The following is a 141841-nucleotide window of genomic DNA, read 5'->3' as shown; positions in this document are numbered from 1 at the left end:
AAATTGGAAAAGTACCATTTGTAAAATTATCAAGCATAAATCTGAGAAAAATGTGCCAAATCTAAATATCAAAAATTATAAAACACTGATGATCTGTGACCCAATTAAATAAAAGATTATATTATACTTATGGATATATTAATATTGTTAAGCTGTCAGTTTTATTCTAAGAGATCTATGGAATCAACACAATCTCAGTAAAAAATCCAGCAAAACTTTTTGTAGAAATTGACAAGATCACTGTAAGAGTTTACATAGAAAATCAAAGGAGATAGCCTAAGAAATTTTGAGTAAGAACAAAGTTGGAGGAGTCACATAACCTGATTGTAAAACTTACTATAAAACTACAATAATAAGAAAGTGCAAATGTTGGTGAAAGATGGACATAAAGATCAGTGGGACAGAATATAATCCAGAAATAGACCCACAAATATAGGATCAGTTGACGTTTGCATAATATTAATAGCGATTCAGTGCAGAACAGATTGTCATTTTAGCAGTGATGGAACATTCCTATGCAAAATAGCTAACTCCAACCCATAGCTTATGCAAAAATTAACTCAAAATGGATCATAGATCAAAATGCAAAAATCTAAAACTATAAACTTTGGGGAAAAAAACAAAATCTTTTTGACTGGGTTAGGCAAAGATATCATAGTTATGACAGCTAATACATGATACAAATTGAAAAGCGATAAATTAGACTTTAATAAAATTGCAAAACTCTTATTCTGCAGAAGACTGTTAAAGAATGAAAAGGCAATCCACAGACCGGTAGGAAAATCTTTGCAACTAGGTATATCCGGTTAAAAAAAAAAATTGTATCCAAAATATAAAATATAATTCAAAACTCAACAGGAAACAAATCAATTGGGAAAAAAAAGCAGGAGACTTGAATAGGTATTTCACTGATGAAGATAAACTGATGCCATATAAAGAGATGAAAAGATGCCCAACATAAATCATTAGAGAGATGCAAGTGAAAACCACAATGTGATACCACTGTAGTCCTATTAGAATAGCTAAAATAAATACCAAATTTTAGTGCGGATGTGGACCGGCTAGAATGCTCCACTACTAGTGGGAATGCAGACTGGTGTAGCCAGTTTATACAGTAACCAAAACCGTCCGGCACTGGCACAAAACACATACAGACCAATGGGACAGAAAAGAGCCCATAAAAAGCTCACACACCTGCAGTCAATTAATCTTGGACGTGGAAAGGTTGGTACAGTACTCCCAAAGTTATTTTTCTCCTCTATCTGCTCTCCCCTCCTCTTCCCATCTTTTGGAGAGGCACCATGCTGCTTGTTAAAAGTGTGAACTACGGAGCCAAACTTCCCAGATTCAAATCTCAGCCCCACTACTAAGTAGCTATTTAACTCGATTTTTTTTTTCTTTTTTTGACCATACTGCACAGCTTGCAGGAACTTATTTCTCTGACCAGAGGTGAAACCCACACCCCTTGCAGTAGAAGCATGGAGTCTTAACCACTGGACATTTTAAATCTCTGCTTGTCTGAGTGTTCTCATGTCTAAAATGGATATAATAGTGTTTACCATATAGGGTTATTGTACAGATGATATAAGAATAATTGTAAAAGGCTTAGGTCAATGCCTATGTGTGCCAACTGAATTGAGTTTCTATTTCCTGTGTCTGTGAAGCACTGTGATGTTAATATTCCTGATATAAGTTTATCTCTCAAATAGAGGTGGGGAAGAGTCCTTTAAAGAATAGGTCTTGTCTCTCTTCCTCCTTTCAATCTCTGCAACTTTTTCTCTGGCTCCCTCTCATTTTCTCAACAAATATTTACTGAGCACCTTCTATGTACCAGGCACTGTTTTAGGCTGATGATTATATTTTGAATCAAAAAAAGCATTTACCCTCTCTTTTTGCAACATTTTAAAACAAATCCGTACTTATTGCAGTGCTATAAGGTGGAAAGGGGCTTCCCTGGTGAGTCAGACGGTAAAGTGTCTGCCTGCAATGTGGGAGACCCTGGTTCAATCCCTGGGTGAGGGAGCGTGCATGTGTGCTAAGTCATTTCTGTCGTGTACGACTCTTTGTGAGTCTATGGACTGTAGCCCACCAGGCTCCTCTGTCCGTGGGGTTCTCCAAGCAGGAATACTGGAGTGGGTTGCCATGCCCTCCTCCAGGGGATCTTCTCGACCCAGGGATCGAACACCTACCTACCTCTTATTGTATCTCCTGCATTGGCAGGTGGGTTCTTCACCAGTAGCGCCACCTGGGAAGTGGAAAGAAGGAGGGGAAGGCAGAAATGCAAGGTATATTTTGTCGATCTATTCTGTCTGTGTTTCTGTCTGACTCTGTCCCTCTCTTATTCTCTTTCTCTGTCTCTGTGTGTATGCCTCTTGAAAGAAACGAACTAAGAAATTTCCCGAAGTACAGGAAGAACTTGCTGCAATTGAACTGAACTGAACCGTTTGAGTACAGTTTAATCTGGGTTAGTCTGGTTGTAGCCAATTTTAACCAGCAGGGGGCAGGAGTGTCCAGCTGTATAAATCCTTGCAGCTAGATCTTTCAAGACCTCCATTTAAAAACTGCTTTTAATTTGCTCTGTGGATTCCTTTCCATTATTAAGCTGTCTAATTGCAGTTGCAGTTCAGTAACTCAGTCGTGTTCAACTTTGTGACCCCATGGACTGCAGCATGCCAGGCTTCCCTGTCCGTCACTCAAACTCTCGACCATTGAGTCTGTGATGCCATCCAACCATCTCATCCTCTGTCATCCCCTTCTGCCTTCAATCTTTCCCAGCATCAGGGTCTTTTCCAGTGAGTCAGTTCTTCCCATCAGGGGGCCAAAGTATTGGAGTTTCAGCTTCCGCACGAGTCCTTCCAGTGAATAGTCGGGACTGATTAACTTTAGGATGGACTGTTTGGATCTCCTTGCAGTCCAAGGGACTCTCAAGAGTCTTCTCCAACACCAGTTCAAAAGCATCAGTTCTTCAGCACTCAGCTTTCTTTACAGCCCAACTCTCATACCCATACTTGACTACTGGAAAAACCATAGCCTTGACTAGATGGACCTTTGTCAGCAAAGTAATGTCTCTGCTTTTTAATATGTTGTCTAGGATGGTCATAGTTTTTTTTCCCAAGGAGCAAGCATCTTTTTTATGGCTGCAGTCACCATCTGAAGTGATTTTGAAGCAAAAGAAAATAAAGTCTCTCACTGTTTCCATTGTTTCCCCATCTATTTGCTGTGAAGTGATGGCAAGTCTAGCTGTGTAATTGGTGCATAGCAAAAATGACTACTGGTATTGTCATAATAAAACAAATCTAATTTGGCAAATTGAATAAGTTTTTACTGATCTTGACTGTTGATTTTGTTTTCCCACAAGGATTTAGCCTCTCTTTAGACCTCCAAATAACAAAATTTTCTATGTCTTTATATTCAGTAAACAATTTCAACTGAAGATAGGATGGATGGAAAAACTAACACTCTCAAGACATCAGGCCTCATCAGCAATGCTGGGCTCCTCATTTAAGTTCTTTGAGTTTTTGCTTAAGAAGTTTATAAAGACCAGGCTGAAGGCTATATTGGCCTAACCCAGGGAACCACACCCTTTAGGGTCTGTGGACATTATGAAGACATGTCCAACTGACATTGAAGGAGCAAGGGCCACGTGTATGACCTCGCTTTCTGATCTCTTGGCTTTCTGCACTTAACAGCTGTCACCACCAAGGGTCTTCCCAAAAGTCAGACCCACCTCAACACTATTAAAAACTTATTTTTTAAAAAATGTTTCCAAGGAATTTATTTTTATCCCTTTGTTTGATTTTCTTTTTTTTTTTTTTTACAAAAGATACGTTTTGAATTTCTATTCAACATACAACTTATCCTATAGTGCTCATTGTGTGCTTTCTCTAGCCTTTATCAATGCTTTCTAAATGCTCCTTAAAACAACAGATGGGGTACAGAATATTGCATTAATCTGGTTGGTAAAGCAGTGGCAGGGATTGAGAGGACTGACTCCAATTTTGAAAGAATTTCTATTGTGGGCAAAATGCTATAGCATTGCATGCTATAGATAAATCATTTGTGAAAAAGTTAATTGATTTTGCTAACTTCATTTTTGGTTTATTTTAAGAAATTGCCTCAGAATTCCCTCATGGCCTAGTGGTTAGAATTTAGCGCTATCACTGCCATGGCCTGGGTTCAATCCCTGACTAGGGAAGTCAGATCCCACAAGCTGTACTCCATGACCAAAATATTGAAAGAAAAAAAAAGAAAAAAGAAATTACCAGCCTCCCCAATCTTCAGCACCTACCCCCGATCAGTCAGCATCCATTAGCATTGAGGCAAGACCCTCCAACAGCAAAAAAGATTATAATTTGCTGAAGGCTCAGATGATGGTTAGCATGTTTTAGCAATAAAGCATTTTTTAATTAAGGTATGTACATTGTTGTTTTAGACATGATGCTATTACATACTTCATAGTATAGTGTAAGCATGAGTTTTATATGCATTGGGAAACCAATAAAAAATTGTATGCCTGGCCTTATTTCAATATTTGCTTTACTGTGCTCCAGAACTGAAATCGCCATATCTTCAAGTGTGACAGTACAAAGTTTAGGTAAAAGAGAGAAAGAGTGAGCACAAGAGCTGTACTCACCTGTTTTCATTTTGCGGTCCTGGAGCCATTTCATTCCATTATTTATCACCCAGAGATAGGGTGGCACCAGTCTTAATTTCCTATTACTGCTGTAACACAGTACATTTAATTGCTTAAATTTAGACAAATTTATGATCTTAAGGTTCTGTCAATATAAAGTCAGAAATGAGTCTTACGGGCTAAAGTCAAGATTCTAGCAGAACTGTATTCCTTCTGGAGATTCTAGGTGAGAATTTGTTTCCTGGTCTGTTCAAGCTTCTACAAGTAGTCTACATCCCTTAGCCTATGGTCCCTTTCTCCATTTGCAAGGCCAGCAACACGGCATCTAATTTTTCTCTTTCTCCATGTTACTCACATACCTATGCTGCTGTTGCCACAGCTCCTTCTGTGACTCTGACCTTCCTTCTTGTTGTTGATGTTTAGTCACTAAGTCGTGTCTGACTCTTGTGGCCCGTTGGACTATAGCCCACCAGGCTCCTCCGTCCATGGGATTTCCCAGTCAGGCATACTGGAGCGGGATGCCATTTCCTTCTCCAGGGGATCTTCCCGACCCAGGGATCAAACCTGTGTCTCTTGTTTTTCTGCATTGGCAGGTAGATTCTCTACCACTGAGCCACCAGGGAAGACCTTAAGTAGAGAATAAAGAAGACTATTAATTCTCTCTCGGCTACCAGTGTCCTCTATCATAGAGACTGAAAGGGAAAAGTACATTAGGTACTCATACACTCCGTAAATGGGTGGACTGTGGTTAAAATAAGGTCTTAATCCAGGGAGACATCATGCTACCTATAGTTGCTGCTGACAACAGGTGGAGACTGTAGGTTGTGGATGGAGATACTGAGTGTGCTAAAGTGCAGGAGACCCGGGTAGAGATGCTGATGGGTAGGAGGCAACCTGATGAAAATAATCAGGATCATGAACAGCTGCCTTTCCGAAATGTATCAGTTGGGGTTTGGGCAGTGGCAGGAAAGAGTTTTCTAGAAAGAAAAGTTACAGATTGCATAACAGACCAAAGTATTATTACCACTTGGGCAGAAAATTTTCCTTTTTCTCTTCTATGTCCAACTCTGCATGTTACCTCCTTTCCCAGTAATCGAGGAAATTGGATTTAACAGACTGCATCAGTGAAGTTCCATACCCTCAAGGTTCCTGTTGGGTTTGGGAGGCACTGGGAGGAGGGCAGAAGGAGGGAAGAGGGTGAGGGTCAGGAATTCCTCAGCTCCCTGACTTGGAGGCTCAGTGTGGGCTAGCCTTATCTAAACACGGACTGCAACTGCTACAGTTACAGCTACTCTAGTCAGGTTCCAGTGACTGGCCTTCTGTCTCTTCAGTGGGGAAGCAGAGGGCAGGTTTGGGAGTGGATACAGCTCTTCATGGCTTTTAGTCCAGGGTGTTTTACCTTCCCTTAGGTGGCACTGTGGTAAAGAATCTGCCTGCCAATGCAGGAGACGCAAGAGATGCAGGTTCAATCCCTGGGTTGGAAGATCCCTGGAGGAGGATATGGCAACCTACTCCAGTATTCTTGCCTAAAAAATTCCATGGACAGAGGAGTCTGGTGGGCTACAGCCAATGGGGTCACAAAGTCAGACACGACTGAGCACACACACACAAACACACACACCTTTGTAAATAGCCTCTTTATTAAGCAATCTTCAAATACCCCTTTTAAGAGCTTCATCTCTCTTTTGCTTGTCTCCTGACTTGATACATCTCTCAAACTAAGGAATAGATCCTTCTGTATGGGAGTTCCTCATGAGCCTGAGCAGTTCAGGGGTGGTTTACGGTACTGAGAGGTGCTTGTGAAAAATACAGTTTAGTTTTTCTTTATTTAAAGGAATGCAGCAACCCCTGCCATAGGGAGGTGTCTATTTAACATCTTTGAATTCATTTATTCAATAAATAATTATTGAGCATATGGCATGTGCCAGGTGCTGGTGATAGAACAGTGAAGGAAAAAAAACACCCCTGTGCTTATGGACCTCTGTGCAGTTGAAGGAGACAGATGATGAGCAGAACACATAAATGAAATAGATACCATATGTTAGATGCTCTGAAGGAAAAATAAAAGCAGGGAAAAAAGATGGGGAGTTGGGAGATGTGCAGTTTTAAATTGGATGTTCAGGGAGAAAGTAATGTTTGAGTGATGACTTCAAAGAAAGTTGGCAAAATAGTTGCTGGACTGTACAAATGGGATTCAGAATATGAAGTAGGTGTCTGAAACCTTACCTATCAGATATTTACAGGCTGAGAGATTTCGCTGTTTTTGTGACATTGCATGAAACGAGCTATTTTCCAAGGATACTCCAGCCAAATTTTCAATATAGCAGCTGTCAGCAGGAGCGCTGATGGTGGTGAGAATGCGCTGAAGGAATCTGGCCATGCCTGGCATCTTTTACAAAATTATGCTGCAAAATCACCCTCTCCCTTTCTAATCCTTAGAACAAGTATATTACAGTGTAAGGAAACTGTCCTCTTCTCATGCTGCTGCGTTAAAAAAAAAAAAAAATGAAAACAGTCTTTGAAGAGTCACCTGAAGAAGTGGCGAGGAAAAGGAAATGATTGACAGCCAGGCAACTTCTGCCCTGGGGACTCATCCCTATTTTCTCCCTTCCCATCCCCCAGCTTAGCTTCCTAGGGAAGAATTAAACCTAGGGCAGGGCTTTGGCCCCTCCTGCAATACAGTCAGTCCAGGTAACTGATACATCTCAAGAAATGAGCTCAGAAGGCCTGAGTAATAAGATATCTGAATCAGTTAGGATGGATGTTCTGCTATTCTAACAGACAGGTCTAAAGTGATATGTAAGGATACATGTTTCCCATATAGTAGAAGTCTAGGGAACTAGGCAATCACAGGCTAAGAAGCAGCTCTACAAAGACACAAAGGTACCAGGCTTTCTTCTCTACCATTCTTGGCATGAGGTTTCCACCCTTAAATCACAAAGTGGTTGCTTGAAAGTTCAGCCATAGAATTTTCCAGGTAGGGATTAGCAGGAAAAACAGGAGGGCCAAGACTACTAAACCTCAGCTGATTTCCCCAAAGCCCTTCCTACCAACTTCCACTTAGTTTTTTTTTTTTTAATTGAAATTTTATTTTGTTTTAATTTGACATATTTTATTTTTTCAGCATTTAAACCTTAATATAAGCAAAGTTATATAAACAATGAGTAAAAAGATAAGCTAGAGACTCAGAGAAAATACCAACAAATGTTAAATGTTTTAAGTTGATCAAGAAGTGGTTAAGCATTTTATAGTCTTACAGTAGTGTTTGATAACAGACTTTTTACAAGTTTTCCTACATTTAAAAAAATTTATATGAGGTTTTGAGTTGCTATGAAATGTATTATAACTTCCACTGGCTACTGAGTTCCCTCAGGACATCTCATTTTCAAAAATAGATTGATGACATTAAGCAGGAAATGCCTATATTAGCAAACTAAATCCAATAGTGTCATAGAATATTCATTACAATCAAGTTTATCCTAAGAATGTAAGCATAATCTATATCAGAAAAGTCTGGAATATAATTCCTCCGTAATAGTCTAAACAAGAATATTATATGATAAACTCAGAAGACTTTAAGAGTGATCACCATTTATGCTAATTTAAAAAATCTTTTTAAAATGAACTAGAAGGAAACTCCTTTATCTTGATAAAGGTTTAATATGAAAAACTTAGAGCAAACTTTTTACTTAATGGAAAAAATTTAGATGCATTTGCTTTAAGATTAGGAAACCCAAATTTGCTCACATTCATCAGTACTGTTTTACATGGTTCTGCAGTATCTAGTAATCTGTGTGAGAAAAGAAAAAAGGAATATTAGAATTGGCCCTCCATATCCACAGTTCCTCTGTACCCACAGTCCTGCATCCATGGAGTCAACCAACCTTGGATAGTGTAGCACTGTAGTATTTACTATGGAAAAAATCCGCTCGTAAGTGGACCCACGCTCTTCAAACTCATGTTGTTGGATGGTCAGCTGTATGGTTGTGGTATTCTGTGATACTGGGGGTTAGGACTTAAACATACGAATTTTGAAGGGACACAATTCAGCCTAATAACATACAGGGATAAGTCACAACTCCTAATCCAGTCATTCAGACATTTGTCTGTTGCAACACAGTGAGGAGCTACTTTAGTTCTATTTAATGGGGCTCTGATTCTTTTCTGTTTGAGAAAGAATCTTCCTGGAAAAAAGTTATCTTGACTCTTTAGCAATTTTTTAAAATTTTTGAGAAAATAGAGATCCCTTGGAGGAGGGTATGGCAACCCACTCCAGTATTCTTGCTTGGAGAATCCCATGGACAGAGGAGCCTGATGGGCTATAGTCCATAGGGTCACACAGAATTGGACATGACTGAAGTGACTTAGCACAGCACAAAGTATACATAGCATAAACTTTACCATCTTTACCATTTTAAGTGAATAGTTCAGCAGTGTTAAGTGCATTTGTATTTTGTGCATGTAATCTTCAGAACTTTTTTATCTGGAAAAACTGAAATTTTAGTCCCATTAACTCCTCACTTTACCTCCCCACCAGCCCCTGCCAACCACCATTATACTTTCTGTTTCTGTGAGTTTGACCATTCTGGATGCCTCATATAAGTGAAGCCATCTAGCATTTTTCTTTTACGATTGGCTTATTTCACTTAATGCAATGTCCTCAAGATTCATCCATGTTGTCACATGTGTCAGATATTTTTTAAGGCTAATACTACTCCATCATATGTATAAACTCCTTTTCGTTTATTCCTTCACCCTTGAATCCAATCATGCATTTTTTTTAAATTCCAAATGTCAATGGATAGTTTGGGTTTCTGCTACCATTTTGTCTATTATAAATAATGCTTCTTATGAACATGATGAGTGCACAGATATCTCTGTGAGACCCTGCTTTCTATTCTTTTGGATATATTCCCAGAAGTGGTATTGCTAGGTTATATGGTAATTCTATTTTCAATTTTTGAAGAACTACTATACTATTTTTCTATAGCAGCATCTTGGCACTTTTGGAGTGGGGATTTAACCATTGAGAGGAACTCTTTCTGGCCCTTTTCTATCTGGATGAGAATTATTCTGGATGGAAATCTTAGTTTTTTTAATTGAGTGAGGATTCAATTCCTGACTCTGTTAGGTGGAATTCCTCCTGGCTCTTTTCTTCTGAGTGGAATACTCCTAGAGATCTTTCATGAGGTCTTATTTTGTTTATTTGAGTACCAGCCTAATCACATGAGTAGTTCTCACTCCACCAGGCTCCTTTCCTCCTGACTATATGCTCTATCACTGTGGCACTAATGCAGTCTATGATCTCCAAAAATGTAAAAATTTTTATGAAGGATATTTTGGAGCTATCAATGTCCCCTCTCTGGGGTTCTTTGGGATCTCCCCAAGCTGGTTCATTTATGGGAGGCCCATGCATCTTAAGGGCCAAAAACTGCTTCTAAAATGGTCTTATTTCTCTTGGTATGAAGAAACTGAAAAGTAACTTCCTCAATATCACTTTAATCAGGCCATCCAACAATCTCAATCAGCTTTATCTGAAGCCATTTAACCTCTCAAGGGTCACCTGTGCTCCTCAACCATTACTCCCTCTTCTATTCCAACCCCTAACACTCTCACACCCGCCTTTTTCTTTCCTTATCTATCTGCTCCTTCAGACTCCTTCATATCTCCTCCACCATGCTCTGACCCTCCTTGTATCTACCCACCTTCCCCAAACATTGCCCACTTTGCTGGCTCCCCAGTTCCCTGGTACATGGACTTCAAGGAAGGAAAGATGAAGGATTTCAATTGTTCCTTCTCAACAAGTCTTTTTTTTTTTTTGTCACATTGCGCAGCTTGCAAGATCTTAGTTCCCTGACCAGGGTTCAAACCTGGGTCCCTAGAAGTGGAAGCATGGAATCCTAACCACTGGGATGCCGGGGAATTCCCAGCAAGTCATTTTTATGCATTGGTCTCAATCTGCCTTAAATGAAGTATGAAAGGACTTTCCTGAACCATGAGAAAACTGAAAATTTCTACATAATTCAAATTAGTATTGGAAACATATTTTTCACCGCTTCTAGACCTTTATTAATTAGCTAAACTTCTTGTGGTTCCCAGAGATGCCAGGACCCACTTACAGTTTTAAAAAGCTAATAAAGACTTGTAATTAAATGAAAATTCAACCTAGATCAAACATAGGGCTAAGAACAGTGGAAAATAGCCCAGATTCTATCCCTACAGAATAGACTGCTCAAAGATTCAAGGGTATAGATAATAAGCAGGCAAATCAGTCTCTAACTATAGGCTGCTGCTGCTGCTAAGTCACTTCAGTCGTGTCCGACTCTGTGCGACCCCATAGATGGCAGCCCATGAGGTTCCCCCATCCCTGGGATTCTCCAGGCAAGAACACTGGAGTGGGTTGCCATTTCCTTCTCCAATGCATGAAAGTGAAAAGTGAAAGTGAAGTCGTTCAATCATGTCTGACTCTTAGCGACCCCATGTACTGTGGCCCACCAGGCTCCTCTGTCCATGGGATTTTCCAGCAAGAGTGCTGGAGTGGGGTGCCATTGCAATTATATTATTAGAAAACATTGGGAAGGATTATTTAGGTCTAACCCTGAAGACCTCATGGTATCAGGGTTTAGATATCAGTTTGTTAATGGGGTCTGTGCAGAACTTAGGCTGTTCAAATCGTATTAATTGGTAGAATGTTCCTCATTCCAAAATCCATGCACAGGCTGATAAAATTAAATCCACAGTATGCAAGCTCCTGGCTTATACAGCTTGAATAAAATCAGAGGTTTGAAAGGACTACCAAAAAGCACAGTCCTGAAGATGAAGAAATTATGAGAAAAAATAATGAAATCCCCTGGACAGTGTGACTTCATCAAAATTATAGATTTCTTTTCAATGAAAGACATTGTGAACAAAGTTAATAAACATCTAGCAAGTTAGGGGAAAGCATTAAATATTATCTGATACAGATGAGGTGCTGATATGTCAAATACATGAGAAACACCTCCAAGTCAATATTGACAGAGAAACCCAATGGAAACAGGGGCAAACTCTCAGAAAAGGAAACCTCATGTCTGACATGCACACGAAGAGATACATGAAGTCATTAGTAAGTAGATACATACAAAATTCAGTGAAATAAAACTTTCTATCAGATTGGTTAAAAGTAAATGTAAAATGAGTCATGTATGGATGTGAGAGTTGGACTATAAAGAAAGCTGAGCACTGAAGAATTGATGCTTTTGAACTGTGGTGTTGGAGAATACTCTTGAGAGTCCCTTGGACTGCCAGGAGATCCAACCAGTCCATCCTAAAGGAGATCAGTCCTGAATATTCATTGGAAGGACTGTGCTGAAGCTGAAACTCCATTACTTTGGCCACCTGATGCGAAGAACTGACTCATTGGAAAAGACCCTGATGCTGGGAAAGACTGAAGGCAGGAGGAGAAGGGGACGACAGAATATGAGACGGTTGGATGGCATCACCTGCTCGATGGACATGGGTTTGAGTAAGCTCCAAGAGTTGGTGATGGACAGGGAAGCCTGGCGTGCTGCAGTCCATGGGGTCACAAAGTGTTGGATATGACTGAACAACTGTACTGACTGAAAATGGTAGTAGGAAAGTGGAGGTACAGGAACCCTCATATGCTGCTAGAGACAAATGGAGTTTGTTCACCCATTCTGTAAAGCAGTCTGGCAGTCCATGGTCTAAATATACATATTCATAAATATATGAATATACATTGCTTATATATGTAAATTACATTTAAATAATTGTATATTATATATACTATGTGTATAATTTATATATATTTGCATATAAAGAGATGCATAGACATTTAGACTATATTTATATGTTGAGAGATATTCCTAAGTTTGTTCATTTGCCTTTCAATGTTTTCAAAGATTGCCATCCCTTAGCTGTATTTCTGCCCAGAGAAAGCTCCAGGTCAGGAGCAAAAGAGGCAATTGTATCCTGTCAATTCAGTTCAGTTCAGTTCAGTTGCTCAGTTGTGTCCGACTCTTTGAGACACGAAAGAGGCCTCCCTATCCATCACCAACTGCCGGAGTCTACGCAAACCCATGTCCATTGAGTCAGTGATGCCATCTAACCATCTCATCCTGTCCTCCCCTTTTCCTCCTGCCCTCAATCTTTCCCAGTATCAGGGTCTTTTCAAATGAGTCAGCTCTTCCCATCAGGTGGCCAAAGTATTGGAGTTTCAGCTACAAGACCAGTCCTTCCAATGAACACCTAGGACTGATCTCCTTTAGGATGAACTGGCTAGATCTCCTTGCAGTCCAAGGGCCTCTCAGGAGTCTTCTCCAACACCACAGTTCAAAAGCAGCAATTCTTCTGCACTCAGATGTCTTCAGAGTCCAACTCTCACATCCATATATGACTACTGGAAAAACCATAGCCTTGACTAGACGGACTTTTGTTGGCCAAGTAATGTCTCTGCTTTTTAATATGCTGTCTGGACGGTTTCCAAATAGGAAAAGTAGCATGTCAAGGCTGTATATTGTTACCCTGCTTATTTAACTTATATGCAGAGTACATCATGAAAAACACTGGGCTGGAAGCACAAGCTGGAATCAAGATTGCTGGGAGAAATATCAATAACCTCAGATATGCAGATGACAACACCCTTATGGCAGAAAGTGAAGAGGAACTGAAAAGCCTCTTGATGAAAGTGAAAGAGGATGAAAGTGAAAGAGGATGTTGAGGCTTAAAGCTCAACATTCAGAAAACTAAGATCATAGCATCAGGTCCCATTACTTAATGGCAAATGGGGTGGAAACAATGGAAACAGTGTCAGACTTTATTTTGGGGTCTATAAAATCACTAAAGATGGTGACTGCAGCCATGAAATTAAAAGACACTTACTCCTTGGAAGGAAAGTTATGACCAACCTAGATAGCATATTCAAAAGCAGAAATATTACTTTGCCAACAAAGATCCATCTAGTGAAAACTATGGCTTTTCCAGTGGTTATGTATGGATGTGAGAGTTGGACTGTGAAGAAAGCTGAGCACCAAAGAACTGATGCTTTTGGACTGTGGTGCTGGAGAAGACTCTTGCAAGTCCCTTGGACTGCAAGGAGATCCAACCAGTCCATCCTAAAGGAGATCCTGTGTGTTCATTGGAAGGACTGATGCTGAGGCTGAAACTTCAGTACTTTGGCCACCTTGTGCAAAGAGTTGACTCATTGGAAAAGACCCTGATTCTGGGAGGGATTGGGGGCAGGAGAAGAAGGGGACGACGGAGGATGAGATGGCTGGATCGCATCACCGATGTGATGCACATGAGTCTGAGTGAACTCCGGGAGTTGGTGATGGACAGGGAGGCCTGGCGTGCTGCGATTCATGGGATCACAAAGAGTCGGACATGACTGAGCGACTGAACTGAACTGAGGTTGGTCATAACTTTCCTTCCAAAGAGTAAACGTCTTTTAATTTCATGGCTGCAATCACCATCTGCAGTGATTTTGGAACCCAAAAAAATAAAGTCAGCCACTGTTTCCACTGTTTCCCCATCTAGTTGCCGTGAAGTGATGGGACCAGATGCCATAATCTTAGTTTTCTGAATGTTGAGCTTTAAGCCAACTTTTTCATTCTCCTCTTTCACTTTCATCTTTAGTTCTACTTCACTTTCTCCCATAAGGGTGATGTCATCTGCATATCTGAGGTTATTGATATCTCTCCCAGCAATCTTGATTCCAGCTTGTGCTTCCTCCAGCCCAGCGTTTCTCATGATGTACTCTGCATAGAAGTTAAATAAGCAGGGTGACAATATACAGCCTTGATGTACTCCTTTTCCTATTTGGAACCAGTCTGTTGTTCAGTCCTTCAGAAAACCCCCCGACAGATCATAGACAAACACAATTCCTTGGGAAACAAGTTTCCCTAAATCACTCCAGAAAAAGGAACCCACACCAAGAACACTAACTGCCATCCAGAAAGTGTTGGGGTGGAGAGGAGGCATGGGACAAATCTAAGTTAAAACACAACAGACACATTTTTCTTGACTAAGTGCTCTCTTGGTTGCAGTAAATCTTTGACTGCTTTCCAGAGTTCTGATAAAGTTGATTCTGACAGTTTTTGTCATTTTTTTGGTGTTTCTATGAAGGGACAATTCCTTCAAGCTACCTACTTCACCATTTTGACCACCTCTGGCCTCACCAATAATTAAAAAAAGAAAAGAAATCAGCTGCCCCTGAATCTGTCATTGCTTCCCTGGTGACTCAGATTGTAAAGAATCTTCCTGTAATGCAAGAGACCTGGGTTTGATTCCTGGGTTGGGACGATCCCCTGGAGAAGGGAATGGTAACCCACTCTAGTATTCCTGACTGGAGAATTCCATGAACAGAGGAGCCTGGAAGGCCTACAGTCCATGGGGTCATAAAGAGTCAGACACGACTGAGCAATACACACATATGTCTCTAAATACCATATAGTGAAGATTTGCTCACTATTCTAGGCTATGTATTAAGAGGACATGGAGCACGTACTTTTTGAGCACCAGTCATGTTGCAGGCACTTTGCTAGAATTTTTTCATTTATTAAATCATCACTGACTAGCTTGGGTTATCTGTGGTCTTGTGCGTTTCTGTAAAACAAGTGGATTAAATGATCTCCAACCTCCTTTTAGACCTTTTAGAACTAACACCCAAAAAGATGCCCTTTTCATTATAGGGGACTGGAATGAAAAAGTAGGAAGTCAAGAAACACCTGGAGCAACAGGAAAATTTGGCCTTGGAATACAGAATGAAGCAGGGCAAAGGCTAATAGAGTTTTGTAAAAGAACGCACTGGTCATAGCAAACACCCTCTTCCAACAACACAGGAGAAGACTCTACACATGGACATCACCAGATGGTCAACACCAAAATCAGATTGATTATATTCTTTGCAGCCAAAGATGGAGAAGCTTATACAGTCAGCAAAAACAAGACCAGGAGCTGACTATGGCTCAGATCATGAACTCCTTATTGCCAAATTCAGATTTTAATTGAAGAAAGTAGGGAAAACCACTAGACCATTTGGGTATGACCTAAATCAAATCCCTTATGATTATCCAGTGGAAGTGAGAAATAGATTTAAGGGACTAGGTCTGATAGATAGAGTGCCTGATGAACTATAGACGGAGGTTCATGACATTGTACAGGAGACGGATCAAGACCATCCCCATGGAAAAGGGGGGGATGGTGTACAAAAAATGCAAAATGGCTGTCTGGGGAGGTGTTACAAATAGCTGCGAAAAGAAGAGAAGCAAAAAGCAAAGGAGAAAAGGAAAGATATAAGCACCTGAATCCAGAGTTCCAAAGAATAGCAAGGAGAGATAAGAAAGCCTTCCTCAGTGATCAGTGTAAAGAAAGAGTGGAAAACAACAGAATGGGAAAGACTAGAGATCTCTTCAAGAAAATTAGAGATACCAAGGGAACATTTCACACAAAGATGGGCTTGATAAAGGACGGAAATTGTATGGACCTAACAGAAGCAGAAGATATTAAGAAGAGGTGGCAAGAATACACAGAAGAACTGTACAAAAAAGATCTTCACGACCAAGATAACCATGATGGTGTGATCACTCACCTAGAGCCAGACATCCTGGAATGCAAAGTCAAGTGGGCCTTAGAAAGCATCACTATGAACAAAGTTAGCGGAGGCGATGGAATTCCAGTGGAGCTATTTCAAATCCTGAAAGATGATGCTGTGAAAGTCCTGCACTCAATATGCCAGCAAATTTGTAAAACTCAACAGTGGCCACAGGACTGGAAAAGGTCAGTTTTCATTCCAATCCCAAAGAAAGGCAATGCCAAAGAATGCTCAAACTACTGCACAATTGCACTCATCTCACATGCTAGTAAAGTAATGCTCAAAATTCTCCAAGCCAGGCTTCAGCAGTACGTGAACAATGAACTTCCAGATATTCAAGCTGGTTTTAGAAAAGGCAGAGGAACCAGAGATCAAATTGCCAACATCTGCTGGATCATGGAAAAAGCAAGAGAGTTCCAGAAAAACATCTATTTCTGCTTTATTGACTATGCCAAAGCCTTTGACTGTGTGGATCACAAGAAACTGTGGAAAATTCTGAAAGAGATGGGAATACCAGAGCACCTGACCTGCCTCTTGAGAAACCTATATGCAGGTCAGGAAGCAACAGTTAGAACTCGACATGGACCAACAGACTGGTTCCAAATAGGAAAAGGAGTACGTCAAGGCTGTATATTGTCACCCTGCTTATTTAACTTCTATGCAGAGTACATCATGAGAAACACTGGACTGGAAGAAGCACAAGCTGGAATCAAGATTGCTGGGAGAAATATCAGTCACCTCAGATATGCAGATGACACCACCCTTATGGCAGAAAGTGAAGAGGACCTAAAAAGCCTCTTGATGAAAGTGAAAGAGGAGAGTGAAAAAGTTGGCTTAAAGCTCAACACTCAGAAAACGAAGATCATGGCATCTGGTCCCACCACTTCATGGGAAATAGATGGGGAAACAGTGGAAATAGTGTCAGACTTTATTTTGGGGGCTCCCAAATTACTGCAGATGGTGACTGCAGCCATGAAATTAAAAGACACTTACTCCTTGGAAGGAAAGTTATGACCAACCTAGGTAGCATATTCAAAAGCAGAGACATTACTTTGCCAGCAAAGGTCTGTTTAGTCAAGGCTATGGTTTTTCCAGTAGTCATGTATGGATGTGAGATTTGGACTGTGAAGAAAGCTGAGCGCCAAAGAATTGATGCTTTTGAACTGTGGTGTTGGAGAAGAGTCTTGAAAGGCCCTTGGACTGCAAAGAGATCCAACCAGTCCATTCTAAAGGAAATCAGTCCTGTTGGAAGGACTGATGCTAAGGCTGAAACTCCAATACTTTGGCTACCTCATGTGAAGAGCTGACTCATTGGAAAAGACTCTGATGCTGGGAGGGATTGGGGGCAGGAGGAGAAGCGGACGACAGAGGATGAGATGGCTGGATGGCATCACCGACTCGATGGACGTGAGTTTGACTGAACTCCGGGAGTTGGTGATGGACAGGGAGGCCTGGCAAAGAGTCAGACCCAATTGAGTGACTGAACTGAACCTCCTTTCTAGCTCTAAGCCCATATGATCCAAAAAGATTTTGCTTTGTCTTTCGGAAAGAAGCAGAGTATACTTACCATTGAAATGGAAACATGTTAGAAAAAAGAAGAGATCAATCGCTGAAAAATAAACTCAGTGTTCTACCTGATGTAATACTGGTGATTCATGGGGCTTCTAGATGTCAGTCTGGCTAATGGTATAGTGAGGCAAAGAGCAGGCAACTGGGAAACAGGAAGGTTGGAGGAAGGGAACCAAAAAAATTAAATTCCTGTCTTTAAAACCTTTTATTTTTCTGTTGCTCTTTTTGACTGCAGAGAAGATAACATGCTCTGGTGTTCCAAGGGCTGGAAATGGGAAAGTTGGCAGAAGATAGAGAGAGAAGGGAGTTAGAACTGTCAGGGAAAAGTGCAGATGACAGACATAGTTTCTTAAATATACTTATGGATTCAAGAACTGTTGAATTACCCCATCTCTCTCTCTCTCTCTCTCTCTCTCTTTTTTTTTTTTTTTTGTAGTTCTGAAATTAAATGAAAAGAGACAAGTAAGAAAAATAAATAAAAAGCTACAGAACTGAAACTGGAATGATTTAATTACTCTACCACAAAATAGCATGATCTTCAGATCCTAGTTTATGGAATATATGACTTTCTCAGCAAACAGATACAGTTTATTATCAAAAGTACACAAAGGATTCCTCTGTTCACCTACCTGGTGCTCTGTCAGGTAAAATTAGTCCTATCATAGACAGGAACTATAAAAAATATATGAAGACCAAAAACTTAATCAGAGGGTAGGAATGTGAAATTGGTTTGTTTTCATATTCCTACTGTTGGTATAATTTTAATTCTAACACTGATTTTAAAAATGCAAAGTCATCAATCCTATAACAGTAATTTATGAGATTTACCAAGTGTCAGATATATATTACCAGAACCACAAAAGTCATCTTTGACTGTAGAGTAACTAAATCTTGATCAAGAACCTACATTGTTTTCACTGATCCTAAGAAGTCTTGGTTGTTATTCAAGTTTTATTTCAAAGAGTTGAGACATTTATGTCTGGCACATACCATATGCCATATACAGTTGTTTCTACAATGGCCAAGTATTTTTACAGGTCAGGTCTTAAAATTTGAAGAAAGAAATCTCATCCTAGTAGCAGCATTCATTTACTCACTCAATTGCTCATTCATTCAGTAACTCAATGAATATTTCTTGAGGGGAGGAAGCAGCTGTTTGGGAGAAGATGTACAGTGGCAGGTGTAATACATGGCAGCCCTCACTTCCACAAGATTTATCCCAGTTCTCTCTGTGGGAGCTGGAGGTTGCCTACAGTGTATACTCTAGTCACTTATTTTGTTTTCCTTTGCTTGAACTCTTATTTTGAAAAGTTTCTCAGTACTTTGTTCCTCTGTTATAGAGGACAAGAATCCCAGTAACCAGAATGAATGTTTATTGAAGATTAGTATATATATGCCAGTTGCCAGGAGCATAGCAATGACTAATACAGGGGCCTTTCCATCAAAGACCTTGTAGTATAGCAGGGAGACAGAAAAATAAGCTTATAGTTAGATGGAACTATGTTATTCTCTGGGCTTCGCTGGTGGTGCAGGGGTAAAAAATTCGCCTGCCAATGAAAGAGACGCAAGAGATATGGGTTTGACCTCTGGGTTGGGAAGATCCCCTAGAGAAGGAAATAGAAACCCACTCCAGTATTTTTGCCTGGAAAATCCTATGGACAGAGGAGCCTGGCGGGCTACAGTCCAGGGCGTCCCAAAGATTCGAACACGACTAAGCAACCGAGCACATCTACACAGTAACTGAACTGGGCTTCCTTGAGTCTGCTTTCCTCATCTGTGAAATAGAAACAGTAATTCTTAATCACAGGATTCTTCTGCAAAGTTCAAATTAAATAGATAGTAAATACATGTATTTATTTTACAAGTTAGACTTACTGTTATGGACCCAAGAGATTTAATTCTCTCATCAGTTTATATTCACATCATAAAAAATAAATTCATTTGGTTGTTTTCATTTATTTATTTCATTGTTTTGGGGGCTGAATATGCATAACATGCCATATGTTAGACCACACAGCCAATTTATTGCTGTTGAGCGCTTCAAAGACTTCAAGAGAAAGTTTGTTGTTTACTTTGACATTAAAGTGAGCAAAAGTAGTGGGTCTGAAAGTAAATGCATTTGTTATAGAGCTTCCCACACATTTCCTCTAGATATGGTAACTGTTATTTCTCTTCAAACTCAGAGGAAGACTTTTAAAGACAAACAATCTGGATGCTGCTTTGCATGGACCACCTCTCTCCTGATTTTCCCAATTAGAAAATATTGACCTAAACCAACACAGTCTCCTATGGGACATGTCTTCTAATGCTAAAACACATTTTCAGCTTGACACAGATGTGTTAACTGGAATGAGTTAGGGCTAATCAGGAAGGATGGGAGTGTGAAACCATATGTGCCCATTTGATGAAAAAGTAGTAGGTTGAGAAGTGGGAAGAATGGGCTAGTGAAGAGGCCATAGGAAGAAGTCTAGACAGAGAGGTGGCATTTGATATTCAAGAACAGATTAACAAACAAGAGACGACGTTACTATTCAGGGGAGACAATGGACTTCAGGAAGTTCCCGTCAGTGGAACTGGTTGTTCACCCATGTGGGCAGACAAAGCTCCTACATACAGGGACTGACAATCGGGCACTATTCTAAGATGCCTATATTTTAAGTTTCTATATAATATATTCTATAATTATTAATTCTGAAAATTAAAGGTTAAAGGATTCTTTGAGAATATACATTAAGAAATACATGGACAGTATGTACCAAGAGGCGTCAAAGACAAATTATTTCTGGACTAAGTAAAATTCTTTAAAAAGAACTGTGAAAGTGAATTGATTTTAGGAAAAATAATTCAGAGAGAATTAATGATGACAAGGAAAAATAATAGAGGGAAGCTAAAATAAATTTAAAGTTAAAATCATAACAGCTGTTAAATGCATAAACTAAACTTATGAGTTTAACAAAGTTTAAATCTCCAAACACTTTAGATTATAAATAATAATTAATATATAATTACTGATAAAAATGAGTAAGAAAGCACTGTTTGTTGTTCAATTGCTAAGTCACGTGTGACCCTTTACAACCCCATCGACGGCAGCATGCCAGTCCTTCACTATCTCCTGAAGTTTGCTCAAAGTCATGTCCATTAAGTTGGTGATGTCATCCAACCATCTCATCCTCTGTTGCCTCCTACTCCTCCTGTGCTGAATCTTTCCCAGCATCAGGGTCTTTTCCAGTGAGTTGGCTCTTTGTATCAGGTCCCAAAGTATTGGTGTGTCGGAAAGCACTTACACATTTGCAAATAAAATTTCTTGTTAATCCATTCAACTAACAGATCTCTCATACATTTTATTCAACACAGATGTCCATGTTGTGTACCACATGAGCCCCTTACTCTGACTGCATAAATCAATCACCCTTGACCACAGGTGCATGTGTGAACCAGGTGCATCTCCTGCTCCAAAAACAGTGACTCTGTATTCTTTTCAGTGACTTAGGAGGTGGTCCAGCAAAAAGCACAGCAGAATCAGAATATACCATGCATATATGCTTTGCAGAACAATGTAGATTCTTTCTCTAAAGAAATATGACTGTGACATACAAAAAGAAAGTATGTATTTGATGATAGTGTATAGTGAGAAAGAAGCTAAAGAGACACAGAGAATAAGAAAAGCAGCAGAAGTCATGAGACAGCAGAAGATGCAAGGAAGCAGAAGCTGTAAGAAAACAAAATCTTACTGATGTGTAGAATTGGAGTGAGGTAATTGGGCGAAAGAGGCAGGAGAAATATTAGCAGAAACATAGAGTAGATGTGTCCGGGTAATACTTAAGCATTCTAGAAAAACGAAACAAAATACATCTGCTGCTGAGATTAATCAAGCAGTTGCAGATGCCAAAAGTGTTATGTGTTTTCAAGTGACATTCTAGGCTCTGTGAAGCTAAGCCTTTCCTCTATTCCCATAGCCTGGCTTTGTGGTTGAAACTCCTTTCTCTCTTATTTTCTCATGCATTGTTCTTTGAACCCCCACTGCCTGAAGTATCTAAGAATAATCTAACCTAGTAAACCATGGAAAGGAGTTTGGATTTTAACCTAAAACAATAATCATAAAAGGGACTGACATTTTCATTTCAGAGAGAAGCCCCTGGGATCAATGTGGAAATATGCTGAAAATGCACAAGAGACAGGATTACATTTTGGAAACTGTTTTGAATCATTGAAAGATTATGATGGGGTGATCGATGAACTGGGAGGTTATAAAGGGGGATGAATGAACAGAATTTAACTCAGCTTAGGTGTAGTAAGTGAGGGAGCAGGATTAGGCAAGTTTGATTCTTAGTTTCCTAGTCTGGGTAACCAGATGGATGGTATTGCCTTTCATTGAGAATGGTGATGTATAAAAAGGATCGATGCCTTTCTGGGGCAGAGTATTAGGTGCCAATGAAACTCCCAGGTAAAGATGTCAAGTAGGAGGTGGGGTGTTCATATCTAGATCTCACGCAAGAGCTCTGGAGTTATAAATTTGGAAAATAAGGGCTTGATATCATGAGTTTCAGAGAGATCTAAATAACAATTTCTTGGTTTATTTCCATAGCACCAACTTTAGGAACACACTGGGACTAGACTGTGTTACCCCAGGGAAGCTGAGACTATCAGTTCAGTTCAGTCACTCAGTTGTGTCCGACTTTGTGATCCCATGGACTGCAGCACGCCAGGCCTTCCTGTTCATCACCAACTCCCAGAGTTTACTCAGATTCATGTCCATTGAGTCGGTGATGCCATCCAACCATCTCATACTCTGTCATCCCCTTCTCTTCCCGCCTTCAATCTTTCCCAGCATCAGGATCTTTTCAAATGAGTCAGTTCTTCACATCAGGTAGCCAAAGTATTGGGAGTTTCAGCTTCAACATCAGTCCTTCCATTGAATGTTCAGGACTGATTTCCTTTAGGATGGACTGGTTGGATCTCTTTGCAGTCCAAGGCACTCTCAGAGAGTTCAGAAGCATCAATTCTTTGGCGCTCAACTTTCTTTATGGTCCAATCTCACATCCATACATGACTACTGGAAAAACCGTAGCTTCGACTAGAGAGGCCTTTGTTGGTAAAGTAATGTCTCTGCTTTTTAATCTGCTGTCTAGGTTGGTCATAACTTTTCTACCAAGGAAACACCATATTTCAATTTCATGGCTGCAGTCAACATCTGCAGTGATTTGGGAGCTCCCAAAATAAAGTCTGCCACTGTTTCCACTGTTTCCCGATCTATTTGCCATGAGTGATGGGACCAGACACCATGATCTTAGTTTTCTGAATGTTGAGTTTTAAGCCAACTTATTCACTCTCCTCTTTCACTTTCATCAAAAGGCTCTTTAGTTCTTCGCTTTCTGCTATAAGGGTGGTGTCATCTGCCTATCTGAGGTTATTGATATTTCTCCCAGCAATCTTGATTCCAGCTTGTGCTTCATCCAGCCCAGCATTTCTCATCATGTATTCTGCATATAAGTTAAATAAGCAGGGTGACAATATACAGTCTTCACGTACTTCTTTCCTTATTTGGAACCAATCTGTTGTTCCATGTCCAGTTCTAATTGTTGCTTCTTGACCTGCATACAGATTATTCAGGAGGCAGGTTAGGTGGTCTGGTATTCCCATATTTTAAGAATTTTCCACAGTTTGTGCTGATCCACACATTCGAAAGCTTTGGCATAGTCAATAAAGCAGAAATAGATGTTTTTCTGGAACTCTCTTGCTTTTTCAGTAATCCAACAGATGTTGGCAATTTGACCTCTGCTTCCTCTGTTTTTTCTAAATCCAATTTGAACATCTGGGAGTTCACAGTTCATGTAATGTTGAAGCCTGGCTCGGAGAATTTTGAGTATTACTTTGCTAGCATGTGAGATGAGTGCAATTGTGCAGTAGTTAGAGCATTCTTTGGCATTGCCTTTCTTTGGGATTGGAATGAAAACTGACCTTTTCCAGTCTTGTGGCCACTGTTGAGTTTTCCAAATTTGCTGGCATATTGAGTGCAGCACTTTCACAGCATCATCTTTCAGCATTTGAAATAGCTCCACTGGAATTCCATCACCTCCGCTAACTTTGTTCATAGTGATGCTTTCTAAGGCCCACTTGACTTTGCATTCCAGGATGTCTGGCTCTAGGTGAATGATCACACCATCGTGGTTATCTTGGTCGTGAAGATCTTTTTTGTACAGTTCTTCTGTGTATTCTTGCCACCTCTTCTTAATATCTTCTCCTTCTGTTAGGTCCATACCATTTCTGCCCTTTGTTGAGTCCATCTTCGTATGAAATATTCCCTTGGTGTCTCTAATTTTCTTGAAGAGATCTCTAGTCGTTCGCATTCTATTGTTTTCCTCTATTTCTTTGCACTGATCACTGAGGAAGACTTTCTTATCTCTTCTTGCTATTCTTTGGAACTCTGTATACAAATAGGTATATCTTTCCTTTTCTCATTTATGTCTGAATATCCTTTGTATTGCATCTTAGCTGTCATGTTTTACACTGTATAATTCTGAGACTAATGACTTACCTTGTCTCAATGAGGTGGTCTCCACATAAGGCTATGTATAGGACCATCTAGTTTTATGTATATAAAGCTAGGACTAGAAGGGAAAGTAAAATTTCCAGGAGTTCTGTTGTTGTATATTCCAGAAGGTCTGAGTTGGAAAGTTTAGAAGGTTTCATGTTCATATCTTAGCTGATATTACAACTATATTCCTTTCTGTATCCTGTAGATAAGTAAATTTAACCGGTGTGTCTATTATAGTATTTCTATTAATCTGAACGTTCTACTGATATTTGTCAAAATGTAGGTTATACAGGGTGATACCAATGGATTGGTAGTAATTGAAGTCACTGGTGTGCATAAGATCACTCTGAGAGGAAAAATTAAGAAAAGAGTGAAGGGAATAGAATCCTTGGAGAAATTAATATTTAAGCAGTAGGTGAAGAAAGTGAAAGCCGCTCACTCATGTCTGACTCTTTGTAACCCCATGAACTATACAGTCCATAGAATTCTCTAGGCCAGAATACTGGAGTATGGAAGCCTTTCCCTTCTCCAGGGGATCTTCCCAACCCAGGGATCAAACCCAGGTTTCCCTCGTTGCAGGCAGATTCTTTACCAGCTGAGCCACAAGGGAAAGAAAAGTCCAAGAGGAGGATAAATGAATGATGGCAAAATCTCAGGGATTAAACAACTAGATAACCTCAGATATGCAGATGACACCACCCTTATGGCAGAAAGTGAAGAGGAACTAAAAAGCCTCTTGATGAAAGTGAAAGAGGAGAGTGAAAAAGCTGGCTTAAAGCTCAACATTCAGAAAACAAAGATCATGGCATCTGGTCCCATCACTTCATGGGAAATAGATGGGGAAACAGTGGAAACTGTGGCAGACTTTATTTTGGGGGGCTCCAAAATCACTGCAGATGGTGACTGCAGCCATGAAATTAAAAGACACTTACTCCTTGGAAGGAAAGTTATGACCAACCTAGATAGCATATTGAAAAGCAGAGACATTATTTTGCCAACAAAGGTCCTTCTATTCAAGGCTATGGTTTTTCCAGTGGTCATGTATGGATGTGAGAGTTGGACTGTGAAGAAAGCTGATCACCAAAGAACTGATGCTTTTGAACTGTGGTGTTGGAGAAAATTCTTGAGAGTCCCTTGGACTGCAAGGAAATCCAACCAGTCAATCCTAAAAGAGATCAGTCCTGGGTATTCATTGGAAGGACTGATGCTGAGGCTGAAACTCCAATACTTTGGCCACCTCATGCGAAGAGTTGACTCATTGGAAAAGACCATGATGCTGGGAGGGATTGAGGGCAGGAGGAGAAGGGGATGACAGAGGATGAGATGGCTGGACGGTCACTGACTCGATGGACATGAGTTTTGGTAAACTCCGGGAGTTGGTGATGGACAGGGAGGCCTGGCGTGCTCTGATTCAAGGGGTCGCAAAGAGTTGGACATGACTGAGTGACTGAACTGAACTGAACTGAGGTTACTTTTCTAGAAGATTCATAATAAATGTTCAAAAAAAGATGGGTTTCCCAATTTTCATCTGGTAGGTTAGAACTAGCTCATATTCATTTCTATTTAGAAACTAATAAAAGACAGCATTAATAATAATCTCAAGGTTACCTTTTTCTACTATTTAAAACATTTAAAGAGTACTGGGTATTGTACGTTACCTGCATGTCTCATTTAGATATTAGAACTACTCAATGAGGAAAGTGCTTGTATTTTCTTTGTTTGAAGGAGTGGAAACTGAAAATTAGAGAGGTTAAGTAATTTGCTGAAGTTATCCAAGTAGTAAGTGACAGGGCAGAGATTCAAACAGAAGGCTTTTTGACTTGAGAGCCTGAGGCTTAACAACTAGTTGATAATGCTATGAAAGCATTATTTATGTAATAAAAGTTTAAATTTATCAAGAATTTATTAGTGTAATTTTCAATGAAGACAGATTTTGTAGGCACATTACACTCATTCCTACATTACAGGTATGCTTCAATTTTAAAAGTACTACTTGAGATGGTGATTGCAGCATGAAATTAAAAGATGCTTATTCCTTGGAAGGAAAGTTATAACCAACCTAAACAGCATATTAAAAAGCAGAGACATTACTTTGTCAACAAAGGTCCATCTATCAAGGCTATGGTTTTTCCTGTGGTCATGTATGGATGTGAGAGCTGGACCATAAAGAAAGCTGAGCACCGAACAATTGATGGTTTTGAACTGAGGTGTTGGAGAAGACTCTTGAGAGTCCCTTGGACTGCAAGAACATCCAACCAGTCCGTCCTAAAGGAGATCAGTCCTGGCTCTTCATTGGAAGGACTGATGTTGAAGCTGAAACTCTAATACTTTGGCCACTTGATGTGAAGAGCTGACTCATTTGAAAAGACCCTGATGCTGGGAAAGATTGAGGACAGGAGGAGAAGGAGATGAAAGAGGATGAGATGGTTGGATGGCATCACCGACTCAATGGACATGAGTTTGGGTGAACTCCAGGATTGGTGATGGACGGGTAGGCCTGGCGTGCTGCGGTTCACAGGGTCGCAAAGAGTCGGCCACGACTGAGCGACTGAACTGAACTTGAGATACTTGAAAACGATAATACATATTTGAAATATTTTGGCACTAAAAGAGAAATAATTCTGTTTTTGCAATGCTAACTACTGAGTTTATCTGATTTCTTAACTTGTGAAATCAAAAGCTATTTTTAGCTCTGCTAAATTGGCTGGTTTTGGCATAATGCTATTAATTGTTCCCAGGGCAGCACAACTTCTCTGGGCATATGTATGTGTAAAACGTTTTTCATTTTTTTAATTATAAAAGAAATTTACAGAAGACTAGCTTACTAGGTTTACCTACTCAGCAGGTAATTGTTACACAGTAAGAAAATTTTGGCATATGAAATCATTATGGGTTGCTTTAATGAATAAATTCCAATTGCATTCCCCAACATTAATAGATATAAAAGACTCTAAGAAGATTGATTTTGAGTCAGTCATGTCAAAGTAACTAACAATGAAAAAATTAAATTTCAATAGAAAATTGACTACATAGGGAAAGGCACTGGACAGGATCTTGATTCTAGATTACTAGCCAGTTTTTAGAGGCTCATTTTTAAAACCTCCCTAGAACCTCAAAAATAATGTCTGCTACATAGTCCCATATTCTGCCAAAGTTTTTGTTTTTATTTGCTAAACTCATATCTTTTAGTACAGCTGTCAAGTTTCCCAGAAGTGATGTAATAGACACAAATGATTAAATTGCTTTTACCACATCTGCCACCTTCATCTACACTTGCTTTGGTTCATCTTAGAAAGGAAAAAAAAAAAGAAAAAAATATTTGGTTTATGAATTACTTGTGGTACAAGATCTTATTTTACAACCAGCATTGCCTAACCAACATTGCTACCCACTGACAATTTCATAAGTCCCTGTGTCCTGTGCTATAAAGGTGTCATCAGCTCAGTTGTCTGAAGGTGTTCGTTTCTTCATCTACCTTTATCCTCTCTCAAGCTTCCCTCTAACCTTTCTTTGAGGCCTACTCAGCAGCTGTGAAATGTCTTGGGCAAAAATATACTGACCTGCAGAGTTGACTGTTCTGTTTCTACATGGCAACCCCTCCCTCTGCCTATACCCACCTAGAAATTTCCCTTTGAAAGCATTTGGCCACTGGTTGTCAGAGAAGCAAAGCAAACTTCCCTACACACACACACACACACCTGGATCTTCAGAGAAGACCCCTCCCTCTCCCGCCAGGGTTACCATTTCCTTCTCCAGGGGATCTTCCCGACCCAGGGATCGAACCTGGGTCTCCCGCATTGGAGGCAGATGCTTTAACCTCTGAGCCACCAGGGAAGCCCCTCTCTGCCTATACCAACCTAGACACTTCCCTTTAAAAGCACTTCCCGTCAGAGAAGTAAAGCAAACTTCCCTACACACACACACACACACACACACACACACACACACACACGCACGCACACACGCACACACACGCACACACAGACTCTACTGGATCTTCAGAGAAGCAAAGCAAGCTTTCCTACACACACAACTGGATCTTCAGAGAAGCACAGCTTCCTTTTCTGTTTGTCTTTCCCTCACATGCACTTCAAACCTAACTGAAGGCTTTTATGTGGGTTCATTATTTGAGCATCAAAACACTGTTTTTAGTAGAGTATCCGTTCATTCAATAAATATTGATCATTTAGTGTGTGCGAAGCACTGGAGATACAGCAGGGAACAAAACTGGAAAAAAAAATTCAACGCTTCTGTATTTTCATTTTAACAAGGAGACAGACATGCGGTAAAGGAGGCGAGACAGATCGCAGAGCGTTAAATAGGTGAAGGGCTTCCTTGGTGGCTCAGACGGTAAAGCATTTGCTCGCAGTGCGGGAGACCCGGGTTCGATCCCGTGGAGAAGGAAATGGCAACCCACTCCAGGACTCTTGCCTGGAAAATTCCATGGACTGAGGAGCCTGGTGGGCTACAGTCCATGGGGTTGCAAAGAGTCAGACACTACTGAGCGACTTCACTCACACTAGGTAGGTGAACAGAGGAATTTGGGCTTTTAGTTTGGGTAAAATGGAAAACGAGCAAAGGGTTTGGAATAGAGGGCAGTTTAATGCTCCATTTTACAGATTAGGAAGGTAAGTGACTGGTTCGCAGTAAGCGTATGTAAGGGAATGCTTTGTACAATTCTATGGATGAATTGCAATTTAGGTCGGGGGTTGGGGGGGAGGATTAACAAGAAAGTAGGCGTTGATTTGGGGTCACTTGTTCCGAGATTTGAAGGGGCAGAAATGAGGGACAGGACAAATGAGGATGAATCCAAAAGGAAGCAAACTGTTTACACCGAAATACAATTTAATAGAAACATAAACACAGACGCAACAAGGAGTACCAGGGGCACTATTCAAACACCTGCCACCAAAAGCAAGCGAAGTTCGAGGCAAACTGTGCCCTAAGCAGACTCCGAGGCTGGGAATTGGGCCCATGTAAGCGCCCCAGCCCTGATCTGGGCCCGCCCCAAGCGTGACCACGCCCTTGGCCACGCCCTACCCTACGGCTCGACGCTCGGATTGGCCACGGCGGAGGCGGTGGCCGCTGTGCCCGGAAGTGTAGCTGACGTGTCCGGGCCGCGCGCGGAATTGTGGGCGAGTCGGCTAATGGCGTCGGCGAGTCTGGGGGTCTTGGGCAGACGGCGCTGAAGCTTCTCTCCAGCTTGGCTGGTGACAACCGGTGTAAGCCGAGCCTGCGTCAGCGGAAGGGACCTGCTCACCTGGTGGGCTCCTCCGCCAGTCGGCGGAGCGTAGCAGGGCGGGGCGACTGCGGGGGCCCCTAGGATAAGAGCGGGGGCAGTTGCGAGGAGGCCGCGGGGGGCTCTCGGGCTCGCTGCCCAGGCCGGGCCGAGCCCCCGTGGAGCCCTAGGGGCCAACAGCCCTAGGGCCGGAGACACCTGAAGGGAGCTGTCTGTCGCCTCAAGGAACTGACAAGTGCCAGAGTTGGTTTGCGCCTCTCAGAAATTGGCACGGGGCTTGGTGGATCATGTCTGGCACCAGCAGCCCCGAGGCGGTTAAGAAGCTGCTGGAGAATATGCAGAGCGACTTGCGGGCCCTGTCCCTGGAATGCAAGAAGAAATTCCCACCGGTCAAGGAGGTAAGCTCCGGGCGACTTCGGGAGAAAGCACGGTGAGCGTAGCCGATCCTGTTTAGACCCAGTCCTTCAGTCCCATCCTCCTGTCCTGTCTAATTCTCCTTTGGCCCTCACCTTTCCAGATTTGCGAACCGGTGGGTTGTTTCACGAGCGGTTTTATAGTTTTCTTTTGGCAAGTCTGAGGCGCTTTGATTTTCGCTGCAGTGTTCTGTCCAGATTTAGCACCGAAGTTCGCGCAGTGAGCCGATTCAGCGAATTCAGCTAAGTGTATGGTACCCTTCTCTTTTCTGGCCTTTTTCAAACACGAAATTGGTTAAGCCAGATTCAGAAATTTAGGTTCGTTGCTTCTAAAAACTAATCATCATGGTTGTGATACAGCGTATGCTCCTCAGCTTTCTGGTATATGTCACTCAATTGAAAGTAGCTTTTTTTCCTTCTTGGTAAGTGTCATGCAGTTTTACTCTTTATTAGTATCATGAAGTACTAATGAATTATCCAGAAACACTTGACTTAGGACAGACAGTGAAGAGCCACAATGACCATGTTAAGCCTTGTTATGAGCAACGATGTGCTGAGAAGTTTGGGCTTAGAGTCAGATAGAATACACCTGAATTTAAGTGCTCGCAAGACATCTTACTTAACGATTTTCAGTTTCAGTTTTCTTTCAGATGTAAAATAGAGTTAAAGAATGGGTTTATTAGATTATGATAAAGCTTTCGGGGGGGGAAGCATATTATTTAAAAGGCTCAAGTTAATAATATATGAAATTATTAACTTTTAGTCACTATTAGCTTTTTCTCTTAAGATGCCATTTTGGCTCTTAAACTTTTTAAAGATGCTACTCAATTTCTTTTCCCATTTCTGAAATAAGATAGTTAAAGCAGTTAACTGTTAAAGCAGTTATTTTACACTTATTCCTATTTAATGTAGTTTGGTATATACCTACAATTTCATGATTAGAACTTGCCCAATAAAGTTTGAATTTTAGGCTTCTGAGGAACCTTAATTTTTCTGTACTTTGGTCTCATTATTCTCCAACAAACTCCATTTAGTAATTTTTTTAATAAGGTAAGAAAATATTACCTACCCAATGATGAAAACCAGATGTTCCACTTTTGGAAAGATGAATATTATGACAAGTTTTATTTCAGATAGTCAATAGTTTGTTTTAATATCGATTTTCATTATTTTCTCTATGTGATCTGTTGAAAGTTATAAATATGAGTTTTAAAGAATATGGCTGTTTTAAGTATTTTTAAAGAAATAGGCTATTCTGATTACAAGGAAATGCTCTCATTTAAAAATGTCAAATCCTATTTTGTAATTTTAACAATAATTTATAGAACTGGCCATTCCCAGTTCTTATAATAACTTATAGAAGTAGTGATTCCTCTGTAATCATAAGCCTTTGTGGGCTAGCTTGGAGATTGAATTGCCATTTATTACATTATTTCTATTGGAAAAAGCATTCAGAGCTCCACACGGTAATTTACAAAGTTCTGAAACTCAGTGCATTTCTAACCTAGGAACTTTCAATAAATCTCATTATTTTTTTTTACTTGAAACTTGACTAAAAAGGTATTTAGTAATTACACCTACTCTGTGAGGTTATCACAAAAATAATTTTTGATGTGATTATCTCTGCTACATAATTTTGTATATAGTACATGCTTCATGGATGCAAGAACTTTGACTCCTTAACCTGTGGCACTTCCAATGAGCTTCAGTCAGTTCAGTCCAGTCGCTCAGTCGTGTCCTTAGGACAGTTCTTTCGGAATTGAAAAATAACCTTAATTGTGTCACAGGTGTGAAACAAGACTGAAGTAATTAGCCTAATGGTGATGGTTTTTAGGAGCGAGGCTTGACTTTCCAGAGATATTTTGGTTGAATTAATTTTTCCCTGGTAATTTGATACGGATGCATAATTTGGCTTTTGTTCTTAAAGAGAACTAGTGAGTTTTTAGTGTTATTTATTTTGGGGGGCGAGCAGTAGGGGGAGGTGTGTTTGGTGGACCCTAATGCAAAGCCTTTCTAGGTATAAGAAGCTTTTCTATCTGTATACTGGTTTGCTGGTTAACATTCTCCTGGTGTCTTCAAACATTACCTGAAAAATTGTCATTTTGACCTACGTGGAAGCCTATTAAGGAACTTAATACGATACAGATATGACTGCATATGTACTTTGGAAGGGTTGTCTCCTTTCGCATTACTTTTTAAACAAGGTAGAATGAAGTGAGACATTCTTTGTTTAGTCTTTAATAATTTCTAGCTTTTTAGCCATAGTGATTGGCTCTACTTTTTTAATAATGAGCTGCATTTTTGTAAGATTTCAAATCTGTTAGAAAAACAGAAGAAAAGAGTGTTGATAAAGGATAATGTCTTACTTACTGATACTTTTTTCTTTGGAGTTTCTACATAGTTTTTTCCATATTAATTGGTTTCATTTATAAAGCAATTTGCATATTAAGTTATTTTTATAAGGGCTATGATTTCATTGTCATTTTATAGTAATTAGATAATAACAGCAATAGTCCTTTTTCCCTCATTTTTCTTAAATATGAATTTTCATGTTTCAGCAGTGTAACTTTTTTTTAAACATAAGTGTACTCGCTAATTTGTTCAGGAATATTTGTGTAAATTTTTCTACTCTGTCTTAAAAACTACTTTAAAGGTTTGTAAAATCACTTCTATGTAATTGATATTCAGTGGCCCTCAGAAGCTATAAACTGAGGTTTTATGTTTTTAATGAATAAAACCTTTTTGGTCATTTCTGTTTGCACTACTCTGTGGAAACAAATAAGGGGAGTCTAACTGAACCTAGAAGTGTGGTCAGAGTGAGTTTGTAATTCTTAAGCTGAGTCTTTATAGGATAAGTAGAAGGCAGTCAACAGAAGAAGGAGGTCATGCTAGGCAGAGGAAAATAGCATGTTTGTATCCCATGTAAAAGAAATTTCATACCGAAGGTGATTGGGAGCCATTAAAGCTTTTTAAGATAGTAATATGATCAAATTTATATTTACATTACTGGAGGGAAAAATTAGAGGGGATTGAGATTGAAGTAAAGAGAGCAGATATTTTAGGGATGATTGTCTGCATTGAGGTAACAGTAGGGGTTGACAGAAAGTTGCTTGCATTGTGGTAGATGTAGGTGAAAGACTGGGTATGGATTAGAGAGCTTTAGCAAGTAAAATTAACAGGTCATAGTGACATTTTTTATGAGGTAGAAAGAGAAATCTGTGATGCCTCCCAGATTTCTGGCTTAGGAAACTGTAAATCATTAAGAGGAGGAAATGTTTTTGGGAAAAAGGAGTAGTGATGAATATTATTTTAAGCTGATGTGTGACATCCAGGTGGAACTGATCAGTAGGTGTTTGAAAATGATGGTTTGGCACTTAACAAGGAGGTCTCAATTTTAGATTTAGGAGTATTGGTTATACATGTTAGTAGAAACCATAAGAATAGAAAAAATGGTACAGGAAAAGTGTACAGAATGAGCATATCAGGGCTAAGGAAGGAACTCTGAAAGTAAGAGCATTAAAAGGGAAAGAGCCAGCTGGGATGACTAAGGTTACGGGTATGGGAGAGAAAGGAAGTACTTGGTGAGAGCAAGGTCCCCGAGAAAGCTGGAGTGTCAAGTGCTTAAGTGTATGAACTGGCTTTCAGTCTGAGAAGGGACGCATTATTTTCTGGTAGAGGAAGGTAAGGAGGAAAAAATGGATTTGAACGTGATAAATTTGAATGAGGGACGTAGTGGAGGGATAGAAAGGTGTGGACAGTTTGGCCTATGGCCTCTGTTTTCTTGGCAAGATAGGAAACAAGCTTGTTGCTAGGAGGAGTTAGTGGTGAAAGAAGTGGGGTAGGAAGTTTGAGGGGAGTAGAGGATCATAGTGTAGAAGTGGAGGAGGAATCGCCTTGGAGCACTTAAGAGTCTTGGCAGGAAAAGTCGTTGAAATGATGATGGATCGTGAAATGTAGGTGGATTCCCAAAGAAGGCAATCCAAGAGAACTTGGATTGGAAGATGGAAAGGTTAAGGAACTAGCAGCTGTTTAATTGAATTGGTCCAATTTAATTCAAGAGCAATGGCGTTGGGGAGTGAGAGAACTAGAAAGATAAAGACAGATGGGACAAAAGGGGGCTATTGGATTTCAGATTGCTAAGTAGTGCTGCACTAAAGGGTAATGATATCCCGGAAGTGGGTGACAGAAGAGGAAAGGGAGTGAAGGTCATTGACTTGAGATGGTCACAATTAGGATTTGGATGGATTTTTGTCTCTTTCTTTTTAAATGAAGTGGAATCAGTGAAGGTGTATATAATAAAATACAAGTAGTCTTCCCAGGTTATGTACTTTGTGCTTCTTATACATTTAAATTTTGTTTGGTAGGGGATTTTTGCCTAAAACAGCAAAGGTTGTTGTGGCAGAGTTCCTCAGTGTCTGGTGTTTACATGCATTAATTGGCTGAGTGGGGCCCTATGGTGAAAGAGATGCCCTCTACTTAACCATGACAGGATTCTCTTTTTAACCAGCTGTTTGGGGACTGAGGCCCAAGTCAGTTGGCTCTTCTGATAGGGTGAAGATCTTATTTTCAGGACCTTATGACAGTGAATAATGAGGGCTAGATCATGCTTACATGCTTAATTGGGAACTGTTTTCCTTTAATATCTTATATCATGCTATAGTTTTTTTTTCTGTTGACAAAGTCAGAGAAATTTGTTTATGGTGCAACCAATTGTGTTCTTCTCATTAACATGAATAAGTCCATGTTTTGTTTAGTTTTCATAATTTATTTTCAAAAGTGTCAACACTAAGAACAGTGTGACAAGTGTGGTAGGGAGTTATAAATCGTTTAGTCAAGACTTCCTTTATAATACAATTCTGTATAGTTGTGCAGACATGCTAGTGAGCTTTGATTTTTGACTCTGCTCTTTTCTTTTTATGCTCCTATTGACTTTACTCCAGGAAAGGCACATTAAATTCCTCTGCTGCTGCTAAGTCGCTTCAGTCGAGTCCGACTCTGTGCGACCCCATAGACGGCAGCCCACCAGGCTCCCCCGGCCCTGGGATTCTCCAGGCAAGAACACTGGAGTGGGTTGCCATTTCCTTCTCCAGTGCAGGAAAGTGAAAAGTGAAAGGGAAGTCGCTCAGTCATGTCCGACTCTTCGCGACCCCATGGACTGCAGCCTACCAGGCTCCTCTGTCCATAGGATTTTCCAGGCAAGAGTACTAGAGTGGGGTGCCATCGCCTTCTCCAATTAAACTCCTAGGGTCTATTAAATTATTTTTTTTCTGATAAATATTTTAGATGCTAACTTTGAGAGTAGTATAAGCAGTAACATTTTCACTAAGACATCTAGGAAAATTTTACAAGCTTATTACAATATTCTAAGAGTGTTTTATAGTGAAAGCTTTTTAAAAAACTTTTGATTAGTCCATGACATTTTATTTATTTATGAAAGTTAGTACCATAACCAATGAAATTTATTGTTAAAGTGTAAAGTGTATAGCTTATTTTTTTTAACTAAGATTTTGACAATTGTATTTTTGCTTTCATGAAATTGAATAGAGTGTCAAGGTCAATGAAAACATAGTTTAGTCAAAAAACAATGTATTGTTAGCACTAGGCTTTGGTGATGTGGAAGACACAAAAGACAGTGTTTGAGGCTAATAAACCAAAAAGGAAGACAGTCTCCAAAAATGGAAATTTTTTTTTTTCTTTTATATAGTAGTAGTATTTGGGGGCTTCCCTTGTGGCTAAGTTGGTGAAGAATACACCTGCAGTGTGGGAGACCTGGGTTCGATCCCTGGGTTGGGAAGTTCCCCTGGGGAAGGGAAAGGCTACCCAGTCCAATATTCTGGCCTAGAGAATTCCATGGTCCATGGGGTTGCAAAGAGTCGGACAGAACTGAGCGATTTTCACTTACTTACTTAGTAGTAGTTAGACTACTAAGTCGGAGAAGGCAATGGCACCCCACTCCAGTAATCTTGCCTGGAAAATCCCATGGACATAGGGGGCTGGTAGGCTACAGTCATGGGGTCGCTAAGAGTCAGACATGACTGAGCGACTTCACTTTCACTTTTCACTTTCATGCATCAGAGAAGGAAATGGCAACCCACTCCAGTGTTCTTGCCTGGAGAATCCCAGGGACGGCAGAGCCTGTTGGGCTGCCGTCTATGGGGTCACACAGAGTCGGACACGACTGACGTGACTTAGCAACAGCAGTAGTAGTAAGACTCTTTGCGACCCCATGGACTGGAGTCTGCCAGGCTCCTCTGTTCATGGAATTCTCCAGGCAAGAATACTGGAATGGGTTGCCATGCCCTTCTCCAGGGATCTTTCCTACCCAGGGATTGAACCTGGAACTCCTGCATTGCAGGCATATTTATTACCATATGAGCCACCAGGGAAATTTATTTTCAACCATGTACAAAATAGAAGGTTTTGGTATTACTCTTAAAATTTAATAGAAGTTTGTTTCTAAAGTGTAAAGCATGGCAGGAAGTACAAAAATCAATGAGAAGCCGCCTTTATCTTCCTTAAGTTAACTCAGAGTTGAGTAAAATACTGTCTTTCTAGTAGTGTTGCATCCATGGACTGTATTGCAACATGGCATTTCAGTTTTACAGGTATAAGGAAACTATGGCTTGGAAAGGTCAGTAACTTGCAAAAGGTATGCGTGCATATCAGTCACTCAGTTGTGTCCAACTCCTTGCGACGCTATGGACTGTAGCCCACCAGGCTCCTCTGTCCATGGAATTCTCCAGGCAAGAACATTGGAGTGGGTTGCCATTTCCTTTTCCAAGGGATCTTCCTGACCCAGGGATTGATCCATGGTCTCCTGCATTGCAGGCAGATTCTTAAATGTCTGAGCCACCAGAGAAGCCCTACAAAGGGTAGTGAAGCTAGAAAGTGAAAGAACTGGGACGTGAATCCATGTGCGTCCATTTCTTACGTCTTCATCTCGTCCTGTTGCAGTCTTTAAAGCATACTTGTTTTTATCATCTTTCCCATGTATCTGTCTTGCTTCATCGTTTGTTACTGTTTGTCATTCTTGTTTTGAGTTTTGTAACACTCTACTTTCCTATTTCTCCTTCCTCTCTCAGTATTCCTTCTCTTTTTCTTTACATGTAAGTGGATCCCAAGTTCTGTCGGGAGACCTCTTCTTTATCTGTGTTCATCTCTTTTGCACTTGCATCTACTCCCGTTGTTTCTGGCCTTACTTCAGAGCTGATGACTCCTAAATCTGCTTTGTTACCTCTGCTCTCTTTACTGAACTTAGATCTGTGCTTCCAACTGTCTGTTAACGCATTATTGATCAGGGGATTTTTGCAGAACCTAATACCTGTAACTGGCAGTTTGTTATGTAAGTGAATATTGAAACACTTGGTCAATAACGGTAGCAAAAGACTATTAATAATGTCTCTGGCCAATAAGTTGTTAAACATATCTACCGGAGTATCTTTCACATACTTCAGATAGAACTTCTGGTAAAACTTGTCCTATCCCCACATTTCACTTGTTTTGTTAGTGGAATTTTTTATTCTTGCTTACTCTAGTTGTATTTGGCTGTCTTCTCTTCCTCAGCTCTCTTTATGCTGTATCCGTTGTCAGATGTTTCTTCCACTTTTGTGATTTCTAATGTATCTCTCCTCTTTTCTGTTGTTTTAGCTATTATTCTAGCTCCCAGCTATTCAGTCTTATGCCTGGCCTTTGGTATTCATTAATGGCACAAAAGACCATCCTTTATGTTACCACCAGATTAATGTACAACTCAGAAATTCTTAATGGCTACTTTGTACATACGCAATTCCTCAGTATAACATTTAAGACCTTGATCTTCCCATCCTTCCTTCATCACCCTCAACTTTCCCTCAAATCCCTTTAATACTTAGGCCAAACTCTGTTGCTTGCTCTTCATTTTCCAAATATGCCCTACTCCTTCCCTCTTCCATGATGTGGCTTTGGTAGCTTTTTTTCCCTTTTGCTGGCCTGAAATCATCTCCTTCCATCTTTTAAAAGTTAAAATCCTACCCTTAATTTAACCCATGTTGCTTGTTCATTTGTTACATGAATGAACCAGCTTTAGAGATAATGTTCTCATTTCATCCCTCATTTACTCATTCCTTCATTCTTTCATTTGTTCATAAAGTAATTTTTGAAGACCTGCTGTGTGCCATGTACTAGCTAGTTGCTGGTCAGGAATAGTTGCAGCTCCTGCCCAGGCTTTTCAAGCTGACATGTTTTCTTAACCTTCACTGAAACTTATTTTATGTCATTTCCCTATAACTCTTACGTTTTTACCTTTTGCTATGGTATTTTCTTTTCTAAATAACTCCTTAAGGAGTGTCAGTTTTGCATCTTGTTTATTCTTCTGTCTGTCATGCTGCTGCTGCTGCTAAGTCACTTCAGTCTTGTCCAACTCGTCGCAACTCCGTGGGCAGCAGCCTACCAGACTCCTCCATCCATGGAATTTTCCAGGCAAGAGTACTGGAATGGGATGCTGTTGCCTTCTCCTCTGTCTGTCATAGTTCAAAGCATTTGTATATCTGAGAAGTACTGATTAGATACTTGTTGGAGATTAAATTTTTAAAGAAGAAGAAAGGGATACTGTATATATAGGCATACCATGTATATCAGTTCAGTTCAGTTGCTCAGTCGTGTCCGATTCTTTGCAACCCCATGGACTGCAGCATGCCAGGCCTCCCTGTCCATCACCAACTCCCGGAGCCTACTCAAACTCATGTCCATTGAGTCAGTGATGCCATCCAGCCATCTCATCCTCTGTCGTCCTCTTCTCCTCCCGCCTTCAGTTTTTCCCAGCATCAGGGTCTTTTCCAATGAGTTGATTCTTCACATCAGGTGGCCAAAGTATTGGAGTTTCAGCTTCAGCATCAGTCCTTCCAATGAGTATTCAGGACTGATTTCCTTTGGGATGGACTGGTTGGATGTCCTTGCAGTCCAAGAGACTCTCAAGAGTCTTCTCCAACACCATAGTTCAGAAGCATCAATTCTTTGGCACTCAGCTTTCTTTATAGTCCAACTCTCACATCCACACATAACTACTGGAAAAATCATAGCTTTGGCTAGACGGACCTTTTTTGGCAAAGTAATGTCTCTGCTTTTTAATATGCTGTCTAGGTTGGTCATAGCTTTTCTTCCAAGGAGCAAGCATCTTTTAATTTCATGGCTGCAGTCACCATCTGCAGTGGTTTTGGCCCCCCAAAATAAAGTCTCTCACTGTTTCCATTGTTTCCCCATCTATTTGCCATGTGATGGGACTATGATGGGACCAGATGCCGTGATCTTAGTTTTCTGAATGTTGAGTTTTAAGCCAACTTTTTCACTCTCCTCTTTGACTTTCATCAAGAGGCCCTTTAGTTGTTCTTTGCTTTCTGCCATAAGGGTGGTGTCATCTGCATATCTGAGATTATTGATATTTCTCCCAGCAATCTTGATGTCAGCTTGTGTTTCATCCAGTCCAGCGTTTCTCATGATGTACTCTGCATAGAAGTTAAATAAGCAGGGTGACAATATACAACCTTGATGTACTCCTTTCCCTATTTGGAACTAGTCTGTTGTTCCGTGTCTGGTTCTAACTGTTGCTTCTTGACCTGCATACAGATGTCTCAGGAGGCAGGTCAGGTGGTCTGGTGTTCCCATCTCTTTAAGAATTTTCCACAGTTTGTTGTGATCCACACAGTCAAAGGCTTTGGCACAGTCAATAAAGCAAAAGTAGATGTTTTTCTGAAACTCTTGCTTTTTCGATGATCCAGCAGATGTTGGCAATCTGATCTCTGGTTCCTCTGCCTTTTCTAAAACCAGCTTGAACATCTGGAAGTTCATGGTTCATGTACTGTTAGCTTTCCACATATAATCTGCATTTCGGTCTTTTATTTGATATGTTAAGGAAAATTTGTTTGCTAGAAGCTAGAGGGTTTTTTTGTTTTGTTTTGTCTTTATTTTTTAGCCCAGAGGTTACGAATAGGATTCCATATAGGTATATATTTTTCAGAGCTTTGAGATTTTAGACTAATTACATATTACAGAAGAAAATCTTATTGATTTCAGTGTAGTACTTGAGGGTCCCTTGGACTGCAAGGAGATCCAACCAGTCCATTCTGAAGGAGATCAGCCCTGGGATTTCTTTGGAAGAAATGATGCTAAAGCTGAAGCTCCAGTACTTTGGCCACCTCATGCGAAGAGTTGACTCATTGGAAAAGACTCTGATGCTGGGAGGGATTGGGGGCAGGAGAAGAAGGGGACGACCAAGGATGAGATGGCTGGATGGCATCAGTGACTCGATGGACGTGAGTCTGAGTGAACTCCAGGAGTTGGTGATGGACAGGGAGGCCTGGCGTGCTGCGATTCATGGGGTCCCAAAGAGTCGGACACGACTGAGCGACTGAACTGAACTGAATTGTTTTATAAGCATATTGTCCTTTAGGGACTGTTCTAGATCTATTAGGTATTCGCAAGTATTAGGACTTGACTTTAGGTCTTTTGATTTTACCTGAGTTCTGAAATCCTAAGTTTGCAAGGCAACGTCATACCTCCCTAGTCTCTTGAGTGCATTATTCTCCTTAAGTTGCGATTAACTTGAATTTCACATTTCTCCTTTAACTCTTATTTCATGCTATATTCTGTGAATAATTAATTTGGGGCTTTGGTGAATTTGTTCTAATTTCGAGACTCTTCTTCCATAAATGTTTAAAAAAAATAAGTACGGTTTTTGTTTTGTTTTTTAAAATACAACATAGAGGATTTGGTGAAGAGAAGCAGTATTATTGTTACTGTTATTGTAAACTTGTCTGGAGTTCTAGAAGTGGACATTTGCTGATTCCCTTCTAGTGTTCATTCCCTCTTGCTTTCTTCAGTGATAGGCTGCACTTTTCCTTCATTTTCAACTCTCTGGATTTAGATGAATTAATCCCATCCCGTGCTCCAGTATACCTTGTTTAGTTTGATCTGATTTAATCTCCATATCCACACTTCTGTTTCTACCCACACACAGTGCCAGTGTGTGCTCCTGGGAAGGGAAAGCTTCCTCTCTGTTCTCAAGTGCTGCTTGAAGAGATCTTTTCTCTTTCTGGATAGTGTCATATGAAGTGAGGTATAGAATGGCTGGAACTGATTTTATTGCCAAGTTTTGGAGCTCCCTGAGGATGAACCTACTCATGGAACAAGACAGAACCAAGAGGATGGCAGAGAAGTGAAGCTATAGTTGTGATGGTGATGTGACTCTCTGGATCAAATTTCCTCTGCATTTTTCAATGAGAGGACAGTAAAGTCCCTCCCTCTGTTTAGAACTTTTCCTTTGCTTATTTATAAATGTTTATATATATCCTCAGGACTTCCCTCGTGGCTCAGTTGGTAAAGCATCTGCCTACAATGCGGGAGACCTGGGTTCAATCCCTGGGTCAGGAAGATCCCCTGGAGAAGGCAGTGGCACCCCACTCCAGTACTCTTGCCTGGAAAATCCCATGGATGGAGGATCCTGGTAGGCTGCAGTCCGTGGGGTCGCAAAGAGTCAGACACGACTGGGCAACTTCACTTAGCTTAGCTTATATATATATTCTCTGTTTGCATAATGATAGGCATAGTCATATGGGGAGAGGAATGAAATGCGTTTTTTATCCTCACAGGGCTTACAGCTAGATTGGAGAAACAGACATGTCATAGGAGAAACAGAATAAACCATAGGTACAAACCATAGATGGCTCACAGAGATGGAAGGACTTTTTGATACTTGCCATAGAAGAACAAGTTATGGAGGAAATGATTTCTGTCACTGCTCCTGGTGCCAGAGTGAGAGACACCTGCACCATCTTCATGTTGTTAGCAGTGGTTTAATTTCAACAAAGCATTATTTGTCACATTAAGTTAGTGTTCACTTTTTTTGTGAATTTGTTGGCTTTATAATTTTAAGAGTTATAAAAATAGGGAGTTTATTTACAATTTATTACTATTTATACCTACTTAAATTTGTCAGCAACTGGGTAGGTCCATGGGACTTATGTTTTTTTCCTTTTGAAAGATGTCCTTACACTACTCAGTTTTCAGAGACACCACCAGTCATGGATTTGGTGGGCCACTGAAGAGTGAGACAATTGAGGATGGATGGAGGACAAGGTTTTAAGTGGAGAAATTTCTTACTTTAGATTGATAGCAAGAAGTTTGAACTGAGGTGTAGAAATGACGTTTGAGAAGAAAAAAAGCACAAGATGTGTTCACTGTGCAGGCTTTGTGGCTGATTATATTTGTGGAATCAAGGATAAACCTCAGATACCTGGTCAGTGACTGCATGGTTGCTGCTGCTGTTCACAAAAACAGATTATAGGGAGAAGAAACCGGCTTTTCTGAGGCTAGGGTGGAAGTTGGAGGTGTGCGTGTGAGGTGATAACATCTTTGAATATCTTGAATTTAAGGTGTCTTTTAAAAATATAGGGTAATAAATCCTATAGTTTAGGAGACAGTTAAGGAAAAGGAATATAATATAGGATTCTTGAGTATTTAGAAAGTAACTGAAACCGTGGGATTGAGATTGCCCAGGAAGAGTTTATTGAGAAGTTAGGCCAAGGATATTCTGTGTTGTCTTGAAAGAGGAGTCAGCATTTTAGCATTCTATCTTATCTTTTCTGTAATGCTGGCTTCTATATTCAGAGTCCTTGGTGAGCGTGTCTATTTGGGTCAGCAAAGAATTTTGTGAAAGAGAAAAAAATATTTCTTGAGAGACATTAATTTTAAGATTAACAAATATTAAATGCTGCAGTGTATTTAATACTTTTGGCTTTGTTACCCAATTCATAGATTGCCCTTGGGGATTAGAGATTTTAGACTACCCACCATAACCTGTATCATCCCTATTAAATTCTACAGAACTGGGACTTTGTATTTTTTTTTGTTTGTTTGTTTTAATGAGGCCCAATTCAGGAAAATAACTATTTACAGTTGAGTAGTTCCCCTATGGATATATAAGTATCTAATCTGTAAGTGTCTAATCAGAGTAGGGGTTGCTTTTAAAGCAAGAAGTTAAAGATTTTCTTCACACAGACAATCTTTGATAAATAGAAGGAAATCTGAGTCTGAATACTTCCATTTATACAGGGCACTCTTGAAGATGTCTGCTAGGCTGAGGTATGGAGTAGCAGTGCATGAGGTGAGGGGGCCGTGATGTACAGGTGTTGTCAATAAACATTGGTAATGAAACTTTCCAGCAACACAGGGTGCCAATGAGAATAGGGTGGTGGTACAGTTTCAAAGTTTCACAATAGAAAGTTGGATGAAAAAAATTAGGAGCTGTAATATAGGTCCAGTTACATCTGAGTTAATAAACAGTCCTTTTGATGATTTCTTGAGTTTATATACCTTTTAAAACACTTGTTACTTTGGAACTAAAGGATAAACATTCATTGCTTTCCTTATGGTGTGGATGTATAAAAATATTTGTTAAACATATATTATACTTATAATTTCGTTATTTATACTTGTTTATGATTCATACATGGGTCAGTTCTTATTTATTTGAGGAGATCAAAATAGCATCTGGCAAATCTGAAATCCTGATTTTGGAAACTGACTAGAATTCAGAAAGTTAGAACAGATTACATTGGATTTATGATGATTTATTTTGATATCTGTTGACTGAAATAGAATGAAATATTGAATTTGAGCATAGGCACAGTACAGAGGGCCATAGTAAGGAGGGAGAGAGTTTGAACATTTGAAATGTTGATGGAAGAAAGTTCAGTGACCATAGATTAATTTCAGTAGACTTAGTAAGAAAATTACTTAAGACATTTAAAGTGGAGTGTATGAATATAACAGTATACGTAATAATTTCAGTGTTACTGAATTTTTATAGTAGTAGGTTTGTTTTGGCTTGTACATCTTCATACTAGATCCAGAATCTGACCACTCCTTACCATCTCAGTCATTATCACCTCAGGCCTATCCACCATCATCTTTTGCTTACATTATTACAGTAGCCTCTTAAATTTTGCTCCATGTTGGAATCACCTGAAAATTTTTAAAAATGCCAATGCATGACTCCCACTGTTAGTCATTCTGATGTAGTTTTTGGAATGGTTTGCAACCTGGAGAAGGCAATGGCACCCCACTCCAGTACTCTTGCCTGGAGAATTCCATGGATGGAGGAGCCTGGTAGGCTGCAGTCCATGGGGTCACTAAGAGTCAGACACGACTGAGCGACTTCACTTTCACTTTTCACTTTCATGCATTGGAGAAGGTAGTGGCAACCCACTTCAGTGTTCTTGCCTGGAGAATCCCAGGGATAGGGGAGCCTGGTGGGCTGCCGTCCATGGGGTCGCACAGAGTCGGACATGACTGAAGCAACTTAGCAGCAGCAGCAGCAGCAATCTGGGCATCATGATTTTTTTTTAAAGCATCTGGTGTTCTAATATACATTGCCCCTAGAAATCAGAAAATCAATAATCTTTCCATGAAGAAATTTATTTTGACTACATTTTTCTGCTAGTAGCCATGTGCATTTAATTCGAAACATTTCCATTTCTTAAAGTTTCTTAAAGTCCTAGATATCCATTAGGCTTCTTAGTTGTAAGCAATGGAAACTAACTTGGGCTGATGTAAGTGGAAATGAAGTTTACTGACAGAACATTGAGGGGCTCGTAGAATTGGTAGAAGACTGGATGAAGCCAACCTTAGAAAGTACAGGAATGAGAGGAGGCTGAACAGCTAAGAACCACTGCAAAACTCATTGCCACTGAGACCATTACTACTGTCTCTGCTGAACTGTGAAGTTGGAAATTCTCTAATCACAGACAAGGGCTTCACATGCTTGGAATTCCACAAAATGACAAAGGTATACATTGTATAGCCTACAATGGGTCATTCATTTTATGCATTAACCCACTGCTCCTCAGCCTAATAACCTATAGGATGCTGAGTTCTTCCATAATTATTTTAAAAACTTTAGTGCCTTCTACTACTTGTCCTTTAGTAAATGTTAAGAGATAACAGAAGAAATGAACAAGTAGCAAGCAAGTTAATAGGAAAACTTGAATATAGTATATGAATACTTGTGTATTATTTTTGGAGGTATAGTCACCAGTTTAAGTATGAAATAGGCATGTTTCTTAATAGTAAAAATGTCCTGAGTTTCTATAATGGAAGTTATATATCAATATTGTATGTTAACAGTGTCCAGTAGAAGTATAATGTGGGCAACATATGCAGTCCATGTGTGTAATTTTAAATTGCATTTAAAAAGTAAAAAGAAACATTTAGTTTTAATGATATATAATATTTAACACAACTCAGTTTGAGTAGCCACATATAAAGTGCTTAGTAATCGTATGTGCATGTTTAATTGCTAAGTCATGTCTGACTCTTGGCGACCCCGTGGACTGTAGCCTGCCAGGGTCCCCTGTCCTGTGGATTTTCCAGGCAAGAGTACTCGACTGGGTCACCATTTCCTTCTCCAGGGGATCCTTCCAACCCTGAGATCGAACTCTCGTCTCCTGCATTGGCAGGTGGATTCTTTACCACTGGACCACTGGGGAAGCCTAGTCCCATGTAGCCAGTGGCTACCATATTGGACAGCACAGTCATGTGGCATAGTGTAAAATGCCATATGACTGTCAAATACTGCCAGCTCAATTATGCTGAAATGATGTAGACACCTTATGAAAACTGAATGTTTTAAAAAAGCACAGTCTAAAAGTAATGACAGGGTTCTTGGTTATTCATTCTCTTCTAATTCAAAGCTATTTTACTTGAGTTTGCAGTGTTTTTCAATTTTTTTTTTATTGTTGAGAGAGAAGTGTGAAATGGGAAAGAGAAAATCTATTTTTTTCATTAGTCTGTGTTGACTATTTTTTATTTTCTGAAGACTTAAGTGTGAGGATTTAGGGTATTTCAGATATAGTTGAAGGCATAGAAAGGCAATATGCTTTCGCAATGCAGAGTTTGCGTGAGAATAATCAAGTTAATCATACTTTATTACATTTAGTGTATGTTTCACTACTAGACTATAGTATCTGAAGTTTGTAAAATAAAAAAGATAGTAGTGACTGACTCTGTGCTTGAGATTGTATCATACATGATTTCTTTCCCCTAGATAATTCATGTCATTAGTAAGTTTTATGTTCTAATTATTTTTATTCTTGCAGGCTGCTGAATCAGGAATAATAAAAGTTAAAACAATAGCTGCACGAAACACCGAAATTTTGGCAGGTAATTTTTTGCATTAAAAATTCAACAATTAATGAAAGTTTGACTAATGGTAAAAGTAGAATCTTAAAACCCATCAGTTTTTTTTTAATAGCATCTCTTCCTTATGCTCCTCTTCTGTTATGCTATCCATAATGATAAAGAACATGCAAAAGTCCCTAATTTATGATCTAATTGGGTGTCCCAGAGATGAATGCTATACTGTTCTCTGAAATCAGAAAGCTTAAAACTACTAACTCCTTAAAGGCAAAGATTTTTCATACTCATCTTTGAATTCTCTTCCGCCTCTTGTCAATCACCTAAGATACACCTTACCCATAAAAGGCATTCAATTAATATTTGTTGTATTGAAAGAAAAATTGGTTCTCAGACCACCTTCCCAGATCTCTTTTATCTTTGAAATAAGCAGGGCATTATATAGATGTAACATTTTTTTTGATTGATCCTAGTTTTGGGGGAGAAATTTTCAAAAGTTTCTCTCTGGCACCCTTTTGATACTCAGTCCACCGCCTCTTTTTCTTCCTGCCTTTCTGTTCTTGCCTCTATCATGCAAAGGAAGGAAACTGGCACATGTGAGCATGTGAGGCATTTGTGCCACTTGATCTTATATAGGACAACCTTGTGAAGAAATATTCTTTTTTTAATAGTAGAGCAAATTGAGATGCAGAGAGATTTAGTGGCCTAAGGTTGGTCACTTGGTGAGTGGTGGAATCAAAGTCACGTCCCGGGCTGTTCAGAGCCCATGTTCTTCCTGCTGCAGTGTGCTGCCGTGGTACTGTGAGGTTTCCACACCGGCTGCTCTCTTCCAAGTGCTTGTGCTCAACTGCTGCTTGCTTCGCTGATCCTTCACGTGCATTTCCAATTCCAGTGGTGCTGTAGTTCTCAGCTAGTTACAGGAGGAAAGCAGCCCTATTAACCTGACTTACACCAAGTCCAAATAGTGAAGAACCAATACAACTCTTAAGTCTCTTTACACTTTTTAAAGAAGCATACCAGTAAATTCCTAAAGGGCAAAATTTTAAAGAATGTTTCAAAATGCAATGAAGATGTTTGGGGCTAGTTTAAGGGTGACAGGTAAGAGTGGATTTCATTTGCCACCTTAGGGTTAGCCCTGCTAAGTTGCATGTGTTTCTCACAGCTCCTCTGATTTTGAACATTCTGATGAAACACCAAAGAGTTATATAACATTATTCACAGCGTTGAATCATGCTCTGTGTGCTTACTGTGTAAAGGGGTAGAGTGAAGTGGTGGGTAAAGGCAAAGGTATGTGTGGTTGGACTGGGAGGATGGGCAAGTGGGTCTGGGAGACGCATGTTGGGCAGATTAGCTACCATGAGGAAATTGTTTCAAGATAAATTATGGACATGGGTGTTTTTAAGTTGGAGATGTCATAGGCCAATTATATTAGAATGTCATTGCAAATATTTACTTTTGTTTCTGTCATTGCTGATATTATGGTAAGTCCTTAATTCTTCTTCAGTAATAGAAATTTTCATTGAGTCTGTAGTTGATAAAGACTGTTTTCTTCAGAGGATCACTGTCTGTTACAGTTCTGTACCACATAAAATGTCTAATTCATACTAAGGACAAATAAAAAAATTTTTTTCTCAGTTACTATGAATTTAATATTTAAGTGAACTGTTAATTTCATTTTAATTCAGTTAGCTTTATTACAATCAGGTTAGAACAAATCCTTATGCACATACAATTAATAATTCTTGCTTTAATATCCATAGTATCCAGAACCATGTACTCGAGGAGTTATATTAGCATTTAAACTTTTTCCTAGTGTTCTGGCCAAGTATTTACAGCAGTTGATTGATCGGTAAAAATTTATGATTTTAGACCACTGTCATCTTGAAAAATCATGGGCTCCAAAGAGAAAGGGAAGAGTTTAAATTAGTCAGTGTGTCATTTCTCAAGTACTTAATTCAGGGTATAGTTAATATTGAGAAAATTTTTTTGGTAACTTTTTTTTAAATTTCCTGAGAAATGTTTACTTCTCTAAAGACTATAGGTTACCACTTTCATGCTTTAATGGATGTTAAAGATACCAAACAACTGAAGAGTCTCAGATGATATGGGAAATATTCAGAAAATAAGAAAGGTTGCTATAAAAATTAGAACCCTTAGTTAGGGTCGCTTGTCAGAGGAAACAGTACTTAGCATAGATTTTAACCAACTTGAGTTTTCTTAGATTTATTTTCCAAGGGAAGGTTATTTACATTGTAGAATAAATCTTTGCTTTACATCTCCACTTCTTTTAAGCATCCTCCTTTAATGTTTATTTTTCTTTGTTTTCACTGCTGTCATGAATGCTGACATAAGTGGAATGCTATGCCAGGTAATGTCAGCATCAATGCACATATACAGATCATTATCTCAACATTGCCTTTTTCTTTAAAACTGCAAGTGAGAGATAGCAACATGAAGTTTTTCATTTACAAGGCCAAATGCCTTAATCTTACATTTGACTATCATATATTATAAATTGTTTTTGTTATCCTAGCTTACAATAAATATACTTGAACTTGACTGAGAAGATGGGTGTTACACAGAAATTATATAAACAGAGAATCTGCTATTTGAATAAATATTGGAAATAAGGAAATCAATGAAGTTGTGCAATCTTTTAAAATTGTATATTTAACCCCTGACTCAAAACTGTAACAATTACATCCACCTAACACCGCTTTCAACTACTGTCAGTATATAGAGAACATTTTTACACAGATAATCAGTATGTATGACTTTTGTTCTTCTGTCCTCACAGTTTCCCTCATTCTTTTCATATCTATACAGTCTTATTGCTAAAAATTCTCTAATTTCAGTAGCAATGAGTAAATATACTTTGGAATTTTTTTCTGACATTGAAGTGTTATTTATCTGCTGATTTTATTCAATATATTCTGTTTTATCAGTCTATATATCTGTGATATTTAACAAACATCCATAGAATATCCCATATAACATATTCTTAATAAATAATTATGTAAGAATCACTGGTAGAAAGATGGGTAATATAATTCACCTACAATCTGTGTTAATGCAAGAACTATATTTGAAAAGTATGTTTGTACCATTTATTCTATTTAGCTTACCTGCTCCTTCATTTACTTTTTGGAGCTCTTTGTCAGAAATTTTCCCTTCCTAAAGACATACTTCTTGAGGTCAGGATCAATATCTTATTCTTCCTTACATTGCTGCTAGATGGCACATTACATGGGAAATAATAGTGAAGTCCCTCAGTTGTGTCTAACTCTTTGCGACCCCATGGACTGTAGCCCACCAGGCTTCTCCATCCATGGAATTTTCCAGGTATGAGTACTGGAGTGGGTTGCCAAGCCCTCCTTAAATGTAGGCTACTAAATGAGTCATTCCAGAATGCAAATAAGACTCTTTGAGTGTTGCCACTAGTATACTTTCAACCTCTCTTTCATTTTACATGTTATGATTGAGTACATGAATTTTTTCATATTTGGATCATGTCAGCCAGTTAACAGAGTAATGAAGGAGACAGATTCTAAACAGAAAATTCTGAGGCTTATATGGTAAATGTCAGGTGGAAGTATAGATGGGCCTGTTACAAGAATGTCAGGAAGACTCCTAATCCAACCTGAGACTATGAAGCTGAGTCTTGATGCTTGAAAAGGAGTTATCCAGGCAAATAAGGTGTAGGAGTAATAAGTAAGGGAAGTTACTTAAATGCATGAGGTATAAAACAGTTTGGTCTATTTGGGTACCTGTCCAACTACTGCCATTGTGTGACTTCCTGAGTAGCTTGATGGAAAGAGTTTGAATTAGGGAGGTGACACTTTCATATAAGTATTTTTATACTCTGTACATTACTCTGACAGCAGTGTGAAAGGCATATTTCAGTGCATCATCAGTACAGAAGGGGTCTGTTGGTAGACTGCTACTGTAACCCAGGATAGAAGATACGGGGGGCTGTACTTTATTGCTTGCTAACAAATTGACCTAATGAATCGGAGAGCTTTCTCTGCTACATAATGTTTTTCTTTATTCTTTTCCCCCCTTTTAAAAAAAGCAAATTTTAATTTTTATCCTGCCTTTATTATATAATACTTTTTTGATACCATATTTTCTAATTTTTAAAATTGTTCCAAAATATTTCAGCAAGTGATTGTAACTTAGCTTTGTTTCAGTATTTAGAATTATTTCTTTAAGATACATTTCTAGGAATAAAATTATTAAAGGATATGAACCTGTTCTTGAAATTTTTCATCACTGCTTTCTAAAAAGATAAAAGTTTATGCCTTTACCAACTATATGTGAATATATTTTTATAGCATCCTTGTAAGATTACTATTTTAAAAAATCTTTTCAGTCCTTGAACAAGCAAATGACTTCTCATTTTAATTGACATTTCTTTTTAATGTTGAACATTTTTCTCTGAATATATTATTTTTTAGGTTTTTTTTGGAATTTTTGTGTTTTCTTTATCAAATATTTGAGCTATTTATATAGCAAAATATGAATTTCTCATGTTTATATCATATTATCTGCATTGTTTACTTCTTAATTTTTTATCTGCTGCTGCTAAGTTGCTTCAGTCGTGTCTGACTCTGTGTGACCCCATAGACGGCAGCCCACCAGGCTCCCCCGGCCCTGGGATTCTCCAGGCAAGAACGCTGGAGTGGGTTGCCATTTCCTTTGCCAAGGCACGAAAGTGAAAAGTGAAAGTGAAGTCACTTAGTTGTATTTGACTCTTAGTGACCTTGTGGACTGAAGCCTGCCATGCTCCTCCGTCCATGGGATTTTCCAGGCAAAAGAGTACTGGAGTGGGGTGCCATTGCCTTCTCCATAGTTTTTTATCTAGATGCTTTTTATTTTTACATAATCTAACTTTTTTGATTTCTTGCTCTATACTTAAGTAGTCTTTCTCCTTCCATGTAGTTGATAGTCGCTTTTACTTTCTTCTTGTTTTTCTACGGTTTTCTTAATAATACAGAGTTACACGAGGACCTAGGTGTTTTTCCTTTTGCTGAATTACTGACTGTAGCAACATCATTTGTTGAATAATCCTTCATTTACCTGTAATGTACTTTTATGATGACACTGTTCATAATTTTATTTGTTCTCATATTGAATCATTTAAAATATTTTCAGATATTTTGAACCATTAAACTTTTTTTAGTGTTTGAAGTATCAGTTTTTCCCATAATTAGATTTTAAAGGTTTTGAGGATAGCAGTTATGTGTCCATCACATTTTATTTCTTTCACAAGAGCTATAGTTTGTCATTTAATGACTGGTAACATTTTAAAAACCTTTTATTAACCCCTGTTAGTGTGATTCATAGTGGGGTACCCTAGTTTAATTCTTTCTTTCCAGGATAAAACCTGCAATTTTGCAGTGAAACTGCTCAGAGCAAGGAAACCCCTAGGATATGGGGACCTGCTGGATCTCTTTCAGGTGTGTGAAAGTACATCATTTGATCTCACAGTTACACAATTTGGAAATAAACACAGAGTTTCAGTCTATTAAAGGAGTTGTGCTTCTGAAGGGACTTACGTAGAAACTAAACTTTTTCTTTTTTCCCTTCTCTCCACACACTCCTCCTCACCTCACCCCCCCCCCCACACACACAGATTTTGATTAAAAACCATTGACCTTTTCCTCTTTTTTCCCCTAGATTTTTAAAAAAGTGATTAAAGCATCATACATGTTGCTTTATATTTTTGCACAGCCTTTTCCTCAATGTGATCTCTAAACTCTAAACCTATAGGAAGGTTTTTATGTGAAGCCACCCTTAAGATGCATATAATTAAAATAACTGTTTATAAAGAGAAAGCAGCAATTGCCCAGTTAGAAGACTAGGATTAATTTCTGATTCTTAGGATCATTATGACATTTAGAAGAAGAGAAAAATAATTAGCAACTTTTAAAAAAGAATCTTTATCTTCATGGTGATCTAGATCTGGTAGATATGTTTCTGTTTTTCACATTATGCTTCAAAAAACAGAATAGATCAATAGGTTTTCCATTTTGATTATTGTTGATCATCTATTTTGGATAATACAGAAATTTCCTTTGATCATTATATTCTCACATAAACTGGGAGAAAAAAGTAGGAAGGATGGATACCTTTGAGTTACATTAAAATATCATTAAAAATTATTTTCATTACTACATTAATTTTAACTCAGCTTGATAGAGCTGAATAGCTGTGACTGAATGTATAATTCACCTTATTTTATTCATTCTAAGATAAGACAGTTTTTTTCACATGTTAATATTCCCCAAATTAGCATGCATTTTACAGCTGATGGTTTCTTAGAATCACTGTGGGCCAGATACTTTTGTAGTTGTCTTTTTCAGTGAACTTGTTCATAGTTGTTGATACTATCACATCAGTTGAGTTGCATGCATTGTTGATATCATGTAAGTTTTGTTATTTGAAATGTTACCCTTGTTGTGCAGAAACTTCCTGTTAACATCTTATGGTAAGATCAGAAAACTCCAGCATCAAAGCATGCGGAATGGGTGTCATTAGCTTAGAAGAATATCTCAGAGACAGTAGTGAAGTGCTCTCAAGCAATGAGGCATTGCAAACAATCCAATTAAAAAATGGATAGAAGTTCTAAATAGACATTTTTTTCAAAGAATACATACAGATGGCCAACAGGTACATGAAAAGATGCTCAACATCATTAATCATTAGTGCCATGCAAATCAAAGGCAAATGAGGGTATCACCTTACACCTGTTAGAAGGACTGTTACCAAAAAAAATAAGAACAATGGCCTTCTTGACCTAAAGGATGAAATTATGAGGAAAAATTGTGATTAGAAAGTATTGTATCATTGTTTAATTAGCATAGGTAATTGGCCCTGATTTTCTTTTTGGTGATATACGTGTGTCTTAAAATAATTGTCATCAGAGATTCTGTAGAAGTACACTGTGTTTCCTTCTATGGAGACAGATTCCCTTTCCTTCATTCTTCTGATGACTTTAGGCAGACAGCTTTGAAATGTTTCATTGGTTTCTTTTGAACACTTTTAACTCTTTTAATTTCCATTTGCATCATATGCTGTTTGCCTTAAAGAGTGGCAGCATAATGTTGTGGAAAGAGTAGTGAACCAGGGATTAGAAGACATATTTTTGGATTCTGGTTTTGCCACCTACTTATTGTGTCACTGGGTTCAGATCATGCCCTATAAACTCTGCATGAGTATTATGATACTCAAATGAGAAACACGTGTTAATGTCATAAAAGTTTTAAATGCAACTTATTAGTATTGAAAACTTATATTTGTCTGAACAAGATTTAATAATTTGGAATGTTCCGCAGATTTGGGGTGGCATCAGACTTCAGTGATTTTGGCAGAATTGAATATAGCAGGATATTTACTTTTTCAGAATAGTATTTTTTGAGCTTTATTGTCATCTTTTAATCACTCATAAAAATGTTTTGTGACATTGTTATGGAAATTTTATGTCTCTGGTTTTGAAGCAGAACCTTGATGCACAAGAAAGCAAGGAAATAACACAAGGGAGCTGCTTTTTGGAAACACTGTTCATTGCCAGTAATATTTGCTATCTTTTAGCTGTGATTTATGCTGGCATACTGAAGGATTTTACAGAGCATGCTGTAGGGAACAGTAGTCTTTATTTGCCATACCATGAAGAAGCTTTGGGAGAAGAAAGAAGAGACTTTAAGTGATAAAGTTAATGTTAACACTAGCTTTACACTTTTAAAGGTGACTCTGGGTGACTTTCCCACAATTTTTTGAAAAACATGTTAAAACTCAAGTTTTGTGTGACTTTTTTACAGGTTTTAACCTATTAAAATAATTGATGTATGCAGTACATTTGAAAACAAATACCAAACATATAAGTTTAATGTTCTTGTGACTTGGAATTTTATGTTATTTATTCAAATTCCTTGAGGATGACAAATGTGAAATGTGTCTTATTCATCTTTGTGTAGCTACCCACTAAGTGTGTGTGTACTGATTTAACTTCCTTTTGTAAATTTAAATTGTGTATAATTCAGTTTGTGCATTTTCTAATCTTTTACATTTTTGTTGCTATTTGAAAACTTCTGAAATAACTGGCTTGGTAGAAGGAGTTATTTAAGATTTGGAATTATAGCATGTTCATCCAATTAATTTAAAGTAATACTTAAGTAATAAGAGTAGTAATGTTATTGTTTTTAATGTGTTTACTTCTTGAAGAAGAAATTAGAGCCAGTGAATTAAAGGCATGTAATAAAATTCTAGGGAGTTCTGAATATTCATTCAGAAATGTGGTAGGGTTGATGTATTACTATTTTTAATTACTTTTCTGCTCTAGAATTTGAGTCCTTATTTCTATTTTCCCTTCTACACTATTGAAGAAATAGTCTTACTCTGAGGCAAGATACAACTTCTGAGAAGTTGCCCTTAAAGAGTTTATAGAAGATGGAGGAGAACCAAAGGACAGAGTGTCAGGAGAAAGGCATGGGAAAACTGTACTTAAGGAGGGTAGTTTAGGTATAGAGTCTGAAGTATTTTAACTCCTACTGCTTGATTTTTATTTTCATATTTATTTTATATTAAGTGATTTTTATTAAGATTGTCATTACTGGTTGTAATTATGTGAAAATGTTCTTATTTTTGAATTATGTTTAAATTTTTATTTTATATGTGTTCTAAATAAAGCATTGAAGGAGAACAGCTCAGAGGTTGTTCAGCCTTTTCTAATGGGTTGTGGAACCAAGGAACCAAAGATCACTCAACTATGTTTGGCTGCCATTCAGAGACTCATGTCCCATGAAGTGGTATCTGAGGTAATGTGAAGATTTTATCTGAACCGTGCACCTACAAATCAGATCAGGAGTTTTCTCAAGGAGAGAATAAAACATACCTGGTGTTTAATATAAATCAGTGCTTGAAGGTCATGGCTTCATTTTCAAAGGTTGCCAAATTGTCTCATTATTAAACACTCAGTATAGATGGGGCTACGTTCTGTCAAATCTTTTGGAATCTAAGAAGTCATGTGTGCTTAGTTGCTTAGTCGTATCTGACTCTTCATGGCCCCATGGACTGTAGCCTGCCAGGCTTCTCTGCCCATGGAATTTTCCAGGCAAGAATACTTGAGTGGGTTGCCATTTTCTACTCTAGGGGATATTCCCAAACCCTCATCTCTTGCGTCTCCTGCATTGGCAGGAGGATTCTTTACCACTAGTGCCACCATAGTTGATTAATATAGATAATTTTGAGAACCAAGCAAATTTTCAATATCAGTGATGAAGAATATCATTCATGAATTACTTTTTTAAAGGTAGGAGAGAAAATCATGACTATTTCCTAGATTGTCTGAAGTGTTGCTCATTAAGGGTATTCATATCTAACCTCATGATGGTAAAACAGGAAAAACATTATATTACTATGAATCCACATCCTGCTTGTCTGCTTAACTTTGTACTTCGTAGGGTACTTTTTAATAGAAATTGTAAATTCTTTTGCCTTTGGTATAACATTCTAAACAGTATCAGATTTAATTGAGTTCGTAAATGTGTTGTTAATTTGAGTTGTATTTTTTCTATAACTCATTTTCCCTCTTGTCAATGAAATAATATGTAAGAAACAGTAACAGACCCATAATTTGTATATGTTTATATTCATAAGTGTCCAAATGAAATATACCCCTATTATTTTAGAAATGAACCTTGATTTTGGCAAGGTATCAGAACTGCATGTTGCTGTTTGCCTATATTCAAATGGTACCTTTTAAATCTTAAAGCATTTTTTTTTTAGAATAAAATTTATTGGTTGCAGTTCTTGAATTAGTTGAGAGACATGTATTTGGATCTATAGATTTAGAAACATGGGTTTTTGTTAATATGATTAAGAAATTCTCTCCAGGTAAGATTATATTTGCATACTTTTTCTTGCTTAGGGACCCAACATATCTATATTTATTTCTTGACAATAATTAAAATACTTGTTTTACAGACTGCAGCTGGAAATATAATTAACATGCTTTGGCAGCTAATGGAAAATAGTCTTGAAGAACTTAAGCTGCTTCAGACAGTTCTTGTTCTTTTAACAACCAATACAGTAGTTCATGATGAGGCACTCTCTAAGGTAGGAACCTGTTTGTCCAAGTTCATTAAGTGCTTTGGGACAGTATTTGGATAAGCTGACCGAAAGAGGAAAGCCTAGTGCTGTTTGAACTAGAAGCAACTTTCCTGTAGCTATTGTGATAATGCACATTGCCTGTTAAAAGCCTTCAGTGCCTTATTTTCAGACTGATTAAACAGGTGATTAAACAGACTCCCTTGGATATAGCTGACAGGCTTGGTTATGAATACAATATGGAAAAAGAAAAGTAGCAGAAGAAAAGGAATAGAGAAAGAAGAAAAGAAAACAGTATTTGTTTCCAGGTATCAGTGTTGTCCACAATTACCTTGGGTGTTCCTGACAGCTCTCTCTTTCCCCCTTTCAAAATAATTTCACATGTAAAATGTATGTAAGCCAAATAAGTCTGCCCCTGAAGCAGCTGGAGAAGTGTCATTTTGGCATTAATACTAGATATGGCTGGATGAATGAAAGCTCTTTCTCATTCCTACTCTCTTTGAAACATATAACAACTGTTATATTGTTTCATCTTTAAATTTTTTTTTAAATTGTAAAATATTTCCAAAGAACAGAAAGTACAGAGAGTAATGTAAAAATAGCCTCAATTAATAGTTTATTATATAGGGTAAAAGGTGCATTTCACATTACCTTTGCTAATCTTATGTGTCTTTATATTTACTGAGAGTTTGAATTATTTAAAACTACTGAAATTTTTGTAGCTTTATTGTATAAAAGAGTGGGACTTTTAACGTAGGTGATTGAAACAGCAAAACATAAATTATTTGTGGTTACATCAGATAAAGATAATAACCATATTCATCAACTTATTTCACGCTAAATGAAACTTGTTTTTTTAGGCAATTGTTCTTTGTTTTCGGCTACATTTCACGAAAGATAATATTACAAACAATACAGCTGCTGCTACAGTGCGACAAGTTGTTACTGTTGTTTTTGAGAGGATGGTTGCCGAAGATGAACGACACCGAGGTAGAGTGATGAAAGCTTTTGCCTGTGGGAGGCTCTGATGTCCATGATTATTCATTTAACGATTGTCTGCCATTGCCCTATAGGCTACCTAATAATGAAAATACTTTAGAAAGTGTATCAGCGTCTTTATTACTGATAATGGAACCAAAAGGTAAATCTCTCACAGTTTTGTCACCCTAAGAAGTGGACCCTGCTTTCTGTATTTATTTCTAATATATTCAAAATTTTATGTTGAAGATGGTAATAGCACATTTTATATAAGGTGTTGCATTGTAAGTCTTTTTAGCCAGACATTACATATGATTATTTTGTGTTACATTTTAATTTTTGTAATTGAAATTTTTATTGGTTGCATTATATTTTGTGGCTATTCTATAATTTAATGAACTACTTATGTTCTGTAGTTCAGTATTGTTCTGAGTGTCTTCCTACATATGTATTTCCATTTGAATTATTTCTTTAGAGTAAATTTTCAAAAGTGAGCTTCCCTCATGTGAAGTTTTGTCTTTGCCTATTAATATGTATTAATCGAGAATATTTATTAATGTAAAGCCTACTCTTCATATTTTCATCAAATGCTTTTATTTGTAATTTTTAACATTTTCAGGATTTGAAACATTTCCTAAAAATTTAGAAACATATCCTGTCACAGAGCTTATAGATACTCTGTTTCTGTTATAATTTTTATAGTTTGATAAATTTTAGTTTTTTTTTGTTGTTGTTATCCCTATTAGATGAAAAGTAAAAATTTTCCACATGATTAGTTGAAAAAAATCATGAGGTGCTGTCATTAAGAACAGCCTCTCTATTTTATGGAGTCAAGAAACAAAAGATTAATCTTTTTTAAAAGTTTTTTTCACCCCTAAACTCTTGATATTATACAGTCTTTCATATCATTTGGTGTTATTTTGGTAATATTGGTAAAAAAAAAAAGCAATACTAGTAAATAATGATAGTTCTACCTACTCTAATAATTACTTCACTTTATCTGAATTTAACCATTGGTCAAATTTTTCACATTCTGTTTCAGGCATTTTTCATCTATTTATTAAGATATTCCCACTAACTTTTGTCTCACTTTTCCAAGGGGAAATGCAGGTAGAATTCTAACAGTTTGAAACATAAAGGAATTAAACATAGAGGATAAAACAGAGCAGTTCTCCAGTTTGAATGTCTTACATACCATAATCTCAACATAATTTCTGAATTGATAGTTTGGCTGTGTGTCTAATATCACACTTAATACTTTCTAATAAGGTAGAAAATATTTAGAACTTCTTCCTTTTCAAGTAGTCATTAGTCAAGATTTAATTGAAACAGGCTGCCATGACTTACAGGAAATAGTATCTTGTTAATATTCAAAGAAATTGAGAAGCCCCAATCTAGGTGACTCTTGGCTACAATACCTGTCACTGACATAGTACTTAATGGCAGATCAAGCAGTTACTTCTCTTGAAGATGGTGAGATTATAGAGGAATTAACTGTGGTAAATATTTATATGTTTGATATTTAAAGGTACATTCAAATATGACATGGGTTTCAAATCCATGAAATAAAAGGACTAGAGAAAGGGGTACTAGGAAAATCATATGTATGGATAGAGATAATAAGTTTATTTGAACATGAGATAGTGAAGAGTATTTTTTTATGATATGATGTATAAAAATGTAATTCCCAATTTTTCTTTCCGTTTTGGAGGCATGGTTGTGAACTTAAAGTTTATAATTCTGAAATACATACTTATTTTCAATATACCTTTTAGACAGTATATATGATTTATTAAAAGCACCAAGAACTCCTAAAACCCTTCTTATTTTGATTGCAGATATTACAGACCAACCAGTACTAGTCCAAGGAAATAGTAACAGAAGATCTGTCAGTACCCTCAAACCTTGTGCTAAAGATGCATATATGCTTTTCCAGGTATTTCCATTGATACGAATAATTTTTATAATATAGTTTTGTGTGAAATTTTGATTTTGGAATTTTGTATCTGATTTAATTTTTAAGTTTTTTTTTTTTTTTTCATTGTCATTTTAAAGTGTCAAAAAGTAGTATAGGTTTAAAAAGAAAAAAAGTAGTACAAGTTTCCTCCACTATCTGATAGTAGCATATTTCTGTGAAACTTCAAAATGCCTTAAGTGAAAAAGCAGTTACCTTAGGACACAATTACCTAATGAATGCACAAAATAAATCAAGATAAAGCACAGACACACACACAGCTCAAAGCTTTGGCAGCTTGATGCTGAGATGCTGAGTATAGTTCCTGGAGAAAGAACTTGAAGGTACCACTCTTGCTGCTGGGGGTATGTGCAGCCTGTGTTATGGGCTGCCTGCAAAACAAACGCGGAACGTGGTTTTCATTTTTGTCTTTTTTTAAAGAAAATTGAAAATCTTCAGATTTTCTTCTGGTTAAAGAAAGTCTGATTTCTTCTGGTTAAAGAAAATAGGTGCTAATCTAGGTCTTTTGTAAAAACTAACTGGTGAAGAACTTTTGAAAAGCATGTGATATCTGTCTAAAACATTAAAGAGTATCTATACCTAATTAGCATGATAAAATGTTATGTTTCACTTTAAGGAAATAAAATGAGTGAAATCCTGAACTAGCTACATTAGGAATGACTAGTCATGTAAAATACTTCCTTTAATAGGAAAATTAAAGTATTTACTTAAATTCTGCTCTATCTGATATAACATGATATATAAATACCTAATTTTTACATTACTTGTCATGAATAAAACAAGATTAACCTGCACTAAAAATTTTATTAATTTTGATTAGAGACTCTTTAAAACAATGTTAGAATAACATTTTGTCTCTACTCTGTATATTGTTTACTTACATAATCAACTATACAATTAAAATTTTGAATTATCAATACTTAATTTCTAAGGAATGAAACCTACTGATAAGAGATACTTCAAATAATTTTTTATGAGCTATGAATTTTAAAAAGGACTTTGCATTCCAGCATGTGAAATATTTTATTTATTGTTTGATTTATTTTCCAGGACCTTTGTCAGTTGGTTAATGCTGATGCCCCTTACTGGCTAATAGGTATGACAGAAATGACCCGAACATTTGGCCTTGAATTACTTGAATCAGTCCTGAATGATTTTCCACAAGTCTTTTTACAAGTAAGCCATTTGTAGTATCTTGCAACAAAATTAATCTTTCCTTTTTTTCAGAGATAGTTTTCAAGAAAGCAAGATGTATTTTTACCCCACATTAGAAGATGCAAAAAATTATAGCTTCAGACTTTAGACATAATAATCTACTATTATTTTAACTTTGTTGTGCCCAGGCATTTTGAAATTTTAATGTTAGAAGGAAACCCTAGAGTCTTGTCTGGTCAAGCATTTCCAAATCTAAGGGTGTATGAAGGAGCTCTTTTTATAATGTTTATAATTATATATTATATATAATTATACATGTTATAATGTTTATGATGTGAGCTCTTTTTATAATATTTAAAAGCCTTAAAAATTGTTGCTAATTTTTGTATGCAGCTGTGTGCTTTTACGTAATTTAAATGGAAAAAAGAAGTCATCAATGCTTATTTAATAAATTTAATGTGCTGTGCAGAATATCTCAAAACAGTTGATAGGGGAAAAAGTGAGAAAGAATTCAAACTTTTCATTTTACTTGTAAGAAGCTAAAGTCCAAAAGTGATTCAGTAATTTACATGGGGTTCTTCAGTTATTTGCAGATCTTGAACTAAAATTTAGAACTTTTAGCTGTACTCTAGCTCCTTTCCCTAATATGCTGCCCCTCCTAGGTCAGCTATTTGATCTTTGCTCTTACCTACAACACAAGTGAACCAAGTGCCACAAAAGTAGACCTTTAGACCAGGAGTCGGTATTGAAATCTTTACTACATGGCTTATAGTTTTTGTCCATATTAGATAACTCTTCAGTGCTTTCAGTGGTATTGAACAATATTAACTGAGAAGTCCCTTTCTTGTATTAGCATAGTATAAACTGATAGTTGTAACAGCTACGACTTTTGACTCTACTCTGTGCCAAACTTTGCCAAATTCCTTACATATCATACTCTCTGTAATCTTCATAAATACCTGAAGTACCAATTATTCCTATTTTACCCAGGAGGAAGCTAAGACTCTGAGGGTTAAATAATTTGTCTAAGGGTTCATAGTTTGTGAGTGTCCTCATCCTTTAGCCTCACTGTCATTTTTGTTCCTAAATGACCCAAGTGGACTCCTGCTTCAAGGCCTTTGTACTTGCTGCTGCCTGGGTCTGGAATACTCTTCTCCCGTATAGATTGTTCTCTTATACTTTTGAGGACTTTACTCAGTGGTCAACATATCAGACAAACCTTCCCCACCACTCTGTGTGAAATGGCAGCTTCTTTTCCTGGCAGCACTCTTGTCTGACTCCTTGTCATTTTTCTTACTACTTCCTGACATATGTGTTTGTACATGAGTTGATCTATTTTTTCCCCTCATAAAAAAGTAAGTTCTATGAGGCAGGGACTTAGTTCAGTGTTGTACAAGTGCCTATAATAGTGCCTGGCATATGGCAGATATTTGATAAATATTTGAATAAATGAGTGAATGAACTGGTAAATGAATTTGAATTAGAAACTTCTGTAGTTTGGATTACATTTTCTAATTTTGTAGGGAAAGTTTTGAAAAAATAATTTCAGATTTTTTGTGCCCGAAATAAATCTATTCTACTTTATTCTTCTTGCTATAATCCAGAGGAGGAAAAAGAATTACCTTGTGTAAGATCCTAAAATTTACTTCTACAGATCTCTTAAAAAACTAGGAATAAAACTACCATATGACCTAACAATCCCACTACTGAGCATATGCCCTGAGAAAACCATAATTGAAAAAAACACATGTACCCCAGTGTTCATTGCAGCACTGTTTACAGTAGCTAAGACATGAAGGAAACCTAGATGGAATCTAGAAAGATGGTACTGATGAGCCTATTTGCAGGGCAGCAGTGGAAAGGCAAAGATAGAGAAAAGACTTGTGGGCAAAGTGGGGTAAAGAGAAGGTGGAATGAATTGAGAGAGTAGGATGGAAACATATACAATACCATATGTAAAACAGATAGCCAGTGGAAATTTGCTGTATGAAGCAAGAAGCTCAAACCCAGTGCTCTCTGACAACCTAGAGGAGTGGGATGAGGTGGGAAAGTTGGGAGGGAGGTTCAAGAGGGAGAGGGCATATGTATACCTATGGCTGACTCATGTTGATATATGGCAGAAACCAACACAATATTGTAAAGCAATTATCCTCCAATTAAAAATAAAAAAATTGCTCTTACGAAGTTTTCTTCAAGAGATAAATGTTTGTTTTCATTCACTCATTATTCACTGATCCAATCAGAATTTACTAATACCTTACAGTCTGTAGGTGAATGTGTTCAATGCAAAGGATTCAGTATTTAAATAAGATAAAATTCTTGCCTTTATCATGCTTATCAGTCTAATAATTGGAAGCAAAACATTACTGAATGATAAACTGTGATGAGTGCAATGAGGGAAAAGTATAAAAAGTACTATAAAAATGAGTAACATAGGTACCAAACCTAGTGGAGAGTTGGTGATTAATGAAGGCTGTGAAGCTTTTACCTGAAATATGAAGAGTATTTAGTTGAGATAAATAGGTAGTATAGGAAAAGAATATTCTAGAGCAGTGACTCTAAGAAAGGATCTGCCTTCTCTTTTAGAAAATAAGCTGTGTAAGAGCAGGGACAAAATTGAGCTTAACCTTGAATTTCACAGTGACTACAGGACTGGAAAAGGTCAGTTTTCATTCCAGTACCAAAGAAGGGCAGTGCCAAAGAATGTTCAAAGTACCATACAGTTGTCCTCATTTCACATGCCAGCAAGGTCATGCTCAAAATCTTCCAAGCTAGGCTTCAACAGTACATGAACAGAGAACTTCCAGATGTACAAGCTGGATTTAGAAAAGGCAGAGGAATCAGAGATCAAATTGCCAACATCTGTTGGATCATAGAAAAAGCAAGAGAATTCCAGAACAATATCTACTTCTGCTTCATTGTCAATGCGGAAGCCTTTGACTATATGGATCACAGCAAACTGTGGAAAATTCCATGGTTTTTCCAGTAGTCATGTATGAATGTGAAAGCTGGACTATAAAGAAGGTTGAGCACTGAAGAATTGTTGCTTTTGAAGTGTGTGGTATTGGAGAAGACTCTTGAGAGTCCCTTGGACTGCAAGGAGATCCAACCAGTCAAGCCTAAAGGAAATTAACCCCGAATATTCATTGAAAGGACTGATGCTAAAGCTCCAATACTTTTGCCACCTGATGTGAAGAGCCCACTCTTTGGAAAAGACTCTGATGCTGGGAAGGATTGAGGGCAGGAGGAGAAGGGGACGACAGAAGATGAGATGACTGTATGGCATCATCGACTCAATGGACGAGTTTGAGCAAGTCTGGGAGATGGTAACGGACAGGGAAGCCTGGTGTGTTGCAGTCCATGGGGTCGGAAAAGTTGGACATGACTGAGCAACTGAACAAGAAGAACATCACAATTCCTGACACAAATTATACAGTTGGCAAGTAAATGCTGAATAGAGCACTGAAATGTGAGGAAGTAGGCAGTCTTTTACCTTCTTCAAAAAGAACTTAGTGAATTATAGAACTAATTATGTTTTATTAATCAAAGATGACTTCCAACTTTATGGCTTGAGCCATAGAGAATATTCTATGAGCAGCACATTTGCTAGAAAGGGTAGTATGTTCAGTTTTCACATTTGCTAGAAAGGGTAGTATGTTCAGTTTTGAACTTACTCCTTTGAAGATACCCAAGTGTACACAGAATAGTAGTTTGATTTATATATCTTGAGCTTGAAAGGTTTTGGGCTCAAGTTATAAATTTAAGCTTCACTGGCACATATGTGAGTGAATGAGGTCACCTGTGGTGATAATATGGTAGTAAGGACCTGATATCCTGGAGCTCTGAGGACCCTCATTGTGAAACAGTTGGGCACGAGAGGATGAGCATGCAGGAGAGACTCAGAGCATGGGGGCCAGAAAGGTAGGAATGCAATTGAGCATTCCTTTTAGGAACTAGTTTTGTCAGGTGCTTCAGTGAAATTTGGTAAGACTGCTAGGGCAATGTTTGCTTTGGCCACAGATAAATACATCATGATGTGTATAATGAGAATAGTTTAAATGGAGATGGAATATAGATTGTTGGGGGTTGTTTAGGAAACACAGCTGTAGTTAGTTGAATAGTGAGGGGAAAAAGTTAACATAAAACTTTCAGGAATTGTCTGAAATATTTATGAGTTAACTAGTATGTAGAACTGGACATGGAACAACAGACTGGTTCCAAATAGGAAGAGGAGTACGTCAAGGCTGTATATTGTCACCCTGCTTATTTAACTTCTGTGCAGAGTACATCATGAGAAACACTGGACTGGAAGAAACACAAGCTGGAATCAAGATTGCCGGGAGAAATATCAATCACCTCAGATATGCAGATGACACCACCCTTATGGCAGAAAGTGAAGAGGAACTAAAAAGCCTCTTGATGAAAGTGAAAGTGAAGAGTGGAAACGTTGGCTTAAAGCTCAACATTCAGAAAACGAAGATCATGGCGTCTGGTCCCATCACTTCATGGAAAATAGATGGGGAAACAATGTCAGACCTTTTTTTGGGGGGGGCTCTAAAATCACTACAGTGGTGACTGCAGCCATGAAATTAAAAGACGCTTACTCCTTGGAAGGAAAGTTATGACCAACCTAGATGACGTGTTCAAAAGCAGACACATTACTTTGCCAACAAAGGTCTGTTTAGTCAAGGCTATGGTTTTTCCAGTGGTCATGTATGGATGTGAGATTTGGACTGTGAAGAAAGCTGAGTGCCGAAGAATTGATGCTTTTGAACTGTGGTGTTGGAGAAGACTCTTGAGGGTCCCTTGGACTGCAGGGAGATCCAACCAGTCCATTCTAAAGGAGATCAGTCCTGGGATTTCTTTGGAAGGAATGATGCTAAAGCTGAAACTCCAGGACTTTGGCCGCCTCATGAGAAGAGTTGACTCATTGGAAAAGACTCTGATGCTGGGAGGGATTGAGGGCAGGAGGAGAAGGTTACGACAGAGGATGAGATGGCTGGATGGCATCACCGACTCGATGGACATGAGTTTGAGTGAACTCTGGGAGTTGGTGATGGATAGGGAGGCCTGGTGTGCTGCAATTCATGTGGTCGCAAAGAGTCGGACACAAGTGAGCAACTGAACTGAAGACTATTTAGCAAAGTATGAAAATGGACTTAACTATGCTTTTCATTTTGTCAGTCAGTGAATCTGCTGTAGATGTGAAAGTAGAATTTCAAATCACATCACTTAAAAAATTTATTTCTAAAATTTATTTTTGGGGGGACTACACTGGGTCTTCGTTGCTGTGTGTGGGCCTTCTCCAGTTGCAGTGGGCATGAGCTACTCTAGTGGCAGTGCACAAGCTTCTCACTGCAGTCCTTTCTCTGGTGGCGCACAGGCTTTAGGGCATGCAGCCGCAGTAGTTGTGGTACACAGGCTTTGTTGTTCCATGGCATGTGGGATCTTCCTGGACCGGGGACTGAACTCGTATTTCCTGCATGGTGGGCGGATTTCTTGCCACTGAGCCACCAGGAACACCCTCCACAAGATCCACTTTTAGGGGGGAAGAACTAAAAGTACATTAAAATGAATTTAAAATCTAAAAGGATATGTATTTGGAGTCAACAGTGACTCACTAACTTATCTCTGGGAGATACTAAGCAAAACTTTTATTTTTATCTTTTTACTTCTCTGTGTTTTCTTTCCTTTTTTCTGCTTAGTGAACTTGTATTTTTCCTTGAATTAATCTGATTTTTTAAAAGATACATTCTACAAATTAAAAAAATCTACTCTGTGCCTTATCTTTCCTTTTCTGTAAGATTAAAGGATTGGATTGGTTGATTTTTATTTTTGTATCTTTGTTCTTGGCCTCAGTGAAACTGGGTTGCTTAAAACAACAGAATAATTTTTATATTTGAGGTTAAACATTGGCTGTAGACTGGATCTTTTTTTGTCAGTATGAGACGACTACTTTTGGCTAATATATTGAGCAAATTAACAAGGGAGGTTTTCTGCGTAATATGCCATAATTATAAATAATATTTAAGAATTCTCTTAAGATTCTCAGACTTTAAAATAATTATGCTTGTTTGTCATTGTGTTTTTTATCAACTCATTGTGTTCTGTTCAAGTGATCTAACTAGAACAAAATATTAATAAATCTGCTTGTGAATAGAATTATCTTCACAAAATGAAACATGAATTATGTAATTTATTTACTTTATTATTCAAATTTTCTCCTCTCAGCTTCCTGTTTAAATGCTTTTTCTGTTTGAATTTGTAAAATCTGTTTTCTTTTGTTTTTTTTATCTTTTTAGTTGCTAGAATTGCTAGTGTCCTACTAAAATTAAAATTCCTAGTAATTAACATTATTTTAATTCCACAATTATTAAATGTTCTTTTTGTAAATTTCAATTCTTTTTAAAACTTCTTGAAATATTGTCATTTGATCTTATATTCTCAAAGAGGAATACTAATTTCAGAATTGTGTATAAACTTGAAAATGAACTATATAAACTTACAATTTTATTCATACTGATTATTGAAGATTGTTATTAACTGTGAGACTTTTATAAGCATTAAGTACAAAGTAAATAAATTCTTTTTTTTCTTTCTTTTTTTTTAATCTTTGCAAATAGCATCAGGAATTTAGTTTCCTCCTCAAAGAAAGAGTATGTCCTCTTGTGATAAAGCTCTTTTCTCCAAATATAAAATTCAGACAAGGTTCCAGCACTTCATCTTCTCCAGCACCAGTTGAAAAACCGTATTTTCCTATCTGCATGCGTTTGCTGAGAGTAGTATCTGTTCTGATTAAGCAGTTTTACAGTCTTTTGGTAAGTGCTAATTTTCATATGTGTTTGTTTATATAATTGCATGAAGCCTCTTCTGAAAAGATGATCTTATTATAGTGTATTTAGCTACTTCAGTTAAGCAAGCTTTTTTTTTTTTTGAGTACTTATAGGTAATCTCCAAGGTATTTGAAAGTTCATTCTTTCTTTCTTGAATTTCTCTTATGTTTATGTGGTATTTTGTACTCCATAACCCCACTGCATTTTATACCTCATTATTTTCTTAGTTCTTGTTTTTTCTTCTCTCCAAGGCTGCCAGTGCCAAATTTTTTTTAATACCACCATACATATGACCTGTTATAAAATTTGGTGAATTGTAGCATTAGAAAGTAATTTTTATTTTCAGTCCAATATTATATCTATTTTGCATACATTTTTGGATGCAAGATACATTGTGATATTCTTGATCATAATTCTGTGTAATGATTGACTCTTAAATATTGAAATAATATTTTTCAGAGAAAATGGTATATTATGGTATATTTCTTTAAAATTTTATGTTAAGTCAAATTCAGCAGTTTATAATTCCTTAAATTTATATCCTTAATTTTAATTAACAAAAGTAATTGGTTATTGATCACCTACTGTGAAAAGTCAGTATGCTAAATGTTAGCGATAACCAATGTTATAAACTTTTAGATAGTATAAGTAGTTTATACTAAGTTTTATGGAAACTTTAAGAAAATTTGTTTTCTATATTTATGGTACACTTATCATAGATTTTCTTTTCATAGTCCAAATCCATTTATGTAAAATGCATTTTGAAATAATCTTTATAAGCACTGTGGTTATAATTATTTCTGGCCACATGAGATATATCTGTAAGGTATTTAATATATTGCTTGGAAATACTGTGGGAAATTAAGTCATTTCAGAATGTGTTGCTATTTAGGGAACTGTAGACTATCAGGGTTTGGTGCCAAGGGTTTAAGAGTCTTTTGGTGTACTCATCATTGTTGACTTGGACTATTTTGTTCTAACTTTTTAAAAATTACAATCATTGTTCCCCACAAATATAAGTATTTGATATAATTTCCAATAATTATACTTAATTGATAAACTGAGACTTTGTTGTCTAATTATATACAGTTAAAATGGAGGGAAATTCTCTGAGTCTTTATATTGTTTGGTGGTGGTGGTTTAGTCGCTAAGTTGTGTCTGACTCTTGCGACCCCACGGACTGTAGCCTGCCGGGCTCCTCTGTCCATGGGATTCTCCAGGCAAGAATACTGGAGTGGGCTGCCATTTCCTTCTCCAGGGGATCTTCCCAACCCAGTAATCGAACTCTGGTCTCCTGCATTGCAGGCAGATTCTTTACCGACTGAGCTAGGAGGGAGCCTTACTTTTAGAAATTTGGAAAGGTCCGTCAGCATTTGCTGAAAGTTAAAGAAAGATAGTTTCTCTAAAGATGGAAAGCTTATATCTGTTAGTTGTTGTATTTTCTGTATTGTATTTATTTACAGTTTGTCTCAGTCCACAAATAAAATTAAAAAAAAAAAGTAAACTGGAGTGACAAGTGATAGAATAGGAAGCTCTAGACACTCTATCCCCTACAGAGACACCAACTTTAAAATTTACAGAACAGATTGCCTTCATGTGAACTTTAGAAACCAGCTTAGAAATTATAGCGTCCCAGTCAGGTTTAAGTCCAGGATAAGTTCATTAGAGTCGGTAAGAAAGCCCACTGCACTTACCTGCCCTACCCTATCCCACCCCTGGCATAGCATGGTATGATCAAGAGAAAATTCCTAACTTATGGATTTTCCTTCATGTAAAAAAGGATGAATTGTGCAACCAATATCCTGACTTTTGGGGTACTGCTCAAGGAACTGATTTTTGTCTTACCTGACTCTTAGACACTGACAAGAAAGGCCACAACATATTTGGCTGCCAGGGGTCTGCTGAGAACAAAGGCAAACCCTGTGGCTTGCAGTACCAGGGAGATTATAGTATAACACAGACACCAGTTCAGTTCAGTCACTCAGTCATGTCTGACTCTTTGCAGTCCCATGGCCTGCAGCACATGAGGCTTCCCTGTCTATCACCAACTTCTGGAGCTTGCTCAAGCTCATGTCCGTCGAGTTGGTATTGCCATCCAATCATCTCATCGTCTGTCGTCCCTTTCTCCAGGCTTCAGTCTTGCCTAATATCAGGGTCTTTTTCCAGTGAATCACTTCTTCTCATCGTGTGGCCAAGTATTGGAGATTACACACAAACCCAGAGAACACACTTTGACAGAAAAAGCTAGAGGGGACCCCAAAATCTCTAGCTGGGCTGATTGATAAAGATCTTTTCCTGTACAGAAATAATACATAAAGAGTAAAGAGTTGGCTATTTTTTTCAAATGCCCAAATTTGAACAGAAAATAAGAATATATACAAATAAATAGGAAAACTGGCCCAAAGGAGGAAGATAAATTTATAGAAATTGTCCTTAAAGAAATGGCGACCAGGACCTCCCTGGCGGTCCAGTGGTTAAGAATCTGACTGCCAGTGCAGGGGACCATGGTTTGATCCCTGATCTGGGAAGATTCCACATGCTGGGGTCAACTAAATCTGTGCACTGCAACTTTTAAAGCCTACATGCCTTAGAGCCAATTTTCCACAACAAGTGAAACTGCCTCAATGAGAAGCCTGTGCGAGAGTCGCCCTTGCTCACTGCAACTAGAGAAAGCCTGCTTACTGCAACAAAAACCCAGCATAGCCAAAATAAATAAGAAATGGAGATCAGTGAGTTGCCCAACAGAGAATTCAAACTAACTATCATGAAGATGCTTTAATAGCTGAACATGGAAAACTAGTCAGAAAAATGGTATATGAACAAAATATCAGCAAAGAGAGAAACTAAAAAAGAACCAAACAGATTCTGAATTTGAAAAATACAGTAACTCAATTGGAAAAAACTCACTAGAGAAGACAGCAGACTGGATCAAGTAGAGAAAGAATGAGCAAAGTTGAAGACAGGTTATTTGAAATTATCAAGTCAGAGGAGCCAAAGAAAAAGAAGCAGACCCTATGGGACACCATCAAGTAGACCAATATGTGCACATATAAGAAAAATACGCCGTGTTTTACTTTCACACTCACAATACCTCTATAACCAAATGTGTGAATATTTTCCCCACACTGACCATTCTATGACAGCCAGGTATCCTACGTTTCAGTTGGATTCTGACATCTACCAGAATTAGCAAAGGGCTCACGGGTGGTGCTTGTGGTAAAGAACCTTCCTGTCAGTGCGGGAGATGTAAGAGACGTGAGTTCAGTCCTTGGGTCTGGAAGATCCCCTGGAGGAGGAAATGGCAACCCACTCCAGTATTCTTACCTGGAGAATCTCATGGACAGAGGAGCCTGGGAAGCCACAGTCCATAGGGTCACAAAGTCAGACACGACTGAAGCGGCTTAGCATGTACCATGCATTAAGGTATCAGTCCCATGAGGCTGTCCCCTGTATTAGATGCCATTCCCAAGTAGTGGATCTCCAGGTTACCAACTGGTTCTGTGTAACTTGGCTACAAACTGGAAGTTCCCATGACCCCCTTTTGGGGTTTGATAAGTTGATAAAGTGACTCACAGAACCCAGGGAAACATTTTACTACTGCTGAGTTATTACAAAGGACATTTTAAAATGCCAGTGAACAGGCAGATGAAAACATACGTAGGTTGATGTCTCCATTTTTGGAGGATTTTTATGGAGGTTTTATCATGTAGGCATGATTGATTATTAACCCAGTTTCCACCCATCTCCCCACTCGAGAATGGAGGGTGAGGATGAAAGTACCAACTTTCTAATCACGGCTTAGTCTCTCTGGTAACCAAGCTCTATCCCAGAGTTCACTGAGAGTTGCCTCATTAGAACAAAAGATAATCCTGTTACCCAGGAAATTCCGAGGGATTTAGAAGTTCTGTGTCAGGAGCTTGGGTCAGAGATCAGTTGTTAGAACAAAAAATGGTCCTAGCCACCCATATTTACAAGGGTTTTAGGAGCCCTCCTAAAATCAGGGGTGGAGACCAACATATATGTTTAATGCATTATGGGAGTTTTAGATGAGAGAAAGGGGCAGAGAGCCTATTTGAACTAATGGCTGAAACTGAAAATTTGAAAAAGGAACATACAAATTCATGAAGCTCAAAAAATTCCCACTGGGAGGATTAATTCAAGAAACAAACAAACACATTATAATCAAGCTGTCAAAAGTCACAGACAAACATTTAAAGCAGAAAACGAAAAGTGACTGTTCATGTGCAAAGGGAGCTTTCATAAGATTTTCGGCAGACTTTTCAACAGAAACCTTGCCAGCCAGAAGAGGATGGAATGATACATTCACAGTACTGAAAGAAAAACTGTCAGTCAAGAATACTGTATCCAGAAAAACGTTCCTTCAAAATTGAAGGAGAAATGAAGTCTTTCCCTGATGAACAAATGCAGAGAGTTTATTATCTGTGACTATACCAAATATATGTCACTTCACTATTGATTCCCTAAATATTATCAGAGTTGTCTTAGGAGGGCTCCTCTCTCTTCCCTCTCTAAAGTGCAGGTTTTAAATAAGATAAGGCTTTAGGAAGAGAAGACATTTCTCCCTTTCCTTTTCATATCCACTAGTCAGTAATGGAGAACCCAGTCTTTTTCCTTTCTCCACAATAAGGCAGCATTCTTACATCTTCACCATGACAAATGCTGAATTCACATTTTATTCCCAAATCAGGAATTACCAGCTTAATTATATTTTATTTTTATGAAACTTAATGCTGAATTTTATCCCTTCAAAATTTATATTTTGAAGCCCCATTGTGATCATATTTGGAGATGTGACCTTTGGGAGATAATTAGGTTTAGATGAGGTCATGAAGGTAGGATTCCCATGATAGAATTAGTGAGCTTATACAAAGTGTAACTGGAGAGCATTCTCTGCTATGTGAAGACACAGTAGTAAGGCAGGAATCTGCAAGTGAGGAAGAGAGCTCTCACCAAAACTTGACCATGCTGACACCCTGATCTCAGACTTCCAGCCTCTAGAACTGTGATAAATAAATTTCTGTTGTCTAAACCACCCAGGTATTTTGTTCTGGCAGCTTGAGCAGACTAAGATACTTGGTTTCTGTCCACCAGTTCTGTTGTCTAGCAGTTCATCCAGTGACTTTTTCAGAGCTACAGAAATCTTATTTTTAGTAATTTCCATTTTGGATGAAATTTATGTTATTGAATGAATATATTCTGGATATTACAAAGTACTTCACATTTATTAATTCATTTGGAGTTTACTACAACTCTATAAAGCAGACATTTGTATTTCTATTTTGCAGATGAAAAAAATGAGGCTCAGGATATTTATGTAGTTAGCCTGAGATCATACAGTTTGTAAGCTGCAGAGCTTGGATGTTAAGTAATCCTTTTATATCCCCAAACCCAAGCTCTTAACCTCACTTCATTTTATACTTCTCTGTTTTCTTAGTTCTCATGTCTTCCTCTTTCCAAGGGCAAGTTTCCTGTACTACTCCTCTACCATTCTTTGTATTTTGACCTTAGTCTCCTTGATTTAGGGGACAGAATAAGGAGAGAGAACCACACAGCCAGCTACAGTAAAGATCAAATATTGCTGCTTGAATGAAGAGAAAAGCATACTTTTGTTTTTCACTCATCAATTGGGAGTGATGACCAACTGATAAAATGTCCCTTCACAACAAGGCAGCTCTTGGACTGGGTTGCAAAGATGAATTCTTCACATAGGACATTAATTGCTCAGTGTTAAAACTTGTTAGGTTGAGAGTTTGCTCACTGGTGTGCGGCAGTTCAGATGTTATAGTTTCTCCAAGGTCAAAAGTTAGAAGTGTAGTTGTGGGGTTAGATATGTGACTTATGTGGAATTCTCTCTCATTTCTCTTGTGTTGTCCTTATTTAAACTTGGAAATGATACATCTCCTAAAAGGCCTACCCTACAGTAGTAATTTTATACTTTTCAGTTGTAGGACACCTTTATATTAAAAATATTGAGGTGCTTTCATTTATGTGGATTATTTCTAACATTATTTAATGTATTAAAAATTGCTTGAGTGATACTAAAACCCATTTCATGTTAACATAAAAATTTATTTTTGCAAAAGATACCTATATTTTCCAAAGAACAAAAAGGATTGTTTTATATTCTTTTTGTAAATCTCTTTAATGTCTGTCTTAATAGAGATAGCTGGATTCTTCTACCTTCTTCTGTTTTCACTATTTTGTGCTATGTTGTTTTGGTCAAAGCATGTAAAGAAAATCTGTCCTCAGAATGGTATATAGCTGGAAAAGGCAGAATTATTTTAATGACATTTTCAGATAATCGTATACATTGTTCTTTGATATTGTACCAAACTGAACCAGTGACACTTTCTGAAAGGTGGAAAACATGGAACTGTATTACATTTTTATACCCTTTTACTTTAAAATCCATTGATCCATCTGGTGCTTCATTCAGTTGTATCCTTCACCAATGAATCATTTATTATGATTGAGCAGATGTTCCAAATGTTAACACTCTTTTCAGTACCAAAAATCGCACATGTTAATATCAGCAACCATTTATCAGAAAAGTCTTCCATTATTAAAAAGCTGCCCAGGTCATAGGAGCAGATACAAGTCTTCTAAAATTCTAATTTTTGTTTGAAAGCTTGAATCTTATCATTTACAATAAATACTGTCAGTTGTTTCCCCAAATTGACAAGCTTATTTTGTTAAATTTTGAGAAAATGTCTACAGTATATATAAGTCTAAATAGTCATAATTTGCCATATACTCTTTTAGTTAAAATGGTCTCTATAGGAGAAAAAAAGTGACTAGGTCAGTTTGCAGCTGTACTTTTCCTTCAGACAACCACTTTACTTTGATACACAGCAATAGTACTTCACGTGTACTTGCTGTGACAAATACACAGAAAATTATAAATACATGCATGTGTGGGTCAGAGTCAATAAAATCAATAATTGATTTAATTAAATAATTTAATCACTGGCTTAATAATTATCAATATCAAGTATTTTATTTGTTATTTTATTTTTGTTCATTGTACTTGTGGTCCTTAAGTGAAATAGACCCTTTTAATTTTATTAAGTGTGTGTAATGGTAAAGAATACGATGACTCTAGTATAGTTTGGTGCTACTGCTTAAATCTTGCTAAAGCACCCATCATTGTTTTGAATCATCAGTACAGGTGTCTATACATTAAAAATGGCAAGTAATATATTAGTGTTATTATGAAAATAGTGTGATGTTACAGATGTCCTGAAATAGTCTGAGGGACCACACTTTGGGGACCACTAACCTGAAGAATCAGTGTTCTCCCCCAGTGTTCACTAGCTTATATCTTGCTCTGTCTAGTAGCTCAGGAGTGTGAAGACAACTCATCTTCTGTTAATATGTTGAGTGATTAGAAGAGATCAGAATGCTCCAGTCATTCAGGTACAGATATAATGTAGCCAGTACACCATGTTCTTTCCTCATTCTACCATCTGAATTAGGTGCTCTCTGCTCTGTTGATCTGCTTAGGCTCCATGCCCAGAAGTCTTTTTTTAGGAAGGTATCTTTAAGGAATTTACTAAACTTAATTATTAGTGTCTAGCATATCTCTCTTTTGCCTTTGACTTGGTGCTTTTAAAAAGGAATGTATTAGCTAAATTGACTTGGGCAAGTTCATTTTCCACCTCTGTAAATATATATATTTCTCTCACAAAGGATCTTATCACTAACAAATCCACTAGCTATAAGGTTATTAACACTAAACAGCCCCTAGTAAATAGACTTTTGCATTTAAATATTCTCCAAGACTTTCTTCATTGTCTTCTAAGCATACAGTTATCTTATATACTTGAGTCCCTAACAGACATCTGTGTGATATTTCGATGAGAATTTCCACCAGGATGACTTAGATTCATCTTAAAATCAGTTGTTTCTTGACTGTTTTTTGGTACCAAAGGAATTCAGAAACATTCATCACCCTTCGTGCTAGTACGATGGTGTTCACGAAATACCTTTGTGCCACAAGAATTGGACGTGGGCCATAGATACCTGTTTCATACAAGTGCAACCTCTTGGGGGAAAGCCTTAACTTAGATTCATAAGGCACCTTCCATTGATACCCTTGAGAACAATTCATTGTCCCCAGCCACTACCTTTCTGGTCAGAGTTTCACACTTGGCAGGGAGGGAGGAAATGAGAACAAAGCTCCAGTCCTCAGGAGAAAGTCTCTCCCTTTTGCCCAAATCACAAGATTTTAGTGGCTATAGTATAAAATTGAGTGTTTGATTTATACTGTAGTCACTTTTTTCATAGGAGAGGAAATGAAAGAAAACTCTTCAAGGCAGGTTTTGTAACATTAATAATTCCCTTGATGGGACTTCTCTGGTGATGTAGTGGCTTAAGATTCTGGGTTCCCAATGCGGGAGACTCAGGTGTGATCCCTGGTCAGGGAACTAGATCCCATGTGCCACAACTAAAGATCCTGCATGCTGCAAGTAAAACAACCCCATGCAGCCAAATATTTTTTAAAAATTCATTTTGCTTTTCTATACTTGATGTTTCTGAGAGCCTTTATTTTCTGGCTGCATAACCTAAGAGCCTTCAATTCTACCACCACTTTTAAATTCCACTTTTACTCTAAAACAGATAGTATACATTCTGAAGAACCTACTCATGTTAAAATTGTTCAGTAGATACAACTGTTGCACTAGGATGATTGTTTCTTTTTTAGTTCTTTAATAAAAGGGAGTAGTTTTATTTAGAAAAAAATAATAAGCACTGTGTATATTTGCATGTCACTTTGCCATGTTTAGGGGGGCATTTTTACTCTTTCATTTTTCTCATTTGAGTTCTCAGCAAAGTGCAGGTTCTTTTATCCTTTATTTGTAAGATTACCTGGCTTGTTAGTCAAAGTTGGTGGATAAAGAAGCTGAGCCATGTGACTTACGATCCTACTGCTTTTCAACTATATCAAGTTTAGGGCAGTCACAAACCTCTGCCTGTGACTTCCCAGGCATAGCAGTCTAAGGATTATACTGTTTTTAGTTATCCCTTTGACATTAACCTCATGATAATGTTCTATTTTTAAAGCATCTACCTAAAAATCATTAGAAAATACCAGCTGCTGAGACTTTGGGCTAAGATCCTGAGGGCTACTCTGGTCTCAAAATTCCTTGCCCCACATTATGCTCACTTATTTTGGGGCACCCCCAACTAAAACATTCAATAACCTGCTGCCCTTGGTGTAGGAGTACGATTCAGTTTGGCCTAGCAACCACAGTGTCAAGTTAATTCTTACCTCCGTGAGGTCCCAGTGTGTCCTCAACAAATATATAACAAATAATTCATTAACCTTTGAATAAACTGGTTACTTTTTGTTTGTTCATTCAGTTATCAGACATTTAATGAATAATGTCAGAAATATGCTTTAAATGGCATTACTAATTTACAAACAGCTTGCAGAGGAGTTGGTCTAATACCAAAGGTAAAAACTGGTAGTTAATAAAGCAACACCATGTACCTAGCCTTGTTCTGAGTACTTTATTATATAAACTTAACACCTGTCAACTGCCACAAGTTCCTTCTTGTTTTCCTACTGGAAAATATATGCTAAACATTCTTTGGCTTATTGCCTCTTTGTTTCCTAAGCAGCATAAGATCATATGAATAATGTTTTGGTATACTGAAGGGTGCTTGAGCATATATGATGCATGCTGTCTTCCAGGAATGAGGACAGCCTGATGCTGCACTGTGCTTTCTAAAGAATAGGGATAAAAGATTAACGAAGTTAGAAGATCAGTAGGGTGAGTTTTTAAGGATATATTTAGAGAGACACTGCTTATCTTTTCCATATATAACTACTTGTTTTTCTCCACTGCCCATTAAGGATCTTAATTTATTTAAAATTAAAAGGTTGTATTTGGTTTGTCCATAGGACTGAGTTAAGAACAAGAATGTAACTTATTCTTAGATTTAAAGAAATATTATTAAAAATCTTATATTTTTTAGGTAACTGAATGTGAAATATTTCTGTCACTTCTGGTGAAATTTCTGGATGCAGATAAACCACAGTGGCTACGAGCTGTTGCAGTGGAATCAATACATAGACTTTGTGTGCAGCCTCAGTTGTTGAGGTAAAACCTCAGCAATATTTTGTTAAATGGATAGGTTAATATTTATGCTACTAGGGAAAGTTTTATTTCCAAAAAATGATTTCTAAACAAAGAAAGTTGTATATAGTATGTATATAGAGGGGTGTAGGTATGGACAAAAAGTGTGATTAGTGATTTCTGTCAGTTGAATTTACTGAGTTAATATGACCAAGATAATTTTTTTAGGAGACTGACCTCATTCTGAACCTTTGTCCAGAGTTAGTAAAGTCACTCAAGTATAATGAAGAAGTTTTAAGTATAGCATTGAGACTGATTGATTACCATTATTTTCTATTAAAAAATGTAAAAAATTTTAATATATATATTTTTCTAGAAACATTTAAAATTATTTTACAGGTCATTTTGTCAGTCCTATGATATGAAACAGCATTCTACCAAGGTTTTTCGTGATATTGTGAATGCACTGGGATCTTTTATCCAATCCTTGTTTCTTGTCCCTCCTACCGGAAATCCTGCTGCAACAAATCAAGCTGGTAAAGGCTAAGTCACATTTTGGTTTTTATATCCTGCCATAATTTACAGTATTCACTATTCTGAGAGGATACTGAGCGAAATCCTCTGACTAGAGAAATTTGGATTACCTAAGTGTGTTATATATGTTTACTTTATAATATTTTATATTTCTTTATATTTTATATATAAGTATAGAGACTTACACTTAAAGAGTAACTTGATCACACTGAGGTAGCTGTGTTTATTTCTTTCTAGAATATATTTTCTTCTCATATACTTTCAGTTCCTCTCATCGCGTATGAACACAAGTTCATAGTACAAGTTTAGGTACTAATTTTCATTTTAGAAGAATCTTCATTTGATGCCTCTTTTAGAGTGTGGTTACTACTAAGGTAGTATCTATCAATCTTTCTTTTAATGTAACAGGTGAACATAATTTTAAGTTTGGAAATCATGTATAACTTCTTGTTCCCTTTAACTTCTTTCACTTTCATTTTTTACTTTCTGATTAGTGGCCTTTTTTATTCTTTATTCCTACCTCTACTAAAAGATGATTTAACAAAAAATACAGTACAGTGTTTGTCAGTATTTTTACTTATTAGTACCTTTGATATAAAGAAGGAAATGGTGTTTGGGGAGACCAGGAGATGCTCTAGTAACCAAAATAGGATTGATAAATTTCATTTATTTGTGCAGTATCCTTTCTTATAGCATAATATTAAAAAACTGACCAGGTGTTTGAATATTACAGATTTATACTTAAGTAAATTGGTATCTTTGATTGCTTTCCCTTGTCTGACAGGTAACAATAATTCAGGTGGCCCTGTCTCAGCACCAGCTAACTCAGGAATGTTGGGGATTGGTGGAGGTGTTACTTTGCTACCAGCATTTGAATATAGAGGAACTTGGATACCTATTCTGACTGTAACAGTACAAGGCAGTGCTAAAGCAACGTAGTAAGTAGTAGTAGCATTATTTTGTAAGGAATGGGGTTTATATTTTATACTAAAGTATTTATCTGCATTATACTTAAAATTTTAGACATACTATTTCTAACAAATTTAAGAAGTAATTTTCTTTGGTCCTCTTTTGAGAATTTTATCTATGACTGGATTTTGTTTGTTTTCTTTTGTTCTGCTACTGCTAAGTCACTTCAGTCGTGTCCGAGTCTGTGCGACCCCATAGACAGCAGCCCACCAAGCTCCCCCGTCCCTGGGATTCTCCAGGCAAGAACACTGGAGTGGGTTGCCATTTCCTTCTCTAATGCATGAAGTGAAAAGTGAAAGTGAAGTCACTCAGTCATATCTGACTCTTAGCGACCCCATGGACTGCAGCCTACCAGGCTTCTCCATCCATGGAATTTTCCAGGCAAGAGTACTGGAGTGGGGTGCCATTGCTTTCTACTTGAGGACATTAACAGCATTATAAAACAGTGTGGTTTCTTAAGGACCTACTCACTTGTTCTGTATGACTTTTCAGATGTGGTTTGATTTCAGGCCTTGTGGACTTAGGTCTTCTGATACTGAGTAACTCTCAGCAAATTAGTTTACCTATTTAAAACTATCAGCATCCTCAACTATAAAATGGGAGTAGTGCTATATCTACCTTTCAGGACTTTATATGTGAAAACAGTTAAGTGTTTAACCGACTACACTTTTTGGGTTTAACACAGAACTTCTAGTGTAATTAATTAAAGTGTTTAATGGATTCCACATGTGTTATTTTAAAATTTTTGTCATTAGCCCTTTTTAGTTTAACAGCAGTTTTTTAAATATTCAGCTGTGTATTGTTGATTTTTTTTTAAACCTTAATGAACTGAGATAGCAAACTTAGTGCTTACATAGATAAAGCAAGCAATACTACATATGTTTAACATTTCCCCAGTTAACTGTGAGGCAGTTAATTAATATATTTTGAATAACTGATACACATATGGGCTTCCCAGGTGGCTCAGGTAAAGAATCTACCTGCCAGGCAGGAGATGTGGGTTCGATCCCTGGGTTGGGAAGATTGCCTAGAGGAGGAAATGGCAACCCACTCCAGTATTCTTGCCTGGAAAATCCCATGGACAGAGGAAGTTGGTGGGCTACGGTCCATGGGGTCAAAAAGAGTAAGACACGACTTAATGACTAAACAGCAGCTGCAGTTGATATGCATAATTAAAACATTATTCCAGTGACAGTAAATCAAGACTGAAAGTATGAAGCAGAATCTCTGAATAGTTTAAATCGTGAATTTATGTGGTGTGTCAGCCTGCATTGTATTATCACAGTGCTACTTTACTGTGCAGCTTTTTATTTTGCCTGAAATTTTAAAAAAATCATGGAAGACTGAAATATTGTTACTCTTAGTCATGTAAAAGACATTAAAGTTACTAATGTCTCATGTAAACTTTGCCTTGCTGTAAAGACTAATAATTTGAGTATACTGGAGTAAAAGTAAAAAAGTAAGTCACTCAGTAGTCTCTTGACTGTTTGTGACCCCATGGACTATACAGTCCATGGAATTCTCCAGGCCAGAATACTGGAGTGAGTAGCCGTTCCCTTCTCCAGGGAATCTTCCCAACTCAGAGATCAAACCCAGCTCTTCCACATTGCAGGCAGATTCTTTACCAACTGAGCCACCAGGGAAGGTCCTGGTGTATACTCCAGTACACTGGACTATCAAGTTGTAAAAGAATCAGATTTCTAGCAGTGAAGGAGATATTAATAATTTACCTTACCCATTTCTCTGGGTTGTTTTTTTAAACTGAAACAATCCCAACACAGAACAAAATTGTTGCTCTTGTGGACCTGATATTTTGGTGAATGAGGTAGTCAATAAAGACACAAATAAACATACAGTATCACCTTGGGTAGTGATTAACTGTTTGAAAAAAAAAGCAAGTTATAAGGGCATAGAGAGTAAACACACTGAAGGTAGGAACAGAAGGATATATCTGGGGAAATAAGATTAAGCAAAGACAGTTAAAAGGAAAGCGTGAAGATAAATGATACAGGAAGAAAAATAAAAACAAATGGTAGGAGAGTAAATACTTGGCCAAATTGTAGAATTTCTTTTTTATTGATAAAATTCTAAAACAGATTGTTTATTGATCCTCATCAATTAAGAGTCTTGAATTTTAACTAGTTCTGCTAGTAAATACTATGATTTTGAGTAGAGTGTTTTATTTCACTTGATCTTTTCTTTAAGACAGGTTTGAACTGAATCTCTAAGAGAACATATAGTTTTTTCTTGTTGCTCTTATTAGTATTTTTTAGCGCTATAGATACTGAGATTACTCACTTCTGAAATCATAAATAGCAAAAAATATTGGGGGTTCTTTTGTGCATGTTCACATCGGGACTTAGCTGTTGAATTGGTATCTTTAATTCATTCATTGTGAGGTTTAGTATAATTTTCACTGCTTTCTTTGTTATTCAGTCACTAAATTGTGTCCAACTCTTTGCGACACCATGGACTGCAGTATGCCAGCCTTCCCTGTCCTCAGCTATCTCTTGAAATTTGCTTAGTTTCATATCCATTGAGTCAGTGATGGTAGCTAACCATTTTATCCTCTGCCCCACCCCGTTCTCCTTTTGCCTGTCTTTCCCAGAATCAGAATCTTTTCCAATGAATTTTCTTTGAAGCCATGCACATAAATCTTAATTGTGTATTCAGTTCTTTTATTGACTTCAGTGTATAATAATTTGAAAACTTCAGGGACATATAGACAGAAGTCATTTTTACATAATATTGATGGCAGTATATTCTTTCAGATTTTACACTCTTCAAAGTTGGGCTTGTGACAGTTTTTGCAACTGGAACTTAATTTTAAAATATTTAGATAAATGGGTTGCATTTTATCTAAAAGTGGAATTTGTGTAGTAGTTATAATAAAATAGCAGTGAAACAGAGAGGTAGGAAAGTATGGGCTTTGTTTAGGTTTGTCCTATAAAAACAGGTATAAATTACCTTTTTTTCCTTAACTACTCAAGCACTTAAAGTCTATAGTATAGAATATGGGAATTTGAGTTTCTGATGTTTAGAGTATTGTATCTGATTTAGATGCATTTTCCCAATAGATGACATATTCTTTGAGAAGCGATATTTGTCTTAACAAGATGCTTGGGACTGATTCGTGTATTATATGGTTCTTGAATGCTAACTGGCCTGGGAAAGGTTAAGCACATAAACTTTACTTTCTCATGTGAGCTTAAATATCTTGATCAATAATATGAATATGATTGTATTGATTTTACAATACATTTTAAAATACTTAAATGTTGGCACATAGGGGTTAAATTAATAGGCTTTAGAGTAAGAGTTGGAGAAGGCAATGGCACCCCACTCCAGTACTCTTGCCTGGAAAATCCCATGGGTGGAGGAACCTGGTAGGCTACAAGTCCATGGGGTCACTAAGAGTTGGCCATGACTGAGTGACTTCACTTTCACTTTTCACTCTCGCACATTGGAGGATGTGGCAACCCACTCCAGTGTTCTTGCCTGGAGAATCCCTGGGATAGGGGAGCCTGGTGGGCTGCCATCTGTGGGGTCGCACAGAGTTGGACACGACTGAAGTGACTTAGCAGCAGCACAGTAAGAGTTGAGCTAAAAACTGCTGATAACTGTGTCATTGTCAGCAGTTTCATTGTCTGTATCTTTCAGGGTTTTTGTGAGGAGTTAAATAAGATACATTAAAAAAAACAAAACTTAGTGCCCCAGATTGAATTTCTCAGTAAATGATAGGTATATATGGTGTTTTTATTGTTTATTCTGAGTTTTACATCTTTGTAAACTTCCTACCTTATCTAATATTGATTATGATTAGGAAAATTTTAGAACTTGAGATTGGAAATTGCTTTTCTTATAATGATTTTTAATGATTTCGGTTGTGTTTTAGATTAACATAAGATAAAATTTGCCCTTTTATAGTTTACAGTTCATGATTTTAATATATTCAAAAGTTAGGCAACCATAAGCACCATCTAATTTCAGAACTTTTTCATCCCTCCAGAAGAAAAACCCGTTATCTGTAAGCAGTCAGTCACCAGTCTCCTTTCCCTACCCTTTAGTAACTACTAATCTACTTTCTGTCTCTATTGATTTATTTATTCTGGATACTTCATATGGATGGAATAATATAGTACTCTTTCGTGTCGGGCTTCTTTTACTCAGCATAGTGTTGAGTAAGGTCCATCCATGTTGCAGGTTGTATCAGTACTTCCTGTTTGTGGCTGAGTAATAGTCCACCATATGATTATGCCACATGTTTGTTGATTGTCGGTTGATGGGCATTTGGGTTTCCATTTTTTGCCTCTGGATAATGCTGCTGTGAGCATTTGCCTGCAAGTTTTTGCATAGACATATGTTTTCATTTCTCTTGAATATATATATACCTGGAGTGGAATTGCTGGGTCCCATATAATGACTCTACGTTTAACTTTTTGATGATCTGCCAAACTGTTTTCCCACATGACCATACCATTTTGCATTTTCACCAACAATATATGAGGGTTTAAATCTCTCCACATCCTCAGCAATACTTGTTACTGTGTTTTGATTATTGCTGTCCTAGTGGGTAAGTGTTATCTTACTGTATTTCAAATTTACATTTTCTAATGATCAATGACATTGACCATCTCTCTCATTTGCTCATTGGTCGTTTATATATCATCATGGGAGAAATGTCTTATCAACTCCTTTGCTCCTATTTAATTGAGTTGTAGAAATTCTTAACATAGTCAAGATCTCGTCCCTTATCAGGTATATGATTTCAAAAAGTTTTCTCACATGCTATAGATTGTCTTCTCATTTTCTTGATAGTGTCCTTTGAAACATATTAATTTTCAATTTTGATGAATTCAGTTTATCTGTTTTTTCTTTTGTTGCTTATTTCAGTATCATACCTAACAAACCATTTCATAATTTGAAGTCATAAAGATTTTTGCCTGTGTTTTCTTCTAAGAGATTTTAGCTTTAGCTCTTACGTTTAGGTAATTGGTTCATTTTGAGTCAATGAGGTATGAGTTAGTGAGGTATGAGGTAGAGCTCCAACACCACTGTTTTTTAATGTGAATATCCAGTAGTTCTTTCCTCATTGAATTATTCTTTCTTCAATTTTAAGGAATTGAAAGCAACAATTCCCTGTTGGTTATGATTTAAAACAGATGATTTTCATCTTTCCTTCTGAAAGCTATGTCCTAATTTTGGAGTATGTGTGTTAGTCACTTAGTCGTGTCCGACTCTTTGCGACCCCATAGACTGTAGCCCACCAGGCTCCTCTGTCCACGGGATTTTCCAGGCGAGAATACTGGAGTGGGTTGCCATTTCCTTCTCCAAATTATGGAGTATAACTTGCTCTAAAATTTGAATGTGACACACTGACGCTCTAAATATTATCTTACCTTGTTGACAGATTGTATCTAAGATGATAGGAAGAAAGATGAGCTGGCTATTTCACAGTAATGCTTTTCCCTAGTATGAAAACATCTTTTCTTCTTTATAGTATTGATTCGATTTTATAGCACCTTATTTACTTCCTTTTAAAAATTATAGTTAAGTTACAATATTGTGTTATTTTCAGGTATACAGCAAAATGATTCAGTAATGCACGTAAACATATATATGTATATATACATACACAAGGAATATATAAAAGAAATATACATATATTCCTTTTCCAATTCTTTTCTATTTTAAATTATTACAAGATACTGAGTATAGCTCCCTGTGCTATGAGACCTACAGTAGGTCCTTGTTTACCCTTTTATATAACACCTTATTTTAAAAGCACTTAAGTCAGAATTTGAGACGGTTTGTAATCTGTTTGTCTTTTTCTATTCTGTATATGTGTTTGTTTTTCTGATGTCAACAGTTAATGAAAATCTTGGTACAACTTGGGGGAGAGGCAAAAAATAAACTATTATCATCAGTTATGGCACTGGTCAGGCCTTAACTTTTCTAATCAGTTTCTTAGAATACCATTATGGGACCATTCTCCAAAGAAAGCAGATCTAGTGGTGGCCATTTACTTTCGCTGTTAATCTTAATTTCTGTAATCTACAAATTATGGAAATAGATTGTTATATATTTTCATTGTTGTGGCTTCTCATTAAATACCTGATGTTTTTCATAATTGCAGCCTAGAGATGTTGGACAAAGTTGAGCCCCCAACTATACCAGAGGGTTATGCTATGTCTGTGGCATTCCATTGTTTGCTAGACCTTGTACGTGGAATCACTAGTATGATTGAAGGAGAGTTAGGAGAAGTTGAAACAGAATGTCAGACTACTACCACTGAAGCAGTTTCTTCGCCTACACAGTCATCAGAACAGCAAGAATTACAGTCGACATCAGACCAGATGGATAAGGAAATAGGTATATTTATTATGATTCTATATTATAAATCTTTATCTTAGAATAATTTTGAAGTTAGAGAAATTATAAAAATAATAGTTTCCATATATTCTTCACCATGCTATCCCAATTGTTAACACTACCATATTTGCATTATTTTTTATTTATATATATCAGCATATTTTTTTCTAAACTATTTGAGAAAAAGTTACAGACATAATTCCCCATTACCCCTTAATACTTTAAAGTGTATTTCTAAAAATAACAACAGTTTCCTACATAACCACAGTATAGTCACCATCAGAAATTTAGCATCAGTTCGGTTCAGTCACTCAGTCGTGTCCAACTCTGACACGTTCATCAGTTCAATATGTCATCAAATCCCAGGTGTCCTTCAGATTTTGTCATTTGCCCCAGTAATGTCTGTTATGGTCTAGGATTACATGTTGAATTCAGTTCCATGACTCTATAGCCTTCTTTAGTCTGGAACAATTCCTTAATTTTTCCATGTTTTATATGACTTTGACATTTTTGAAGAGACAGGCCAGTCAACTTGGGTTTATTTTTGTTTCCTCATGATTTAGATTTAATAGATTGATTTTTGGCAGAGCTGCCACAGAAATGTTGCTATGCTGTACATCAGTGTTGTTAACTTTTATCATTTGGTTACTGTGATGTCTGCATCCTTTATTCAGTGTAAAGTTAATTAATTTTTGTATAGAAATTCTTTGAGACATCTAGGAGAGCTTGCCCTTCCTGATTTATTTTGTTTCATGTGTTTATTTATATAGTACAGACCCTTGTATTCCTGTTTTTTTCAAAGCATTATCAATACAATCTGTGATTGTCATTATTTGATTTGACAGTTATCTGCGACATGGCCATATGGGACCCCTTTCATGCTGGCTCCTATGTCCTTTTATCATCACTAGTTCTCTTGTTGTTTTCTGACCACTGCTTTACTGTCTGATACAGCAAAATGCTCTAAGCTCATCTTGGATTTTTCTTGTATAATCCAGGGATAAGTTATTTTTCCACAGAGCCCTAGTTCATTTTAGGAGAGCAGTATTTATAAACTAACACATGGACACTAGATATGCTTCCTGCTGCTTGTGTAGGAAATACGCGCATGTATGAGCACACATTTCTGTATACTTAAAAAATATATATCTATTTTAAATACCATGAGGACACACCCAATTTTTCCAATTCTAGTTTAAACTACATGATGTACTTTTAACTTGCCATTTTTGGTGTTTCCTTCTCCAACAGTGAGAAACTTGGTTCTATTTTATTCAATGTATTTACTCATTTGTATGATTTCCAGTGTGTATAACCAGTCTCTTGGCTGAGCTTGCTTATTACAGTTTCCCACTGCCAGCTGGTTGCATAGGCTGAAAGTTTGGCCCAATGAAATGGAAGGGAATAGGAACTGATTTTATATGTATATTTTAAAGGTATCAGTCAGTATACAGAAAGATCTTATTACTGATATTTTAAGACAACTTAGTTTTAAGACTTCTTAGGAATTCTCTGGCGGCCCAGTGGTTAGGAACTAAGATTCCCACAAAGCACGTGATGTGGCAAACAAAACAAAACAAAAAAACACATTTCTTGAATTCTGAAACTGGTATGGTTTTAAAATTTTCATTTATTCAGATATATATTCAAGGTTATAGCTTTAGTACTTAACAGACTTGTTTTTTGAATATTTGCTATATATTATCAAGTGATGAGGGGGATTAAGTGCTGTGACATTTGTAATTATCACTAAGTATTGTATGTGTTTCCTTTAAGTTAGTAGAGCTGTTTGGGAAGAAATGGTGAATGCCTGCTGGTGTGGTCTACTCGCTGCACTATCACTCCTTCTTGATGCCAGGTATTAAGTCTTTATAAGTTTTATATTGCATGTGACAGGTGAAAAAAAGCAACAAACCATTTTAAAGTGTGTATTTAAATTTATTCTGAGAATTGTTTCCTAATACTAGTTTTTTATGTTTATAGAATATTATTATTTTTCTGCCATCCCCCTCTTCCATCATGTTATAATGGAAAATACAATCCAAAAATTACAGAATACTTTTTTCATTTTAAGCTTTACTGCTTAAAATTAAGATAATCATATTAATCAATTTCTTTGATGTTTTTCTTCAGAATCATGGAATTTGCTGATTTTAAAATGCTTGATATTTTTAAGTTATATCTTTGAGTTCTTGACTATTTTCTTTGTGTCATAAATTGCTTTTATCCAATTCATTTTTTCAGATGTTTATTAGTTAAAATTCCTTAAAGTAGATTGATTTTGAGTTTTTAAAATAGATTTTGTTAAAACTTTCCTGGCTACCTAATTTCATTTGGCAGCATACCTAAAAATAATCATACTAAATAAAATACTTTATCTTTTCAGCACAGATGAAGCTGCTACTGAGAATATTTTGAAAGCTGAACTGACCATGGCTGCTCTTTGTGGAAGACTGGGCCTTGTAACTTCAAGAGATGCTTTTATAACTGCAATATGCAAAGGTTCCCTGCCTCCCCATTATGCTCTTACTGTATTGAATACCACCACTGCAGTCACACTTTCGAACAAATGTAAGACTTCAGCTTCTTTAGAGTTCTGTTCATCAGGTGGTGTGACATAGTGTAGAGAATAGATGATAGAAATTCTGAGTTCAAGCCTCTGTTTTTCTACTCCCCGACTCTGACTTCTGCAAGAAGTTAATGTCCCTGAGCCTCAGTTTCTTCCATCTTATTGAAACAATGGAGGTAGGAGTAGGGAGAATAATACCAATTTTAAATAATAATTGTGAGGATAAAAGAAGATAATATCTGAAAGTCCTTTGTAAACTCTAGCATACTACTGAAATGGGAATGGTTGGGTCTTTTTGTTTTGTTTTTTAAATAGAACTAGTAGAATGGTAATGTTTGCCACCACTTAGACTGACATTCAAAAAATTTTTTTTTCTTGTTGAATACTGAAAAACATTCCAGTTTGTTACTTGTAATATAGGTAAATTTCAATGGGCTGTTCAGTTTTCAAACTAAAAACGTTAGTATTGGTCTCTAAGTAGAAAAGTTTACTGGGAATGTATGTTTAAAATACTAAGTGTCCTGAATTCTGTTTTGCTTATGAGGCAATTATCAAAGTTTGATAATTTGTTAAACTTATTTAGAAAATTACTTAATATTTGCTTAACTTGTTTTTGTTTTTGCACCTATTGAGTTTTTAAAATGTTTGCATATGGATAATAGGTAACTAAATAAATGTCATAGATGAACTTAGTTTGATCGAATTAATGTTCTAAAATGTAACATTGCTTTGAGTACAGGATGGAAAGTATATTTTAATTATTTAGGTTTTCCTTTGTGCTCTAGCATATTCCATCCAGGGCCAGAGTGTTATGATGATCAGTCCATCAAGTGAATCACACCAGCAAGTTGTAGCAGTGGGTCAACCACTAGCAGTCCAGCCTCAAGGGACAGTAATGGTAAAGTACTTTTTCTTTGTTTGGGAGTGACATTGTTGTAACCAACTGTGACAGCACAGGTTTTAAGCAAATAAATTCGTTCTATACAAAATCATCCAAGCCTCTTTTCTGAAAATTTTTGTTTATTAGAAAATATTTGGATATGATGGTACTCTTTATAAGCTTAAAATTTTTGAGAATGCATAACAGTTCTTGCAAATATATCCTTTTTTAATACAGCTGACTTCCAAAAATATCCAGTGTATGAGGACTTTACTTAACTTGGCACACTGCCATGGGGCTGTTCTTGGGACGTCATGGCAACTTGTCTTGGCAACTCTACAGGTATGTTGTAGCCTCTGGGTCAGAGGCCAGTGTTGTTTTATATCTGAGTGCTATCAGTTAAAGTCACCAATGTCTATCAGTGCTTTGGGCAGGCCTCAATAGGCAGTAAGTATGAAAAAGGGCAAGTTGGAAAAAGAACAAAGACGTGGCTCACATTATATGAAGTGATGGGATGTCTCTCATAATGGCCTGTTCTACTGCCTGTGCTTGATGTAATGAGTATTTTGTATGAATGTTAATTACTAATTTCAGTTTAGTTATTAGATACCTAGTCTGATTTTAGTTTTAGTTATTAGAATTTTTGTAAGTTTATAAATTTCTGTGTTCTGATTTTTTTTTCTTTTTTTTTTTTTTTTTTTTAATTTTACAGCATCTTGTATGGATTCTGGGATTAAAGCCTAGTAGTGGTGGTGCCTTGAAACCTGGGAGAGCTGTTGAGGGGCCCAGTACAGTAAGCTCTAGTCATTCTTACTCAGTTAGTATTTGGCAGAATGTTTATATGTTACATTTAATTTTCTTCTTCTCTTAGGTTCTAACAACAGCAGTGATGACAGATTTACCAGTGATTTCCAATATACTTTCAAGACTGTTTGAAAGCTCACAGTAAGAGTCAGTTTTTAAAATTGGTACAAACATTATTATTAGCTGTATGTTTTAGATGAGAATATCTTATTTCTTCATTTTTATTTTAGGTATCTTGATGACGTATCATTGCACCATTTAATAAATGCACTTTGTTCCTTGTCCTTAGAAGCCATGGATATGGCCTATGGAAATAATAAGGTGTGATATTCTTTCTTTTCTGTGTTAAATATGCTACATTATTTTGTTGAATAAGGTGTATATTCATTAGGATCTTAGTGTTTTACAAGTGGGAACAATACCTTGTAGGCTAGCCCTGCTCTTTTGGGTGTTTACATTTATGATGGTTTGTTGAAGGGAGAGTGAAGAGGATACTTTCTGGCTTGTGGAGTGTGCCAGTAGTTGGCTTCCCTGGTGCCAGTATGTATCATGATTTTAAATTGTGTCCACTTGTGCACTGAATATTCTAAAAAATATTTCTATAGAGAAAAATTGAACACCACATTTATAAATGTGTTCTACAAATTAGTAATCCTAATGATTATAATTTATGATTGTGGCAATACAGATTTTAAATCAAGGGAAATATGTCTCAGTTTCTTTCGCCTTCATGGGATGGAAATTAAGGAGCTAGTCATTTCTTTCTGAGGGTAATGACTCTCCCTACCTTGAAAATTAAAATTTTGCTTTGCTTATTGATTAAGTGAATCAAGCTATACTTTGAGAACATTTCTTCCTATACTCTACCATTTTCTGTTAAACTTGGAAAACACAAGAATGTTTGGGTTTATTGATACCTTAGAAATTATTTAAAATGCTCTCTACATTTTAAGATTAATAAATATATTAGTTGGACCATTTACAAGTAAGTGAAGTTACCCAGAAAATGATTAGAAAAGCAGAGAATGCAGCTTGTGGTTTATTTAATATCCAACTGTAGGACCTAAACTTACATTATTTGCCTAATCCTTAATTATAATCCTGTGTATTGTAGCTTGTCATCTTGGTTCATGTGAGTCATTTAAAGATTAGCCAAAAAGATCTTAAAGAGCAAAGTTTTATATATTATGATACATACTTAGAGAATTATATAAACATGCAGGTGTTTGAAAATATCTGTTATAGTTTGCTCCAAATCAAGGCAAGGATAATATACAGTGAAGTAATCAAATTCTTAATACTACTTTCAGTAATCCTACATCCTTAAGATTAATTCTTAATGTAATATTTTTAATAGATACCTTCACTGGATCTGAGCAAGTTTATATGGTAATAACTTGAGAATTTATGTATTCACTCAACAAAGTACAGTATGTTTAGTATGTACATGACACTCTGCTAGAAAATATAAAGGAAATTTCTATTTTCAAAGAGCATGTAAACCGCTTGGCTCATGGATAACGTGGCAGATAAGGTGGTGGGAGAGTCGAAATAGTTTATCAATGTCAGCTATTCTGAGTGAGTTAAATAGCTTAGGGAGTAAAATATATGTATCACTGTCCTTTAAGATGTGGTTTTAAAGTCACCAGGCATCTCAGTTTTGGTGCTAATTTCAGGAATTTGTGCTAATGTGTTGAGGTAGCTGATGGTAAAGCTTTCAAATTCTTCCTTAGAAGGGGACAGTGTTGATGACACTTGTGCAGGCATACTACCAAACTGAGTATATCAACAACAGAAACAAGAAAACAGCTGCTATCTTTCTTTGTTGTATGTCAGATACTAACTTATGTATTTCTGTTTAATCATTTTAAAACAACTCTGTCAGGTTCAGTAGTAACTGCTTTTTAGAGATAAAAGATAAAAATAGCTTAAATACCCTGCTTGGGGTCACCTATTTAGTAATTGGTGGAGCTTGAATTTGAATCCACATATGTCTTATTCCAGAGCTCCATTCTTAAAACCACTTCACTTGTGGCTTTAACTTTGTGTGCATCAAAGTCAGATATAGCACTTTTTAAAAATGCAGTAGTTAGGACCACATACCAAGCTTCATGGATACAAGAATTTTTGGATATGAGGTCTGGACATATACTTTTAAATGCTGTGTGATTCCTGTGTATCCTCATTAGAATAAAGAGGAGGGAAAGGAGGAAATAATACAGGGTAACATTTATAGAGACATATTATGTGCCAGGCACTTTCTAACACGAGAGGTCATTTTGGTATATTATTATCTCCATTTTATAGATTAAAAAAGTTAGCACAAAAGAGAGTGAACGTTTGCTGTTTGCAGTAACATGGATGGACCTGGAGAATATTATGCTTAGTGAAATAATTCAGAGAAAGACAAATATTATTTATTGTCATTTATATGTGGAATCTAAAATTTAAAAAAAAAAAAGCTAATGAATATAATGAAACAGATCCACAGAGAGAGGAAAGGCAAAAAGGACAAAATAAGATAAGGGAATTAAGAGGCACAAGCTATTATATATAAAATAAATAAGCTACGAGGAATATATCGTATGGCACAAGGATATATTATATGGTATAGCCAATATTTTATAATAACTATAAGTGGAATAAGATTTGTAAAAATTTTGAAACTTTATGTTGTACAACTGAAACTAATATCATAAATCAGCTATACTTCAAAAAAATAGTTACTCAAGGTTACATAGCTATTAAGTAGTGTTGAGATGTTAAAAATTCATAGGCATCACTGTATCGTATTGTCTCTAGAATGATGAAGTTCTTTCTACTACACTAATTTTTAGGGTACTTATAGTGTTAGCACAGGCAGGACGAGTCAATCTGACCACACTTTTCTTAAAATCCCAGGGTACTTGTTCAACAGTTTTTACTAGAAAAGAAAGATAATTTCACACATTTCCATTTTAGATTTTTATTAGTACTATAAAAATGTTGTGTATAAAGTAATTACAAAATCTTTTTACTTAAAAATTATAAAATTATGCTCAAAATTTACTTTTAAAATTTCAGTTGGCTTCTATTTTTTCTAATGCATTGTCTCCATTTGAAGTACTATAGCTGTTTATCAAAAAATTCTCATAATTCTAGTCAGCTTAGTCTACATTTAAGTATATTTTACTATCTGTATTAAAATTGGATTAGGGATAGTTGCCCTTTGAACTTTTTACTAAAACTGTTCTTCTGATACATGGACTGAGTAATTTGGCCATTTATGAAGTACACTGATTCACTTTCTGTTGTTGAAATGCCAGTGACTGAGGAAGTGCTTTGTCTTCTTTCTCTGCAACTTTTTTATTAGCATCTAAACTGACAACCTTTACCTCCTCCTTCTTGACATCATCATTCTTTCCCCTGTGGTGTCTGTTGTCTTCTTTTTTTTTCTTTTCATTTTTCCTGATACTCACATATAAAACCTAAGCAATTGAAGACTTTACTAGTAAGACTGTATATTAGTTAGCTTAGCCTGCCATAACAAAATACTATAGACTGGAAAACTTAAACTATGGAAATTAATTTTCTCATAGTTCTAGAAGGTAGAAGTCCAAAATCAGGATGCTAGCATGGTCAGCTCTTGTGTAGACTCTCTTCCGGATTGAAAGATGCCTGACTTCTTACTGTGTCCCTACATGGCAGGGAAAGAGGGGAAGGGAGGGAGAGGGGGAAGGAAGAGGGAAATGGAGTGCACATAAGCTCACAAGCTCTGTGGTATCTCTTCTTATGAGGACGTTAAACTTACTGTATTGTGGCCCCACCCTTAGGACCTCATTTGACCTGAATTACCTTCTTATAGACCCTATCTCCAAATGTTGTCACCCTCAGGGTTAGTTTCAGCATGAAGTTTGGGAGCAGTGGTGGAGTGTGGGGTGGGGCAGATCACAATTCAGTCCATAGCAAAATTCTTTCATTTTGGTCAGAAGACACACATTCTGTGTGTCTGGTATAGTTTTTGAATTTTCAAAGTTTCCCTACTAAAGCAGTCTCTTCCCAACCAAATTTTCAATTAGGAGTCATACTAGATACTTGAGGGCTTCCCTGGTGGCTCAGGTGGTAAAGAATACACCTTGAATGCAGGAGACCCAGGTTCGATCCCTAGGTCAGGAAGATCCCGTGGAGATGGGAATGGCTACTCACTCCAGTATTCTTGCCTGGAGAATTCCATGGACAAAGGAGCCTGGCAGGCTACAGTCATGAGGTTACAAAGAGTTGGAGACAGCTGAGCAACTAACACTTTTTAGATACTTGAGGGTGGACTGAAAGGCTTGTCATATGATAACTGAAGTTATGTCATGTTTACTTCTAATTAATCAAGTATATTAATTATAGTCATGCTTTTCACAGTATTCTCAGTTTGGTTTACAGTTGAAATACTCAAATTCTCCTTATGATATAAAAAAATATGTTTTTCTTCTAGGAACCATCTCTTTTTGCTGTTGCCAAATTGTTAGAAACTGGTCTAGTTAACATGCACCGAATAGAAATTCTATGGAGACCTCTAACTGGCCATCTACTTGAGGTAACCTCTGTTTCTTTATTATATTTACTTTTTGTTTATAATAAAAACTTACACAGTGAGTTAATGATTCTGTATAACCGTAAGAAAAATCAGCATTAACATTTTTTCTTGTACTTCTCTCTGTATATTTTATCAGGGGCTAAGGTTTTATAGTAATCATTTTGGTTAAGGAATAGGTTGAAAACTTTATGACTAAAAATGAGTGATATAACAATGAAATCTCTGATATCTCCTTCACCTGTTAGTTTGGGTCCCCTTTCTTTTATTATATAATCTTTTGATCCCCTCGGCTTCAACTGGTTCTAAAACTTCAAGGCAATTAGGACTGAAATTTAGTACTAGACACTGCTCCTTTACAGACTTCCCTGTGATTATGAGGTAACATTTCTACAAAAGGGAAAAAACCTTCTCAGTATCACTAATTATAGATAGTACCAGGGAATTTTGTCTGGATTTGTGTTCAAACTTGAGTGAATCTGAATAATTAGTTGCTTCTTAATTGACAACTGCTTCTGTCAAATACATGTTTATGAGCAGTTTAGGTTTTGGTTGCCCTCATTGTTTCATATTATTTTAGTAATCTGAGAAGGGTACTGTTCTTAGTTTAAAAAAAACAGTCCTTTCTTCTTTTTCCCTCCATTTTTGGGGGATTATTTTTATGAGCTATTAAAGAATATATGCAGATTTCTTCATTATGGAATTCTCATCAAATGGCAAAAAATATGTTTTTAAAATTTCAGCTGAGTATTTGATTATGAAGATAGACCAGATTAGGAACCTTAGTTCCTGCTTCTTCTGTTTACTCTGGTGACATCATTTACTTTTATGAAATCCTTTCTTTTCTGTGAGTTGTTTAGTTTCATCTTTTATCTTCTATCTCCTTATTGCTTCCTCTTGCCTCTTATTCAGAAGGTAAGCGTACTTACATTTTGTATATTTTCATATTTTCTTCAGCCCTTATTGACAAACATTTTATATGATTTTTTTTTAATGTGGAAGAGTAGGAAATGCAATGTTTTAGTTTTTCTTAAGTTAATATGTGATGTATAGCTTAAGTATACAAATTAATTTTTGTTCCACATGTATATACCCTTAGGTGTGCCAGCATCCAAACTCTCGAATGAGAGAATGGGGAGCAGAAGCCTTAACTTCACTTATTAAAGCAGGATTAACATTTAACCATGATCCTCCACTTTCACAAAACCAGGTAAAAAAAGAACCTTTTTTCAAAGCACTTAAAGTCATCCTCTCCCATATGTAACTTTATTTGTAGGCTGTGGATCTCTTACAGAAGGTTGATAATCCTGGATTTTCAGGATTATCTATATTAAAAAATTTAAAAATTTTCTTATAATAGCACTAAAGTAATAAATTACTTAGAATTGGTCTCCCCATCTAGAACTTTCCTTCGGCATGCAGTGCTGAGTCTTCATACTTTATTAGCCTCTTTTCCTTCGGTCCTTACCTGTCTTTTTTCCTCTTCCCCTACTCATTACCCTTGTGTGCTTAGTCACTCAGCCATGTCCAGCTCTCTCTAGTCCCATGGACTGTAGCCCTCCAAGGTCTCTGTCCATGAAGTTTTCCAGGCCAGAATGCTGGAGCGAGTTGCCATGCTCTCCTCCAGGGGATATTCCCTGCCCAGAGACTGAACCTGTGTCTCCTGCATTGGCAGGTGGATTCTTTACCATTGTGCCACCCGGGAAGCCCTTACATGGGGAGAAACAAGTGGCAGAAGAGGCAAGCACAATAAAATAGACTTTTATTTTTAAATAATTTTAAAGTTTATTTTATACTTTCAGAGTTTTCTTTTGTTGCGATTCCTTTTTCCTGACTCCACATATATCATTCACATATATCTTATACAGTTTTTAATCATTCACATATATCTTACACAGTTTTTAAAAAGCCCACCAAAGTTTTGTTTAAAGATTGAGTAGAAATGAGGCATTTAATAGCCATTCACATTGCCCTTACTATCTTACTGTATTGTATGTGGATGTCTTCTGCAAATTTCCTCAACAAATAATTATTGGGTACATACTATATGCCAGGCAGTATTTTAACTCTTGTAACAGAATGATGTACAAGACAGAAAAGTTTCTTGATTTTTATAGCTTACATTTTAGTGATTGCATATTTTTTTCCTATTGCAGTCTAATTTTTTTGTAAAGCCCTGTCCATGTATATATTCTTAGCATCCAGCTTAATACCTGGAACATGGTAAGAGCTTAATACGTTTGTTCAGTCAGTGAGCCAAATAAATGAATCCTTGGAGAGAAAACTAAAGCAGGTGCTTTCAAATGCTAAAGGAGTAGAACAAAGTGCTTTTTTCACTTTTTAACAGTAAAAAAATTTTGTGGTTTTGTGTCCTCTTTGTCTGCTAGTTCATTTTTAGGAGTATTGAGACTTAAATAAATGTGGTACATATTAATAGAGTAAATGAAAGTTAATTTTAGAAATTGGGAATTGTTTTTTTCTCTCCAAATAGAGCTAAATATATAGAGGTATATTTTCTGTAGTGAGATTCATTTGTATATGGATCTGTAAATTTAATACCTTTTAACATCAGGTTACTCCCTATTTATCCTGAAATATAGTATCTTGAAGATAGATTTTTATTTTCTGTTATTAAAATATAAGACTTAGGGACTTCCCTGAAGTCCAGTGATTGGAAATCCATGCTTCTAATGCAGTAGGGGTGGGTTCCATCCTTGGCTGGGGAACTAAGCTCCCACATGTTACTTGTGTGGCCAAAACATAAAAAATTTAGAAAGACTTACAGGGCTTCCCAGTGGCTCAGTGGTAAAGAATTCGCCTGCCAATGCAGGAGACACGGCTTCAATCCCTGATCTGGGAAGATCCCACATGCTGCAGAGAAACTAAGCTCATGAGCCACAGCTCCTGAGCCTGTGCTCTAGAGCATGGGAGCTGGAACTGTTGAGCCCACATGGGGCAACTACTGAAGCCCGTGTGTTCTAGAGCCCATGCTGTGCAACAAGAGAAGCCACCACAATGAGAAACCCATGCACTGCAGCTAGAGAGTAGCCCCTTCACGCTGCAACTAAAGAAAAGCCCGCACGGCAACAAAGGCCCAGGACAGCCAAAAATAAATTAATTAATTAAATAATTTTTTTAAAAAAGACTTGGATGACAAGATAATCCTAATGATTACTGTTAGAGAAATCATTTTTTATATTTATTTTACTAAAAAATTTATTTTTACCATTGCAGTCTGAGTGAAGGTGAATTTAAACTTGAAAGACAATTGCAGAACCTTTCCATGTTCTAGAACTTCTCTGATTAGCATCTTACCTTCTTTTCAGAGGCTGCAATTGCTTTTATTGAACCCATTAAAGGAGATGTCCAATATTAATCATCCAGATATACGACTCAAGCAATTAGAGTGTGTGCTGCAGATTCTTCAGAGTCAAGGAGACAGTCTTGGACCTGGATGGCCATTAGTGCTGGGAGTTATGGGAGCGATCAGAAATGATCAAGGGTAAGTGTTTAAAATTAACATCCAAAAAGTAGTAGGAAAAGGGAATTCTGCCTAAAATTGTGAAATGATCGTTAATTTATTATGTATGCCTTTTTTGCTTAAGTTTATGATCTAAAATAGTTTTCCTTACCCTACTCCCAGGGGGCTGTAGGGAATCATTAGGGCTCACTTTTATTTTGGAAGGATGGAAAAATTGCTGTTTCTAAGGTTCTTACAATAAGAAAAATCCTTCAAACAAACTTTCCCTTTCTCATTCAGTGTCTAAATTTTGTTTGGCTAGTTGATGCAGGATAAAAATAATATAGTATTAATACATATTTTCTTTTTTTTAGTTTACTGTTTTTCATATTCCCATGAGTGTCTTTATTTTTATTTGTTCATTATTTTAAGTCAGCATATCTTTTTTTACATTTATGTAAATGTTGAAGTACTGTATGAGTACTATGTTAGAGAAGATTTTCTTGTTCCAGTTTTAAGATAAAATTTTAATGTGGTCAAATTATTATAATGTATGTATTTTTCCTTCCATTTCTCTTAAATACATGAATATAGATTTTCTTTTGTATTTTCAGAGAATCCTTGATACGAACAGCATTCCAGTGTCTTCAGTTGGTTGTGACAGATTTTCTACCAACAATGCCTTGCACTTGCCTGCAAATAGTTGTAGATGTTGCAGGTAGCTTTGGACTTCATAACCAAGAACTTAATATTAGTTTAACTTCAATAGGTTTATTGGTAAGAATGATTGCCTTTCTTATATAATCTAGAAATCACTGTTTGCAACTGAGAGTGAATGCTAAGCAAGTGTGCTTTTGACTCTGTAGGAATCATTTAAATGACTTTTAAGTACATACCAAACATCTTGTATGAAGGGTTAAGTAATATTATTTAAGAAATAATTCTTTAAGAGCAGAATATGTGGAATAATTTTGATCTGTTGAGCTGAAATATGGTTTATATAAGATTTGTTATGGAAGGATTTAGTAAACAGTGTTACATACAAGAGAAATAATCAGTTGACTCTACTGATATTAACATAAAATTTAAATTTTAAATCCAGTTTTTAAAAAATACTAAAAATTAAAGGTTGTACTCTGAAATTCTGAAATCAGAGAGCTAAACTTGACAGAGGAAGAGAGATTTTCATTAAATCCATTCTACTAGGAAAACAGTTTCTGAAGTAATTGCTTTTAAGTTTTATTGTGAAAATCTATCTGTTGCATATCTATGTGTTTAAAATAAAAATCTCTGAATAGATATTTTTCTCCTTGGCTCTTTAGTGGAATATTTCAGATTATTTTTTTCAAAGAGGAGAAACTATTGAAAAGGAATTAAATAAAGAAGAGGCAGCACAGCAAAAGCAGGCAGAAGAAAAAGGAGTGGTTTTGAATCGGCCATTCCACCCTGCACCACCGTTTGACTGCTTGTGGTTGTGTCTTTATGCAAAATTGGGTGAACTATGTGTAGACCCCCGTCCCGCTGTCCGGAAGAGTGCAGGGCAAACTCTGTTTTCAACAATTGGTGCACATGGAACTTTATTACAGCACTCAACGTGGCACACTGTTATTTGGAAGGTACCGTAAAATCCCTTGAGTTATCAGTTATTAATGAGACATGCTTTTATACTTTTTCAACAACAACAAATTAAAATTAAAAAAAATTTTTTTAGTGTGTTTATTGAAATATAGTTGGTTTAGAACGTTAGTTTCAGGTGCACAGAAAAGTGATTCAGTTTTACATATATATGTTTTTTTGTTCCTATTAATTTTTAAAGAAGAATTTCCATCCATTTGTGCATTTGGCAAACAGGAAATGTTAGCTTTGTCATAATTTTAATTGCACCTTGCACATTAACAAATTAAATACTTAAAGCCTCATTTTTTTAAATTGGAGGATAATTGTTTTACAATGTGGTATTGGTTTCTGCCATACAACAAAGTGAATCAGCCATATGTAAATATATTTCCCCTCTTCTTGAGCCTCCCTCCCATCCCACCCCATAAGCCTCATTTTTTTATCTCTTTGATTTCTACTTTGCGCTTCTGTTTCCCCATTTTCCTGGTGGTAAAAATCAGTAGTTGTTAAACTACCACATGTAATTCAAATATAATTAAATGAAAACTTTATAAACAATATCAGTAATAGTGAAATTTGTTTGTAAACTCACCAAACAAAAATCACCTCCCATTTGTAAATTCTACATTTGTTCAGGTATGCATTTAAATTTTTAAATTTTTCATTTTTGTCATCTTTTTAAAACATTCTTACAAAGTCAGCAGCTTATTAGTGAGTATCCTGTCTTTGCTAAAAGGCTCTCCTTTTTTGTTGTTGCTTAATGTGTTACATTTTAATAAAACTCTTATTTATAATCCTTTCACTGCTTTTGTGAATTTTTGAAATTAGTAAGTTTGACAGTAGGCAGTATGGTAAACTTTAATTGTATTTAACAGTGTTTTGAGTTTACTAAAAAGACCTCAAAATGTCTTCTTAAAAAATTAATAATGTATGTTCCTAATAAAAATAATTGAAAGCCCTACTCCCTCCTGTGTCTTTTGTTTCAACTCCTTTCCCTGGCTTTATAAAGCTTAAGAGTCCTTTAGTATTTTAAAAAAGCAAACTGATATTTTCTCTGGCTCCTGTTTCCTTTTCCTAACTTCATTATTAATCTTGCTGCCTAAATCTCAGTATTAATAATTTTTTCTTTTTCACTTCCACTGTATTCCCTTACCCCTTGTAATTTGATATCCAGATTATTCTACTTCAGAGTATCTTAAGCATTAGCATGTAACAGCATCTCCTAGAGGACTTGTTAAAGCACAAATTGCTGAGCCACTGTACCCAACCCCCTAGAGGTTCTGATTTCTTTCCTGTAGCATGGAAACTGAGAATTTGCATATCTGTGAAGCTACTGGGTGATGCTGATGGGGCTGGTTCTGAGACCATATTTTTAGAACCACAGAAATTGTTCATTGGCTCTACAGGTAGTCTTCTAATTGCCAGATCTCTTGCCCTGTGCTCAGGTTTTCGTACTGCTCATTTTTTCATAACATTTAATACTGTTGATTATTTTCTCCTTGAAATTTCTTTTGGCTTCTGTTTCACAGTGTGCATCTGCTTCTCTATTCAATTTTGTTTTATTTTCTTGGCCCCTATTCCTTTCCCTGAATCTACATTTTAAATAAACATCCCCCAAATTCCAACTGCTTCCTACTTGATTTTTTTCAAGCATCTTTATCCAGACATGAAATTTCAGTAGTTACCTCTATCTAGATGTTACTCATACTTAATTTTTTTAATATATATATACTTACATTTTTTGCGGGACCCCTCTCTTTAGCTTCATTCCCGTCTTGTACATTATACCTTCGGTGCTCCATTGGCACTCAGTTCAGCAAGTCTTAAGCGATTGTCTGTCAAGTTTACTTATTTTTTATATTCCATGGCCTTAAGGATAAACTTAAGAATATAAGGATACCTCTGTTGGTCAGTTTCCTCTAAAATACAGGGATTGATCAGAATGTCAGGTATAATTCTTTGTAACAGTGCTTAATTTCCTATGCTGTTATTTATGCTGTTATCAGTATTTTTATATGCATTATCACAAATATTCAGGTTCTCTTTCATCTGCTGGACCGAGTTAGAGAGTCTTCTACCACTGCAGACAAAGAAAAGATTGAGTCTGGAGGTGGCAATATTCTCATTCATCATTCAAGGGACACAGCAGAGAAGCAGTGGGCTGAGACATGGGTTTTAACATTGGCCGGAGTTGCAAGAATCTTCAACACCAGAAGATATTTACTTCAACCTTTAGGTAGATGTATATTTTTCCTTTTTTCTGAGTATACAAGTAATTAATGTTAAAGGAAATTTGGAAAATACAGATTCTTCACAGATTATATACATTGTTATTTTCTAAGAATAATCCATCTTAACTGCCAGTCTTTGTTGTTATGTGTGGTATGTGCCTGAGCATAAACGTTTTCATTCATTTCCTTGAAAAATTATGTGTACCTAGTGTGGGCGAGTCTTGGGGATATAGTGATGAGCCAGATACCTACCATCCTTGATATATCCTGGGTATGAAGGAGGAACTCTAATTATATAAATAAATAGAAAATTGCTGCAATGATCAATGCTACAAAGGAGCTTATAATAGATTGTGAGCTTACAGCAGATACTTGACCAGGCTAGTGATGTATATATAGCTTCCCTGAGAAAGCAATGTTTCATCTGAATAGTAGTTCATCAGGCAAGGGTAGGATGAACTGGGGAGAGCCTTACAGGCAGAGAGTACGTGTAAAAGAGATGAAAGAAGATTGAGGAGATGGAGATGGTGTGGCCCCTGGCACGTTTGAAGGTCTGGAATGAAGAGAACACAGAAAAGAGTGATTCTCGATGAGGTTGTAGAGGTAGAGGCCAGATGTTGCAGCACTTTGTAGGTTATGTTCAGAAGAGTTCACTCTAAGAGCACTGAAAACCACTGAAAGATTTTAATCCATGATGTGATGTGTTCAGGTACAGAGTTCAGAAAGATCCCTTCAGATGGTATGTATGGAATGGAATGGTATAAAGAAGAATGGTAGGATACTATTAGATTGGTTAGGAAACTTGGTGGTGTATAAATATAAATAGATCAGTGCTTCTTAACCAGGGCCAATTTTGCCCAACCTCCTCCCTCCCCCACAGGATATTTAACAATGTCTGAGACATTTTGGTTGTTGCAACTAGGGGACATGCCCACTGGCTTCTGGGGAAGTAAAGCCAGGGATGCTGCTACATATCTTACAATGCATAGGACAGCCCCTACAACAAAGAATTATCCAACCCAAAATGTCAGTAGGATTGAGATCGAGAAACTAGTGTAGATTATGATACCTTCAGTTCTAGTGGTAGGCATGGGAGTGGTTGAGAAAGGTGAACAGATACTTTTGTACATAACTGAGTAAGCTGTGCATATTAATTTTTCAACTTCTTATTTTATGTTTGGCTTTTTTCTTCTCATGTTAAATGCATAAGCATATTTATGATTTTCATAGGCATTTTTGTGTGGTGTTTATTATGTGCATTTTAAGGCGCTCATACATACCTCATACCTATATATTTGATGATCTATATATTTGATGTCTATACATACACATTTTAAATCCTAGCTTTTTGTTTTCATATAAAATTTACATACAATGAAATGTGCTAATCTTAACTGTATGTTTGCTAAGTTTTGACAAATAATCATCATTTTTAATACCTCTGTGGTACTTTATCTTAAAAGCTAAGATGTAATAGATACAGATTTAGATTTTAAAAAATGAAGACATGATGCAGTTCATGTAGCTTCAGTAACTTTTTTAAATAATTTAACACTAGGAAATGGTTTTTATTATTATTTTAGAATAAGATTATGGTATCAAGATGATGCTGGCCTCATAGAATGAGTTCAGAAGTGTTCCTTCCTCTACAATTTTTTGAGTAGTTTGAGAAAGATACACATTAACTCTTCTCTGAATGTTGGGTAGAATTCACTTGTCTAGCCATCTAGTCCTGGACTTTTCTTTGTTGGGAGTTTTTAAATTGCTGAATCAATTTCACTGCTGATATTGGTTCATATTGTCTGTTTCTTCATGGTCCAGATAGGAAGATTGGGAGATACTTTCTAAAATTTTCTCTGTTTCTTCTGGGTTGTCTGTTTTATTGGTGTACAGTTGTTCATAGTAGTCTCTTAGGATCCTGTGTATTTCTGTGGTATCAGTTGTAATATCTCCTTTTCGTTTCTGATTTTATTATCTGGGTCCTCTACCTTTTTGTCTTGATGAGTCTGGCTAAACGTTATCAGTGTTTTCAGAGAACCGGCTGTTAGTTTCATTGATCTTTTCCATTTTTTTTAAGTCTCTATTTCATTTATTTCTGCTATGATCTTTATATTTCTCCTTCTACTATCTTTGGATTTTCTTTTTTCTCTAGTTCCTTTAGGTATAAGATTAGGTTGTTTATTTGAGGTTTTTCTTGTTTCTTGAGGGAAGCTTGTATTGCTGTAAGCTTTACTATTAGAACTGCTTTTGCCTGGTGCCCCATAGGTTTGAGGGGCTAGCCTCAGGGGCTGGCCTGGTGGCTCAGCTGGTAAAGAATCTGCCTGCAGTGCAGGAGACCTGGGTTCAGTCCCTGGGTTAGGAAGATCCCCTGGAGAAGGGAAAGGCTACACACTCCAGTATTCTGGCCTGGAGAATTCCATGGACTGTATAGTCCTTGGGGTCACAAAGAGTCAGACATGACTGAGCGACTTTCACTTTCATAGGTTTGGGATCATTGTGTTTTCATTTTTATTTGTCTCTAGGTGTTTTTTGATTTCCTCTTTGATTTCTGTTGTGACCCATTGGCTCTTTAGTAGCATATTGTTTAGCCTCCACATATTTGTGTTTTGTAGTTTTTTTTCTTGCAGTTGAAGATTTTGCCATTTGTAGCCACATGGGTGGACTTGCAGGGCATTATGCTAAGTGAAATAAGTCAAACAGAGAGAGACAAATACTGTGTGATATCACTTCTGTGTGGAATCTAAAAAATGCAATGAACTAGTGAGTATAGCAAAAAAGAATTAGACTCCCAGATACAGAAAACAAACTGATTGTTACCAGTGGGGAGAGGGAGGAGGCAGGGCAACGTAGGGGTAAAGGGACTGGGAGGTATGAACTATTAGATGTAGGATAGGCTAGAATGATGTATTTTACAACATGGAGAATATAGGCTGTATTTTATAATAACTGTAAATAGAGTATAACCTTTAAAAATTGTATAAAAAATTAAATATTTTTTAAAGTAATGTTTTAACATAACGAAGTACAATATGTAATTATACTTAGTCTTTTAGAAAGAGGACTTCTTCCTAGATATAGAATATATTAATAGGAGAACTGCAGATATTTTTCCTTCTTATAGCATGGAATATTCTAAACCTGAGACTAGGTCACCATTCTGGTAGGTGAATGTAATGTTTAATTTGATTTTTGAACTGGGATGGCAGCAAGCAGAAGTATTTTGTTTTGCTGTTTTGATAGTTTTTTAACAAAATTTGTTAAAACTGTTTGAACAGTTACTAAAAAACCTGTTTTTTTGTTGTGTGTAAATTATACTTCAATTTTGATTAAAAGAGTATGGAGAGGAAGAAACATATAACTGGACAAGTGTTAATAGTTTATCCTGTAAAGCAGTGCATTGCTTACTGTTTTATACCAGACTTAGTTCCAGCTTTCTGATGAATTGAATGCTTCCTCAGTCAAATGGGTTTATCCCTTCTTGAAAAAACCTAGTCTTTGATAGCTTTTGTGAAGTGAAAGTCTTTAAAACACAATTATCTCTATATTTCATAGCCTACTTAGGTTGTCCTTTGCAAAATGTCAATTCCTCTGATTTTTACATTATTTAAATACAAAGAGGTGAGTAATAATCCATGCTGTTATCAGAGCCATTGGGCCGGATGTCTATAGGAACAAGATCATTTTTTGCTGGGCTTAAAAGGAACAAGGGCTTCCCTGGTGGCTCAGTGGTAAAGAACCTGCCTGCCAATGCAGGAGACATTGGTCCCTGAGTCAGGAAGATCCCATGGAGAAGGAAATGGCAATCTACTCCAGTATTTTTGCCTAGGAAATCCCTTGAACAGAGGAGCCTGGTGGGCTACAGTCCACGGGGTTGCACAAGAGTTGGCCATGACTTAATGAGTGAACAACAATAATAGAAACAAACCACACCTGGTTTCATTATAGAGAGTTTCATTATAAATGTGCTTAGTTGGTCACAGGAATAGAGCAAGAGATTGAAATGATTAGTGAAAACAGCAACCACCATTCAGCCCATGCTGTGCTGATGGTAGATCAGTTGACTTGATTTTACATGAGAGAAATAAGTTTAGCCTCATGGTAAAAGGACAGTCTTATTTATGGTGCATGTTCTCCTTGCAACTTACCGATATGGTGGGGGAAATGTTTAACAGAATTCTGCAGCTATAAAATTATTTAAATATGAAAACCCAAGTGTAAAGTTAAGATTTTTATGGAATATGACTTAGTTTATTTTAAACATTTAGGTAAAAAATGTGTATCATACTGTCATTACTTTTCCTATATGCTTAAGAATGGGACCATCTTAATAAAGGTAGATGGCTAGATTGAAGATGTTACTGAAAAGTTTTTATTCTGTTCTCCTTAGGCAGAAGTATTAGGATAGAAAGGTATACATACATTTATGGAGTTTTAAGTTCAAAACCTTGTTTGATATACTCATTATCCTTTCCTTGGTGCCATTTATTCCTGTATCTGACAAAATTTTTTTACTGGAATTTTGGGTTGTAATGGTTTTAACTCACATTGTTAGTGCAAAAGCATATCTTTTTCTGTTTCTGTAGGAATTTAAGCAGAAAAATAAAGCAGATAAACTTTCAAGTGTCTAATAGAGACAATTTGATCACTTTTATGGTGATAATTTTTTTATCCTCTTCCTCATATAGGAGATTTTTCAAGAGCATGGGATGTACTTCTTGACCATATACAATCAGCAGCACTCAGCAAAAACAATGAAGTATCTCTGGCTGCACTGAAAAGCTTCCAGGAAATTTTACAGATTGTATCCCCTGCCAGAGACTCAGATAAGCCTGAGACACCACCTGCAGTTAATGTCCCTGTGCCTGTCCTTTTAGGGCCTATATCGGGCCCGAGCCTGAACAGGCCATTTGTAAGAACAGATTCCATTGGAGAAAGACTTGGGAGATACAGCAGCTCTGAGCCACCCGTAGTTACTGATGAGCTTGAAGATTTGAATCTCTGGTGGGCTGCATGGAATACCTGGTACAGAATTGGATCTGAAAGCACCAAGCCTCCTACAACATTTGATAAACTAACTTTCATTCCCAGCCAGCCTTTTCTTACAGCTTTAATTCAGATATTTCCAGCTCTCTACCAACACATAAAAACTGGTTTCAACATGGATGACTTGCAGAAGTTGGGAGTCATATTGCACAGTGCTGTTTCAGTCCCAATAAGTTCAGATGCCTCCCCTTTCATTCTTCCATCTTACACTGAAGCAGTTTTGACAAGTTTACAGGAAGCTGTACTTACAGCTCTAGATGTTCTCCAAAAGGTAATCAAATTTTAGTGGCTCTCTAAGCAATAATGCATATGGTTCTCTGGAATTTTTTTACTTTGCTAAGTATTTTTTGGGATAAATTCTGGATCATCAAGATTGTTATGTATGTATACTTTGGGATGCATTCAAGATTGTAAAGATCCAGTTATTTTTAACACTTGTATTTTTCTAATATATTTTAAAAGGTAATTCAGGTTTATCTTGAGAGTCTTCAAGAAACTGCCTGCATTCTCTTATTTCTGTTCACCAGCATTTTTGGTTTGTTCATTCAACTCTTCACAAGAATATATATTTTTGGAGTTATAACTTTAGTAAAATATTTCTATAATTAGAAAATTAATTAGCAATGGGAATATATATATTTTTATCTGTATTTTTATTTTAGCTCTTGAATTGTTAGAAACCCATTAAAAAAATAAGAATAAATTTGTAAAGTGTTTACCTCACAGAAATTTTAAAGATATATTTTAACCCATGTGTGTTTTGTTACTCCAAAAAAAAATTAAAACAGATCTAAAAATTATTGAGCAAATTCCAGTTGGCAAGCAAGATCAGATCAAAATCAAAGAATTCTTTAAACTGTCAAGGTAATTGTTAGCACAATTAACAACCACCAAAATTTTTGAACAAAACAAGTGTGAACTAAAGAGTCAGTGATCCCAGCAAAGTAGTTACAGCATTCTAACAAAATTAGAATGGAAGTGATTCTGATTACAAATGTGTTATCAGTAGCCATTTGGGTACTACAGATCATGCTTTCTAATTAAACAATTGCATTATATCCAACTGGATTGATGAAAATTTTCACAGTAATAATAGTGGTTTCTACTACAACATAGTATACCTTGATTGTCTCTGGAGGAGGTTTAGCTGAGCAGTAATTCCTTGACCATCTTAGCCCTCGTTACTCTGTGCAAAGAAATTATATGGAAACTTAAAATGTAAGAAAAGCTGGCATTTTAATAATTTTATTATAGGGAGGATCAGTTTTTCATAATTGAAATTAAAAGAGCTGCTTTTATTTTCAGTGGCAGAAGAAAAGTAGCCTGTCAGTGATAATTTTTTTCTCCCTGACTGTGAGCATAGGTTGTTTATAGACTACTGTGGAGGGAATGGAAAAGTTAGAAAAGGAGAGCATAGACCTTGTGGGATGCCCATAATCTAGAACTCTCACTCAGGTGTTTAATTCAGGTTTTATACATATGTAGAGGATACTAAACAAAGAAGAAACAGCAAATCCTCAAACTTTTTTTCTAGGGAAAAAAGCATATAATTTTGCTTAGAGCAAAACCTCTGCTTTAGCGATAAGAGAACAAATAGAATCATTCATCCCAAGCAGGCATTTGTTCTGAGCTTTGAGCTTTTAATGGCTTTGAAAGGGCATGAAAAGTTAGGAAGTTTTATTGTTGGAAACTTTGGAACTTTTACTTATATCAATTGATGTCATTTTGCATTACTAATTTCCACTCTAGCCATTGTTTATTACTTATGGGATTATTTAAATGATATTTCATAATACTTGAATGTTATTCAAACATATGGGGTTTTTAATATTTTCTAACAGAAGACTTAACATATTTCATTATTAGTAAGAGTGTTTTTATATTTTCTTCCACAAGTGTCAGGAAATTTTTTCACAAGCAAAGTATACTTGCTTTGGAAGTTTATTCTTAAACTAATAAGCTATTCTGCAAAACACTTTACTGATTAAAAGCTGTTTTCCTTCTTTAAGGAAAAACCCATTTCTGATTTCATATTTACCCTTATATTGTTGAGAGGTTGAGAGTTTCAGGGTCATATGCGTTTCCTCTTGGTTTTCATATCACTAGTTCCCACCCAAAATGATTTAGTCCTATTTAGGCTAATTTTTTCTTCCAAAATATTTTTACATACCTAGGGGACATGAGAATTTGATTGTTTTCCTAAGTTTTGAGATGAGGAGACTGCATCTATCTTACTTATTGCTAACCTTCGTAAAGGCTGATAACTGGTACCATATGTACGTACATGCTCGAGGCTACTGGAGTGGTACTTCAGGAGACACTGTCACATTGTGTGTGAATGGTGCTTCTACTTAATGGGGGCAAGTTTCTGAATCTCTCTGTACTTTGGCTTCCTCACCCATAAAGGGAAATAATAACTGTAACTTTTTTCCTTACTAAGTGGGATAGTATTTTTAAGGCATTTAGTGCCTGGCACAGTTAAATATTCAGTAAACATTAGCTGTTACTATTTTCATTACCATATTGTCTTGCAAAGGCCTTCAGTTCAGTTTAGTCGCTCAGTTGTGTCCGACTCTTTGCAACCCCATGAATCGCAGCACACCAGGCCTCCCTGTCCATCACCAACTCCCGGAGTTCACTCAGACTCAAGTCCATCGAGTCCGTGATGCCATCCAGCCATCTCATTCTCAGTCGTCCCCTTCTCCTCCTGCCCCCAATCCCTCCCAGCGTCAGAGTCTTTTCCAATGAGTCAACTCTTCACATGAGGTAGCCAAAGTACTGGAGTTTCAGCTTTAGCATCATTCCTTCCAAAGAAATCCCAGGGCTGATCTCCTTCAGAATGGACTGGTTGGATCTCCTCGCAGTCCAAGGGACTCTCAAGAGTCTTCTCCAACACCACACTTCAAAAGCATCAATTTTTCGGTGCTCAGCCTTCTTCACAGTCCAACTCTCACATCCATACATGACTACTGGAAAAACCATAGCCTTGAATAGATGGACCTTAATCAGCAAAGTAATATCCCTGCTTTTGAATATGCTATCTAGGTTGGTCATAACTTTTCTTCCAAGGAGTAAGTGTCTTTTAATTTCATGGCTGCAGTCGCCATCTGCAGTGATTTTGGAGCCCCCAAAAATAAAGTGTGACACTGTTTCCACTGTTTCCCCATCTATTTCCCATGAAGTGATGGAACCAGATGCCATGACCTTTGTTTTCTGAATGTTGAGCTTTAAGCCAACTTTTTCACTCTCCTCTTTCACTTTCATCAAGAGGCTTTTTAGCTCCTCTTCACTTTCTGCCATAAGGGTGGTGTCATCTGCATATCTGAGGTGATTGATATTTCTCCCGGCAATCTTGATTCCAGCTTGTGTTTCTTCCAGTCCAGCGTTTCTCATGATGTACTCTGCATATAAGTTAAATAAGCAGGGTGACAATAGACAGCCTTGACATACTCCTTTTCCTATTTGGAACCAGTCTGTTGTTCCATGTCCAGTTCTAACTTGCTTCCTGACCTGCATGCAGATTTCTCAAGAGGCAGGTCAGGTGGTCTGGTATTCCCATCTCTCTCAGAATTGTCCACAGTTTATTGTGATCCACACAGTCAAAGGCTTTGGCATAGTCAGTAAAGCAGAAATAGATGTTTTTCTGGAACTCTCTTGCTTTTTCCATGATCCATCCGATGTTGGCAGTTTGATCTCTGGTTCCTCTGCCTTTTCTAAAACCAGCTTGAACATCAGGGAGTTCACGGTTCATGTATTGCTGAAGCCTGGCTTGGCGAATTTTGAGCATTACTTTCCTAGCATGTGAGATGAGTGCAATTGTGCGGTAGTTTGAGCATTCTTTGGGATTGCCTTTCTCTGGGATTGTAATGAAAACTGACCTTTTCCAGTCCTGTGAGTACATGGTAAATACAGAATGAATTATTTTAAATGAGTTAATAAGAGAAACTTTAAATCATGTCAGACATTAGATATCCGGTTTCTTTTCTTGTTTTCATGTACACACTTTTCAAGGATTAATAGGAAATATTGTTCAGATAGATTGGGGCTTCCCAGGTGGCGCTAGTGGTAAAGAACCCTTCTGCTAATGCAGGAGACTTAAGAGATGAAAGTTCGATTCCTGGGTCTGGAAGATCCCCTGGAGGAGGTCATGGCAACCCGGACAGAGGAGCCTGTCGGCTCCATAGAGTCGATACGGTCCATAGGGTCACGAAGAGTTGGACACAACTATAGTAACTTCACAAGCACGCTTACTGATTCTTAGGTTTTGGACTAAAATCTGCCACCAGATTTACACTATAGGCTTTTCTGATTCACAATATTGAAGAAAAGCCAATACTAATAACTTTTTCTTAGATGAAGTTTGTTAAATTGACTTCATATTAGGTATTTTAAGATCTCAGGATTCAGCTGTAACACTGTTCGTAAGTTTCATTTTGTTTTGTTTTTATAAAGCACCACCAAAAATCAAAACATACAGTCCAGATCATTATTTGGTGCTACTTCCAGAAAAAATTTGGTACTTAGTTTTCTAAGGTTTCCACACAGAATGTTGCTCTCTTCCTCTCTCCCGCCCCTCCTTCTTTCCCTTCCTTCCTGCCTGCGTGCCTTTATTTGTCACTGAAAATAAAAGAATTCATTTAGGATAATTATCTCTTTTCCACAGTAATTGCTACATGTTTAATTCTAAGAGTTAAGACTCAGCAAGAAGTTAATAAAGAAGACTGTGAAATTATAGAAGTAGTTAGTAGAGAGAATTTTTTTAGACTGTATACTTTTTAATTTCTCCATTCACTTTTTTTGAGAAAAGTAACCAAATAGAGGAAGATGGTATTACATATCCTCATTCTGCTTTTCACATTGTAATTACAGGATGATCTAATGGTATGTATGGGCAACACTTTGCTTATCTACTTTCTATCTCAAGATAACTTTGTTAAAGCTAAATGGCTACCCGTTCTCAGAGGGAGAATAAAACTGGTCTGTTATCTGACAGGTTAAAACAGCCATGATTGTATGAAAATATACATGTTGTACACATAGTTTTAAAGAAAGTCCTTAAAATTTTGAGATGCTTTGAATTTTGATTTTGTATTTTGAAGGTGCCTCAAGTGTAGAATGGTTATGCTTTTTGTTTTGGAAAGCACAAATATATTTTAGATACTCCATAAATTATATCATTAAATATTTTTCCTACAGGGAAAAATAAACGCTAAGACAGGAAAGTATGAAAGGATGGGAGGAGAAAACACATTTGTTGCTAGAAAAAAAAAAAAAAAAAACCATGAGATTTAAGTACTTTCAACATATTCGATGTAATTAAAATTTTCGGTGTCTGAATATGCATTTTATTCTTTGTTTTATGAAGTTGTAGCATTAAGTTTAATTTTTATTAACTTAAATTTTTTTCTTGTGTTATATCAAGTCTGTGTATTGATACATTAGATACTAAATATACCCTGCCCTGTTAAAAATTAATACATACATTTATTTTAGAAACAGATTTTCATTCATGACTTATTTTCCCAACAGTAATGAACATGCTTACTTGTTAAAGTCTCTGGTCCATGCATGATGCAGGCATAAGCTGTCATTGTCATGAACTAATGTCATCACTTAAGCACTTAAGTAGAAGTCAATCTTATCTTGGTCTGTGAAGCATTCTAAATTGTCTCAAGTGTGTGTTACTGAACAAATGATCAGATTGTGGAACCTCAGAATGGCCCATGACTTCTCTTTAAGTGCTTGCCCTTTGTTTAGTCTGCTAAGTAATAAGCCACACTTTTAATTTAAAAGTATTTTTTAGCTGATTAAAATATTTAGCCTATACTTTATTCAGTATTAGTTTAAAATAGTTTAAATGTCCTTCAGAGCTTCAAAAAGTATATAATGCGTAACATAAAATAAGACGGTCTTTAAGAGTCTTTGATTAAACAAAAGCATAAATGGTAAAGAACTTAAGGGGAGTTCAGATTATACATTCTGTTGTTCGTATCTTGTTTTATAGGCCATCTGTGTAGGACCAGAAAGCATGCAGATAATGTATCCCGCTATATTTGACCAGTTACTGGCATTTGTAGAATTTTCATGTAAACCTCCACAGTATGGACAGCTGGAAACAAAACACATTGCAAATGCAAAATATAATCAGGTAATTTGCTATAAATTATATTCACTCTGTAAAATTTCATGTCTTATAAATGTGGTCAGTTCCACTTAAGATGGACTTTATCTCCGAACTTTTTCTTTCACAAATAAACTTTCATATGTCTATTAACAGTTTAAACTGGAAAGAAACATTATTTGGAAAACCTGTGTCCCTTTTTTTTTAAAAATTGTTTATTGCTTTCTTTTCCCAAGTGGTTCTCCAGAAAGCTTAGCCTTTCCAGATACTCTGTAGTACATCTTTCTTCAGAGTTCCTTTCTTGGTGTCCTCATCACACTATAAAATGGCTTCTAAATCCCTATGCCTAGTCCTACTCTTATCTAAAATAGATACCTGCAATAGAAAATGAAGAAATGAAAAGTTGTCTACTACTGGTGTGAAATTTAGTTGGATTTTACATAAAAGATTTTTTAGCCATAGTTGGCAAATTTTAACTTTGTTTTGGCTTAGGGGAAAAATAAATTTCTGAATGCATGCACATGCTGATTTTGTTCACTCAACATAAAAATTATAATTTTACATGGTCCGAAAAGTAGTTTAATGTGTATTAACTTTTCTCATTCTATTTGTCTCGCAACACAATGGAATCACAATAGATCCAACTATTTGCACCGGTGAGTTAAATTTCCTAAAATTGTCCTAACCTATTGGCAACAAATAAAATACATCTTTCCCAGTTTTTGATAGAATGCTCTATGTACTTTTTCTGATAGTTTTAATTTTTGCCTGGCTGAAAATTATTCTTTCATGAAATTATATCTTTTCGAAAACTTTGCATGTAATAAAACAATCTGACCTAAAACCAAGGCCTGAACTTTAAGACAAAGAAGCTTTCACTTTGAAAACAATATGATTTCATTTAACCTTATTTTTATTTTAACTCCATGTGAAAATATTACTTTCTAGGCGGAATGGGTTGCCTTGAATTATGTACCATTTGCTGAAAGGTCTTTAGACGTAGTTGTGGATTTATATCAAAAAACAGCCTGTCACAAAGCAGTGGTGAATGAGAAAGTACTCCAGAATATTATTAAGGTATCTTTTAAAAAAATTTTTATACTTTCATTTAATTATGATAACATTATTGAAATTTATCTTTACGTAATTGCATATTGTCATATATTAAAATAAATGGAAAAATATAATCTGTTATTATTTATAGTGATTTTGCTCCAACATTCATGGATATTTAGGAAGCTCTTTCTCTGAAATGAGAAGGTTTTTTTAATAAATATTTTAAAATATGTATTCAATTTTATGATTTTTCATCTTTGGCCCTTAAGACAATGAGCATCTTGTTTCTTAGGACAGTACTTCTCATACTTTGAGTTTGATAAGCATTCAAGGAGAAATTCACAATTCATCCTATCGATTTAACTGATCATGCATACTTTTTTTGAAAGCCAGTTCTTCAGTGCATGGACAAACATTATTAAAATTCATCTGCTGTTGTGTGTGTCCCATTCCTCCAAAGTTTATTTCCTTTTTTCCCCTTCTGTTTTGAAGGACAAACCTAAATCTTGCTCTTGCTCTATTATGTAGATGCTTTTATTTACTGGATAATTACAGTCTGATCTGAACTCTCTTCCCTCAAGGAAGAAGGCCTTTCTCTGTTCCATGGTTCATCCTTCTCTTTGTGTTCATCCGTTTCTTTTCCCACCGTTCTTTGCTGGCAATTCTTTCAGCCTCTTATACTTTATCCTGGAAAGATGTCCCAGGTGGCACTAGTAGTTAAGAACCCATCTGCCAATGCAGGAGACATAGAGACGTGGGTTCGGTCCCTGGGTCGGAGGGCACAGATCCCCTGGAGGAGGGCACAGCAACCCACTCCAGTATTTTTGCCTGGAGCATCCCATGAACAGAAGAGCCTGGCGGGCTATAGTCCATTGGGTCCCACAGAGTCAGATATGACTGAAGTGACTTAGCACGCATGCATGCTGAACACTTCCCTCAAGGAAGGAGACCTTTCTCTGTTCCAGGGCTCATCCTTCTCTTTGTGTTCATCCTTTTCTGTTCCCACCTTTCTTTGTTGTTAATTCTTTCAGCCTCTTACACTTATCCTGGGAAGAAGATTAAGCCTTTTATGTAAGATCTTTCTCTCATTTGACTTGCTACTCAAATTGTTCTCTTTCAACTTTCCTTTACTTCTAAGCTCCTTTAAACAACTTGTAGCCTTCACCTAACCATCACTCACTCTAACCTGTTGTACCCAGGCTCACTTCCATATTCTGCTAAAAAAACTACTTACTTGAAGTTACAGAAGACAAAAGTCTTTAAATTCTACACCCTTTCTAATTCTTTATTTTCCTTGTTAATATGGTACTGCTCTGGCCTTTTTTTTAAAAAAATAACTTTATTTATTTATTTTTGACTCTGCTGGGTCTTTGTTGCTGCGTGGGTTCTCTCTAATTGGGGTGAGCTGGGGCTACTCTTTGTTGCAGTGTGCAGGCTTCTCATTGTGGTGGCTTCTCTTGTTGTGGAGCGCAGGCACAGCAGTTGTGGCACAAGAGCTTAGTTGCTCAAGTGCCTGTTGGATCTTCCCTGACCAGGGATTGAACCCATGTACCCTGCATTGGCAGGTGGATTCTTTACCAGTGAGCCACCAGCAAAGCCCCTGGCCTTCTCAAAATTGTTTCTTCCCTTGATTTTCTGTCATAGTTCTTTCTACCCCTCACCGCTCATCCCCTCAAAACTGTCTTGTATCTCCTGATTTGTTGAGAATAAATTTTAAGCACTTCTGTTGTGGGTGCTAAGAAATAGTAGAGATTAAAAATGAATAAGATAGTTCATACATTTAATAATTCAATAAAGGATCTATAAAAAGGAAAATAATAATGCAGTATAGTAAATACTAAGTGAAGACCTCCAAGTAGAGGCAGCTTTGTGTTCAGAGAAAGCTGGATTAGCATAGTGTACTGGTGTGTACTTGCTGCTCTGTGATTTTGGAGCAAATGAACCTGAGAGTGTTTCTCGTGTAAAAAGGATAATACGAATGCAAGTTTCATGTCTTAACCATTAAGAGATTCAAGTGAGATACGGCATTTAATAATACTTGCCAAGTAGTCAGTGTTGAATAAAAGTTAAGTTCTCCCTTCCTTCTGTAGACAAGGAAATAACTAAACTGCCTATGGGATGCTGGCAAGGGTTAAATAAAGTAACATTTGAAGAAGGAATACCTGGCAACAAGGGAGAAGGAGATCTAGATCAACTAAGCAACATAAAGATCATGGTATATTTTTAAAACATTGTTGAGAAATCCCACTTAGGGAGCTAACAGGGCCTGGGATAGGTCTGAAAAAGTGGCTTTGGGTTTAACAAGCCATCATAAGGAATCAGAATTTTTTCTTTAACCACTGAAGAGCTGAACTTGGAGGAGTGACACAAATCAGTTTGTATTTTTAATGGAATTAAATAATCTCTTTTCTGTATTTCTGAACAGTTTGTTGATGCCACTTACTACATGTATTGTGTTAATTGGACAAGGCTCTTCCTTCCTTGGAAACTGAGCTTTGTGACAGCAAGAACTGAATTTTCTAGTTCCACATACATTTATTGAGTACATAGGATATGTCAGTCTCTATATTCAGTAAATATTAAAAAAAAATAAATGTGTAAGTCAAATGTATCTGTTGTGCTTAACATTCCCTTGACACTGGTGAACTATTAATCTAGTAGTAAACTGTCTAATCTTAAATTATGACCTGTTAATTCAGAGTGGGCAGTGTATAATTTAGTATTCTTTTGTTGGCATATGACACACATTCAGTCTCTGACTAGCTTTAAGAATAAAAGGGCATGCTTAGTTGGAAAAGTCAGAGATAGAAGGAGGGCTTTGGGATTGGTGTATCCAGTGGTTCAGTACTATCTCCAGAAACTAAATTTTTTTCTTCCTTGTTCTGATTTCCAAGGGTTGACTGCATATCCTGTGTTTTTCCTCATAGTTGTAGGCTAATAAAGGGATTATATGTCAGTAGCAAGTGTGTGTGTGTGTGTGTGTGTGTCTGTGTGTGTATCAGATTATTCTTCAGTTACTATAGTTAACCTTAAATGAACCAGCTGTAGTCCCATGCCTAGTCTTGAACCAGTGATTATGGCCAGAGAAATGGAATAGATTAGTTGGCTTAATAAACTATTCATCTCCTTACCCTAATTTCCAACTGGATGTGGGGAGGGGAAAAAGATTCTAGGTAGGCTAAATTATCTTTTGTTATCATGCTATTGTGTAATGGTTCACATGTTCATTCTGTAAGGATTCAATAATAATTTGTCTAGAAGATGAAATCAGGTTTTAGGTTCGCTCCATGACATTGAATTATGAAAATGTATCTCTTTTACTTTTTATCTTTCTCAGACTAGAATTTTTATATAAAAATAGAGTCTGGGCACTCTCATGAACATAATCAGATGGTATATTGGAGCTGTTTATTGATGGTACTCTGGGCTAACGCACTGTGATGGTTGGGTCAGTCTAGTCTTCTAGTTGTTGGATAGAACTGTGATCAGAGAACTTCATTCTGAGCCACCAAATCATTCTTTAATGATTAACAGCAAGTTGACCAATTAGAAATTAAGTTTCAATATTTCAATCACTATACAGATGCTATGCTGTGTCCTCAAGGATTAAAGATAAAATCAACCAAATTCTTAAATTACCAATTTTTCTCAAATATTTGCAAAAGAAAGAAAGTACATTAAAATGTTAGTGTAGAATATAAAATTCAAAAAATTTTAGAGATAACATATAGTAATGATATTCTCTAGGCCATGTTTACCTAACCATTAGTAGAAAATTACAAGCAATATTGATCCTCTCTTGGATAGAAGAAAACCCATTCGTCAAATTAGTTTTTGCCAGGAGAACTACGGCAGAATGCTCTTAAGTTTATAACTGCTTTAGAGAAGGTGCAAGATTGTAAGTTTTCCTACTCTTAATCTTAACTTTTCAGAAAACATCCTTATATTTTATGATGAGAAACTAAGGTCCAAAAACGGTTATTACTTCTTCAGGGTCATTGTTTGTAAAATGGATGTAGGACTTAAAAGTATATCTTTCTAGGTAGTATGATTTGAGAACCATGTCTGAGAATTAGCCTTTCTAGAAAGTAACATCCTATTTAAAATGAAAATACTTATCTTATTTTTTATAAGAACAAAGAGAAGCTGTAATTAAAAAAAAAAAAAGTAGTTAAAGGCTGAGTGTTTGTTTTAATTAGTATTTATCTTAAACTGTCTTTATTTTCCCAGACTCTTAGAGTTCCCCTCAGCTTGAAGTATTCCTGCCCTTCTGAAAGCACTTGGAAACTAGCAGTATCTTCTCTCCTCAAAGTTCTTTCTATTGGGCTACCTGTTGCCCGGCAACATGCTTCTTCGGGAAAATTTGACAGTATGTGGCCAGAACTAGCCAACACCTTTGAAGACTTTCTCTTTACTAAAAGGTCAGCTCATTCATTTTTACAATTAAGACAGTCTTTCAAGAAGTGTACATTATACCTATAATTGCCTAAGAACAGTATTTCTCATTATTCATTAATTAACTGATTGACTATTAAGATTGCTAGATTGTATACAAAGAATGAGTTAGGCATTTATCCACTGGGTACATTATCTGTAAGCAGAGGATAATTTTGCTCTTTACCATGCTGCTGGTTGTCAGATAGGAGTCTTTTCTATAAGACATCATAATTAAGGAGCCATGGTTTTAACCTGATGAATCTAAGATCTGTTAAAAAAATCTAGTGTCCATTTAGCATCACAAGAGAAGAACCATATCAGAAAATCAGATTTTTCCAGAATAAATAAGATCATTGGTAATAATGAACAGCTCTTTAAGATGTTTAAGTTGTGCAAAGAAGAATGAAATTTTCATTGTGTAATCTGCAACAGAGGGTGTATCTTAAGGATGCTATTTTGGCCCCTCACTGAATGAGAATAGGATAATTGAAATGTGGGCTAAATTTTTTGAATGAGGAATCTGCTTCAGTCTATCTAAAGCTATACTAATACAGCAGTCACTAGCTACAACTAAATTTTTAATTAATTAAGTCATATTAAAAATTGAGTTCTTCAGTCTCATTAACCAGTCTCATTAGCCATGTCTCATGTGTGGCTAGTGGTTGCTATAGAGGGCACTGCAGATGATTGAACATTTCCATCATAGGAAGTTCTGTTGGGCAGCACTGATCTAAAATGTACCATTTACTAGAGATGGGCTTATCACTAATAGCTGTGATAGGTAGGTAGTCTTCAGTACTCCTACGATCTAATTTTCCTTTGTGCTATAGTGGTGAAATTCTATGATAACAAAAGTTTTTCTGTTTTGTTTTTTTATTCATGAATCATTTTTTTTGACTATAGAATGATGAATATGCCATGTACTGCTGTGTAACCATTTTAAATTGCTAGTTTGAAATCATTTAAATTATGAATTTCATATACATGAAGAAAAATTTACATTGGCATGTTGATAATGATCAGATGAGTCTACAGCAGAGTGATTTAATGAAGAAATTTTGTCTGTCTTTCTAATGTTTAGTTATTTAGTAAAGAAAAATTGTAGAGTGCAGAAGGTTAACTTAATTTTTTTCTCTATAAGAGCTTATCTGATGTTTCAGAGTTAGAAGCAATGATATGTGATCCTAATTTCTGTTTCCGTAACTAGTCAGATTTTGTTTCACTTCCTTACATATTTCTTACCTCTAGAAATCTTACTGATACCAGTGCAAGCATACCATACCTTCTCTGTGCTGTTTCCCAACTGTTTATGGTCTGCAAGCTGCTTTCACAAGGCAGTACGGTAACAGAGAAAACAAAACCAAAATCAACTAGAAGAAAGGAGAGGCTTTGGACATCATTGAGGGTTATTGTAAATGAATGAATTATTTAAATGAGTGTCTGACTCTTTGCAACCCCATGGACTGTAGCCTACCAGGCTCCCCCATCCATGGAATTCTCCAGGCAAGAATACTGGAGTGGATTCCCATTTCCTTCTCCAGGGGATCTTCCCAACCCAGGGATCGAACCCAGGTCTCCCACATTGCAGGCAGACGCTTTAACCTCTGAGCCACCAGGGAGGCCTAAATGAGTGAAAGAAAAATCCAATTAAAAATGAGAAACTGAAAGATTGTAGCCTGGTAGACACTTGAGGTCTATTAGGAATTCATTCAACCATGCTTTGAATACCAAAACACGGTGGTAGTTCTTTAAACAGTGATCTTCAACCTTTTTGGTATCAGAGACCAATTTCATAGAAAACAGCTGCTTATCTTCTGCTGTCTGTGTGCCTGGGTTTCTAATGGGGTTGGGGACCCCTGATCTAGAAGACACATGGGCTAGTGGGAATTCATACAATTAGGGTCTGTTGACCTTCAGTTAAAAACACTTAAGTACTACCCAGAAGAACTGAAACGTATTCACACAGAAACATGTACACTAATTTTTTATAGCAATATTATCATAACCAAATAAATGAAAACAATCCAAATGTTCTGATGAATGGATAAATTAAATGTGATTTGTACATGCATACAGTGGAATAGTTAGCCATGAAATACTGATGCATATTAAAATATAGATGAATCTTGAAATCGTTACGCTAAGTGAAAGAATGCAAACACAAATGAGGTCACGTACAGTTTAACTTGTGTTTCAGAGTTGAGAGGAGTGTAGAGTAAGGCATGACTACTCATGGATGCAGAGTTTCTTTGGAGGTGATGAAAATATTCTAGAATTAGAAATGACCATTGTGAATATACTAAAAAGCATTATATGGTACCATTTAAAAGGATACATTTTATGGTATGAATTATATTTCAAAAAATAAATTTGATGTACCATACAGACAGAACTGAAGAAAAATACAAATAATATTTTATCAGTTTGAAGCCTCTTTTCTGTCAAATAAGGATTCATGAAAAAATTTTTTTTTAAGATTTCCATTATACTTCTCAAACTTAGCGACTATAACAATCTTATATGGCTCATTTGTACCTACAATATTGACTATCTCCCTTTATAATTTATAGGTAGATTCTGTTAATCATCTGTGGTTTTAAAAGCTCAACCAGTGTTTTTTGATATGCTCACAATATCTAGTAAGGATTGTTATTGTTCAGTTGCTAAGTTGTGTCCGACCCTTTGTGACCCCATGGACTGCTTAGCATGCCTGGTTCCTCTCTGTTGCCACAGTTTCCACAAATTTGCTCAAATTCACATACATTGAGTTGGTGATGCTGTCTAACCATCTCATCCTCTGCTTCCCCCTTCTCCATTTGTCTTTTGTCTTTCCGAGATCTAGTAAGAATACTAACTATAAATTAAAACAAATAACCACTATAGTGAATTCTGAGATCAGAATATTCAGCCTGTCCACAGTTGAATAAATTTCTGATTTTATTGATCATTAGAATTAGGAGTAAACTTTTCGGCTTTGTACACTATTTTCTTCCCTCATATATTTTTAAAAAGTAGTTAGTGTTTCTGGTGTGTGATCCCAATAATGTTAATACTGTATGTTCTTGATAAGCTTTTTTAAATTGGTAGTTAGCCAATTGGTATTTTCTCTGTGTGTGTCTATTTTAATACATGTAATGAGATAAACCAGATAATAACAAAGAGCAATAGCTCTAGATATAAAACTCTAAACATGGTAATACTGTTTTTACATTTATAACTTTTATAAAAGAGCAGAACTTAGGCTCAAATATAAGTCTGGGTTCAAATTGTGTTTGTCCTTTATTTGCAATGTGTCTTGGTCATGTGACTAGCCATTCAAAGCTTCAGTTTCCTCTTCTATCAATTATATGGTAATACCTGTGGTTACTGTGAATATAGGTGATACTGTGAATAAAGCTCTTAATACAGTGGTTGGCTTTCTAATTTTTGCTGTCATTATTATTGTAATAATCATTATCATCCTATTCTCAGTTTCTAAAAGTTCTTAATATTTCATTGTTTCGTAAGTTTAATAGAACTTTACTGCTCATTCTTATTGAGAGCCACAGGGTCTAGAATTGACTTTGGTTCTCTCAGAACTGTTGATTTATTCTGATTTTGGTGGAACGGTTTTCTGCTTTAGAAAGTCTGAATCAGTCCTCTTTTCAGATGTTTGCTGTCTTTTATTGTAAATATTTTTAGTATATCATATTTATTACAAATTAGTGATTAATGGGCTGTCACTGAGTGAATAATTAAGCATCTTGACCATGGCTCTCTTAAATCACTGGCAATATAAGTGAATTCAGTTTTTGTCACAATGGTAATTTTTGCTGTGACTCCAGATGATAGTATTTTTACTTTTCCTTGTTTTTCACACATAGTACTAAAAGAAGTTTAGTTCTACAGATTTTATTTAGTTCAAGATTGAGCCAAGTATTTTTGTAGCTAAAATTTCATGTTTGTAATTAGAATGCTAATTACTTTAAGAAATAACAGTTCTTTTAAATAAATGATTATGTTCTAACTTGGATGAGGAAATTTTTTTGATGTTCAAATTCTGTTTGTATTTTCAGGACGTATTTTACCTTAAAAATCAAGTCTTTTATTTGTTTATATTTTTTAGCATACCTCCAGATAACCTCTCTATTCAAGAATTTCAAAGAAATGAAAGTATTGATGTTGAGGTGAGGAATCTATTTAAAACATTTTCTTATGAGTATACAAACCAAATAATAAAAATGTTGAAACTGTGAAATTGCTTGAAACATAAATAAAGTGATATATTGAATGCGAACCTAAAAACATTAAAACTCTCAAAAAGGTTAAAGTTTAATTTTTAAAGCACTGATATTTAAAAAACTGCTTTTTTATATTTGTTAGCTTTGTGCATGTTGTCTAGATACTTAATTGTGTCTATTTAATAATTTTAAAGAGCAGTTGATATAGTAAAATATATCAGTGAGCATGTATTTGAGAGCTTACTTTATAGTCTGACAAATCAGGTGTTTGTATTTAATTGATAAGTTGCTCAGATTTTTCTATTTTTAACCAGCTGAGAAACAAATAATGAATGTTTTTTAAAGAATATATTCTACTGATTATAAATGGAATTTAAACAAGTAATTTTCAGTTATGGATTTTTTGTTGCGGGGGGTTATTTTTTGCCTGTAAGTGGGATAGGGGAACTTTTAAAATAAAACAAATCAAATAAATTACATAAAAAGCATTGGCATCATATACAGATGTAAAATATTGCCTTTTGTCCCATTGCTATACTAACTCTTATAAACTCTTCTTCAAACTTTTATTTTTCTTTAAAAGGCAAAATAATACATTATATGTTAGAAATAAGCTATTTAACAAAAATGAATATAATTTCTTAATAGCTCATTTTTATGGTACTAAAAGGTGATTTAAATTTTATTCTTAGTCCCTTTTTAGATATGTATTCTAACATGGATGTATTTCATATGCTGATTTTTTTTTTTCTCTAGAGCACACTTTGCATTTATCCTGTTGAATATAAAATTTTATTGAATTTGTATAGTAAACAGTTTGTAGTATTGACTATTTGTAATAAAGTTTATTCACTAAGACACATGAGGAAAGCAGACTAATTATCCTCTATATTAACATTAAAATGCTTTTATACATCTATTAAGAAAGATTCTGATACTCTTTTAAAATAAAATTTAAATTTTATTCTATAAGTTACTATCTCGTAAAAAATAATGCCTTTGAATTTGCCTCTTTTTGTTTTAGGTAGTTCAGCTTATCAGCACTGAGATACTACCTTATGCCAATTTTATTCCTAAGGAATTTGTTGGTCAGATAATGACTATGCTTAATAAAGGATCAATACATTCTCAGTCCTCTTCATTTACAGGTATGTTATTTCAATGATTTTTTTTAAATGTTAATAAATATTGAAATACTTTTGAAGAAGCTGACTTGTAGAAATGTTTACTCCTACAATTGTGGTAAATGTAAATGAGTGAATGGATAAGAAAGAATTAAGCTTTATGAGGGAAAAATGTGATAAATATTCTGTGAATTATGTGTGATTAATTAAATTGCAAAGTACTTAGGGAAATCACCTAAATCATTGGATAAGTTAGCCAGTTTTGTGAAGTCAGGGATTATTGTGAAGTAATGAGTGTGTATTCTTACCACTTAGTTAACTTGGTTAACTTAGTAGTTGGGTAACTAAGTGTCAGTTTTGTCATCTATAAAATAAAGATATTAATACCAACCTCTCAGAACTATAAATTGCAGTTAGTCCATTTACAAATTGATTCTTTTTCCTAGCCCGGACAGTTTTTTTTTTAAATAATCTGGTAAAGTGCAGGTTTAACATTCAGTTCAGTCTCTCAGTTGTTTCCGACTCTTTGCGACGCCATGGATTGAAGCACCAACTCCTGGAGCTTGCTCAAACTCACGTCCGTTGAGTCAGTGGTGCCATCCAACCATCTCATCCTCTGTCGTCTGCTTCTCCTCCTGCCTTCAATCTTTCCCAGCATGAGGGTCTTTTTCAATGAGTCAGTTCTTTGCATCAGGTGGCCAAAGTATTGGAGTTTGAGCTTCAGCATCAGTCTTTCCAATGAATATTCAGGACTGATTTCCTTTAGGATGGACTGGTTGGAGCTCCTTACAGTCCAAGGGACTCTCAAGAGGCTTCTCCAACACCACAGTTCAATAGAATCAGTTCTTTGGCGCTCAGCTTTCTTTATGTCCAACTCTCACATGCATACATCACTCCTGGAAAAACCATAGCTTTGACTAGACGGACCTTTGCTGGTAAAGTGATGTCTCTGCTTTTTAATATGCTGTCTCGGTTGGCTTTTCTTCCGAAGAGCAAGCATCTTTTAATTTCATGGCTGCAGTCACCATCTGCAGTGATTTTGGAGCCCCCCAAAATAAAGTCTGTCACTGTTTACATTGTTTCCCCATCTATTTGCCATGAAGTGATGGGACCAGATGCCATGATCTTAGTTTTCTGAATGTTAAGTTTTTAACAAACATTAGAACATCAGAGAAAAATTTCTGAAGTCCACTTAATGTAGTTAACTTTTTAAGAATATTTAAAAATTATAGATCAGTTTTTATAAAACACATTTTAAGATCCATATTTATAACTACATGTAAATATTCTGTTAAATAAGGACTATTACCATTTATACTTTTTCCAGCAATTTTTTGATGGTACCTCTTGCTATTTATAATTTATTGTACCAAGATAAAGAAGGTACATGTATGTATATTCTTCCAGTGACTTTACAATCAGACACAAATTTTTCAGCTTTAGAGTTTTCTTTAAACGTATACATACAAAGCCTTTTTGTTAATAAATAAGGCCAACTTATAAACACAGAGGTTCCAGTGATTATTTTTGGTGCCCTGTTCTTAAGTATGATCTGACAGCCAGAGCTCACAGATGGTTGAGGAAATCTGCCAACATGAAAGAGAAAGACCAAAACAATTGAGAGGGTAGAAAAAATTGGGAAGAAAGAGATAAAAATGCAGAGCCATAGAAAACATTTATTTTAAAAAATTATAATTAGGATGCCCAAGGAGATAATAGATTTTACATTGATAAAACAAGAAAAATGCTGTTAAAGTGGAATAGTTAGAACACAAAAGAGTTCAAAAAAGCTAAAAATATATAGCTGACATAAGTTCTATGAAAGGCTGGAAGAAAACATTAAGGAAAAACCCAGAAGTGGAGCAAAGACAAACAAGTGGACAATCTGAGAGGAAAGAAAATGGATCTCAGGGGTGTTACATCTGACAGTAGGTCTTCCAAAAAGAATAGAGAAAAACTAGGAGAGGAAGTTATTAAAGAAACAAATTGAAGATATAAATCTGCAGATTAAAAGTAGTCACTCACAGACTTCCCCGGTGGTTTAGTGGTAAAGAAGCTACCTGCCAGTGCAAGAGACATGGGTTCTATCCCTGGTCCAGGAAGATTCCACATGCCTCAAAGCAGCTAAGCCCACGCACCACAGCTTTTGAGCCTGTGCTCTGAAGCCTGGGAGTCACAACTCAGCAACTACTGAAGCCACATGTCTAGAGCCTGTGCTCTACAAAAAGACAAGCCACCGCAGTGAGAAGCCTGTACACAGCATCTAGAGAGTAGTCCCTGCTTGCCACAACTAGAGAAGAGCCTGCCCAGAAATGAAGACCTAGCATAGCCAAAAATAAATACATAGATTAAAAAAAAAAAAAAGTGGTCACTCAGTACCCAGAATAGTGAAAGAAAAAGAGACTCACAAGAAGTCTTGTCATCATGAAATACCAGAATATCAGGGATATAGAGAAGACGCTAAAAGATTTCAGGAAAGACCAAAAAAAAGTTCAGACACCGAAGAGTTGGGTCAAAAGGACATTGGACTTCTCAGTAGCAACACTGAATGCTCACATACACTGAGGCTGTGGTTTCAGAGTCAAATGGAAAAGGTTTTTGACGCAGAGCTTTATACCTAGGCCCAGCTGTTGGCCAAGTGAGGAATGTAGAATGGTAATTCTCAAATGTCAGTGTGCATTATCCTCACCTGGAGGGAAGTCACTGTTGGGCTCTAACCCCAGAGTTTCTGGTTCAGTAGGTCTGGAGTGAGGCATGAGAATATGCTAACACATTCTCTGGTGATGCTGATGGTGCTGGGAACTACACTTTGAGTATGACAGTCAAATGACACTTTAAGAAATGTAGTCTCAAATTCTTCACTTCCCTCCCATTCACGTTCTCAGGAGCTGCAGAATATGCTCTGTGAAAACAAAGGAGTAAATCAAGAAAGGGGAGCACGTTAAGATCTAGAAAGTAAGATATAACACAAGAGAGAATAAAAACTCACAGGGTGAGGCCAGAGACTGGTTCCAGGAGATAACTGAACAGCATATCCACAGGGCAACTAGTCCAGACTGGAGCAGAGGTCAGGGTCTGGGGAAGATGCTGCCAAAAGAAAAAAAGGAAGGAGACAATCAAATGGATTATTCCAAGTTGGACCATGTGGAAGACTATTGAGAGGTATTCTATAGTGCTGTTGAGGTGTAAACAAAGACCAGGACATGAAAACTTTAAAGTGATGTGAGTGGATGGTCATGCCTTGTTTTTGATCTTGCAAGGGGGAAAATTGTTCTTTCTCTCTCTATATATATATAAATATATATACACACACACACTATAAGTTTTTCATACATGCTTCTTACCACTTAAGGAATTTCCTTTTATTCCTACATTGCTTAGAATTTGTATCACTAGAGTATATTTATTTAACCTTGTATTAACCATCAAACATTGTTAATTCTACAGAAGCAGAGATTGATATTCGTTTGAGAGAAGAATTTTCTAAAATGTGTTTTGAAACCCTGCTTCAGTTTTCCTTCAGTAATAAAGTCACAACACCTCAAGAAGGCTACATCTCACGAATGGCACTCTCAGTGCTTCTTAAGAGGTCTCAGGATGTACTACATCGTTACATAGAGGATGAAAGATTAAGTGGCAGGTGCCCTCTCCCAAGGTATATGTATATATATTTTTTTAATTAAGGAAATACACTATCATAGTTGTTAATTTAAAAAGCTCAGAAAGTCAGGTGTTTTCATAAATATTTCTGAACTTAACCTGAGGCTGTTTATAATTTTATTTATTCCATACAATGTAAATATTCATAAGTTTTGCTGCATATATATTAGTGTGTTTATTATAGGATGCCTTTTCTGACTCCTCATGGGGGTTAAGTAATATATGACATACACACCAAGTTACTTCTATTATTTTGGAAAAAAAATGAATTCTAAAATATATCTGCCCAAGGATTTCTGCTTAAGGACCTGTGGATCTGTGTGAACACATGATTGTTAATTTCTCTAGAGAGAAAATAATAGTTAAATCATACTTTATGAACTTCCTCATTTGTTTCACAATCATTTCAAGGTTTCTCTGTAAGTCATCTAGCCATTTCTTGTATCTTCTTTTCATCTAGTTGGCTTAATTAAGTCCTTGTACCTAAACTGATTTCCTTCTCATTTGGTCAAGCTCTAGATCTTTCTGCTAAGCCAAGGCTAATCAAAGTTGGGGTACAGATCAGAATTCATAAAAAAATACAATAAAAAATTGGATTATGTTGCCAACCTAGTTTTTAATGTGTAAGTTAGAATTTAAGGCAAAGCAAGTGAATCAAACAGAACATGATATTGGAAGACAAAGTAATCCAAGTCAAGAAAGAGTTAGGAAAATTGCTGTGGATCCCCTTCCATAAGGCAATATTGGAGGGGTAAATCACTAACCCTAAGTCCTTGTGTACATTCTTATTTACTTAGAATAAATCTCTAGAGTTGGAATTAACCTGTCAAAAGATACAGACCTTTTGAAAGGTTTCGATATATATTACAAATTGCCTATCAGAGACTTCTACCAGTTCATGTCCTCCCAGGAGTATATTACTATTATTCTCCTCAGTTTTTAGCAGTTTAAAATTATTTGCGACTTTATCACTTATCTTTTAAAAATTTGATGAATGAAAAATAATCTGATTATTATTAATTACGCAGATTTATTATTTTAGTGATTATAATCCTGATTAACAATTAATTATTATTAAAGGCAAGTTATTAATTTGCCTTAAAAATTTTTTTCTTCTTGAATTACCAGTGCTTATTTGCTGTTTGTATTTCCGCTTTTAGGACCACTATATTTTGAATTTCTAGAACATAAATTATACCTTCTAATAAATTATATACAAAAACATTCCAAAGACAGGTGTTAGTAATTCGGTTATTGTCATGATTGAAAATTAATTTATTTAAAATTGACCTCTGAAGTATACTTAGGAAAGCAATAACAGGGTTGCCTTGATTGGAATATTTTTATTAGAGCAAAAGATATTTGATTTCAGAAAGCAGTTTTCCTTCTTTCTTGTGTTTTAAATGTTTATTGCTTTAAATAGTCTTATTATAATTGTTATATTATTGTATCATCTTATGTTTAATGCAGTATTATTACATTCTTTTCTTAAAACGACAGTGCAGCACAATAAAATACCTGTATACTTAAAAAGTGGAGAAGGAAACAGCAACCCACTTCAGTATTCTTGCCTGGAGAATCCCATGGACAGAGGAGTCTGGCAGGCTATGGTCCATGGGGTTGCAAGAGTCAGACAGGACTTAGCGACTTAACCACCAAACCACCACCATACTTAAAAAGGGAGGCTTGAAATAGTACCCTCTTATACTATTAAGAAAATCTTATCAGTTGAGTGATAACACAGATTCATACCAGGAGTGGGGCATGGGGAAGGACTGTAGAGAAGAAGAAATATATTTCTACAGAGAGAAAGAAAGAAAAATCAAACTACTCTTGTTGGTCCTTTACTCCAAGCTTATTCTTCATCGCTGATGTCTCTAAATTGACTTTGAACATATTTCTTATATGTTGTTTTAGAAAGTTAAATAAGTTCTATTGTAATTTTAAACATACTTTTAACAGCATGATAAATTATGTGCTGGGGGTAATAATAATCTTTATTTACACTTAAGTTTTGGCAGATCTCTTTTAGTACTAATTAGTTAAAAAGAAAAAAAAAACTTTTATAGAAGTTTTAACAGCATATCTTATACAGTGTTTTAATTTTAAGTAGTTTTAAGAAATATCTTACAAATAAATTTAAATTTGCATGAATAGATTGTCTTTCCCCCCATTTTAGTGTTGATAACTTAGAATAACTATCTTAGTTGCATACCAAAATACGTGTTACTGAAATGATTTTCTTTTATAAGAATTTAAAAGTAATATTAACTTTGCATTGTTTAATGTTCAGTATTTTCCAAAGTATATCTATTTGTATAACTTAGTGAAAAAACACACATGGTGTATCTTAAAATCTTTTTGGAAATAATTTCCCCCTTTTTTTTAGGCAACAAGTAACAGAAATCATATTTGTTTTAAAAGCAGTCAGTACTCTCATTGATTCACTTAAGAAGACTAAGCCTGAGAATGGTAAGTACTTAGAAACACAGTAATTCTAAGCTTATAACATTTATGTTCAATTTGTGTTGTATTTTTGTACTACTATTTAGTTAACTGAATTTTAGAAACATAATAGCTATAAGACTTTTTTCCCTTGGGCCTTAGGACAACAAAGCAACAAGTCCATTACAGCTGACATAAGGATGTCAATTAAGTAAAATTGCTTTGTAATGTTTTCCTTATTTTAAACAAATTTTGCCAACTTTTTCCCCAACAGCTTTGAGATACAGTTGGTATATAACAGTGTATAAGTTGAAGGTATACAACTTGTTGATTTGATATATTTTCAATATGTCGCATAATTACCACTTCTTTTCTTGCAGTGAGAACATTTAAAATTTACTCTCTTAGCAACTTGCAGGCATATAATATGGTATTATTAACTGTAATCACCATGCTGTATGTTAAATCTCCAGAACTTATTCATCTTGTACCTGGAAGTTTGTATCCTTTGACCAACATCTACCCATTTCCCCAACACTCTCAGTTCTTAGCAACCACCGTTTTACCCTTTGTTTCTTTGAGTTCAGTTTTTCTAGATTGCACATAAAAACAATATTATACTAGTATTGTCTTTCTCTGTGTGACGTTTCATTTAGCATAATGCCCTCAGGTCCATTCCATTGACTCACATGGCAGGATTTTCTTCCTTCTCATGGTGGAGTAATATTTTGTTGTGTGTGCGTGTGTGTTTACAAATATATGTAAATATGTATATGCATACATACTGCATCATTAGTCCTTCCACTAATGGATACTTCGGTTGTTCCTATGTCTTGGCTACTGTTAGTAACGCTACAGTGAACATGGGGATACAAATATTTCTTTGAGATATGCTTCCAGTTTCTTTGGACATATGCCTAGAAGTGGAGTTGCTGGATCATAGTTCCAGTTTTAATTTTTTTGAGGAAACTCTCTACAGTTTTTCATGGTAGATGTACTAAATTACACTCCCATTTACAGGGCACAAGTGTTCCCTTTTCTCCATATCCTTGCTAACACTTAATATTTCTTCTTCCTGACCCAGAGATCGAACCTGTGTCTCTTGGCAGCCAGGTTCTTTACCATAGCACTGCCTGGGATAGGTACATATATATTAGAAACTGTTATGTCTTCTTGATGAATTTTCCCCTTTATCATTAAACAGTGTTCATCTTTGTCTCTTGTTACCTTTTTTTGGCTCAAAGTATGTTTTATCTGATAAGAGTACATACAGATATTACGTCTGCTTCCTTTTGGCTATCATATGTTTGGAGTATCATCTTCCATCCCTTCAGTTTGAGCCTGTGTTTGTCCTTAGAGCTGACATGAGTCTCCTGAGGCAGCATGTTCTTGGGTCTTGTTTTTTAATCCATCCAGCCACTCTGTGTCTTTTGATTGGTGAATTCAATCCATTTACATTTAGAGTGATTATTAATAGACGAGGACTGAGGACTGCCATTTTATCTTTTTTTCTGGTTTGTCTATAGGTACATTCTTTCTTTTTCCTTATGTCTACACCATTTTCATTTGTGGGTTTTGTGATATTTTTCTCAGTTTTCTCTTTTTTTATATTTTCTATCTCTGCTCTAGATTTATATTTTGTGTTTACCTTGATGTTTCTGTGAAGTGTCTTACAGATGAAATATTTCTTTTTCTGCTGATAGCACATTTTATTTGCTTGTACAGGTTCTGTCCTTTTTCTCTTCCCTTTTGTGTTTTTTGTTGTCTCAAATTATGCTTTTTTATGTTGTGATTTCATTACTAAATTAGTAATTTTTTATTGCTTTCCCCTCTTTAACCTTTATGCTATAATTATTTAAAAGATTTTTATCTGTATTATCACTTTATTCAGTATTTTGTGTACTTTTATCTTTTTGTTTCAAGAAGAAGAGCTCCTTTCTACATTTTTTATAAGAGAGGTCTTTTGCCTCAGTTCCTTTGTCTGGAAAAGGCTTTATTTCTCTTTCATATCTGAAGGATAACTTTTCTGGATAGCGTAGGCTTGGCTGGTAGTTTTTAATCTTTCAACGTTTTGAGTATTCTCTCCTGGCCTATATAGATTTTCTTCTGAGAAATCTGATCACCTAATGGGTTACCTAATGGTAGGTTACCATTCTTTTTCCCCTGGATGACTTTAAAATTCTTTCTTTGTCATTGATCTTTTCTCAGTTTTAATATAATTTGTCTTGGAGAAGGTCTTTTTGCACTAAAGTAAATTAGGTGTTCTCTTGGCTTAATGGACTTGTATATCCAGTTGCTTCCCCACGTTTGGGAAAGTCTCAGCTATTGTTTCTTTAAATAAACTCTCTACTCCCTTCTTCCTTTCTTCTCCTGTGTGTGTGATCAGTTGCCCAGTTGTGTCCAACTTTTTGACCCTATGGTCTGTAGCCTGCCAGTCTCTTTTGTCAACACTGAAGTGGGTTGCCATTTCCTCCTCCACAGGATCTTTCCAACCCAGGGATCAAACCTGTGTCTCCTACAGCCTCTGAACTGGCAGGCAGATTCTTTTACCACTGAGCTACCAGAGAAGAGAAGCCCTCCTTCTTCTCCTGGAATGCCCATTACTCTGTTGTTGCCTTTCCTAATAGAACTGGATAATTCTTATACAATTTCTTCATTAAAAAAAAAAATCTTAGGTCTCTTTCCTCTCCTCCCTATGTCATTATAAAATTTCAATCTTTTTAAACATTTATTTATTTATTTTTGACTGCATTGGGTTTTTGTTGTGGTGTGTGGACTTCTCTCTAGTTGAGGCATGAGGGCTCCATGGCAGGTGGGATCCTAGTTCCCCAGCCAGGGATCAAACCTACATCCTCTGTATTGAAAGGTGGATTCTTAAACACTGGGCCACCAGGGAAGACCCACAGTTTCTGTCTTTGAGCTAGCTGATTCTCTCCTCCATATGGTCTGTTCTATTTCCCGTATGTTGTATACATTCTTCATCTCTTTTTATTGAGTTCTTCAGCTCCAGAGTTTGTTTGGTTGTTTTTTAGAGTTCAGTCTCTTTGGTAACATATTCCTTCTGTTCATTAATTTTATTCCTAAGCTCGTCGTACTACTTTTCTATCTGAGCTGTCTTGTAGCTTTCTAAATTTCTTTAGGTGGTGGTGGTTTAGTCGCTAAGTCATGTCTGACTCTTGTGACCCCATGGACTGTAGCCCGCTAGGCTCCCCTGTCAGCTGTTTTAATTTTATCAATTAGATTGCAGTGTTGGGTGATTTTAAGTTTGGCTTCTGGAGAATTGTTGTTTTCTTTTCTGACACCAGGTTACTTTAATTTTTCATGTTGCTTGATGAAAATTGTTCCTCTGATGTATTTGAAGGAACAAACACCTTTTTTCTTTAGTAAAGCTTCTTTTTTATTTGATTTTAATAATGTAACAGGTTAATGATGAGAAGCCTTTCTTTGGTTTTTCAGTAGGTGGCACTATAGTACAAGTTTTTGATTTCTCTTATCTGCAATGCCTGTGGTTAGAGTGAGAATTGGCACTTTTCACCATCCACTGCTTCTGCCAGAGATAGCGTCTGGTGCCCTTGTCACTACTTTGCTTTGGGGGTTGCTGGTACCTTATTGCGGCCTAGGTCACTGGTATGGCAGGTATCTCCACCATGTCTGGGGTCTCCTGGGTCCACTGCAGCAGTGAGAGAGGGTGGGTGCAGTGAGGAGCTGGGGTCTGGAGCTGTTACCACGTTCAGGGTTATCGGTTTCATGGACATTGCTGCTGTGGGCAGAGGGGCCAGAGTCACATGGGTCTCTGACTGGAGGGGTGCTGTCGCTATTGTTGCCTGGTTCCCTGTAGCCTTAGTCACTGCTGTGGCTGAGAAGCCAGTCATTGTGTCACCTGCCCTACTGCTCAGGTTTTCTTTGGTGTTCACTGCTGTGACTGGGGATCCAGGACTGCAGGTACCACCTCCACTATTTACCCAGTCCTGCCGCCTCTGTGTATTTCAGTCCATCCACTCTTTTTTTTTTTTTTTTTTTTCCTTTTTGGCCGTACTGTTTGTGGGATCTTAGTTCCCCGACAAGGATCAATACAAACCAGGCCCTTGGCAGTGAGAGTTTGGCATCCTGATTACTGGACTGCCAGAGAATTTTCAGTCTGTCCAGTCTTTTGTACAATTGTACAGACATGTGGAATTCTCTGCAGTCCTCATGTATTGGGCAGAGATGCTTTTACTGAATTAAGGATATTTTACTATTAATATTAATAGTTGTAGCTTAAAGGGAAGAGATGAAGTCCCTGGGATTCTCCAGGCGAGAATGCTGGAGTGGGTTGCTGTACCCTCCTCCAGGGGATCTTCCCAACCTAGAGCTTAAATTTGCATCTCTTACAACTCTTGCGTTGGCAGACGGGTTCTTTACCACTAGCACCACCTGGGAGGCCCAAATTGGCCTAAATGGTGTTCAGGTGGTAAAGAATCCGCCTGCAATAACCTGAGTTCAGTCCCTGGGTTGGGAAGATCCCCGAAGGAGGGCATGGCAACCCACTCTAGTATTCTTGCTTGGAGAATCCCCATGGACAGAGGAGCCTGGTGGGATATGGTCCATGGGGTCACAAAGAATCAGACACGACTGAGCACTCTAAGCAGCAGCTGTGTAGATAATTTATATTTTATATATTTTTAATGTAGAACATGACTGAGTCTTTTGGGTCATAGGAGTCTTCTATTCTACATTTGTACCCATTTATCATATAAATAGCTTTGGATCATTTTTATAGCACTTTCTCATTTGTTTCCCCTTTTCTGTTACTCATTTCTATCCAATCTATTCTTTACATTAATGCCAAAAGTGATTTTTCTAAAAGTGCTGCATTGGTGATTCATTTTTCCATCCTTATAAAACAGAACAAAATAATCTTTTTCATTTACCGCAACCTACCAAATACAAAGCGTCCTACTGTCTTAACTCTATTCTCTTCATGCTTTTATCTCCCACTGGACTTCATATATACTATTCTCCCACCAAACTCACATGGTCAGTCTACCCAGGTACTACCAATGCTTTCCTCATTTCATTCTCCTGCCTGTGTCCACCCTGGTCAGATATCACACTACTTTGAAGCCTTGTTTCTGTTCCTTGAAGGTGAGTGATTTCTCCGTTTGGTGAAGCTGTAGCTCTCTTCTGTGTGCTTTTGTCCTGCAGCTCTCTGTATTATGGTTCTGTGTGTACATGACTCACTCCCCTTAAAGTGTAAAGTTCTTGACAGGCTTTTAAATCATGTTTTATTCTATTCTGAAACACACCACCACCACTGGTTTTAAGAGCCTGTTACTGGTTCAGGACAAGATAAAGAGCTGGCATCAGAGTATAAGTCAATTGTGTCACTAAGCACACTGGTTTAGCTTACTTTTTTATACAATAAGACTTTGTTACAGAAAAAGTCTGTTTATTTACATTCTGGTACAAGCAGATTGATGTTTTAAGCAGCATTACTTTTAAGACCCAAGAAGAACATAGGTTCCTAATAAATGAATCCCAAGATAATTTGTTCCTGTCAGTTGTTACATAATCAAATACGTATTTTGCTGCTTTCAAAATTCACTGACTGTTACTTTGGCCTAGGAAGCATATGATACTAAATTTCAAGAAGCAGTAGACTTGTGTAAAAAGAAGGCGTAGAATTTCTAAGAAAAATTCTTGAACAAATGTCCTTAATTTATCCTATCAAGTTCAAATTTGAATAATCTTAATAAGATGTTCTGGTTTATTTTTCAGAAAGGGAAATCATGCATTGACTTCCTAGAGACCAGTAAAATCTTTATTAGATCACAAGATAGAATTTGATTCTTAGAAATATATTAACAGGAAATTCTCTATTTTTCATGTTACTGCTATAGATATACTAGGAATGGCAAATGTATTTTTAATGATCTTTAGATAGCTGTTAAGAATGTAACCAGAATTTGTATAAAGGAAGAAAAGGGAAGGAAAACTGAATAGCCTTCTTTTGAAAAGTCAATGGGCCATGGGTACGGCAGTGTATTAATGATAGATGATTTAACTAAATTAATGTTAAATTGTTCAAGAAAGTTTGAATTGTGCCTGTGGGTATATTAAGTGAAGATTTAAATTAAATAATTGATGATATAGTAACATATTAACATGGTATGCTAAACTCCATTAAGAAATAGAAAAGAAAACAACTCGGAGAACGTTGGGCCTTCCCAGCAGAAATGTGTTGGACTGCTGGTAACCAGTAGAGCCAGTGTTCACCCAGTATTTGTTTAGAACATTTGTTATTTGTTTTAGGGTTCTCTGGTGGGAGAGACATTTTTTGGACTTATTTATCATCTTACTCAATCTTTAATTAAAAATTTGAAAAAAATAGTAAATCTACACATGGTTCAAAAATTCAAAACTGTAGAAAGATATACAGGGAACAGCGGTCTTTCCCCTGTTCTGTATCTGTATCCCTTGTTCTGTACCTGCCTAGCTCTTACCTTACTGTAGTCAACCATTTGTATTAGTTTGAAAATCCTTCCATAAGTTTATTGTGTAAATACAAATATATGTGTAGTTGGCTCTTGAACAATGCAGAAATTAGGGGTGCTGACCTTCCAAGCAGTCAACAATTTCTCTATGACTTAGACGGTCCTTCCGTTTTTTGGTTTCTGCATGCTTGGACTCAGCCGACCAGGGATCATGTAGCACTGAAGTATTTATGGCCTGCATGCAGATCCACACCGTGTGTTGTTCAAAAGTCAACAGTGCTCCCACATGCCCCCAGTTTTTAACACAAATAAACATTCATAATAGCCCCATATCTTACCTACTGTTCTGAACACACTTCATTTGTTCCACTTCATAAAATATAATAAAGATTCTTCTGTATCAATATGTATAGCTTTTTCATTGTTTTTGATAGTTAAGTCCAGAGTGCCCATGAAGATCTATGGTTAGTTTTTAAAACATTTTTTTTTTAATTTAAGAAATTTGAGTAGCTTCCCGAGTTTTATGATGTTATCTTAAATAATGTATTTTTGTGTTTTCCTACAATAAACCAGAAATAAGTCTGGGCCAATCTAGATAGCTTTCAATCTATGCAATCTTTTTTTTCCCCAAAATTCTTTTATCACAGTAAAATACATATTAAAAAACTCATCATCCTAACTGTTTTTTCAGTGGTATTTAATGCATTCACAATGTTGGTAACTATCACCTCTGTCCATGTATGTAACTCTTTCCATTTTGTAACTGAAACTCTGTACTTCATTAAACAATAATTCCCCATTCCCCACTTCTCCAAGACTGTGGTAATCACCAATTCTAATTTTTATCTCCGTGATCTTGACTACTCTTAACTACCTCATGTAAGTTGACATACCATGTTTGCCTTATTATTTCACTTAGCTAATGTTGTTAAGTTTTATCCATATTTTAGTATGTTGCAGAATTTCCTTCTTTTTTTGAGGCCAGATAATATTCCATTCTGTGTGTGTATGTATTCATTCGTCTGTTGGACACTTGGGTTGCTTCCATTATTTGCTGTTGTGAATAATGCTGCTATCAACAAGTGCATACAGATATCTCTTTGAGATCCTGTTTTCAATTCTTTTGCGTGTATAATTATATCCAGAAGTTTTCCAAAATTTCTGGATCATACTTTAAATTCTATTTTTTATTTTTTGAGGAACTACCATATTGTTCCCGCAGTGGCTGTACTATCTTACGTTACCACCAGCAGTGAACCAGAGCTGTGTTTTCTCCACATCCTCACCTATGCTTGTTTTCTGTTTGTTTTTTAATAATAGTCATTCTGTTAAGTTTGAGGGGGTATCTAATTGTAGTTTCCATTTGCGTTTTCCTAACAATGAATGATGTTGAGCATCTTTTCGTGTGCTTTATCAGCCATTTGTATATCTTCTTTGGAGAAATGTCTTTTCAAACCCTTTTCCCATTTTTGAACTATTTGTTGTTGTTGTTTGTTCCTGAAGCCTCTGTTTGTCTGTGATCAGAAGTAGCAGTTAGAGCACAGATCCCTGATATTTGAAGGATAGGGTCCTTTTTCCTACTCTGGCCTCCCACAAGCCATCCAAGGCTGTGCTAGGAACATGAGCACAGCTGCTTACCACATGGCTAGAAGTGGGGGATAGGTAGGCTGCTACTGTGCTAAAGGCTTAGACTGACAAAAATTAACCACAATATACTGTCCAAGTCTTAGAATCTGCAAGCCTTCAGTAGGCTCCAGAGTTTGAAAACAGTTGCCTCAGATTCTGCCAGTTCAGTTGTTTTCTAAATGGGCAGACAGACTCCTGGCCCTTACTGCTTTTCCTTTTCCCAGAATTCCTTCTGTCTAATCTTTTTGTTAAGTGATTAGTGGGAAGTTCTGTAGACAACTACTGGAGCAAACTGTTTAAAACTACTTACGCCATTGGTTTTTAAAATGGCATTTTTCTTTGTTGTTAAGCAGCAAAATTCTTTTTACAAATGAAATCTGATATGGATTTCCAACATAGAAAACTGATAAAAAGCAGAATAGCTCTGGCCTGACATTTGCTCCCTTATCTGTATCCATCAGTCCCACTCGCCTTTTCTTTTTCTTACCTCTGCTCTGAGGAAGCCTATTTGGGTGGAGAAGAGATTAAAAATAGATTACCATTTCCCAAGATATGTACTAAGGAATGAATATTAATGTTGAGGGATGTCAGTGGATACTGAATGGAAAAATTTCATAGTCAAATTAATTTTGGAAACCTTGAATTGATAAAAGTTAAACCTCATCTTTTACTGTGAGCATTTAATAAATTCATGTGAACTGTAAATCCCCAAAAGGGAAGATAATATGTATAACATTTGGCAGACTTACTTGACCATCATTGTTTTCTTTTGAAGAGGTAACTTGAAGAACACTAATTTGAGAACCTCATTCCTTTATTCTGTAATAAAGTTGAGACATGAGAAATTATATGACTTGTTCAGGGACACCCAACACTATGTTATTTCAGAAAGGTTTTTAGATACTTAGTAGACACTCAGTAAATTGGAGTGAAAAACGGAACCAAAGCTCCTATGCATAGTGTACTGTTCTTTTTTTATAGTACACTGCCTCCCAGATTTGGGACTTGTTCCACTAAGTGCCATATACATATACTGTCTAAGAAAAGTCTGCCATCAGTTTTTATTGTGTATTGTGCTCTCAACAATGCACAGTACTTACAGGAAAACAAAAATGTAATATATGGTCTCAGTGCATAAGGAAATCAAGTAATTGTGGAGTAACACTTTTGTCCATTCACAGATAGCATTTAACTGGACTAGTTGTTCATAATAGTGATGAGGAAGGCAGAAATGTCCCTCCCCACTACAGTTTAAATCTACTCATACACATTAAAGATTCAGTTCAGTTCAGTTCAGTCGTTTAGTCGTGTCCGACTCTTTGCAACCCCATGAATCACAGCACGCCAGGCCTCCCTGTCCATCACCAACTCCCGGAGTTCACTCAGACTCATGTCCATCGAGTCCGTGATGCCATCCAGCCATCTCATCCTCTGTCGTCCCCTTCTCCTCCTGCCCCCAATCCCTCCCAGCATCAAAGTCTTTTCCAATGAGTCAACTCTTCGCATGAGGTGGCCAGAGTACTGGAGTTTCAGCTTTAGCATCATTCCTTCCAAAGAAATCCCAGGGCTGATCTCCTTCTGAATGGACTGGTTGGATCTCCTTGCAGTTACTCTCAAGAGTCTTCTCCAACACCACAGTTCAAAAGCATCAATTCTTCGGCGCTCAGCCTTCTTCACAGTCCAACTCTCACATCCATACATGACCACAGGAAAAACCATAGCCTTGACTAGATTAGCAAACAGTGTAAGAGAAGAATGGATGTATATGTAGTCATTTGAAGTTAACATCAATATTAAGGTCATTACTAGGAAAATAATTTAAGATGTATATATTTTTTAGCATACAACTGCATAAAAAATTGGATATATTTTTTTGGCCATGCCACTTGGTGTGTGGGATCTTGGTTCCCTGACCAGGGATTGAACCCTGGCCTTTGGCAGTGAGAGCATAGAATCCTAACCACTGGACCACCAGGGACTTTCCCAAAATTGAATTGTTTTTAAATTGTTCTTGAAAAGTACACTTTCTTCTCTGGCTATTATACTGAAAATGACAAAAGTTTGAATTATTCTAAGTTGTTTTGTTAGCTTCCAAGGCCTTCACAAATTGAAGTTATCATTTAAATACTTGATCATATTTGGTGGTATTGATGAGTCTGCACACTGATCATATATTTTTCCCTTATTAAATATTGCAGGAAGTCTTCTAGAGTTTAAAGAAAGAAAAGGTACAAGCTTGTGGAATCTCCATATTTTAGAAAAAAATTTTTTTGCATTGCATTTAAAGGATTTTGTTTGCATTAACTAGATAATCTGCTAATTCAGCCCCCTTTTTCCTTATACTTGCATTACAGTTGATGGAAATACCTGGGCGCAAGTAATTGCCTTATACCCAACTCTAGTGGAATGCATCACCTGCTCATCTTCCGAAGTCTGTTCTGCCCTGAAAGAGGCACTAGTTCCTTTTAAGGATTTCATGCAGCCACCAACATCCAAAGTTCAAAATGGAGAATCTTGAGCAGATACTCTAAATTTACAGAAGAATGATACATGAAAAATCTTTGCTCCTCAGTGAATCTTCTGTGAGAAGGACGTTTCTTACTACAAATAATTCTTGGCAGCTGTTGTTGGCCTCCTTTAAATTGTACTTACCTGAGTTACGTAATTCATATTACAAGCTTACACGTCAACAAAGGCTCCTGAATGAGTAGCAGAGCAAGCCTTTAATAAACTGATGGGAGAAATGGTTAATTCTACAACGTACCTGCTACCGTATCTTCAACTGGTGATTTAAAAGTGAGCTTATGTACAGTTTGTGGTGTATGTGTTAATGATGTACTTTTTAAAAAGAAAGAAAAGATACTTCATTTAATCAGATTTATTAGGCTGGTGTTTTTGCGCCCTTTTTCTAGTACAAAATTGTACTAAAATTTTATGCAAGATGGTACTGTAACATTCCATTTTGTCTATAACCAGCCTTTGTAAACAAAGGGAACTGATCAACTTGTGTGTATAATAAATGGTACAGTTCTGTATAAAATTGTTGCATTTGTTATTTAAATTTTTAAAATATTGATAATGTTAAATGCTTGAGGCTGTATTTATTATTAATACAAAATTGTTTGCTTACATTTTTACTTATAATTTGCCTTCTTAAGTGGCAGATATGCTTACCATATGATTATGCAGTTAGCTTAATGCTTATTTTGAATGTATTTACTAGTGACTATTAAAAATCTGACCAGAAAGGTCATGAAAACACAGCAGCAGATAGTTTATGATTTTTGCTGATTCTGCAATTTTGAAGTATAGATTATTATTAAAACTTAATATGTTGAGATGAATTGTAGCACTATAGCTTCATCATACCTCATTTCTTTAAATATCTTTCCCAGATTTCACTTAAGTCTGTCTCTTTTTATATTTACTGTCTGGATTTTAAAGACTTTTCATATTTTATATTTCTACTGACTTTTTTCCCCCCACTGACTAACAACATTGATCATCGTCTTTGAAATATGACCCAGCCAAGATGATTTTACATTTCCTAAAATTTTGCTGTGAGGTTTTGTTCATTTGAGTGTTTCATTTTGTAATATCTTCTCAAGAAGAAAATAACGCTGCTAATCCACAAATACAAACTATGTGTGTATTCCAAAACAATGAGAAGTGCATTTTTGGAGATAGAGTAGCGTTTAGAAGTACAGTAAACTTTCTGTCATGGAGTATAATGCTAATTTTGTTTCACTTTCCTATGTTAGTGAAGAAGAAAAGTGCTCTTGAATATACTAACTTAATTATTTCTTAAAAAACTGACCTAACTCACTGTATTTTTTTTCCTTTAATGGATTATGGTATTATATTTTTCTTCTGAGTTACATTTTCATAGTTATTTATGTGAAAATGCAAATATGTTTAAAAAATGATTATTCATAAATTATAATGGTCTTAGTAGTATTTTAGTGTTCTGAAAAACCTTTGCGTTTCATAGAAATTATAAATTTCAGCTTCTTGAATAATTATAAAACTACAATAAGGTATTAGAATTGAGTAATGAATTAGATATAGTTTTGAGGGTGTTGTAATTGTGTTATTTAATTTGCACTATTATCTGTATTTATTTAATTTGCACATGTGATAAGGTCTTTTTTTCAAAGGGATGCTATTTTTATTTACACTAATTGATGAATTTCTATTTTATAATTTCACCTAAAGTTAAGATAAAATATGGCATTTCCTAGATTCTATCTTCAGCATTTCCTTAAAGTTGTTAAAAAAAAAGTTCAATCTGTGTATTTAGTTTATTTTCTGTATTTGGATGTTAAACTGGGTATCAGAAAAA

General features: G+C 36.5%; 1 protein-coding gene across 3 annotated transcripts; it reads left to right on the top strand.

Annotated features, from left to right (window-relative positions):
- The first annotated feature begins 29853 nt into the window (after window positions 1-29853).
- Window positions 29854-141566, top strand: MON2 (MON2 homolog, regulator of endosome-to-Golgi trafficking). 3 transcript variants are annotated; one of them, XM_068971276.1, is made up of 35 exons: window positions 29854-29964; window positions 46107-46170; window positions 54832-54959; window positions 56128-56259; window positions 57111-57240; window positions 59067-59164; window positions 60254-60379; window positions 66982-67176; window positions 77194-77318; window positions 77694-77830; window positions 78613-78766; window positions 84934-85169; window positions 86946-87027; window positions 87556-87740; window positions 88524-88636; window positions 88856-88960; window positions 89331-89411; window positions 89490-89563; window positions 89653-89743; window positions 93888-93989; window positions 95086-95196; window positions 97313-97488; window positions 98061-98223; window positions 98769-99062; window positions 101101-101299; window positions 105980-106608; window positions 112342-112485; window positions 113097-113114; window positions 113407-113535; window positions 117745-117935; window positions 122057-122117; window positions 123196-123319; window positions 126743-126950; window positions 129345-129427; window positions 139854-141566. In XM_068971276.1, exons 1-35 carry the CDS (start codon window positions 29854-29856, stop codon window positions 140015-140017), a joined length of 5163 nt encoding a protein of 1720 aa, XP_068827377.1. In that variant the 3' UTR covers window positions 140018-141566. The 3 variants fall into 3 exon arrangements, with proteins under 3 accessions (XP_068827377.1, XP_068827380.1, XP_068827376.1); XM_068971279.1 differs by lacking the exon at window positions 113097-113114 and having other exon boundaries at window positions 87556-87671; XM_068971275.1 differs by lacking the exon at window positions 113097-113114.
- Window positions 141567-141841: the final 275 nt, after the last annotated feature.

Source organism: Capricornis sumatraensis, chromosome 4 (genome assembly GCF_032405125.1).
Source record: "Capricornis sumatraensis isolate serow.1 chromosome 4, serow.2, whole genome shotgun sequence".
Classification (NCBI taxonomy): domain Eukaryota; kingdom Metazoa; phylum Chordata; class Mammalia; order Artiodactyla; family Bovidae; genus Capricornis; species Capricornis sumatraensis.
Note: the sequence above shows the minus strand (reverse complement) of the source record. Positions and strands in the feature narration are given on the sequence as shown.

What these genes read in the sequence shown, in the direction of transcription:
- MON2 (XM_068971276.1), top strand. Translation starts at nt 29,854, where the DNA reads ATGTCTGGCACCAGCAGCCCCGAGGCGGTTAAGAAGCTGCTGGAGAAT. An exon ending in AGCAGTTTTACAGTCTTTTG is followed by an intron (nt 67,177 to 77,193) that starts GTAAGTGCTAAT and finishes TATATTTTTTAG; the next exon opens with GTAACTGAATGTGAAATATT. An exon ending in GCGATCAGAAATGATCAAGG is followed by an intron (nt 97,489 to 98,060) that starts GTAAGTGTTTAA and finishes TTGTATTTTCAG; the next exon opens with AGAATCCTTGATACGAACAG.